General features: G+C 38.0%; 1 protein-coding gene across 1 annotated transcript; it reads right to left on the minus strand.

Moving 5' to 3' along the window:
- Positions 1 to 21,952: 21,952 nt before the first annotated feature.
- Positions 21,953 to 118,881, minus strand: LOC148758916 (peroxiredoxin-4-like). The gene is made up of 6 exons (XM_088796352.1): positions 118,831 to 118,881; positions 94,597 to 94,724; positions 82,443 to 82,556; positions 81,661 to 81,847; positions 70,690 to 70,829; positions 21,953 to 22,869 (listed from the first exon to the last, which is right to left on the minus strand). Exons 1-6 carry the CDS (start codon positions 118,879 to 118,881, stop codon positions 22,020 to 22,022), a joined length of 1,470 nt encoding a protein of 489 aa, XP_088652478.1. The 3' UTR covers positions 21,953 to 22,019.
- Between the last annotated feature and the right edge of the window lie 25,298 nt (positions 118,882 to 144,179).

The following is a 144,179-nucleotide window of genomic DNA, read 5'->3' on the forward strand; positions in this document are numbered from 1 at the left end:
TTACTTGCTACTATAGATAGTTAGAAATTGCCTTCCATTTCCTAAATGACCTCCAAAGCCTGAAGGACAGAAGAAGGCCATGATTTTCATTATTTTATCTCTTCTTTCCTTGCCAGACCAAATTGTCATCATTTAAAATTATGCCAAAGAATCACCTCCTCAATTAAGTCTAATCATACTGGCTTTCCTTGTCTCCCTTCTGTGCTTTCTTTTCCTCTCTTGCCCCTTCGTTCTTCCCTTCAACTCTCCCACTGTAATTTTGTATAAACCTCATCTCCCACATATGACCTCAGGATTCTCCTAGTCTAAACAATGAAAGTGAGAGGATCTGGACCAGTAGCAGAGTATTCAGTGAGGCACTTGTTGTCAGACTCTGCCATGGTTATGATTCCTTTTCCAACTTCTATTCTATCCAGTTAACTTACAGACTTTTCTGCATAGTGTAGAGGGGAAGCCATGCTGTTTGGAGAGAGACTCTGTGGGCTCAATTTCTGGCTCTGCCAGCTTAGTGTCATGACCTTAAACAAGTTACTTCATTTCTGTGATCAATTAGTGTTATGGTCAATGCAAGGTCAACTAGTTTTATGACCTTAAACAAATCACTTTATCTGCAATATTTTCTGTTTCTTTATCTACTTAAAAGGCTAAAAGCTCAGGGTCTCCAGTTGATTTGTGCCCATAATTCATTTTTAACAATTGATTTATCATTAGAAGATAATTTTTGTTTTAATTTCAATATCCATACATTAAACAGTTAGGTGATTATTCAATATTTTTGGTGCTGACCAGTAGACCAGTGTCTTGAAAGCACATTATTTCTTTCTGTATTTATTTTAATTTTTTAAAAATTAATTTTACTATGATAAGAATACTTAACATGAGATCTATTCTCAACAAAAATTTAAGTGTAAAATACAGTAATGTAATCAATAAGCACAATATTGTCCAGCAAATCTCCACAACTCAATCATCTTGCATAACTAAAACTTCATACGCACTGAATAGCAACTCCCGCTTTCCCCTGCCCCCACCATTTTACTCTCTTCCTCTATGTGTTTAAGTATTTTATATGCATTACATAAGTGGTATCATGGAGTATTTGTCCTTCTGTGACTAGCTTATTTCATTTATTGTAATGTCCTCAAGCTGTATCCATGCAGTCACATGTGGCAGGATTTCTTTTTTTTAAATCCTGAATAATATTCCATTTTATGTATATAACATATTTTCTTTATCCATTCATGCATTGATGAAAATGTAGGTTATTTCTACATATAAACTATTGTGAATACTACTGTAATGAACTTGGGAGTGCAGATACCTCTTTGAGATTCTGATTTCTATTACTTTGGATAGATAACCAGAAGTGGGTTTTCTGGACCATATGATAATTCTATTTTTAATTTACTGAGAAACCTCCATCCTCTTTCTGTAAAGGCTGTATCATTTTACATTGCCACTGACAATGTACAAGTGTTCCAATTTCTCCACATCCTGTCCTTTTTTTCCCTCTTGAGAGAGAAACTAGAAGGTTTGTTGTTGTTGTTTCACCCACTCACTTTGTGCTGGGCTGGGTGTGAAGTGGGGCTGTAGTGTATTTGATTCGAGTGTGTCAGTGCCATCAACACTCCAAGAAGGCAGGAAGGAAGCCAGTGCCTCAAGCAGTCTCCAGAGAAGTCAGAATGTCGGGCATATGGTCTGGTCCTTTCATTTGCAGGGAGAAGCTGTGATCTGACTGTTTCCTCCTGATTGCCTGGCATTTGCAATGGGTAGTGCTTATGCTGAGATGTTTGTTGTCTCCAATATTCCTACCAGTTTTGAGGTGGCTAGTTTTATACTCACTGGAATACGGGAGCCTCCTCAGCTAGTTTCTAGATTTCTAACAAAGCAAATTTTTCTGTGCATTGTTGAATCGTTGTATCCTTGAGGGGAAGGGGAATCCAGGGCTTCTTATTCGGCCATTCTGCTGACATCTTATAGCTCCTTTCTTATTTATTTTGATTATGCAAATTCTAGAGCAGATATGTGAGTGGTAATTCCGGAAAAACACTTGGGTAAAATATTTCGATCCTTTGACTATCTCATAATTTCTTTCTATGGTATGCCCACAGAAATGAAAGATTAGCTGTATACAGAGTTCTTGACCAGAAACTGTGTTCTTTAAACCCTCTACATTAATACTCAATTTAATTCTAACGTTTAGTGTTAGCGAGGAGGAATGGCAGCCAACCAGAGTTTTGTTCTTTCTCTCTTTTTTTTCCTAAGTAAATTATTTTGTTAACTTTTCTTTTGAAGGTGTATAGGAATCAGTTTTTATTGATTTAATTTAAAAACTGTAGTAGGAACTATTTAGCCTTGTCTGAAACATGGTAAATACTCTCAATTTGGGATCATAATTTTGCTTAAATCAGAAATGTTTTCTATATTTCTCTGCTGATTGTTTCTTCTCTGTTGACTCTGTTCACTATTATTGGAAGCTCTGTTATATGGATTGTGTCCCTTGAATATGTTTTATCTTTTCTAATAGAATTTCATTTCCAAATTTTTGCTCCCTGCATAAACTCTTGTGATTCTGGCTATTCAAGGCATCCATCTCAATTGTTTTGTCTGCCGTATCTCTTTGAAAATTCTGATTAGTTATTCTTTATCTCGTTGATCTTCTCTTGTTCAGAATCAATATTCTCTTGAAACTTGTTTAAAATAAAATTTTTAGTTTTTATTTAGAGTAATAAATTTATTTTTGAAAGAGTAAACCCAGCATATCCTCAGAATACTGGTGAGTTTTCACTATTGAGCTGAAGAAAAGCTTTCAAACGCTCCGTATCATTTGACTCTGTTCGTTCCTTTCTAGATAATCAAGAAACTATACTATCCTGAATGCTGGCTTATTTACATATTTAAGTTGGACCTAGGGTATGGGTCTTGATCACATTTTTACAGAAAGGCATGCAATATCAATCCTTGTTTAGGAGCAAATGCATTTCAAAAACAAAACCCAAAACAAAGCTTACTTGTTTATAAATCAGTGTTAGAGTCATGGAGTAGCTGGATCTTCCTTTGATATCTTTAGCTCTGTAGGACTGTTGATCACACATATAAAGCGGGTTTCTCCGAACCATGCATACTCCCCTTTTTAAAGTATGGAATTCGACCCCAGAAGCAAATTTTAAAGTTTCTTCTACAATGCTGGTGAGGTATCAGTGTCAATGTCCCCAAAGAGAGAGAAACTGAAGGTTCCTAAGAAAAAGTCCGCTTTCCCTTTCAGACCATTTTTACACTCAGCCTGTCTTTTGCAGTTGGAGACTAGTTGAAGAGCCATGCTGTCTGCCAGGACTTAGCCCTCCTTTCTTCCCAACTGCATTGGTCACTTCCAGAAGTGCTTGCTTTTTCTTTTCCCTTCTCCCCCAGCTCTGCCTGAAAGTGTTGTCTTATTGATTCTCAGGTTGACAGATATTCTAGTATGTGTATAGTTATCCTTCATTGTATTATACTCTTGTAATATATTTGTTCTTTATGTTTTGTTGGTTATTTCAATAATGATTAATGTGGGTGGAGGAGGGCTATGGAAATCACCTGTCCCTCACTGCTCCTTGCCAAGAATCCCTAACCCATGCCCCATGGATAAGCACTGGTTGCATCAGGGCTGTGAAGATCCTAGAAGAGAACTGTGACAGAGATGATATATCTTGTGACGTATATTTAGGTAAAGTGCAACCCTGTGTCAGACAATTCTACTCTGCTATTCCATTGTGATCATGTGTCTCAGCATAACTAGTGCGTCTCAAATCAATCTCAATCCCAATCAAACACCCAGGTATTTTGTTCCCAGCCAATAATCTGGAGATTCATTACCTGTTTTCTGCTTTTTGTGTTTTTGCTGAATTGTTTTGATAAGTAGCCCTTGTAACTTTGTGGCCCATAGTGTTTTAATATCTGAGGATATGGATAAGGTTGAAAGATTTATTTACAAGCTGAAAAAGCAGAGCCTGACAAATTTGAAGAATACAAAGTAGATGCTGGGCTTCTGTCTCTTTTCAGCTTCTGTGCAAGGGGACCATGCTTCCTGTGAGTTGGAAAGAGAATACAGAAAGACAAAAGCAAGCCTCCCTCCCTTCCCCGGTGCGGATCCACAGTGAGGAGCTGAGTCCCTGTGAGAGGATTTATTAGGACTAGCAGGACAGTGGAACGTTTCAGGAATTCTCTGGAGGGGAATCTCTAGACAAATCACTGAAGAGACTGTAGACAAAGCCAGAGCAGAGACAGCCGATATCAGGGCCTGGGGTTTGTCAAGGAAGGAATTATTCACCACAACCCAACCCACTTAAGTAAACTTGGCAGGCTCATCCACACCCGCACTTTTATTAGTATGTGGGAAGATTCCATAGTCATTGATGTTCTGTCAAGTCATCCCTAAGTTCCTACTATATTAACCAGAAAATCACCGCTGGGGCATTCTCTCACTAAGCTCAGACTCCAGGTTGATTTTGGACTGGCTACTCCCGCTTTTAACTTCAGCACTTCTCAGCACAACCCTGTGTGTCTGCCTTCTGGGGTTGCTTATCTGAGTCCTGAGTGTTGCTCCCTTATCATGTGCATCCTATCTGCACCCAACCATGCAGGTAAGAGGCTGAGGCCCAGATGATAGATGGTGAAGGGAGTGTAGAACTCTAGTTAAAGTGGTACCCGTGCAATCTAGTCTAGAGAAGTAAGGAGGGCAGGCAATAATGCCATGCAGTGGCATAGGTATTTAGACTTTTCTGGGGAACCTGAAAAATTAGCGTTGCCCAAATCCAACAGAGCCTGATTAAACCAAAATCTCTGTTCTGAGAATTAATTTTTAATGCTCCTTAAGGTGATTCTAAATTGCAACCAAACATCAGGACCGTGATCTATGGGTGACAGTGTAGGCCAAGATCAATTTCACACTAAGGGAGAGGACAAAGGATTTTATGGAAAGATATTTCCAAAATTGGAATTAAGATAGAACGATTGAATGATGCAAAGGTTTATGTTAGGGCTGTGTATGGGTGTGACTCAAGTGGGGGGTGGTAACTCAATTTAACCTTTCTTTCTCATTGACTTTGCCGACAATGCCAGACAAATGTCCCGAGGGCACATTAAGGCAGGGTCTCACTAGAGAAGGCCCTCCATTAAGGTGCCCTTGGGATGTGGTTGTCTTCCCAGGCTCGCTCAGGTAAGTAACTTGGATCTCAAATGGATGACAGTTGGAAGTGAGTGGGTGGCTGAGTCATTTGAGATTAGTTAAGAATTCACCAAGTGAGCATAGTGGGCAGATGGTGAAATAGTGGTCTAAGTGAAGGCCATGATATCAAAAGAGGAGAGAAGCTTAAACAGCTTTTACCAAACTCCAAGAATTACATTTATCTGTCTGCATGCTCTGGCCCCCAAAAAACAAAACAAAAACATGCACGATCAGGAGTTTGCAGTAAAGAAAGGGATTAGTTTATTGGAGGCGGCCAATCCAGAGATAGGCAAGCTCCTGCTCTGAAAGATCTGACTTGCTGATGGAGTGTAGGTTACAAATTATATAGGACAAAATCACAAGACACCATGGGGTTTTGTTAGGAGCTGACTGGTCAGGGGTGAGACCAGGGTAATAAATCATTTCTTCAGGTCTTGAGGACAATTCAAAGGTCAGCTCTGGCATCCAGAACCAATTTCAAGGGGAGGTATCCAAGGGGGTAGTCCTGCTTTAGGAATCAAGAGCTGAAAGATGACTTAAGATGTTATCTTTACCCTGGCGGGGGCTTAAACCTTGTGACCATTAGTCAGAACCAGGCTATGATCTTCTACTGCCTCGGGGCCAACAATCATCAAGGTGAGACACTGAGGTCAGGTAACGTAGTGTGCTGAGAGAGAGAAGGAAAACAAATGACTGAAAACTACGGTTTAAATCAAATTGGAATCATGAGGACCCTCCATTTCACTGCTGATGATAAGAATAAATGTTGCAAAATGCAGAACAGAATGAAATCCTAATGTCTTGACCACCAGGATCTAATTTCCTTTTAATTTGGGATAAGAGCTTTCTGAGGAATCCCAACTCCCCTTCCAAATAACTCAGACCAGAGCTCCACATCCGTCCAGTTCTTGTCCAGAATGGCTCATGTTTGGGAATTCTCTGGGGATTCAGATGTGTACCTTTAAGGCTGTTGAGGAGAGAGGATCAGGGCTCCAGCCCCCCACAGAGACCCTGTAGTGCCAAGTTCTGTGAGTCCTGTGGGCACTGCTGGCTCACTTTCCTTCTCTTCCCACCTTGCCTCTCCGCAAACCCTGCTGACTGCCCACAGGCTCTGACTCTTGAGCTTACTTTGCTCACATTCCATGGCTCTCGCTGTGGTGATATGGTATTGGCCCTGTTTCCCTCTGCATTTAAATTCCTTCTTCTGCCCTGTTCCCCACCAGACCTGAGCCTGCTCTTATCTTTCACTTTTCCTATTTCTGTGTTGACAGCTGGTAGGGACATGATCTGTCACCTCACCCTACCTCCACCCCCAGTGTGGGATTAGTGCCAAGAGAAGTCATCCAGATGGATGGGAAAACTCACAAGGCATTGAACACTGATACCAGCACACCACCAATTCCTGAATTACTGTGTATTGAGGATTCCACATGCAATAAATTATCTCACATACTGAGGCTCCTGGCTGGTGTTTTCCACTCCTAGAGCATGTCATATTCTTTGGCCTCCGAAGCAACCTGTACCTTCCTACAGAGCTGATTCACTCTACTAAATGCAAGAAAGGAGAGAAGAGTGATATCAAAGCTATTTTTATAGATAAGTAAAACAAGCAGCCATCCTGTAGACTCATTTGAAGATAAAATGGAAGGCAGCATGGTTAAAATACCTCCCCATATTCCTACTTTGCCAATAAGATATTACTTCCTTTGGCTCATCATGACTTTGGGATCTCTAAGTGTCCCTATTAGAACACACAGGCACTGTGGAGGGAGATACCTTAAGCTATTATTGGTCAAGAATGCTGCCATGAGCAGGGAAAAGCTGAAATCCAGACACTGAGAGAAGAGAAATTAAGACAGATGCTGGGCATCCCACCAGAACTGCAGAGACACACTGAGCACTGGTATGGGGGATGCCATAGGCAACATCCAGATTTTCCAGAACACCCCTCCCCGCCCCACATATACCTTTCTCTTCTCTGCCACCTGCTCACATTTTAGACAAGCAATTTGTATTCTGCATCATTCCCTCCCACACGAAACTTATTTATAGTTGGCAGATAAATATCTGCATGAGTATTCCTAGGCTTGAGATTAGTAAGCATGACGTCCATTTATATTGTCATCCCCTGGAAGCGAACTGTGGTAGTTAAGTGAACAATCACATTCAAAGCAGTCAGGTATATGCCTACTGTTTGAAGCCCCAACTTCTTAACTGGACATTCCGCCCCTGTATTGAGTTGAACAGTGCTTCCACAGAACTCAAGTCCACCCAGAACCTGAGAATGTGAACTTATTTGGAAATAGGGTCTTTGCAGATGTAATCAAGTTGAGTTCATAGTGAATTAGGGGTAGGCCCTAAATCCAGTATGACCTGGTATCTTTATAAGAAAAAATTTGAATATAGAGACACAGGCACACAGAGGGAAGAATGCCACGTGAAGATGGAGACAGAGATTGGCATTATGCTGCCACAAGCCAAGGAAGGTCAAAAATTGTTGGCAACCATCAGAAGATAAGAAAAGGCAAGGAAACAATACTTCCCTACAGCCTTCAGAGGAGGATGGTCCTGCCTACACGCTGATTTCACACTTCTAGCTCACATAACTGTGAGAGAATAAATATCTGTTGATTTAAGCTACCCAATTTAATAGACAATTAGTTACAGAAGTCCCAGGAAACTAGTACAGGCTTTTTGTAATCTGACCTCCTCTGCAACTTCTCCTGGCACTAGCTCTCAACATTGCTCTCGTTCCTTCTCTCTGCAACTCTTCTTCCCTTCACTGTGGACTCCTTATACTGCTGGCTGGAGCCCTATTAGTAGTTTCCCTAGGTGAGCCTCCCCTTCTTAGGGTAACTGTAAAGTGGCATGGGCCAGTCCTCTACCCCACCCTATGCTACAAGCCTTCAGGTTCTATAGAACACTTTCCAAGGAGATGTCTAGACATCATGTCAATCAGAATCATGCTGATATTAAAGGAAAAGGGGCAATTTGCCATCCCTCCCTTCCTCATTCAGGTGACATACATGCATATTTGCAGGAGAAAAATGCCTTAACCCCCAACTTTGAGGCCACCTACAAATTGGTAAAGGGAGAGATTCTTGACATAGGGTGACATGAGAACTTTCCCTGCCACTCCTATATCATGCTACCTATGGGCATTTTTAACATTACCTGTGGTACCTGTTGAAACCTGTCATCCTTAACAAATGGGCAGCAACCCCAAAGAAATAGCAGAACCTTTTGTTACAACCATAGCATTGAAGTTGGGTGAGCTTACGTATGATGGATATCTAATAAAATTAAATTCTTTGATTTTTCAAAAGTATTAGGCTTGCAAGTGGAGAAGAGGGTAAAGGCCAACGTTCAGACAGGGGGTTTTGCTCAATGCAGTATTCTTGGGCTAATGTGAATTGTGAGGCTGTCTCCAATTCCCATGAAATTTACTCCTTATACCGCTTGGATTTAAGAATTATAGCAGCTGATTTGATTTTGAAGTTTACAGTTCAGTCAAAACTACACTCAACGAAGATTTAGAATCACTCTTGTCCATCAAAGGGCATTTACAAAGAGATACCAACACCAGCAATTCCTAGCACTAGGTTAATTTTTCAGGTTTTCTCAATATTTTTATACATTAGGATATATCTCTGAAAATGACAGAATCAGAGACAGACTATAGAGGTTAGTCAAGTTATTATACTTCCTTCTCAAATTGATGCCCTGACCCACAACAAGGGACACGCAGAATTCCCTGCAGAGGATAGAAATGGAGGCAGCGAGGTGGTCTTCTTGAGTTCTCCTCTAAAACTTACCATAAATTGAACATCTATAACCCATCAAAGGACTCTCTGCTCATCACACAGAACAACTAAGAGGCTCATAGGAGGACTACTCGAAGATGGGCAAACCGGGGGAGCAGGGGAAGAGGGAAGGGAGAGGTGTGGAGACGCGGCCAGCATCCATGGCTGGGGAGACTCGGGGGCCCCTGGACCCAGGACAGAGATCACAGAGCCAGGAGGTGGGCTCTTTCTGTGCGTCCCACAGCTGATTTCTCCTGAGGAGAGAGCAGCTTATCCCGTGTTTGAGGCAGTAACCTCCTCTGAGACCTCCAGCTGGGCTCTAGGTCAAACAAAAAGCAAAAGCCATACCTGGGCCCCTTCCCCCGCTCTCCCACAGCAGTCCTACCCCTGCCCTTCCAGAGCCTCAAGCTGGTCCCTGAACTGAAGAGTATGTCAGATGACAGAGGAGCTGTAGAGCTGAGGACCTGGAAAAAGCCGCTTTGCAACTGTGACCTAGGGAAGAGGCTGGGAAGAGTATGACACTGCTGGGCTGGGAGACGGCAGACACCTCCCTTCCCAGCCCCCACCTTTTCTGGGCTGCTGCTGTGACAGGACAATTACAGCTGCAGAGAAACACACAGGGATTAAGAGCAAGGGGCAGAGGCAGCTCTGGGCTTTCAGCAGCTCAGAAATCTCGAGCCCTCCACACCCCCCCACAGAGAAAGTGCCCTAAGACTTAGCAGACCTGTGCACAGGGAAGAAGCCCACGTCCCAGTGGCTGGCTGTGGCGCTCTCAGCACGCGTATGTGCAGGCCAGAGCAGAAACTGCACTGACTTTGTAGAAACTACCAACCACACCTCATAGCCCCACGCATCTAGACCTGCAGTGCCAGGGTCACTCTGGGTGCCAGATGGCCAGATCTGCCTCTACAAGACGTAGAGGACTCTTTGTACAACAGAGGACAACCTGGAGATTGTTTGGGGGCTTAAGGCAAGAGTGGTGCTGCCTCTTTTTTTTTTTTTGTATTACTATCATTTTTAGCATATATATATATATATGCTAAAAATGATAGTAATACATATATATATATATGTATATATAAAATCCCCTTTCTCCTTTTCTTTTTTCTCTTTCCTGCCATACTAATCCTCTCTCTTTCCATTTTTCTGTATTAACTTTTTTTTGTCTGTGTGTGTGTGTGTGTGTGTGTGTGCGTGTGTGTGTGTATTTTTGATAGTTTTGCCTGTGTTGAGTGTGGGTTATTGGTTGTTTTTACATGTGAGAGCATTTGTTTTTGTTGTTGTTGTTGTGTTTGTTGATTTGTTTTGTTCTGAAATTGACCTACACCAGAGCTCTACAACACACCCAAAGACCAACTGCAGACCAAACCAGAGTATTACCGGGTTTGACCAACAAGTGACACACCAGGAGGGAATTCTCTACAGGCACAAGAGCACATAGGGGTCAAGCCTCATCTGGGCGGTCAAGCCTCATGCAGCAGCTCATCCACTGTGTGCATAGCCAATTCTCACAACTAGACAGTCTGCGAGTCAATCCCACCTACTGACAAGCCAAAAGCAATTGAAGCTCGACTTTCACAGGAGAACACACACAACACAAGGGTCACCTTTGGAGCATGTGCACAGGACAACATGGACATGGTGCAAGTCAAATATAAAGGACACACACTATGCAAGACCACCCAGCAAAGACTGTGAACCCTAGGGGAATCTAACGAATACATTGAAGCAAACAGAGAGTCAGCCAGAATGGGGAAACAAAGAAACATGTCCCAAATAAAAGAACAGAAGAAACCTCCAGAATTGGAACCAAATGAAATACAGGTAACCAACCTATCAGAGACAGAGTTCAGAACACTGATGATAAGAATGTTTAATGAGCTTAGTGATGACATAAGGAAGGATAGAGAAATCATAAAGAACAACCAGTTAAAACTGAAGAATACAATAACTGAAATAAAGAACACACTTGAAGGAATTACCAGCAGGTTAAATGAGGCAGAGGATCAAATCAGAGATTTAGAAGACAAGTTAGCAGATATCACCCAAGAGGAACAAAAAGAAAAAAGAATGAATAACATGAAAATGGTGTAAGAGACCTCTGGGATAACATCAAGAGCAACAACATGTGCATCAGAGGCATACCAGAAGGTGAAAAGAGGGAGCAAGGGATTGAGATATTTGAAGTAATAATGACTGAAAACTTCCCTAACCTGGTGAGGAAACCAACATACAAGCCAGGGAGTGCAGAGAGTTCCAACCAAGATGAACCCAAACAGGCCCACACCAAGGCACATTATAGTTAAAATGGCAAAGGTTAAAGACATAGAGAGAATCCTAAAAGCAACAAGAGAAAAGACAATGGGTTACATACAAGGGAACTCCTAGAAGACTATCAAATAACTTTTCTACAGAAAATTTGCGGGCCAGAAGGGAGTGGCAGGAGGCATTCAAGTGAGGAAAAACAAAGGCCTACAACCAAGATTGCTTTACCCAGCAAGGCTATCATTTAAAATTGAAGGAGAGATAAAGAGCTTCCCACAAAAGAATGAGCTAAAGAAATTAATTACCACCAAGCCAGCAATGCAGGAAATGTTAAAAGGGCTTCTGTATACAGAGGAAAGATGAAACAACCTAACTAATGAAGACCAGAAATACAAATAACAAAATGGCAATAACTATGTACTACCAATAATCACTTTAAATGTAAACAGATTAAATACTCCAATCAAAAGACATAGGGTGGCTGATTGGAGAAGAAAGGAAGACCCATGCATATGCTGTATACAAGAGACTCACCTCAGATAAAAGACACACACAGACTGAAAGTGAAGGGTTGGAGTAATATATTTCATGCAAATGGAAATGAGAAAAAAGAAAGCTGGAGTTGCAATACTTATATCTGACAAAATAGACTTTAAGATGAAGAATATGTTTAAAGGCAAAGATGGGCACTACATAATAAAAAAGGTATCGTTCCAACAAGAGGACATAACCCTAGTAAACATCTATGCACCCAACATAGGAGCATCTAAATATATAAAACATATATTGACTGACATAAAGACAGAGACCAACAGTAACACTATCATAGTAGGGGACTTCAACACACCTCTGACAACAAGGGACAGGTCTTCCAGACAGAAAAGCAACATGGAAACAATGGCTTTAAATGACACACTGGACCAGTTGGATTTAATCGATATTTTCAGAGCATTTCACCCCAAAGCTGCAGAATACACGTTCTTCTCAAGCACACGTGGAACATTTTCCAAGATAGACCACATGTTAGGCCACAAAACAAGTCTTGATAAATTTAAGAAAATTTAAATTATACCAATTGTCTTCTCTGACCACAGTGCTATGAAATTAGAAACCAACTACAGGAAAAAAAAAAACTGGAAGACACACCAATTCATGGAGGCTGAATAACTTCTTACTAAATAATGAATGGGTCAACCAAGAGATCAAGGAAGAAATCAAAAGGTATCTCGACACAACGAAAATGAAAACACGATGACCCAAAATCTATGGGATGCTGCGAAAGCAGACCTAAGAGGGAAATTCTTAGCAATGCAGGACTACCTAAAGAGACAAGAAAAATCACTAATCAACACTTTATCTTTACTTGAAGGCATCTGGAAAAAGAACAGCAAAATAAGCCCAAAAGGAGTACAAGGAAGGAGGTAATAAAGATCAGAGTGGAGATAAATGAAATAGAGATCAAAAAAACAATACAAAAGATCGACGTTAGATTCTAATTTTAAAGAAGATAAACGAAATCAACAAACCTTTAGCCAGATTCATCAAAAATAAGCGAGTGAGGACCCAAATTAATAAAATCAGAAATGAAAGAGGAGAAGTGACAAAGACATCACAGAAATACAAAAATTTAAAGAAATTATTATGAGCAACTATATGCCAACAAATTAGACAATCTGGAAGAAATGGACATTTTTCTAGAAGCATACAACCTTCCAAGGCTAACTCAAGAAGAAATGGAAAACCTGAATAGACTGATTACCACCAGGGAAATTGAATCAGTAATCAACAAGATCCCAACAAACAAAAGCCCTGGACCAGATGGCTTTACAGGTGAATTTTACAAAACAGTCTAAAAAGAATTATCACCTATCCTCCTCAAACTATTCAAAAAAATCCAGGAGGGGAGGTTCCCAAACACTTTTATGAGGCCACTATCACCCTGATCCCCAAATCAGACAAAGACATTGCAAAAAAAGAAAACTACAGGCCGATATCCCTAATGAACATAGATGCAAAAATCCTCAACAAAAGATTAGCAAACAGAATTCAGCAATACATTAAAAAGATCATACACCATGATCAAGTGGGATTCATTTCTGGTATCCATGGTGGTTCAACATCTGCAAATAAGTTAATGTGATACATCACATTAACGAAATGAAAAATAAAAATCATATGATATCAACAGATGCAGAAAAAGCATTTGACAAAATCCAGCAGCCTTTTATGCTACAAACTCTTAAGAAAGTGGGAATAGAGGGACCATATCTCCACATAACAAAGACCATATATGATAAAACCACAGCTAACATCATACTTAATGGGAAAAGCTAAAACTATTCCCCTTAAGATCAGGAACAAGGCAAGGTTGCCCACTTTCTCCACTTCTATTCAACATATAGTTCTGGAAGTTCTAGCCACAGCAATCTGACAAGGAAAATAAATAAAAGGCATCCAAATCGGTAAGGAGGAAGTAAAATTGTCATTATATGCAGATGATATGATACTATATAGAGAGAGCCCTAAAGACTCCACCAAGAAACTATTACAGCTGATAGATGAATTTAGTAAAGTAGCAGGATACAAAATTAATATTCAGAAATCAGCTGCATTTGTATATACCAATAATAAAATATCAGAAGGAGAAATTAAGAATACAGTCCCATTTACAATTGCTTCATAGACTACAAAATACCTGGGAATAAATTTAACCAAGAAGTAAAAGATCTGTACTCAAAAAATTACAAGACACTGAAGAGAGAAATTAAAGATACAAATGGATGGAAACACATACCATGCTTATGGATTGGAAGAATTAATATCCTTAAAATGTCCATACTGCCTAAGGCAATATACAGATTCAATACAATTCCTATGAAACTACCAAGGACATTTTTCACAGAAATAGTACATACAATCCTAAAATTTATATGGAACCATAAAAAAACCCCGGATAGCCTTGGCAATCTTGAGAAATAAGAACAATTGGTGGCAAAATGATACCTGACATCAAATTATACTACAAGGCTACAGTAATCAAAACAGCATTCATGGTACTGGCATAAAAAACAGACACATAGATCAATGGAAAAGAATAGAGAGCCCAGAAATAAATCCATGCCTATATGGTCATTTAATCTACGATAATGGAAGCAAGAATTTATGGTGGAGTTGAAACTGTCTATTCAATAAATCGTGCCAGGAAACCCGGAAGAGACATGCAAAAAAATGAAGCTGGACCACCTCCTTACATCATATACAAGAATAAATTTAAAATGAATTAAAGACTTAAATTGAAGATCTGAAACCATAAAATTCCTAGAAGAAAATATAGAAAGAAAGTTTACAGACATTACCGGAGTAAGATTTTTTACTGATATATACCCTCAGGCAAAGGAAGAGAAAAAATAAACATGTGGGATTATATTAGACCAAAAAGTTTCTTTTCACAACAAAGGAAACCATCAATAAAACAAAAGGGATCCTACGGAATAGGAGAAGATATTTGCCAATGATATATCTGATAGGGAATTAATATCCAAAATTTATAAAAAACTCACTCAATTCCAAAAATACAAAGAATCCAATTGAAAAATAGGCAGAGCACATGAAGAGACATTTTTCTAAAGAGGACATACAGATGGCAAAGACATATGAAGAAATGCTCAACTTCACTAATCATTAGAGAAATGCAAATAAAAACCACCATGAGATACCACCTCACCCCAGTCAAAATGGCTATCATCAATAAATCAACAAACAACAAGTGCTGGTGAGGATGTGGATAAAAGGGAACCCTTGTGCACTGTTGGTAGGATTGCAGATTGGTGCAGCCACTATGGAAACCAGTTTGGAGGTATCTCAAAAATCTGAAAATGGAACTACCTTATGATCCAGCAATCCCACTCCTAGGTATCTATCCGGAGAAATCCAAAACTCTAATTCAAAAAAATGTATGCACTCCTATGTTTATTGCAGCACTATACACAATAGCCAAGACATGGAAACAACAGAAATGCCCATCGGTAGATGACTGGATTAAGAAACTGATACATTTACACAGTGGAGTATTACGATGCCATAAGGAAGAATGAAATCTTACCATTTGCAACAATATGGACAGACCTAGAGAACATTATGTTAAGTGAAATAAGTCAGACAGAGAAACACAAATACCATATGATCTCACTTATATGTGGAATCTAAAGAAAAGAATAAATGAATATACTAATCAGAAACAATCTCAGAGACATAGAGTGAAAACTAAGGGTTGCTAGATGGGAGGGGGGGTGGGGATAAAGGGGAAAGTGAGGGGATTAGAAAGCACAGTCAGTAACCACAAGATTGCCAAGGGGATACAAAAGTCAATTTGGGGAATGTAATCAATAATGTTGTAAAGATTTTGTTGGGTATCTGCGGACAGTTGTCTCATTAGGGAGACCACCTCAGGGATGATGTAGATGACTGATCACTGCACTGTACACCTGAAGCTGAACAAAAATGAATGTCAACTAAAATTGTATATATATATATATATATATATATATATATATATATATATTTATATATATTTATATATTTATATATATATTTATATTTATATCTATATCTATATCTATATATCCACAAGAAGCAGAGTACAGCATTAGGAATAGAGAGAGAGTGGAAATGTAATTAATAGCTGTGTGCCATGTCAGAGGGGTAGTGGATGGGGTGAGGGGGGTTGTCACTGTGTGAGTTATATAAATGATGAATAATGATGAATATCTATTATATTGTTTTGTGCACCTGAAACTAATAAAAAGAAAGAAAAAAAGAAAGAAAGAATTCCCTGCAGAGTGATGCAGCACAGGTATTGTCCATTTTATAGTGAAGAAAACCAGGATCCAAAAAGACAAAGTTTGAAATCACACAGTCAGCATATTTCAGAGGCGTAGTCCTGGTCACCTGAACCCAATTCTTTCCCTTTGGTGGATCAACTCCCCTTCCATGATAAGTGCAGTGTCCAGGCAGGATGACAAGCCCAATCCTATGGCTCAAGAAAAATAAGTGCTACAAAGATTCCTGGAATTTCCCTCTGTGACCTTTCCTAAATTATAAATGGGAAAACAAATGTAGAATAGAATCTAAGTTTGCTTGAAAAGTGGCTTCTGGATGTTTCTCATCTTCTTTGTACTTAAACGCTGCCAATTTCTACAAACTGACGTAGTATAATACACCCAAGTAGTCTTTTATGACCTCCTCACATGTTTAGAATTTGTGATTAATTTTTTAAATTTTCTTCAAATCTCCTCTTTTTGTTTCCAGATATCTGGTACATTATTTTTTGCTTGTTTGTTTAATGTGATAGTCTGCATTCATCAATATGATGTCCCCTTAGCACTTTGCTTGTTCTTCCCTTTTCCTATCACACATCTTCCTTGTTATTTGTTCAATGTCAAAGCAGACATTGCTAGATTTTGTAGTCAATAAAGCAGCATCATGCTCAGTACATGCTCAGTAAACGATGAACTAAAGAGTGAATTTAAAGAGATGAACTAAAGAGTGAATGAGAGAATGAATAAATGCTGATGTAGTCAAGTTCCTGTGCCCTCAAAAACCCAACAGCTTTATTCTATTTCTTTGTCACAAATATCTACCGTTAGTCATAACTGACTAAACCCTCGTTGACTCCTAAACAAAGCCAGACACTCAGCTCCCTTGCACATATCACTAAATATACAGAGGGTGCCAAAAAAAAAAAAAAAAAAAAATGTGTACACACATTTTAAGAAAGGAAAAAACTGTATTAAAATTGTAATGCAATGAATGACGCTAGCATTCATTTGATTAACACCATCTTTTGAGCGAATGTCATACTACACATGGCTACTGTAATTCAATTGAATTTCGAAAAGTAATACATAGATAACATCTCTTAAAATGTGTACCTTTTTTTTTGGCACCCCCAGTATAAGGTGATCAAAGGGTAGCAGAAAGAGAGACATCCCTCCTAAACATGCTGCCTGTTGAGGACACTACACTGAGTGCCTACAGGAAACCCAAGAGGCAACGCGATCAACTGTGTAAGTGTGTGATGAGAGAAACACAAGGTGCATTGGGAGAACCTAGGGGGCACCCTGGTATTCAGAGGAAGGTGCCTACCTGGGTGACATGATGCCGCTGTAACTAATGACCTTCTCATGACCTAGCCAGAGAACAGGCTGGGCCACGTAGTTCCACTGATATCATTTCACTATGTACTGGGGACATTGTATTCAGTAAACTTTTCCTAATTGATTTTGCCTGGGAGATTGTCTATCATGTATTGTAAGGTACTCAGAGAAGGAGCTTAGTTGTCATATTATTAGTGTATAGGGCCCATCTCAGCAGCACACACAAATTCTGAAATGCTACGTGAAGCAGGCAATGAGAACAATGACACTCTTAGTCTCACTGGATTCTTAGGATCTCTGTAGGTGGAGTTTTTATCTTTGCTTTCCAGCAACCTGAATTTGAATGATTATTCCAAGAGAGTTTAAACCAGTTTGAAAAGGTAATCCCATAGCCTATAAGATCTAAGCTTCAGGAAGCATTGGGGAAAATCATCCTTGATTTTTTTCCATTGATACACCCATTCCTATTTCTCATAGTTCAGTGCCCAGCTTTTTTGATGTAATCTCTCTCCTAAGTGTCTACACCTCAGGGAGGGTTTAGGAGGTTTTGAATTTATCTCTTACCTTAATCTTCCAATAAAAACGAGAGTTTCCTTTATGTTTCAGAAGCTAGCTTTGAAAATCAGCTTCAGAAAGCCAGGATTTCGGACTTATTGAAGGGTGGTGGATTTATGTAGCTCCATTTTACTGGCGGTGCCAGTCCATGCTGAGCCTGGACCTGTTTCTTTAGCTCTAGGCATCTGGATCTCAGATTGCATTTTCATTTTCAGCAATGTTAAGTATGGATTCTCTTTGTATTGCCTCCTGACATGCTCTAAAGTGGGCAGAAAGGGTGACTTCTGGATACCAACTGTTCAAGAGATTCGTCCCTGGAAAGTGACTGGTGTAAAAAATAGTATAAACGGAACCACTTCAAAATGGAGGCAGAGTTGCCTTGCACATTTTACTCCTCAAAGCTCTGGAAATTTAACACTGGGCAAAACAAACTTTGGACCAAAAGCAGCATTATATTCCAAACAACTGTTTGCAAAGCTAACAGGAAAGCAGGTATTCTGACTACAGGACTGAAAATTAAAGACATTCTTTAGAATTAGCATGACTATGTTAGTTTATCTGTATCTATGGAAATCCCTGCCTCCACTTAACACCCATAGACATTCCTTTCTTCTATTCATGTAATTCCCCTTCCTTTTCTCATAAATACCCCTTATCTTCAACACCTAATCAGAACAATATTTGGGTTTCTGCCTAAATATCAGTGCTTTCCGAATAGCTATGCTCTTGGATCTCAAGTAAATGCTAGTTGATTCTCACTTTGGCCTTTTATTTTTAGGTTAACACTGGCATATGTGGGGTGTGTGTGTGTGTGTGTGTGTGTGTGTATGCTTTGGACCCATGACCTTCAGGGCCTTCCTGGAATACCTATGTCTCCCGGAGGTAAAGAAAATGCGGAGTTGCCTTGGGAAACTTGTTCAAAGGTAAAAGGCGAAAGACAGCAGCTGCTGCTCCCTTTGGTTGACCTGGTATAATACAACCTTGCTTTTCTTTTCTTTTTTTTTGCTTTTCAATTTTGTTGTCTTGATCCAGTTTTGGGGCACTGGCAGGAGGCTGGTCAGTTCCCCTTTGTGAGCAGCTGATTAAGTCCACACCCAAACCACTTTCCTTACCAGGTTCTCACACTCCAGGGTCTCTATACCCCTAATGCCTAATTCCTTTGGGGCCAGGTACCTGACAACTAGAGACAGACCCTACCCCTGGGTCAAAGAAATTATTCAAATTAGTCCACAGAGAACCAGAAACCTACCTAACTCTACCCCCACACCACGTGTTATACATGAACTGCACCTTAATATAATATTACAGCTTGCTGCTACCCTATCCCTGGAGTGCAACTCCCTCCGTGGTGCTGCCTGGCAGCCTTCTCCTGTGCATAGCTGTATGTAACAAAAAGTCCTGTACGTAACATAGTTGTATGTAACAACAAGTGTCATTATGTTGTGCCCCACCATTGAAAGAATCTTTAAATCTTATAAAACAACAGGATACTAGTTTAGATATGCTCACTGTCAGGAATTGAAACCTGGAATCACCGGTTTAAAAAATAAGGAAATCTGTCTCACTTAATATGAAATCCAAAATGATGTCAGCTTTAGGTATACAATGAGCTAGGCATGGGCTCCTCTTCTTTGTGGTTCCAAAGGCTCTTCCCTTTTAGTTTTTTCAATTAGTAAGGTATAATTGACATGTAACATTATATTACTTTCAGGGGTACAACATAATGAGTTAATTAATCCGTATTTGTATATTTTGTGAAATGATCACCACAATCTGTCTAGTTAACATCTGTCACAATAGTTACAAAGTTTTTGTTCTTGTGTTGAGAACTTTTAAGATTTACTCTGTTAGCAACTTATACATCACGTGCAATACAGTATTGTTAACTATGCTGTAGATTATATCCCCATGATTTATTTATTCTGTAACTGGAACTTTGTAATTTTTGCCCTCCTTCTCCCATTTTGTCTACCCCCACCCCTGTTTCTGGCAACCACCTATCTCTTCTCTGTAACTATGAATTTTTTTTTGATTCCACATGTAAGTGAGGTTATGTTTTTTGTCTTGCTCTCTCTGACTTATTTTACTTAGCATAATGCCCTTCATGTCCATCCATGTCATTATAAATGTAAGATTTTTCTTCTTTTAATTTCTGAATAATATTTCATCATATATATGTATGTATATATATATGTATATATATGTATGTATATATATATATGTATATATATCATCTTCTTTATGCCTTTGTCCATTGATAAGCACTTAGGTTGCTTCCATATCTTGGCTATTGTTGCAATGAATATGGGAGTGCAGATACCTTTCCATATTAATGTTTTGTTTTCTTTGGTTAAATACACAGAAGTGGAATTGTTGAATCATATGGCAGTTGTATTTTTAATTTGTTGAGGAACCTCCATTCTGTTTTCCACAGTGGCTGCATCAATTTACAATCCCACCAACAGTGCATGAGTGTTCCCTTTTGTTCACATCCTAACAAACACTTGTTATCTCTTATTTTCCTGACGATAGCCATTCTAACAAGTATGTCTATTCTTATGCCAGTAACATAGTGTTTTGATTAGGATAGATGTCCAGCTTTGCTTTTTGCCCTCCAGACTGCTTTGGCTGTTTGGGACTTCTGTGGCACCATACAAATTTTAAGATTGTTTTTTCTACTTCTGTAAAATGTGTCATTGGAATTTTGACAGTGATTGCCTTGAGTCTATAGATGACTTTGGATAGTATGGTCACATCAGATAAAATAGACTTTAAGCCGAAATTGTAACAAGGGACAAGGAAAAAACATTTGATGAAATACAACATCCTTTCATGATTAAAAACCTCAACAAATTGGGTATGGAAGGAACATACCGCAACATAATAAAGACCACATAAGACAAACCCATAGCTAACATTATACTCAATGGCAAGAACTTTCTTTTAAGATCAGGAATAAGACATATTCTTGCCCACTCTCTCCACTCGTATTCAGCATAGTACTGGAAGTCCTAATACAATTAAACAAGACAATGAAATAAAAGGCATCCAAATAGGAAAAGAAGAAATAAAATTACTGTTATTTGCAAGTGATATGATTTTATAGACAGAAAATCCCAAATATTCAACCAAAAAACTGCTGGAACTAATCAAATTCAATAAAGCTGCAAGTTATAAAATCAATACACAGAAATCAGTTGTATTTCTCACTTTCCCCCATGGGAGAAATCATGGCCCAGATCTCTGTTGATCCTAAACTGTGTCACCTTGGGAGACAGCTGATGTGGGTAAAGTTAAGTCATTCCTTTTACTCTCACTATTGTGCCCAAACTTGTAATTTTGCTCCAGTGCTGTGTTGGATCGTTTCCTCTGGAAACCCAGACTATCACAAAGGCTGTGTTTTCTGTGGGTGATTGTCTAAAACATTGTTTCCAGGGGTTCTCTGACCATGACTGAGAGGGATTGGAGCCAGTTCCCAGGCCACTGCATGTTCTACAGCAAGGACTGAGTTCTGTCTGCCTATTACTCAATGCAGGGGTAGGCAAGACTCCTCTGGGGTCCTTTGGCAGGTTGTGCTGGATCCCAGAGTTACTACAAAGGCACTTTTATCTGTGGATAGATGCCAAATTATTGTTGCTAAAAGGGAGGACAAGAAAGAGGGCCATCTTATTCTGTCATATGCTGTTGTCACACCTCCTCATCAATTGTCTTAAACAATAGCTCTTGGATTCTGTTGAGATGGCTTACTCATCTTGTTAAAAAATCCTTTGGCCGCAATCTTAGTGTTCTTTTCCGATCACACTTTCTCTTTATAATATGGATGGATACGTTGAGAATTTTCCAAGCCTCTAAGTTCTGCTTTCTTTTGGATTGACTTTTCCATTTTTAAGTCATTTTCCTCCTCTTGTATTTTACTATAAGCAGTCAGGAGAAGCCAAGCCACACCTACAACTTTTTTTCTTCTTTTTTTTTTTTTAGTAGTAAACGGTGTACTTTATTGAGGATGTTCAAGCATCATAACCTCAAGTAGTTTTCAGTTCAGTTTATGAAATACTTCAGTTTTCCAGCTGGATCTGGGATTATTGTTTCACTACCAGGTTTCCAGCCAGCAGGGCAGACTTCTCCATGTTTGTCGGTATACTGGAATGCTTGAACCAAACGAAGGGTCTCATCCACTGATCTACCCACAGGAAGGTCATTCAGAGTAATCTGTCTCAGGATTCCTTTGTCATCGATAATGAAGAGACCTCTAAGAGTGTGGCCTGAGTCCTCTAGATCCACGCCATAGTCCTTTGAGATTTGATGGGTCAGATCTGAAAGAAGTGGAATCCTTATTGATCCGAGACCTCCTTGTCTTCGAGGAGTATTAATCCAGGCCAAACGGGTAAAGTGTGAATCAACGGGGCACGCTACCACTTCAGTGTTTATGGATCTGAATTCTTCAATTCTGTCACCAAAGGCGATACTTTCAGTAGGACACAGAAAAGTGAAATCAAGTGGGTAAAAGAAAAACACCAGGTATTTCCCACGATAATCAGTTAACTTCAGCTCCTTAAATTCTCCATTTATCACAGCTGTTCCTTCCCAATAAGGTGCTGGCTTGGAAATCTTAGCTTTGCTGAGGTGCAGGGAGTGGTCGGATACTGAAACTCGGGATGCCTCTCCCGGGTACACTTGTGTCCCCCCCCCCCCCCCCCCCCCCCCCCCCCCCGCGTAGAAGTGACACTCCTCTTCACGGGTTCGCGGCCTCTCCTCTGCCTCCCAGCCCCGCAGTGCCCCAGCCGACAGCAGGAACAGCAGCAGCGGCAGCAGCGGCAGCCTTCGGCTCCAGCCGGGGACTGGAGTCCTCGCGGGACACAAGTCCCTTGGCGCGCCCGCACGCGTGCGACTTCTCCCACCGCCAGGCCAACAACATGTTGTTTAAAAATAACTTCAGCTAAATGTCCAATGCATGGTCTATGAGTTTTACTTTCCAGAAAACACAATGCAGTCAAGTCCTTTGTAACAACACTTTATAACAACAATGGGCTTTTCTCTACTGTCCAATAATACATTCTCATTTCCATATGAGACCTCATTCAGAATGGCCTTTACCATCCATGTTTCCATCCACATTCTGTTTAGGATTACTTAGGTATTCTCTAAGAACACTGAGGCTTTCCCTACAGCTCTCCTGTTTTCTTTCTGGGCCCTTACCAAAAATCACCCTGAACAGTCTTTTCACAGCAATTGAGGCTTTTTCTAGCATCCATCTCAAGACTCTTCCAGCCTCCATACATTACCCAGTTTCAAAGCTGCTTCCATATTTTCAAGTTTTGGTTACAGTAGCACTTTCATTTCCCATTGCCAATTTCTCTCTTCAGGAGATGAGGAAAAACTTTGAGAACATCCCAACTCCGTTTGCCCAGGAGACTTCCTCCAATATCAGATAGAATTGTATTATATGTTTAATACTAAACCAGTCACTGAAGGGGGGACCACCATTAGATTAGATCAAACAGGATTCAGAATAGACACAGTCTCCCTTGAAAATCATGGAAACATGGAAAAGGCTACATGCTTGAAAGAAACACATATTATAGATCTGTTTTGTTTTAAGAATGGAAGTGGAAATAGACATTGGGTAGAGAACCATCAGTGTTTGCTGCTCCTAAGTGTGTATCTTTATTTACCTTCATCCTCTAAACTCATTTTTACACTTATCAGCTTTTCAACCTTATGTAATTTCCATAGATATTTAAACTTGAATTTCCTCATCTATGGTGTAATTTTAGAAAAAAACTCCATGCAAATTCCTCATCCTTAACATACAGGACAAAACACAAATGACTGATGGTTGATATTTCCTTGATCTTTAGACAAAGTCTTTTTTTGTTTTGTTTTGTTTTTTTCCCCCCTAAATGAGTAACTGACTTTAGAATGCAAATGATTCTGAGAAGTGGAGTAACTTACTATCCCACTGCGGGTGGCTAATGGGATGCTCTCCTGTGGTCAGGATTGGCAAGAGGAGGGGGAAATAAGGAACAGCTTAATCATATTGAGGATCTAAAATGTGGGGCAGGGGCACAACTAAATCCTGTCTATCCTCTATAATACTTCACTTTTTCCTAGATGGTAAAACATCCCAAAGTTTGTGAAGAAAGACTTTAAGGTAAAAAGAGGGTATTAGATGGGTAATAACCTGTGGGAACTTGGAAGCTTCTCTCCCAAAGCGTAAAAGTAATGACTTACTAGTGAAAGACAACTATAGGCCAATAGGTAGGTACAGATTGGTGAGATAGAAAGAGCACTTGACCAGGAAACAGAAACCAAGTTCAAGTCCATCTTCACCATTTCCTCTCAACTTCACCTCAAGTAAATTCTGAACCTATTTTAACTCCTTGTATTGCCATTTGCCAAATGACAGTAAATGTGTCTGTCCTCCTGATCTTTCAATGGAACTATAAGAACTGCATAAAAAGAAAAGTGTTTTGAAAAGCATTGTTCTTCCCTGATGCAGACAAGAATAATGCCTTACCTCTGTAAAGATATCCTAAGTCCCCACACCTACCTTTTCTCTTTACTAGTCAGATCGACCAGCAAATTTAACAACTGAAAAAATATACCTGAACTGAGGGTGTTTTGTAAACACTAGAGTTTTGGAAAGCTGACAGTGCATACTCCAGGCCATTCTCCCTTGAGTAATTGAAGTGAGAGGATGTTCAGGAAAAATTCCTGCTAAATAATCCCTTTCCTAATAACAGATACATACAAATATGTAAAGATGGAGCACCGTCTCGAAGATAAAACGGTAATACAAAGCCAGTTCAGGGCCTCAGTGAAATAACGGCAAGACAGTGGAAGTAACATGGCAGCAACCCACAGTTAATCAACACTTAAAAGACCATTCATTTAGTGCTTGGAAATTTTTCAAGCAGAGTCTCCCAGGCCCTTGTTCATGACGATTATCTTTATCTCTTTGAAGACATCTCCTTTAGGAGAGTAGTCTCAGGCTCAGAGATCATTTTCAGATCACTCCTGCCTCTAAAACAGTTTTATTGCAGTCTTGAATTATTAATTTTCCCTAATTAGTTTCTGTGATCACATTTGCCCTTTCATCTCCAATGATGCTTTCACTGTAATTTTTATAAATGAAAATACTAAAGACGCAGACTTCAAATGCTCAGTTGTGGCACAGTTGGGGATAACAACACATCTGTCGGGATGGAATCTATGTCTGCCAGAGCCCGGTGGCCAGTCAGAGTCTACAGCTGAAATCCAGTATTGTCTGTGTGGCTACTTGTCTGAGGTCGTGTATATATATGTACATGTTCGTGTGTGTACACGTGTGCGTGTGTCCGCAGAATGGTGGGAAGAAATAGATGAGGTTTACTCCAAAGACCTGAATTTTGTCTCTGCTGACTATCTCACAAGGATACCCAGAGGCAATCACTGTTCTTTCCTGGCCTTAGGCTTTTTATCTGTAATGCTAAGACCATAAACCAGCTCTTCTTATTTCATAGTCTGTTCATAAGAATTAGTGAAATAATGGATCCTTAGGAAGTAGAGGCGTTAACCTGCCCATGACTCATCAGACAGTCAGCAAACAGAAACTCCAGTCAACTCTCAGAGACTAGCTTATGTCCTTCCTGTTTCATGAAACATTTCTAGCCTTCGTTAGCAAACACATTTCTATCTTATCTCAACTCCTACAGCACCAATAATTCCTTAGTCCTCAGGCCTGAATTACTCTCATACTCATTTCTGTATGAGTCCTGTCTCAGTGGAGGAACTCTGAGATTCTTGCAATTGGGGCCAGTGCCTTACATGAGACATGGTAGACTAATTAAGAACAGTGGTTTTAAAGTCAAGAAACTTTTTAGTTTTCCCTTGAATATTGCTTGACTTCTTTGAACGTCAGCATTTCTTCTGAAAGATGGGATATTAATATTCACGTCAAACTCAAAAGTTTTGTGTGATTATTAAATAAGACAAAACATCTAAAGGCTTCAGCATGATTTCTGACAATAAGTACTGAGCAAAGATTCTTGTGATTACTTAATAACAGTAACCCAAATGCTATGGTATTATCTACAGCTATGATCTTGAGATATCGTAAGAGCCTACCGATTTTTGGAATCAGTGAAAAAAAGGTAGATTTAAATTCAACAGAGAGTCAGTCTTTGGTGTGTTTTCACAGAATTTTGACTTTTTAACTATTTTAACTTGCCTAGACCTTTGATACTTCAGGCTTTTATTTTTCCCAGAGAACAAATTGGATATTTTGACGGTGAGCACCTCCATGAAATTCTCATTTTTTAAAGGATGGTGCTCTCTTTATCTGAAAGAGGCAAACACAAGCCTCCTTTGCTGTACTAGATTCTGATAAGCATTCATAGCTCCTCTCTGCAAAGCCTGTGACCATCACACATGTGGCTTGGTCTACAGTAGGTCTTGCCAGTGGTTCCCAGTATCTGCAAGGCTGCCTCCTATTGAGTGCCAGAGTTCAGTGGAGCCAAAGAATCAGAGTCTGATTTTCTGTCTGCTAGGTACTGATTCCCCTCAATTCTGGGGTTTACATAATGGCAAACAAATTTTTTATTGCAACGTCATCTAATACCAGCAAGAAACTATACTCAGCCTTGTGCCTAGGACTTGGTTAGCGGTGCATTAAACTTCAAGTCTCCACATATGCCCTCCCAGGGTCCAGAGATCATTTGGTACATAGGATGGGTTACACGGAAAGGTAACGCATATCCCCGTGGGAACCCATTTGTTTTAAGTCCTTCAGTTTTGGAAACTGCCCTTTTTGGCAAGATACAGGTAAAACAATTTGAAACCTAAAGGAGTGTGCTTGGGGAAGTCTGTTGTGTCTTCTCCAATGACTCCTGAGAGGGGCAGGGGAAAGTGTTCATTTTCCCTGTACAGGGCTTGGTGGAAGCTGCCTGTTCCCTGTGTTGCCATCTCTCGATGGTGGCTCTCAGTTCCTGAGGCTGGCTTGTTTGCACCATACTAGGCAACTTTGTCTTTCCTCATGTCCTGAAGATACCACTCACAATAATGTTTACGTGATAAGTATTTACTGAGAAAAAAGAGGATATTGGGAAGTAATGCCAGCCAATGCAGGGAAGAAAACCTCATCAAGATCAATGTCAAACAACACAATTTCTTGAACTTCCCTGACAAATGGAATTCCCGTCAGCTGAGGCCCTTCATGGTCTGTTAGCCTACCCACGTGGGGGGACTTCCCTTCTTCTCCTTCACCTTATACCTCACTGCTTCTTGCTTATTCCAGGATTCCATTCTCATGTGTCTCATGGGCTACAATGAACAGCTCTCAAATTCATGTTATAATTACAGGCAGAGCATTTTCAGTAGTCTGGTATTCCACTCTTCCCAGAAATTCCTGGGAAAAATATGGAGGATGGTGTTATGTTTATTACCTGAAGGAAGATATCAAAAGCTTTGAATCATGAAAAATAATTCTCATTTGTTTGTGGTTTATCTCACTACCACAGTAATTAGAGGCAGCTTCAGTCACTTTATTTTTAAATAAGATACATTGTTTATAGTAAATCAGAGGAGAAGTCACTGTGGATAAAGATAAGCAGATAAAATTTAAAAGGATAAAAATGTGACATTAACCTGAGTCCTATGTCCTTCAGAATGAGAATGAAAAGAGAAGTGATGTGACAATATGGCAAAGTTCTACAATTCCTTTCTAGCTTCTTTGCAATCAGATGTGGCCTTAGGCTTGAGTTGTGGCAAATGGAATGTATGCCTAATGCACATTATGTACACTATTCTTAGGTGTATATTGGTGTTCTTTCCCATTCTGCCAGCTGAATAAGTAGAATGCTAAAGGCCTGAAGGAGACAGAGCGACAGGTGGAAAGAGCCTGGATCTCTGAAGGACTGCATGGAATAGAACCCCCCTTGCCAATGCACAATGGACTACGAATAATATCCATATTAATTCCTCTTGATAAACAGGCGAAATGAGTACTATGCTGCTTAAACTCTACATCTGTACTTTTACTTGTTTTTTCTCTCTACTTGCAGAAGTACCTCTGTCTCTGCTAAGTTTCCTTATTTTCGGCATTGGCCTCAGAAATCACCTTCCCCAGAAAAATTTTTTCTAATGTCTAAGTGGCTGTTAACGCTATTCTACATTAGCTCAGTTTACTTTAGGATTGTTCTCATATTGTATCAGCTGTAATTGTTAGTGACCCTTGCTATATCAAGCTTGAATTCCAGATGTTGGGGCCAGTATCTTCTTCATTCCTTCAGATGGATATAAAGAGGTAGTAGAGTTCTTTGACCAGGGACTGGCAGACTTGTTCTGTAAAAGGCCAGATGGTAAATATTTTAGGCTTTGCAGGCCATACAGTTGTTATCACAACTACTCCACTCTGTTGTTACAGTTAGGAAAGCAGCTATAGACAACAAAATGAGTGAGCATGGCTTTGTTCCAATAAATTTGTATTTACAAAAACAGGCAGCACCTCATATTTGGCCTTCAGAGTGCAATTCAATGAACCCTATTCTTGAGGATTCTTTAGGCCTTTATATTTTCCTATAGGGTGCATATCTTCAAGTCACTAGTGAATACCTTAATGGCCATACTAATGAAACATGCATCTCTTTATATCAGTGAGCAGAGACCAGTGTCTAGAGATAAATAGAATCAATGCTCCTTAATTCAAATTGAACCAGAACCTGGTAAACTTTGGAAAAAGTGGGGGCAATAGCCACCCTAGACTAAGAAAAAGTCAATTCACATTCAAGATGAACCCTTTAAAAGTCTTTCTTCTTTCTTTCCTCACCTGAAGTTCTATTGTTTCCACTTATTGACTTAATTACTTTTAAATGATAGATACAGGAATAAAAATGATGAAAAAAATAATTAAACCATTACTTCTAAGTCCAATATCTGGATATTACAATACATATGTATGTGTTGTATATGCATTGTATAAGTATGTATGTGTGTGTGTATCATTTTATACATACATTTTTAAATCAAATGGATCAGACTACATATATTTGGTAGATTTGTTTTTTACAAGAATATATCATAGAAATTATCTCGTGTCACCAATATGGAAAAATAGCTTCAACCTAGTATTTATCTTTTATTTGTCTGGGCATAATAGGTGTTCAATAAATATTTTTGAATGACTAAAGAATGTTTTATTATAACATCCTTTATAATGCTGCAACACTTTCCATTCATTATGTGGATGTTCAATAAGAAATTAAATTTATTTTGATTATTTATCACAATGTGTTTTATTCATTTTGATACCTATTATATTAATACATTAAGATAAAATAATAGAAAATCTTAATATATATAGCAAATTTTAAGGCTTTTTATAAATTTCGCTAAATCTCAGGAGGGCTAGAATTTGAATCAATGCAAAACAAATTATCAACCTGCCAAACAAACTTACAAAATCCAAGATACTCAAAGTTTTATAACCTTTGAGTGAGAAGAAAGTAGAATTTGTGCGTGAGAGAAATTAAGCCATTTCCTCAGGATTTGGTAGAAAACTATAATGGAAGAGGCTCACTGTGCAGCCAAATTAATTGAGTTCATCACACCTTTATTGTGTTACTAGTTTGGAAGGCTTTCGGTTTGACTTTGCCTGTGAGTTCTAATATTGTTGGATAAAGAGAGTCCATGCAAAAAGTCAAATAACCCAATTCAATCCGTGAGGCCTGTATTACCATGGAACCAAAACCGATAAAGATATCACAAGAAAATAAGACTACAGACAAATATATGAATATAGATGTAAAATCCTCAACAAAATACCAGCAAACTGAGTCCAGCAGCATATAAAAAAATTATACACCATGATCAAATGGGATTTATCCCAGGAATGAAAGATTGGTTCAACCTGTGAAAACCACTTAATGTAATGTACCATATCAAAAAATAAAGGACAATAACCACTTCGATATTTTTAGAAAAAACATTTGATAAACCCGACACCCTTTCATGATAAAAACATTCAACAAAGTAGGAACAGAAGAGACTTCCTCAACTTGATAAAGGATATCTATGATAACCCCACATTTAACATAATGCTTAAGAATCAAAGACTGGGTGTTTTCCCGCTAAGATCAGAAGCAGGGCATGGGTGCCTGCTCTTGCTACTTCTACTCAACATTGTCTTTGAAGTTCTAGCCAGAATAATAAGGGGGGAAAGAAAACCAAAGGCATCCAGATTTGAAAAAGGAAGTTAAATTATCTCTACTTGCAGATGACATTTTCTTGTGTACTGAATATTCTAAGAAATGCACAAGAAAATTATTAACCCTAATAAACAAATTCAGTGATATAAGATCAACATACAAACATCAGTTATATTTCTATATACCAACATGAATAATCTAAAACTCAATTCCACTTACAATAGCTAGTATCAAAAACTATAAAATGTTTAGGAACTAACTGAACAAAAGAAGTACAAAACTTGTACTATGAAAACTACAAAACATTGTTGAAAGAAATTAAGAAAGATGTAAATAAATTGAAAGGTAGCCTGTGTTTATGGATTGGAAGGCCAAATATTGTAAGGATGGTAACTACTTAAACTGATTTACAGATTTCACATAATCCCAGTTTTAGTAGAAATGACAAGCAGATCCTAAAATTCATATGGAAATGAAAGGATATCAGAATAGCTAAAACAGTCTTAAAAGTGAGAAAAGCTAGAGGATTCCACCGTTCTAGTCTCAAAATTTCCTACAAAGGCTATGTGATATTGATGTAAGAATAGACATATAGATAATTAGAAAAGAAGTAGAACCCAGATATAAACCATTATATTTATGGTCAATATATTTTTGTCAAGGGTACCAAGGCAATTCAATGGGAGAAAAATTGTTTTTTCAACAAATGGCACTGAAACACTGGAAATCCACATAAAAAGGAACAGATTTGGACCCCTTCCTTACACCAAACAAAATTAACTCAAAATGGATTATAGACTTAAATGCAAAAGCTAAAATTAAAAATCTCTTGTGAGAAAACTTGGGAGTAAATCTTTGTGAGTTTGAGTTTGGCAAAACTTACTTAGATATAACATCAAAAGCACATACGACAAAAGAACACAGATAAATTGGACTTCATCAAAATTAAAATATTTTGCATCTGAAAGAATATCAAGAAATTAAAAAGATAGGCTATAACCAAAAAGACAAAAAAATAACATCTACTGGTGAAGATGTGGAGAAATTAGAATTCTTGTTAATTGCTGGTGAAAATGTAAAATGGTTAAGCAACTTTGGAGAACAGTTTGGCAATTCTTCCAAAAGTTAAATGTGGAATGACCATATGACCCAGTAATTCCACCTGTAGGTATATATCCAAGAGAAATGAAAACATATGTGCATAAAAGAAATTGTACACAAATATTCATAGCAGCACTATTCATAACAGCCCCAAACTGGAAAGAAACTAAATATCCATCAAATGATAAATAAACAAAATATAGTACATTCATATAATTAAATAGTATCAGGCCATAAAAATGAATGAATGATACAGACTATAACATGGATGAATCTTAAGATCATTATGTTAAGTGAAAGAAAGGAATCATAAAAGACCATATACTGTAGGATTTCATTTATATAAAATGTCCAAAACAGAAAAATGCCAGGTGACACAAATTAGACTAAGGACCGCTTGTGGCTGGTTAAGAAGAAATAGGGAATGACTGATAATGGGTACAAAATTCCATTTTGAAGTAATGAAAATGTTCTAATATTGATAGTGGTAATGATTGCATAACTCTGTGCCTATACTAAAACCATTGAATTATAGACTTTAAATTGATAAACTGTACTCATATGGTGTGTTAAATTCTATCTCAATGAAGTTATTAAACTTTTTTACAATGTCAAATGTCCAGAAATAAAAGGGAGATTATGAGAATAATAGGCCAATTTACCTTATGAAAATTAGAATCACCACTGAAGTTCAGAAGAGAAATAGAGGGAGAGGAAGATAGAGAGCAAGAGGGAGCGAGACCACTGGAAGGAGAGGGTGTACTTCTCATTCAGAACAGTTACTTAATGAAGTGATTCATCCTATTTGTTTTGCTGATTATGGAGTTCATAATTAGGCTCAAGAACAGTCCTTAGTTCTTCTCCATTTTCCAGAATGTGCCTTTGAGATTAATGTGACCTTTGTATATTCGAGAACTAATGCAAGAACAGGGCTTTGTCCATGAACAGTGACTTCATGTTGCATCAACTAGTGTTCATGTGTTTGGGTGCTAGCAAGTGATGGATGTGTCTGGGGGATACATAGGAGACCTTTCCTCAAAGAAAGAACTTGTATCCCATTTGCAGGATGTCATATGGTCATCCCCCAGTAAAGCAACGTGCAAGATAAATTGATCACACTTAGTCAAAATGGGCCCCTCGGAAAAATTCTTATCTTTGGAATGAATGTTAAAGTTGTAGAATAGAAGATATAGACCAAAACAGGATTTTGGTCCATGCTCTTGAGAGGAAGCTCCGTTAAAATTATCATTGACCTGGAGCCATTGGCTGGGGTCTCACTTTTCTGAGCCTTGTTACTACTGAATCTTTGATATGAATATTCATTGCACCACATCCTCCATCCTAGAGAATTCCTTTAGTTGCCATTCAGAATTGTGCACAATCAGGCCCATGCATGTTCTGTCTGAGAGGTTGTTTACAATAGCCTCATGATACCACTGACCTGAAACATCTCTGGGTCAAACACAATAACAACTTCTATGCCAACAGCACTGTTTGTGTGGTGAAAGTTCCTGGGTATCATTTCTATGAGATATCTTCTACTTCTGTAGCTTCCACAAGAGTCCTGGTTCTCACCTCTGCAGAATTGCTGCCATAGTGAAGAAAGTGAGAAGGCTGAGACTCTTCATGTCTGAAAGATTGGTGCTTAAGTTTTAGGGACATCTGATAATAATGAGAGTGAGACATGAGTGGCAGGGTCTAGGACGGATTTGAAGCAGAATGAAAGACCTTAGAACAGGGAGAATGATAGCTGTACTTCCAAATGGCTAACAGGACAAAATGATGTCTCATTCCTCAGCAGAGTTCACTTAAGAACTCCTGGTTGTCATCCACAATCAGGATCTATTGATTATCATCTGAGAGAGACATTGGACAAGTGCCACAAATGGGTCTCATATCGGGTCTTTCTGATCTCCAAGTGGTCGTGTGAGGAGAGTTCCTCCCCAGCATTTCTCCAGTTTCTCTTTATGCTCTCTCTCTCCTTTTGCCAAGCAATATCTGTATTGCCTGACTCAGTGATCAACCCATGCTAGGCCTTAGAAGACAGGACTCGCAGCAATACTGTCCATTTTCCTTTTGACCTATGAGGACAGGCCTGTATGTCCCTGTCAGATTCCCTTGGCCTTACTCTCTGCTTTCTTCGGCCAAGTTCTTGTTACCATGTTGGCTAATGCGGTGTTGACATAAGAAACGTCCAGACCTCTAGAGAATTTGTATAAGAGTTTATTTGAGCCAAACTGATGATATATGTCGGGGAGCAGTATCTCAAATGCTCCAGAGAATAAGTTTTGCAGTTTCTTTTATGCATATGAAATTAAAGAGGGAAGGTAAGGAAGGTTACATGGAAGTAGGAGGAAGCAACTTGAGGACTGGATTACAAGATGGGTAACAAGATAATGTGCTCTCTTGAGGGTGCTTATGGCTTATTTCCAAGGTGTGTTAGCCTAGATTCACAGAAACAATGGACAGGGCTTATTTAAGGCAAAGATAAACCTCTGACTAAAGAATTTATATGCCTGGGGCATGACTACCCACCATGACTTGCCCGGTTAAGAATTTATGATCGGATCACCCTGAGAAGTTGCTTTACATAGATCCTCTTTTTTCTTTCATAGTAGCCTTGTGTGGCAGTAAGTTATAAGTTAGTGAGGAGACTTTGTTAAGAGTATAAGCTTTGGAGTCAGACTGCCCAATTTTGAGTTCCAGCTCTGCTATTTCATAGCTAAGGGTCTTACTAGCTAAATTAGTTTGCCTCTTGGCAGCTAATTTCCACAATTATCTTAAAAGGATGATAGCTGCAGCCACCTTACAGGATTATTATGAAGATCCAGTTAAATAATAAGTGTAAAGTGGTTAACATACATAGTTTTTGCCACACAATAAATAATATTTAATCTTAACCATTGTGGATGAAAATGGGACTGTGTTGTAAATCTGACCAAAAGTAACCTCACAGGGTAATCTAATTATAAATTCCTGACTGGGCAGGTCATGATGGGTAGTCACACCTCAGGTCTACTAATATGTTTATCTTTGCCTTAAGCACGCCCAGTTCATTGTTTCTGTGCATCCAGCTTAACACACCTTTGAAAAGCCAGAGTAATCCTCTTTTTTAAGACCCCTCTGAGGCATAACCACCCTCAATGGAGCACATCATCCTGTTAACTCTCCTGTACCTTGCTTTCTCCCACCTTCATGTAATCTTTACATTCTCTTTTTAATTCCAAATGTATAAAAAAAAAACTGACAAACTCATTCTTCAGAGCATTTGAACTCTCGTTTGCCGGTATGTTATCAATCAGTTTTGCTCAAATAAACTCATAAAAATTCTTTACAGGTTTGGATGTTCTTACACTGACGCTATTAATGTTATATGTCTGTTAGCAAATGCTCTATATCCCATACATACATCATGCATGAATGATAGTATATGACTAGATTGATGTTTTTAGAGAAAGCTCTGAAATCACAGACTGGAGGGGGAGCAGTCTTTTAAAGTATTACACCAATCTGTCAGTTCATAAGCAATTACACATACCTATGCAGCTTGTCCAATTTCAACCCCAACTACATAATGTAGGAAGAAGGTGAGAGCATAAAGTGTTGTTTCTGTTAAGAGCTTAAGGATGACTTATAGAAAATTAATTTAAGTCACTGAAGTGATTTTTCCTCTAGACTTCAGCATTTTGTTGGTTTGGTTCCTTGAGAGGTAAAAAAGTGCTAATGCTGTTAGCTAATTAATTGCCCTGTGCACAAGCACTAATTACAAAGAGATAAGGTTGAATACTAGCTGCACATGGGGTGTTAAGCAGCTAGCTAGGTTTTGAAAAGATGAAAAAAAAAAAAAATAAAGAACGAATTTCTTGGAAAGGTAAGGATAAAGGAATGAGAGTAATTGGGTTTAAGCTAGGAAAATCCATCAGGATAAAACATACCCTGTTTTTTTTGTGTGTGTGTTTTTTTCCCCCACTTTTTTGATGAAAGTGCAGCATGATTTATGCATCTCATCTTTGCAGGGATGTTACAATTGTGACGAACATCCAGCCAAATACTCTTCAATGTGAGTGAAGGTCAAGAGTGAGATTGAAGCTGGGTGTGGAACATCTATTTTGCCAGAAGCTTTTTCTATATTCTTTGGACTTTAGCCATCACCCTGGACTGATCTTCAAATACGGAACTTTCAAAGTGGTTAAGAAATAATTTCCTCGTGTTAATTTAACTGTTGTTTGACTTTTAATTTAAACACAGTCTAACTCCTAATAGGTACCTAGAGTAATTTCTGATGCCTGAAACCTTGTTGAATGAATGAGATTAATCAAGTATGACTATCTCAATCTATACCTGAGCCACTGTTGGGGAAATCAGAGCACATATTCTATGAAAGGTCAGAAGGTCAATTTCACATAAGAATAAAAGGCTACACAATTGCAAAAAGGAATCGACTGTGTGATATCATTTAAAAATTCTCCAGAAGGGTGGCTGGCCAAGCATATATTTCTACTACTATCTTTTTCTGTAGACTGAAGCTTTACATTTTGATTAAAACTTTATGTCTGGTGAAAATAACATTGTCCTTGGGAGCTAATGCATAAATATACAGAGGGTACCAAAAACATGTATACACATTTTAAGAAAGGAAAAAACAACACTGTATTAAAATTGTAATACTCAATATATACTGATAACAAAAGATGAATATGAGTCATGTGTATACATTTTTTTGGCACCCCCAGTATTTCAGGTATAAATACTTCCATAGGAAAACATTTCCCAGATTCATTCCACATGGCATAGAACTGGAGAGTACTTCTGCAATAGAAGACAACAGATAGACCAAGTTTTCTGGAGGAAGGATGGTGCAATGTCTACACTTGGAGTTCAGGTAGCAGACTTGAGGTGAATACTGAGTGGGGGTTTGTAGCAGCTGTAGGACAGCATGGGGACACTGAGATCTTGAAGGTGGGAGAAGAGGGATTGACTTTGCATTGGAAATTAGGAAAGGGAGGAGGCTGCTGACTTCTTAATTACTTAATTACTGGGATAGACTCTGTCTTTAGGGGACGACAAGTCTGCATCTTGTGTCACTATTTCACCTTCTCACGACTAGTGAGAGGTGATTATAGAACATCAGCACCAAACAAGTCCTTAGAAATCATCTAAACTAGTGACCTGATTTTACAGCCACAGTTAAGTAACTTGGACTAAATCATACTTAACTAACTGGTGACTATAGGCCCTGCTGCAGTGTTTTGTGTTTTTTGTTCCCTCCCAGTTAATACACATATCTAAGTTATAACTCCTTTCCTGCTTTATTACCTAAAACCCACTGGTATGAAAACTGAGAATTTCCAAGATGAGGTACAAGTTGGCCAAAGCCATATATATATATGTATATTTCCTATAGAAAACTCAAGGGAATCAATAAGCTAATAGATATGTTAGATAAAAGACTATTAGATAAAAGACCAACATGTACACATCGATAATTATTTTTATACTGGCATTTTACTGATTAGAAAGTGTAATTGAGAAAAAAAGATAGCATGCACAACAAAAATGTAGAGCATGTTGGAATCAACCGATAAAAATGTACAAAATCAGGGATAAAATTTTAAAATGTAATTAAAGGACATAAAAACAGCTGAAATAGTGGAGAGATACGCCAGATCTGTCTCAAGAAATGATGATTTAATATTGTAAATAGGTCTATTTCCCCTAAACTAGCCCCCAAATATAATGCAGCTTCTGTTGAAATCTGGGGGGGGGGGGGGGGAAGTGAAATTAGATAATCTGGTGATAAAATATATGTAAATTTTTGGGGTAGATACCCAGGAGAAGGACTGCTTGGTCATATGGCAATTCTATTCTTAATTTTTTGAGGAACCTCCACACTGCCTTCCATAGCAGCTGCATCAATCTGCATTCCCACCAACAGTATATGAGGGTTCCTTTTTCTTCACTGCCTCTCTTAAAATCTGAAAACATTTATCTATAAAGATATATGTGCTCTGATGTTCATTGCAGCTTTATTTACAGTGCCAAGACATGGAAATAACCAAATTGTCCTTTGATAGATGATTAGATAAAGAAGATGTAGTATATATACACAATGGAATACTACTCTGCCATAAGAAAAGATGAAATAGTGCCATTTGTGACAACATGGATGGATTTTGAGATTATTATGCTAAGCGAAACAAGTCAGGCAGAAAGTCTAGAACCATATGATTTCACTAATGTGTGGTATATAAAACTGAAAACAACAAAGGAACAAGACAAACAAATAAAGAAAACAAAAACTCATAGACACAGATAATAGTTTAGTGGTTACCAGAGGATTAGGGGGGAGGAGGGTGGCAGATAAAGGCACACAGAATCAAATATATGGTGATGGAAAGAGAACTGACTCTGGGTGGTTGAACACACAATGTGATATATAGATGATGTATTACAGAATTATACACCTAAAACTTATGTAACTTTACTAACCATTGTCACCTCAATAAACTTTAATTAAAAAAAAATGCACATGGAAAAAGTAATGATTGCAGAAGTAAGAAAATTTCTCAAAAAGAATCAACACCACGATATACTACAACATATTACAAAGCCAAAGAAATTAAAACAGTATAGAAATGGGTCAGAGAAAGACAAACAGACCAAGAGAAGAGTCTGGAAAGTCCAGAAATATATCCATGTGTAAGGAACTCCCTGTTTGATAATGGAGACAACATGAAGCAGTAGAAAGGGATTTGTTTGATAAAGGGTGTCCAAAAATGTGTTTATAACATGAAGAAAAGTAAAAATGAATTATACTCCAAAGAGTTAATAAAAATAATTTCCAGATAGATTAAAAATGAAAATAACAAAGGTAAAACTAGAAAACCATTTGAAGAAAATATAGATGAGAAAGGAAAAAGTTTAATAAGACACTAAAAGCAAAAACCATAAAAGAAAACGTTTTATGGATTTGAATATGTCAAAATTAGGTTGCAGACAGTTTTATTGTGAGAGAATAAATGTTCACTCATATAACTAATAAAGTATCAATATTAATTAATACATATAACTAATAAAGCATTACTATATAGAATATCTACAAATCCTATATATTAAAAAAGAAAAAAAGAAAGTAATCTCAATAGAAAACAGCATAAATAGGCAATCCACAAAAGGTAAAACCAGAAATTGCTAATGTGCATGTAAAGAGATGCCTAATCACATTAGTTATCAGATAAATGCAAATTAAAACAATAATGATATGCCACCTTACACCCATCTGGATGGCAAAAATTAAAGTCAGATAAAATCATGTTCTGCTGAGGATGTGAAAACAGGAACTGTAAACTAGTGCAGTTATTCTGAAGTAATTTGACAGCATTTAATAAAATTAAATATGTACATATCTAATACTGGATATGAAATCTAGATAATTTCTCACATAGATACACAGAAATATGAATGCATGGCAAAAATACTTATCACAGGATTGCTTAAATAGCTAAAAATTTGAAACAGCCTACGTGACCAACAAAAACATGTTTCTGGGAAATATAAAGTGTATGTAAACTAAAAGAAATGTGCTAGGTTTCTATCTAGCTATAGATTGGTCTATATAGATAGGTGGATAGATAGATATCAACATGGATAGATCTCAGAAAAACTGTGTTGAAACTTTAGAAGTGTAATTAATTGTACAGAGCAATACCAATACCGTAAATTAATTACTTAAGTGTGGGTATCTATGGGGAAAAGATTGAGGAAACAAAAGAGAAGGAAGAATAAAACAGAGAAAGGAGAATATGCACAGATGAATTAATATAGAATTACAAAAACTGTGGATTAGGGTCAGTGCCACATCAGTGCATCTGAATTTATCTACATACACACATGTGTAGATATATTTTTGAGTCACATAAGAATGTGTTTATTTTTTCAATGAAATACACTTCAGTTTTTATTTTAAACTTCACATTTTCTTCCCTTAATCCTTCTGACAAGTAACCTGAAGTGCATTGTTTTGCACTTGTCCACGTGGCGGCTCCCCGGTTACCAGTGCGCCCCACTCTTACAGATTTGATACAAAACTCTGTTACACTAAAATTTTTTCCTTGAATGCATGGTTTGTCATATTCAAAATATGTTGGACTTCTCTGCAAAACTTGAAACCTCACTGAGAGTTTTACTCCACAGTTCATTCATACAGATATCACACAAGACCCGTTGGCATTCAACAAGACCCCTCACTCAGTCAGCAACTCATTCCTGAGTGCCTCACTGGCCAGACCATTTATGAGCTCAGGTGCCACCTTAAAGAGTCTGCATCTGTCTTATTTGTATATCTTCTCTGTGGCCTTAGCTATGACAGCTTCTGACTCTGGATAATTCAAAGTTTGTTCCCAATTTGGTTTTGCTCAATCTTTGATTTTTATAACCACAACAGATATTTATTACTTTCTTAAAACAGATTCCTTTTTTGAGTTCTTACCATAGTAAGCCATTCAGAGGGAAGACCTTCTGCTTTTCTCTATAGGATGTGCTTAATCCTTTGGTTTATTAGTGCATGATTAAGACATATTCAGCCACCTGGAATAGCCTATTTGTATTACAGATTACTTTCTCTGGGAGGCGATAGCCTGGTTTACCTAGGCAAGCCTTGGAAATTTAACCCCTTAAAGTAGGTGAAAACATCACAGTGATAATTGCATTGAAATTCACTCTCTTTTTACGTGATTCAACCAAAATTAGAGGATCCAGCTAGTGTTCTGGGATGGCTGTCCCCATTTCCTCATTCCTTCTTTAGACTAACATCTACTATGAATAAGTGAAGTGGCCTGGGGATGGGGTTAAACTGGAGAGATTGTCCTAGGGTATCCGTGTAACACTATGTGGTGATGTCCTACCCTGTATCTCGTCCACAAAGTCCCATACCATCAAGACACAATCCCGGATCAGGGCCTCTATTCTTTTACATGATTATGTGGGTTGAAGAGCTGGAGTTGAGGAGGAGACAAAGCTGATTTTCCAAGCTGGCTTTCCCCCTATTTTCAAACTGTGTTCTTGGCTATAAAATGGAAATAACAATAGTAATAAATTTGTATGTTACGTGGTCAAAAAAACTATAGTATAGTATCTATGAGTTTGGGCACAGATTTGTTTGGTCCTGGAGTCATTTCTCAAAACTGCTTTACTAAATATCATTTCCTGGACAAGTTGATTAACTTCTCTTTATATTTTATTCTTGTCTGTAAAGCAAGAATAATTTAAAAGTGCCTATATTATGTGTGGTTGTGAGGCTAAAATTACATAGCTTAAGTAAGCCTATAAACACAGGGCCTGACACATAAGTAGAACTCTATAAATGTTGGTAAAATTATTATAATCGTTGTTGTTAAACTTGAAATAATAGCTATGTATGCAAATCACTGAGCATTATACTGGTACCAAATGGACACTCAATTAATATTAGTCCCCTTCTTTTCTCAGCAACCAGAAAACGTGGATATAATTTGCACAGGACTTGAAAGAGTGTTTTCTCACAAAAACAAACAAACATAAAAACAAATACAAAGAAACAGTCCTGTTCTAAGGAATTATGTCATCTCACATTTGCTATAGGGTTTTCTAGATATCCCTGTCATCAAGATACTTCAATCTTCACTGAGAAGACAGCTAATATTTCCGAACGAGAGAAAAATGCCCTACACTCTCCCAAGTTAAAACTAAAGAAATGAGAGAAACTTATCAGAACTGTCCTTTGCCTCTCACACATTCCTTGTAGCTACTCTTCAATCAAGTGACAGAGGGAAAAGAAGAGTCTCATATTCTGTTTCATGAGTGAACAGAGCCAGTCGGGTTTGACCTTAAACACCGAAAAGAGTAAACAGCCTTTCCCAGAGAAAGAGGAGATGCTTCTTCCCAGGATTGGCCATGAGAAAATGAATAGGAGGAATCTGAGCCAGAGATGAAGAGCAGAGAGGAATGGGAAATATGAGAGGAAGGTATTGTCATAATAAATCTCTCAGATGTGGGTTAGAGTTTGATCTCACTCAGTCTTTTCAAATAAATTCCCTCTTTAACGCAAAGCTTCTTATTTAATGAGAAAATGCAGACCTCACTCCTCTGACACTCAAAGGCGCAAATTGAGTGATGACTCAAGCTGTTTCCTTTTGGGACAGCATCATAGACATTATGTTCTGACTGTACTCAGGGGGAACTTGGGAGATGAGAAATGAATAGTGGGAAAATGTTGTCTATTGCAAGCTAAGAGCAGAGAGAAAAATGATCTCTAGATGTTGCAATGAGTTCAAAGACATTAGCAGAGAAAATAAAAACGCATAGCATTCAATGTTTATCAGGATTCCTGCAGGTCATTCCAGATCCTCCTGCCCAGGACTGTGGCTTGGGCCAACTAAGTATAATAATATTCTGAGATTCTGTACTTACTGAGAGAGGCAGGGGCTTCGAACACAAGGGCTCTACTCAGTGACCAATCAGGAGTCAACTTGGCCTTGACTATGTCCTGTTTCATTCATTTAAATAGCATCTACAAACTATTATTTGTCAGTCTCTAGTCCAGGGGTGGTAAGTTTAATGGGGCGAATGAGTCTCTGCCCTCATGAATCTTACTGTCTAGTGTAGAAGGCAATATGGAAATTGATAATCCTATAAGCCACAATAAGGCAGGTACAAAACTAGAGATATGCACAAAGTTCATTGTGATCCAAATGGGGGACTCAACAGAGTAGAGGTAGAAGAGGAAGGAGGAAAAGTAATTTCAGGGAAGGCATCTATAACATGTAATATTTCAGCTAAGACTGAAGTCACATGAAGTCAACTGGGGGCCATAGAGTGACATTTAGAAAAAAAGGAGATAAGAAGTATGTTGAAGAAAAAGGACTACTGTGTATGTGAAACTTTATTTTACATAAACTTAATGGTAACCATTAAAAAAAAAATCCAGAACTGAGATACATAATATACAAAAAGAAGAAACAGATGGAAAAGTCATAGAATACCACCACATTAAAATAACAGATAGCAACAAAAGGCAAAGAAACAATGGAGACACCAAGATATCAGAAAACAAAAGACAAAATGGCTACAGGAAATTCTCATATATCAATAATCACCCTAAGTATAAATGGACTGAACACACCAATAAAAGGAACAAAGTAGCAGATTGGATCAAAAAACAAAACCCAACCATATGCTGCCTCCAAGATACTCACCTCAGCTACAAGGACAAATATAGACTCAAAGTGAAAGGATAGAAATTGATACTCCAAACAAATGATACCCAGAGAAAAGCGGGTGTAGCCATAATTATATCAGATAAAAGAGACTTCAGGATAAAAATGGTAACAAGAGACAAAGATGGACATTTCATGATGATAAAGGGGATAATACAACAAGAAGACATAACACTTTTCCAATCAGGGAGCACCAAAATATACAAAGCAACTACTAACAGAACTAAAGGGAGAAATTAACCCAAATGCAATTATAGTAGGGGATCTAAATACATTATTGACAGCTATGGATACATCATCCAATAGAAAGTAAGTAAACCAGTATCACCCCTAACTGACACATTAGACCAAATGGGCATAACTGACATTTATAGAGCACTTCATCCTATTACGCCAGACTATACATTCTTTTCTAGTGTAATGAAGCATTCTCAAGGAGAGACCATATGCTGAGACATAAAACAAGCCTCAGCAAATTTAAGAAGATTGAAATCATAACAAGCATATTCTCTGGTCACAAAGCTTTGAAACTGGATATCAACTGCAAAAAGAAAGCAGGAAAAACCACAAATATGTGGAGATTAAACAACATGTTTTTAAAAAATGACTGGATCAAAGAAGAAATAAGAGGAGAAATCAAAAGATACATAGAAACAAATGAGAATAAAAATACATCCTATCAAAATTACTGGATGCAGCAAAAGCAGTAATAAGAGGGAAATTTATATCATTACAGGCCTATCTCAAGAAAGAAGAAAATTCCCAGATAAATAATCTAACATTACACTTTAAAGAACTATAAAAAGAAGACTAAATGAAATCCAAAGTCAGCAGAAGGAAGAAAATAATAAATATCAGAGAGGAATTAAATGAAATAGAGAATAAAAAGACAATAGAAAAAAATTAATGCAACAAAGAGCTGGTTCTTTGAAAAGTTCGATAAAATTGACAAACCTGTGGCTAGACACACTAAGATAAAAAGAGAAAATACATAAATAAACAAAATTAGAAATGAAAGAGGAGAAGTTACCACAGGTACCACAGAAATACAAAAGATCCTCCAAGAATACTATGAAGGACTATATGCCTCCAAATTCAATAAGCTAGAAGAAATGTACAACTTCTTAGAAACATATAGCCTTCCTAGTCTGAATCACAAAGAAATGGAAAATCTAAATAGACTGATCAACAGTAAGGAAATGGAATCAATCATCCAACACCTTTGCAAAAGCAAAAGCCGAGGACAGATGGCTTCACTAGTGAATTCTACCAAACATTCAAAGAGGATCTAACACCTGTCCTCCTTAAACTCTTCCAAAAATTTGAAGAAAGGCAATGTTTCCTAATTCATTTTATGAGGCAAACATTACCCTGATACCAAAACCTGGTAAAGATAACACACAAAAAAGAAAATTACAGATCAATATCTCTGATGAATACAGATGCAAAAATCCTAAACAAAATTCTAGCAAATTGAATGCAACAATGCATTAAAAAGATTATACATCATGATCAAATGGGGTTCAACCCAGGGGCACAAAGATGGTTTAACATATGCAAATCGATCAATGTGATACACCACATAAACAAAATAAAAGATAAAAATCATACAATTATATCAATAGATGCAGAAAAAGCACTTGACAAGACACAACATCTATTTATGATTAAAACACTTTATAAAATGGGTATAGAAGGAAAATACCTTAACATAATACAGGCCATATATGATAAACCCTCAGATAATATCATAATGAATGGTGAAAAACTGAAGCCTTTCGCTCTACTTTCAGGAACAAGACAGGGTTGTCCCTTATTACCACTGTTATTCAACATAGTGTTGGAAGTCCTTGCCAGAGCAACCAGGCAAGAGGAAGAAATAAAAGGCATCCAAATTGGGAATGAAGAAGTTAAACTGTCACTTTTTGCAGATGACATGATTATACAGAAAACCCTAAAGACTTCACCAAAAAGCTACTAGAAACAATAATGAATACAGTAAAGTTTCCAGCTATAAAATCAATGTACAAAAATCCATTGCATTCCTATAAACTAAAAATGAAAATTCAGAAAAATAAATTTTAAAAACTTAATTTTCCAATTTCAACAAAAAGAATTAAATACCTAGGAGTAAGGTTAATAAATGATGTGAAGGACTTATACACTGAAAACTATAAGACATTTTAAAAAGAAATTGAAGAAGACACAAAGAAATGGAAAGACATTCATGTTCTTGGATTGGAAGAATGAACATAGTCAAAATAGCCATATTACCCAAAACAATATACTTAATGCAATTTCCTTCAAAATCCCAGTGGCATTTTTTTGTTTGTTTACAGAAATAGAACAACAAAAAAATAATCAGATTTGTATGGAATCTCGAAAGACCCTGAATAGCCAAAGCAATCCTAAGAAAATAGAATAATATGGGAGATATCACACTCCCTGACTTTAGCTTGTATTATAGGGCAACAATAATCAAAACAGCATGGTATTGGCAGGAAAACAGACACACAGACCAATGGAATAAAATTGAAAACTGAGAAACAAATCCACATAAATATGTACAGATAATGTTCAAAAAAGGAGCCAAAAATATACAATGGAGAAAAGACAGCCTCTTCAATAAATGGTCCTGAGAAATTGGAAATCCACATGCAAAAGAATGAAATCAGACTGCTGTCACCATATACCATATCAACTCAAAATGGATCAAAGACCTAAATATAACAATAAACTGCATAGAAGAAAGCGTAGGTACTAAACTGATGGACCTTGGGTTCAAAGAGGATTTAATGAATTTGACCTCAAAGGCAAGGAAAGTAAAAGGTAAAATAAATGAATGGGACTATATCATACTAAAAAGTTTCTACACACCAAAAGAAACCACCAAAAAAAAAAAAAAAAAAACACAAAGAGACAACCAACTAAGTGGGAGAAGGTATTTGCAAACAACACCTCCGATAGGGGCTAATATCCAAAATATATAAGGAACTCATACAACTCAACAACAAAAAGACAAACAGTCCAATTAAAAAATGGGCAGAGGACACGAACAGAAACTTCTCCCAAGAAGACATACAAATGGCCAACAGATGTATGAAAAAATGTTCAACTTCTCTAGCTATTAGGGAAATGCAAATCAAAACCACAATGAGGTATCACCTCACACCTGTTAGAAGGGCTATTATCAACAAGACAAATAATAACAAGTGTTGGAGAGGCTGTGGAGAAAAAGGAACCCTCATACACTGTTGGTGGGAATGCAGAGTGGTGCAGTCGCTATGGAAAACAGTATGGTGATCCCTCAAAAAATTAAGACTAGAATTACCACGTGGCTCAGTAATCCCTCTCCTGGGTATCTGCCCAAAAAAATCTGAAAACATTTTTCCATAAAGATATATGTACTCCAGTGTTCATTGCAGCATTATTTACAGTGGCCAAGACATGGAAACAAAAGTGTCCTTCCATAGATGACAGGATAAAGAAAATGTGGTATATATATACAATGGAATACTACTCTGCCATAAGAAAAGACGAAATACTGCCATTTGTGACAACATGGATGGATCTTGAGATTATCATGCTAAGCAATATATTAATAAGTCAGATAGGAAAAGTCAAGAACCATGTGACTTCACTCATGTGTGGGATATAAAACTGAAAGCAACAAAGGAACAAGACAAACAAATAAAGAATCAAAAACTCACAGAGACAGACAAGTTTAGTGGTTAACAGGAGGTTAGGGGTGGGGTAGGAAGAGGGTGAAGGAGGTCAAATATATGGTGATGGAAGGAGAACTGAGTCTGGATGGTGAGCACACAATGTTATATGTAGATGACATATTGCAGAATTATACACTTGCAACCTACGTGATTTTACTAACTTTGCCACCCCGATAAATTTAATTATAAAGAAAAAAAAAGGAAAAGTAAAGCAGTCACGGAGTAAGTAAACCTGTCACAAGAAGTGGTGCTGTCAAAGGGCAATGTGTGAGGCAGGAGAAGATAAAGAAGATTCTGGAGAGGTAGGAAGAGCCAGAAGGTGAAGAACCTAGACTTTACAGAAAGACAGTGAGGCATCATCAAATGATTTCAGCAGAAATCAGAGTGACATAAGATTTCTGTATCAGAAAAATATCTTAAAATAATGGAGGAGGGCATGGTTGAAAGCAGAGAGACTACATAGAGACTATTACAACAGTTTATGGAGAAGTGATGAGGGCCTGAACTAGTATATAGGAGAATTTAATTCAAAAGAAGGTGTGGATCTAATAAAATTTTAGAAATGTAGGAGGTAAAATCTTCAGGTTTGGGGTTACTGGTTGGAAGGAGTTTATGATGGCACATCAGCTGAGGTAGAGAGTACAGAAAGAATTGTCCCATCATATCCTGATATGACTGACATACACAAACCAGGCTTCCAGCAGTGAATCAATTCTACATGGTCCTTCCTCATCGGGGAAAGAAGAAAGAGAGACAACTCCCTCAATGGAGTTCCTTAGCTCCTGGAGGATTCTACGGTTTACTGTTGAAAATACATATTTCTACATCCATGCAATGGAATATTATTTGGCAATGAAAGAAAAGTCCTATCAAACCATAAAAATTCTTGGAGAAAACTTAAGTGAAAGAAGCCAATCTACAAAGATTGCATACTGTATGATACCAAATCTATGACATACTGGAAAAGGCAAAACTAGGAACACAATGAAAAGATCAGTGGTTGCCAGGGGCTGGGGGGCGGGAGGAAGCGGTGAATAGGTGGGACACAGGGGAATTCTAGGACAGTGACACTATTCTGTGTGATACTCTAATGGTGGGTACATGCTGTTATGCATTTGTCAAAACCCTTAGAATGTGCAACACTGGGTGAACCCTAATATAAACGATGGGCTTTAGTTAATAATAACATATCAATGTTGGCTCATCAATTGTAACAAATGTACCAAAAGTTTTAAGAATAGTGGAAACTATGCATGCCTTTGCACATAGGTGTGTGTGTGCCTGCGTGCATGTGTGCATGTGTGTGTGTAGTGGAGGGGAGTAAGGAGGTATATAGTAACTCCAAACTTTCTGCTCAATTTTTCTGTAAGCTTCAACTTTCTCTAAAAACAAAAATCTATTAATTAAAAAAATAAATATTTTCCCCCACATCTGCTTCCTAATTTATGTAAGATTGTTTGTGAAAAAAGCCAACCCGTGTGACTTAGTTTTCTAGGGCTGCCCTGAAATGTACTCATTGGGGATGTGGAAAGCACAGATCATCTGGAATATTGTTTCAGTTCTGGAAATCTTCAAGCTTTAGAGCCAATAAATCCTCCATTTGTTTATTTATTATTAGGACAGAAGTTTACCTTGTATTGCGATTGATATGTCCATATAACCCTAGAATTCAGTTATATTTTTTTCTCCTACTCATCTTCTATTTGTTGCTTTGTGCAACAATCCCCAAGATGAAAAACAGGGACAATTTATTTAGTTTGGGTTTTCTAATTTCTCCCATCGCTGGTTTGGCAGGGGTTCTGAAACAGAACCTCTTATAGTCCAGAAAGGAGAATTAATCTATAAAATTTTAATTAACCTGTACAATGCTCATTGAGTCCTCATAGAACTTAATCAGAGTTTTCTTAAGTTATTAGATGCTTTGCCTATTTTGCATCTTGTCACCTGTGATGATGGCACTAAACAATCAGAATAATGCTGACAGCTAAACAACCTAATTGGGTACATCCAGGGGTTGGATCCTTCCATCATGTGCTAAAGACATCCAAATAAATCTCACCTATGAGTTCCAGAAGCAAGGCTCTCAGTGCTGGCTGGCTGTGAAGACAAGCCATCACACCCTGTTTGACACAGGGATCCACAAAGCCGTGGTGTTGCCTGCTGCACTCCTGACTTCCTGTATTCACTTGGGGACACCCTTCACACTCTTGGGCTCCAATCTAGGGACCCCATATAATAAAGTCTACCTCAGAGGCAGTAGTCACAACAAAACTATTGAGGAAGCTGTTAAAGAAGGGAAATGAATGAGTATGAGTTATTCCAAGCTCTTTAAATGAAGATCTCTGTTGAGAGATCTATATGGAATCAGGAGGTATTACATTGGATAAATTACTCAGTGATTCCAAGTTCAATGTCATCTCTACCCATTCAAAATGCATTTAACCTTCAACGATGCATCAAACACAAATTTGTGGGGAGCTTGTTTGAAGGAAAAGAAGATGGATTTAGTTTTGGATGTTTGGAGCTTGGGATGCCTATAGAATATTTCAGTGGAGCTGCCCAACAAGCAGATGGGAATGCAGCTCTGGAGAGAGTTTTGACTTGGATAAGACTTGGCAACATCAGCATCTAAAGGAAAGTTTGACCTTTGGACATTGAAACAAAATATATGTATATAGATACAAGAGAAGTGGACTGATGAGAGAACTTGGGGAACATTTATGTTGGGAAGATAATCAAAGGAAGAGCAGGAAGGATCTTCCTGAGGAAAAGTTGAAATGGAGCAGTCAAAGTTGAGTGACGTCAAATGGGTCAGAGTTTTGGGGGAGTGAAGTGTTTGAATATTGTAGCGGTAACAAGAATAATGATGGCAGATTGGTTTTGAAATAAATGGGTCATGAGTGACCTTTGGAGAAGCAGTTGCATGAAGTGATAGTAGCTGAAAATAAATTGTAGAGATTTGGAGATCAAATGGAAGATAGATGAGTAACTATTTTCAATTACTAATTTGTTTCTGGTAAATGTGGACAGTCTGTCTCAAAATTTGATTTTAAGGAAAAAGAAAGAAGAAATCAGAGAAAGGGATTAGTGTAAATCAATGTGTAGATAAAAGACAGATAGATAGATAGATAGATAGATAGATAGATAGATAGATAGATAGATAGATAGACAGACAAATTTTAGAAGAGGATGAATTTGTAGTGTCTCTACTTTGCATGACTGTATGATTTTCCTCAGCAGTCTGGGAATACATATAGAGAAACTAAGTGACTGTATTAAGCAAGTCTTGGTTACAGGATCGGTGACAAAGAGCTTTAAGGCCAAAGGACAGAAATAGTGAAATGAACCAGGAGGTTTAGCTGAGCATAGGAGAAAATAAAGCCAGCTGAGGAACTGAAGTAATTTGGAGACTGAAGGTCTTAACAGGGTCACAGAACTGGTCTTTCAGGAATTTCCTTCAGAATTCTTGTTCAAACACAAAGTAATGGGAAAAAAGGGGCAGGAGTTGTTGTTTAGAAGGTGAGATACTGAGCTGAGATTTCAGAAGTGGAATGTTTCTAGGTGATGCCCAGATCCCAAATATTAGTGAATGTGAGCGGCAACAGTAGACAGGTGACAGAGATTCCTGAAAGCGTTTTTAAGCTGGAGTTGAGGACAAATTGTTGTTAACACAGTGAAAGTCTGGAAGACAACGCAGGGCTAAGAGTAAAGGACATTTCCATGCACTAGATGCCCGGATTCTCAGTGAGGGTGGAGGGGGTGCGGACAGAGACCAACATCAGTGAGGAAGGGGGAAGAAAAGGAAATGGCTGAATGGTATGCGTCAAAGGAGATGTTCTAAGGGTGATTTAAAAAAAAAAAAAGTGTGAAAACAGCAAAGTAGAGTGAGAAGACTATAAAGGCCCTACCCAGGATTGTGGGAGGAGGAAGAGTGAGCAGACACCAAATAAGAAGGCAAAACAAAAGGCAGAGTCATGGGTGCTAGAAAAACATTATCAGTGCCAGTTTAGGACTTAAGGGGTTAATGCCCTTGCAAGTTCCCAGAAGTACAGAGCTGTTTGGTCCTGGGCTTTTGAAAAGATCCTCTGAGTAAAATGCTGCAAAGGGAGCATTACTTTCTTTGGCGGGGAGTGGATGGTGAAGAGGAAGATTGTTTTTACTATATATGTGCTTCCAATTTATTGTTCAACTTTCAGATGAAGTGAGCTCCATGAACATAGGGTCCTGGCCTGTCTAACTTACTGTAGAATCCTTAGCACCCAGCACAGTGCCTGGCACACACTGGGTGCTGAGGTGCACAGCAAGCGCATCAAATACTTGCATGAACAAATGAAAATAAGTAGGCATGCTTAATAAGCCAAAGTCAGAGCTTACATTCAGTGTCTACCATCCCAGCAGAAAAGTTCATTCATGACTTGTAAAGTCTTTCATTCTTTCCTGACCCATAATGCATGTTGGTGGAAATGCTTTGGAAGTTTAGAAAGGTGAAAATGCCACATGAAAACGATGGGAGGACAGAGCATTGTGATTCAGGAAGGCGGGTAATTCATCATTCTTCATTCTATAATCGTATATAGACAATATGATCAATTACTAGTCTGTGCTATGGGGAATGTTCTTTAAAGTTCTGTATGTTTATATCTTGAAAACACTGTTAGATTTTATGTAGTCTGAGGATAGAATTTAGGTCAATGCCTTCCTCTTTACCTCCCCTACTATTCCAAGCAATCCATTAATAACCCTGTACAGAAGTTCTATTTACTATTTTTAAGTAAAGTATGAGGCAAAGCAGAAAAAAGAGAAGGTAAAATTCCTGCCTTTGGAAACTTACAGTTTTGTTGGGGGAAACAAGATTCACATCCTGGAAACATTTGGCAGAGTGTATAATTAAATACTCTATCCAGGTGGTACTTTAGGAATCCAGTGGAGGAGGAGAGAGATCCTTGAGAGGCCATCATAACAAATTGGTAGAATTTGGATCTGCAGAGAGGTGGGGATGGATGGGAGTTTCCCCTTAATGTTATCAAAGTCCACAGTTTGTAGTTTTATTCCATTCCTCAGCTATTAACCAGCTACACGCATCAGCATTTGCCAGTTAAAGAGCTTTTTAAGAAATTGTTTTATGCAACATATGTGCAGGAGTAAAAAAAAAAAAATAGACACAGTTAGAGAGAAAAGGTGTGTGTGTGTGTGTGTGTGTGTGTGTGTGTGTGTGTGTGTGTGTGTGTGTGTAGACTGGAACCAAAAAACAAGAAAATCAGCCAAGTGGAGAAAATCACCTTTTGCATTGATGTGAAGGAAGACTTGGCACTGTTTCTTACGTCCCTGGCCTTTCACTTTTGGCCTAGACCTGGCATTTAATTTGAATTTTATTAACACATGAAATCTAATGCAGCAACTTGATTCTCCGAATTCAGGGTGTTTAATTAAAGGAAAAGCTTGCAAGTTGAATAAATGGCTTTGCAGAATATAACAAGGCTTCTTCTCGGCAAGGTAAGTGTCAAGGTAACCTGCAGAAATAAAAGCTGGGGAAGAGAACAAATGTGGGCTTTGCCTGGAGAAAGGAGCAATGGTCCCTGATAGAATAATTGAATACCAAAGAACGTGAAACAAAATTCATTGAGAACGGTAAAAATAGAGAGCACAATGAGGTCTTTGGATGGCGTTTTGGTGACTTGCATCAAACCTGAAGATGATTATGAACAAAGATACATAGACAAGTGCAAAGACGCATGTATGAGGATGTTCATTGTGCCATTGTATATAACAGCCGGTAGGCAACATGTCCTGGAAGAGAAGAGTTAAATAAAGGATATTCACAAAATAGAGTTAAAATAATATGCATCAACTAAAGTTATCTAGTGCTACCTTTAATGAAATAGAAATTTTTTCATGATGTGTTGTTAAGTAAAACAGGTTGTAAAGCAACATATAAAGATTAAGTGAAATTCTATGCAAAATTCAAATACATTACTAAGTTAAATCCTTCCAATGATCCCTAAAATAAGTGTTGTTAGTTATCTTTTTAATCTAAAGTCTCCACTTAATATCCTGTTCCTGCTTTAGAAAAAAAGGGCCAGAGCAGGAAGTTGATGATTTGGGGAAAAGAGAACTAGCTTTGAATAGCTCTGCTAGTGGTTGCTGTAGACTGAATTTTGTCTCCCTCTAAGTTCATATGTTGAAGTTCTAACTCCCAATGTGACTGTATTTAGAGATAGGGCCTACAAAGAGATAATAAAGGTTAAATGAGATTATAAGGGTAGGCCCTTGACAATAGTATTAGTATCCTTATAAGAGATACCAGAGAGTTTGCAGTGTTCTCTCTCTCTCTCTCTCTCTCTCTCTCTCTCTCTCTCTCTCTCTCTCTCTCTCTCTCTCCCTCTCTTCCTGTCTCCCTCTCTACCTCTCCTTCTCTTCCTCCCTCTCTCCTTCCTTACTCCTCGCATCTTTCCACCATGTGAAGTTACAGTGAGAAGACTCCAGGACAAGAGCCAACATCTTGGTCTTGGACTTCTGAGCCTCCAAAACTGTGAGAAATACATTTCTGTTGTTTAAGCCACCCAATCTACGGTATTTTGTTACGGCAGCAGGTTGCTCTCTTGCATGTGGATGGGTCTCATTGAATCAGTTGAAGGCCTGAAAAGCACAAAAATACTGACGCTCCTGGGACTAAGAGGGAGTTGTCCTTTCTCACTGCCTTGAGCTGGGACATTGGCTTTTCCTGCATCTCATGTCTACTAGCATTTGGACTGGATTGGTTCTCCTGGATCTCAGGCCTTAAGACCAGGACTGGAACTACACCAGCAACTGTCCTGGGTCTCTAACTTTCCAAGTGCAGATCTTGGGACTAGTTGGTCTCCATAATTGAGTGAAGTAAGCAAATCCTATCTTGGCTCTATGGTTCTGTTTCTCTAGAGACTTTTCTCCCTTTTAATCACGTTTAGAAAGTGTTCTTAAAACAGTCTAGTATATCTTTCTGTGAATTATTTACGTATTTTCTCAGGCAGGGGGATTTGGTTTTCATACCTATCTCTTTCTGGTATATAAGCTATCAGTAAGCCATTGGGGAGATGCTTTCTCATTATTTCTTTGCCTCGTGAAATCAGATGTGTACTTCTTTCTGATCAGACTGCTTCTTTAAGAAAGTTTTGATTACCCTGCTAAACATGAGACTCCTCGGGTCCCTAAGATGCAGACAGGGCAGCAACCTTGAGAAGGCAATTTCCCCCACAGACCAATCCAGTGGTTCGAAAGCAGCTTGTATACAAGCCAGATAGTTCCCTTTTCATGTCTTTAGGGCAAACATTCCCAGTTCCTTTAATAGTTCCACCACATCATTTGTGATACTCTAGTCACCCTCATGACATTGTCAAGATTGTCAATGTTCCTCTTAAATTCAGTACCAGAACTAAGTTGATTCTCACATGCTGCCGGCCCCACTCAGTGAAGTGATGACGTCTTCATGTGGATGATTTTGCTCTTGAGCTCGGTTCCCCCAGATCATAGTTGTACAAAGCACTGTTCACCCTTTGAATACTCTTTGCTTTTGTTTGGAATCTGCTGGCTTTATTATTTATTTTTCTGTCTTCTCTTTCTTATTCGTATTGAAACTAAGAATGAAGTAGGAAACGTAGCTATCTGCATTGCATAGTGCATTATCATCACTGATTCTAGCAAAGTCTTCCTCTTATTTTGTTTTCTATTTACCTCTCATCCCCACTCCCTTTTCTCCCTACATGAAGGCATCTACTGTAAAGTGTGTGTTGTGAGTGATTAAACTCAGGTATCCTTGAAAATATGTTATTTTTTACGTTTGTTTTTCATTTACGGAAATGGTCTTATGTTAATGCTCTTTTAATATACCTACAGTTGAATTTCCTTTACAATGTCTTTTCCAACTTTTCCATTCTCTGTGCCTTTGAGCTCCTGTATAGAATCCTTATGGTCTATAATTGATTGTCTCATCAGATTCATAATATATTGGCCAGATATTGCTTTCTCTTCTAACTGGAGTATAAGCTCCTAGAGGAGAGGGACTGTAGTATTATTTGCTCAGCACCAAAATTGTTTTTCATTTGTATTAAACAAACAAACAAACAAACAAATAAAGGAAAATATCTACAGAAACTAAGTGGTCCATTTACTTTCCCCAATTTTCTCATCTGCATCATTTCTCCTCCTGAATCGGAAATTGGCCCCATGAAAACATTTATATTCTCCGCATCTACTAGGTAAACCCCCAAATGTGGCTCAATGCTGCAAAACCATTGATGTCATCAGTGGCCTCATGCATGCAAATACACGTTTCAAAAAGGAGGTCAGCTCTGAGAGCTCTCAAGAAGGGCCCACCAGGTTTTGATGAGGGAGGGAGATGTTGCCAAATAGTCTAGGAGAAAGCTTTGGGGAATAAATCAAAGAAAAGTTGAAGTGCAGAGGAAAGGAAAGGCGACAAAGAGCTCAGGCAGGTAAGTGGCATTTGGGTTGTTGCAGAGAGCAGGCAATGTTGTGGACCTTAATATTGCACCACCTTTGTGAGAGAACACAAAGGTTATTGTACTAGAGAATTCCAATGAGAAGCCAGTGTGATACTGACCAAACCCAGGTCATTGTCCCCACTCAGAAACGCTCCCGCAGAACAAAGGCAAGGATTATGAGAACCAATGTTTTTGTTAAATGCTTGCACTGAAGCCAGAGTTGCTCAGGGGATAAAAGCTCAGTTTGTTAACTCTGAGCCTCAATTCATCCAAAATTCAGGACATTGTTTTTGCTTTTCATTTCTATCACTCATTTGCTGTGTAATTCTGAAAACATCTTTTTGCATCTGGGTCTCAGTGACCTACCCTGGGAAATGGGGTACTCGTACTTACCACACCCCTGCTTCTAAAAACACACTGGGAAAATTAATTGGGAAATTTAAAAGAAAGCTTCATTTTTCAGTCTGCTAGAGACAATCTGGCATTACAATTGATCACCTAGGTGATGATTCATGCCATTCAATCCTTGCTGTTGTTCATGCACTTTTCTTCCAGCTTGCCTTTGAAAGAAAACCAGCCAGTTAAAGCATGGGCTGGAACTCTCTCAGCTCTCAATGACTGCAGAAAGAAATATAGCTCTCAGCATAGAAAATGTCCTTCCAGTGTTCCAATAAATAGCATTCGGTTTTCAGCCCCAGGGAATTCAGTGTAACTTTAGTAACCTCTCACTGCCGTCATCACCACTGCTTCCTTTGGGCAGCAGAAATGATTTATGGAAGGGAACAGCCATTCAAAACTTTAATTAAGCACGTAAAGAACCATCACTTTTTTAAAAGGGCACCAACCAAGAAAGATGACAGCTGAACTCCTATAGAACACTAAATACCTTTCCAACATTTTATCTCATCTCCTTGTTTTTCTTCAAGATGAGCTGAGAGACTGAGCTAATTAACCACCCCCACATGTGAGCTCTACCCACCCAAAACTCTGGTTATCTGAAATATTGCTCCAGAGACCTGTGACTGCCTTCTAATCATATCTCATCCTCTCCTCTCCCCTCCTCTCTTTTCTCCTCCCCTCCCCTCCCCTCCCCTCCCCTCCCTCCCTCTCTCTCTCTTTCTCTCTCTCTCTTTCTTGTCTTTACAATATAAGATCTTGGCTGCCATAGCAATAGGACGATGACAATGCACATACACAGGTAAACAGTTTTCTCTTTGAGTAAATATATAAGGAAATAAAACTAAATACAGATGAAACCAGAGGCCAAACGAGTCCAGGGCTCATGCTGCCTGCACCGCTCAGCCAATAGACCGACACAATGGAGTTGGGCCATAGAATACATGTTTATTATCAAGTATGATATCGTTAGACCACTTGCCAAATTTGTAGGTCCTTACGTGTATTCACTTCCTTGGGAGAAAGGTTGGACTTAAGGGCTAAAGAGGGGTCTGATAGTCACATATCTGAATAAGTGGGAGTTTATAGGCACAAGTTGTTCAGATTCTGTAATGAAAAATATTTTCCTAAACTTATGGTTCCAGGGAAGAAATAAAAGAAAGGGAGAATAAGAGAAGGTGGAGGCTTGGCAATTTGGGAGCCCAAATACCAAATAAGTAATGCAGTATCAGTTATACCTCAGCATGATACACCCCGGTACGAGGCACAAGGTAAGAAAGTGCTTTATAAGTAAGAAGATGGAGGGTATCTTGCACATATCAAGTCTACATTTTTTATTTCTGGAGAGCTCTTTGAGACCAACATATACCTGACAACCTCCGGGGACAATCACATTTATTATTACTATGCCTGTAATTTATTAAAAATACTTTGGCATATATAGTGTAACAAAACGCATATGGTAATTAGTATAAAGGTTGACTCTCTGACCAGTTGTTGCTCAAATCAAGAATCCACAGCCCGAATGTGGTTGGCTGACATGATGTCAAAAAGGACCACAGTCCAAGGGCAATTGTTCTAGTGCTTTTGTTCTCTCTACATGATCAGTAACTAGTGCTCTGCTAATCAACAGACCAAAATCAGGGACTTTAATAGTGGAAAATGGTAGCTGTTAACCAGTCTGATAAATGGTAAAAATGGCCCTCTTTGGTTTGATTTTTAAATGCCTCCACGTCCAGCCCAAGGCCTAAATCAGAGGGAGGTAAGTCAGGAACCTAGAGTGCAAAAATTGAGGAGATGCTCACTTTTAGGGTCATGTAAGTACAGGGCAGGCTTCTGAGAGTGAGTGGCAACCTAAACATGCCTTGCTTACCTTGCTCTACTCCCCACCGGAGTCAGCCGTTTGTTAAGGAGTCTTTCTGATTATTCGATGCTGACTGTAAGGTACCAAATCCTGTCTGTCTCTGGAAAGTTGCTGTGTCTGCCACAAGTGGACCTTTGTAGTAACGTGTGGTGAAAGCATTTGAAAAGATGGGATTGGAACCTCATCAAGCTTAGGGAACAGTTTGTATGAACCGATTTGTGCTTACCTGCATGCATTTCTGTATGCTGGCAGGCTTCGGTCTGAGGCATCCTTTTTTCATAACCCGATAGTAAGGTTGTAAAGCTTGCTAGTACAAGCGGGCAGAACATGGGGGTAGCTGTCCTTCACCGACCTCAAACTCTTCTGTTATCTACTGTTGTTTACCAAAAGGAACCTAAAAGTTGTGCTTGATTAAAAGCTTCAGCTTTCTCCAACAACATGTGCTGCCATTCTTTGGGCAGACAGTAAACAAATCAAAATCACTCTAGCTCATTGGCTACGGGGTTCACTTCATCTTCATCACACCCCTGACCTGGAATTAAAAGTGAAGGGCTTAACTGATGAAATGTGCTATTCATATCGACATTCCTTGACAAAAGAAAAATCAGGGGAAAATTAAAACCAAACGAAAGTGGCTGGGATCATTAACTCTTGGAGATTCTAAATCTGTGATAGACATTAGACGCTCTCTGGTCCCAAAATCAATTCCACTTAGTGGAGAACAGAATTTTTGATAGATTCTGTTGTATTGGTGGCTACAGAGAGTTGGGTCTCCTAAAGCCAAACCAATAACTAAGCAGGGCTCAGAGGTTATCTTCACTTTCTTTTCAGTCTTAGGAAGATTCCACTGAGCTGTACTTCCTACATGAAAATGAACTCTCTGCTCCATCCTTATGCTCTTACCTAGTTTCCCTGTGACTAAAATGCTGTCTCTCAGCGGTGGTCAACACCCCATAAGAGATGAGCTTCTTGTCAGTCAGGGTTCAGCTTCTAATAGAAGTTAGTCATCAGTTTATGGAAGGAGTTAGGGGAAGCATAAAGCCATAGACAGGATAATCGTGACTTGAATACCTGCTACCGTTGATTGAGTGCCTCAGAGGGCACTGCACTTCTCTGAGCATTTTACATGTATTATCTTATTTAATCCTTATAACCCTCTGACATACGTACTGTATACCCCCACTTCACAGAAGAAGAAATAGAGGCAGAGAGGCTGAATAACTCACTGAAAGTTGCACAGCTAGTCAGCAATGCAATCAGAATTTAGGCAGTCTGGCTCCAGAGCCCTCACTCCTAACTGAAGCATTATACTCAACGCTATAGTACTTCCTCGGCAAAGGGAACACTAAGGAGTTGAACAGATAACACTGGGTGCAGTAGTGCTGAATTCTAACCAGCCCGCCTAATTAGCCCACCATTTGTCACATTTATATGTAGGAAACCAGAGAGAGGATATAATTTTCATTCTTATTAGCAAACACCCACACCTTTTGTCATCGTCATCATTAAATCTACATTTACCTTATGGAAATTATGCTAGCTGCTCATGGAAACAAAATGAAACAACTCCCAAGGAAGAACAGGACAGAAAATAACATCCTTGCTTTTCCTGGCTCTGTTGGAAATCATCCTCTCCAGCTCCACTCTGTGAGACTGAGGAGGTGGAATCTGTCGTCCACCCTCTTGAATTACACAGACAGTAATGACAAAACACTGAGAAGCAGAGTCTCAATTTGGAACAAAATAGATTTCCTCAAATTTTCAAATGTTAGACGCCATCCTAGGAAAATGTGGTTTGGCCCATGTTTCTGACACCAAAGACAGGCCTCATTCTATCAGGCTAAGTGATTTAAAATTAATGAATTATTTTCTCTTTTTCTATTTGAATTTTGAGAAATTTATCAATTCATGCTTAGTCTTTTCATATTCTTGGGAAAGTGCTGACTGATTTTAAATGTCAGTGATGGAGTTTAAGATGATGTTGCTGATTAAAGAAAACCACGAAGTATTCGACACTCCTCCCATTGAAAGTTGGGACCTATGGCTTCACTTTTTGAACCTGGGCAGACTCTGACTGTTTTGACAAACAGGATACAATAGAAGTATCAGTGAGCCAACACCCAGGCTCAGGTCTAACAGAACAGAAGCTTCTGCTTCCTCTTCCTTGGAATATTAGCTCTTGGAGCCGTTCATAGACTGAATGTTTGTGTCTTCCCAAAATTCCTATGTTGAAGCCCTAATTCCCAATGTGATGCTATTTATTGGCTGGACATTTTAGAGTCTGGATTAATCAGGGACACCAATTAGGTTAATTAGATCAAGGGTGGGGTCCTCATGATGGCATCAGTGATCTTATAAGAAGAGAAAGAGGGTGCTCTCTCTCTCCATATGTACACACCAAGGAAAGGTCATGGGAGCACAGAGCCAGAAGGCGGCCATTTACAAAACCAGGAAGAGTACCCTCACCAAGACCCAAATCTCCTGGTACCTTGATCTCGGATGTCTCAGTCTCCAGAACTGTAAGAAATAAATGTCAGTTCCTTAAATTATCCAGTCTATGGTATTTGTTATATAGCAGGCTGAGCTGACTAAGACAGAGCCCTAAGACAGAGACTAAGACAGGTTCTACCATCTGACTGCAACCACAGAAAAAAACGCTAAGTGAGGAATACCATATGGGTCCAGTGAAACCACAGAACCATGAAAGATGCTGATATATTTTATGCACTAAGTTTTAGGATTGTTTATTATGCAGAAATAGCTAACTCAAACAGATGGTAAATTAAGAAAGAACTGAAAAGATAAAAACACAGTGTCACATAATAATTATAGAGCATTTACAAATGACTTAAGATTTCTGAACTTAATTTTTCTCATCTGAGAAGCTCTAATTTTCTTATTTCAACTGAAGCTAATCTCACAAAGGTGTCTTGAAAATCAATCTAAAAATTAGACAATAATCTAAACAGCACCTACTCATATAAGAGACAAAAATTATTATTCATATTTTTATTGACCAATGCCTACTATAAATTATAATTGTTTGCAAACAATTGGGCTGGATTATTGGAAATATTAATAGAAACATTTAGAAACTAATTGTGATTTCCTGAATATATAGCTACAGAATTATATCAGTTATCTCCGCTTTAATAATCAACGTGCTCCTGGGAACTATGTCATAAAATGATAAATTCACAAATATAAAGCCCAGATAGCTGAACTCAGATTATTTTGTTAGTAGAAGATGCTAATGTTAACGTCAATAAATAAAAATGCTAACCGTGTATATGCCATTGTCTTTGGTAGTTTCAGAAAGTTCTGTTGTCGACTACTGATACTGTGACATGCACAAGTATGACCAGGTTCTGAAGGCTTTTCTCCATTGTATGTTTTTGGCTCCTTTGTCAAAAATTATCTGTCCATATTTATGTGGGTTTATTTCTGGGTTTTCAATTCTATTTCATTGGTCTGTGTGTCTGTTTTTCTCCCAATACACTGAAACATGGGATATAAAACTAAAAGCAACAAAGGAACAAGACAAATAAACAAAGAAACAAAAATTCATAGACAAAGACAATAGTTTAGTGGTTACCAGAGGGTAAGGAGGGAAGGGGATGGTAGATGAGGGTAAAAAGGATCAAATATATGGTGATGAAAAGAGAACTGACTCTGGATGGTGAACACACAATGTGATACATAGATGTTGTATTACAGAATTGTACACCTGAAACCTATATAATTTTACCGATCATTGTCACCCCAATAAACTTCAATTAAAAAGAAAAACAAAACACAGGGAGAAGTCAAATACAGATGTTTTAGGTAATGCCAAATAAGCAATACAGAGAAGAGAAAACTGGCAGTACGTGGAATTGCTTCTGCAAATGTAATAGACGACTTCAAAAGACTACTCACAGTTGACAAAGCAGTTCTTTGTTACTTTATTTAATTTCTGTATCACTTAGGGTTATCTGACCACAAGCAACACTCAATAATGCAATACAAAAAAATAATTTTTTCCAAATACATAGGCCAGCTCACAGAAGTGAAAGAAGTTGGGAAAATGGAGCCTGGAAAGGAAAGGAATTAGCATTGTCTGGGGATCTGGAAGTAGGAATGAGTGCCTAGTGCCTTTAGATCACCACTGTGGAAACCAGCATTTTGTCCTGAGTCCACTGATCGAATTGCAAATTCCCAAGTGAGAGAGCCTGGTTGGTGCTTTGGGTCGGTCACTAGCTGCTCTTGGCCTATGAGGACCTGGCACCTGACTGACAGTTCCATCAAGACTTCTTGCAATCATAGAGGGTTGGTTTTTCTCTTAGTTTAAATTCCCCAGAAGCACAATTTGGGATGAGGATGTGTGTGCAAATGATACTTTAAGTGTTCCTGGGAGAAATGTGTAAGGATGTGGGGAGGGAGGACAGCAAGGTAGAGGAAGTCAACCAGGAACATTATGTACAGGGAGGCCTCAGCCTGATCCTGCAGGGGAGTTCCAGGGGACAGGTGGAATCTCAGAGTGATCCCAACAGGCTTCCGTAGTGTTTTCCCCACTGCCGTTGGTTACAAGCTATTTCTGGATAGGGGGAATGTAAATCCTCAGGCACGTTCCTCTCTTTGGGCATGCAAGGCAGAGTGTGTTAGGAGACCAAGGAGGTCAAAGGCAGTCCTCCAGAAAGAGCTGCATAAGCAGGCATGTGACAGAGCACAAAAGAGAGTAAATAAAATAGGATCTGAGGAACTCTGGGAGCTACACTTCCTCAAAGGAAAATTGAAGCACATGAAATGGATGGATGCTGGGCAAATAAAAAATAATACAAGGTCCATTAGAATATTCAAATCATTTTATTACCCCAGGTTTTAAGCCCAGGGAGGTTCAGTATCATCACTAAACTAGTGGAGGGCTCAGGACCAGTAATTTTTTTCATCATGTCCTAAACAACTGGCTTGGCTGTATTGTGCATTTAATTCTTTGTTTTTGTTTGCAGAAATATCCGGTTGCTTCGGTAGACGGCAGTCAAGGCTGTCCTGTGGTATAGACACTGTTGGCGTCTTACACACAGTCCAATTAACAGATTCTCCTAAAGAGCTTCTCAGTCTCCCACCTACCACACAGGCTTTTGGGTTCCCACACTGCAAGGAGGAAAATAGAGTCCCACGTAGGATTTAAGAAGCTGTTTTTTATTGTGAGGCATAGAGTTTACCAGGAGAGGCACATAATTATGGACTTTTGAGAAGAAAAAAATGAATCATTCTTTCACCCTTCTTGAAACAAGTAGTAGCAAATTCTTTGCCATTTAAAAAAAAATTAGATGTAACTGACATACAACATTATATTAGTTTGAGGTGTACAACATAATGATTTGATGTAAGTAGATATTGCAAAATGATCACCATCCTGTCTAGTTAACACCCATTGCCACACATAGTTACAAACTTTCTCTCTTGTGATGAAAACTTTTAAGATTTACTCTCAGCAACTTTAAAATAATGCATACAGTATGATTAACTATAGTCACCTTACATCTTACAAAAATAATAAAATTATTTATTACATTACATCCCTTTGACTTATTTTATAAGTAGACGTTTGTACCTTTTGGCCACCATTTTCTAAGGGAAATATTTTATTCCTTAGCAAATTGATGGCAGGCAGGAAGAAAAGTTTTAGAACAGATGACCGCAATTTCCAATGGTTGTTTCAGGGTGGAAAACAAATACATGCAAATGAGCATGCAAAATTATAACACCACATTCTTAGCAAGGTTAACTACATTTTAGGGATGGAAAAGAGCAAAAGGGAAGAATTAATCTTGAGAGGTCCATGTCCTAAAAAGAGGAGCCTTAACACTTCACTGTCATTCAAGAAAACGTTCTGGGAAAATAGGCTCACAGGAGAGTGCTTAGTGAATGAAAGAAAACAGAACTTCCCAAACAAAAGGAAGGGTCACATTTTATTCTTCCCCATGAATCCCACACATTAGCAGGCAGAACTGGCTACATAATTTGCTGGGCCCAGTGCAAAATGAAAATGTGGGCTGCATTGAAAATGTGGGCTGCAAAAAAGCAGGAAAGAAGTACTCTTAAAGGCACTAAATTATAACCTTTTTCCTTTCTTCCGAGGACTCTGTGTCAACCAGTCAGGTTGTTTTTATTTACTACTTAAGGTGGCGCTTCCTCAGGAATGGGAGTCCTGGCTAGATGAGTGCAGACCTTCACAGGCACCAATGGCTTCCCCCCCATAACTCAGCAGTTTCCCCTTCTGCCAACCAGTTACCAGAACAATGAAAGGGGCTCCCGCTAGGGTTTGGTAAGTCAATGACCCCTTTCCAACACACAATAGAAGGGCAACCCTCAAGGGATTGCACTCTAGGCCCCTGGAAGTGCTGATATGCAGATCAGGAGTGGATGAAACGCTCCCTTCTGCCTAGTCTTCTGCCTACATACCAGATACCACAGAACTGCCAGCCCAGGGGTGACTGTCATCGCCCCACTTAGAGATGCCACTCAGCAGCATGCTCAATCCTGATCCTCTGTATCTGTACCTGAACCATTCCTTGTAGGGACAGAGGTCAGTCATGGATGCTGCGTGGGGTAAGAAGAGGGAGGCTGAGCAGGGCACCAGGAGTAGAGGAGTAGGCAACGGAGACTCTCTGCTGGGAAGGTGGGAAGGTGGCTAGAAGAGAGACTGCATGTGAGCTGCAGCTCCGAGCTCCCAGGACATTCTCCATCATCCCATTGGATTTATTTACAAACTTCAAATTTTAAAATAAAGTGATCAAGAATTTCAAAATACTGACTGCAGAGCAGTAATGCCCGGGTGTGGGACCCTTCTGAGGGTGGAGATCAGTGGGACTGCACTGGTTGAAGCCCTGAAAACACGAAGAAGAGAGAATCATGACTCAGCCTCTGTGGGCCACTGAGAAAGCCCCTCTGTTACCTGTGGAAGAATAGGACTGAAGTTACAGGTCAGACAAGGATAGAATTGTTCCACATGATAGAAAAATCTAAACTGTAAGGGATAGGAAATAAAATCTTCCTCTACTTAGTTGCTGCAATTGCATGACTGGAATTTGTCCTCCGTCGATTGCCCTATAGGTCATCCTTTTCTCTGCCCTGGGGGCTCCAAGCCAGGGTTTATAGAGGGGATCCTTGGGGGTCCCTGACCATTACTCTCCAAGTGGTCTCTTCCAAGGTTGGACAGTTCTCTTAGTCTTGTTTCTCCTCCTCTTTTATATTATAAAAATCTCTCATGAAGTTTCTTGCATGTGCATAACACTGTTTCATGATTTTCCCCTATTTTCAATATTTATTTTGTTATTTCAGTGAGAATTACATAAAGTTCATTGCCAAATATGACTTTTCTAATTGGAAGTTTATGGTTTCTTTTTTTTTTTCATTTCCAGTTGAGCCCTCACAAACAGCCAAAAGGACCAGGTCTCTGTCCACTTGTACCTGATTAGCTCTTGTCCCTGATTAGTTCAACTTTTGTTAATGAAAACCTCCTTTTAAAAAATCTGGAGAGACAGAGAGGAAAAAGTGGTAGACAAAAGTGACAACTGAATTGAAAGCTCTCAGTTTCATTCTGATTCTATGCGTAATCCCTTTCCATGACTAGCTGGGCTAGACCTCATATAAACCAGTTAGATTCCTTTTGTGCTTTTTGCAGTGCTGGCCTAACAGTTATGATAAATTCGTGTTGCGTGCCCTTCTAGATTAGTGCCGATAGCCATTTCCCTCTATAATCATCCTTTTTGATGATTTTAAAGGAAATTTAGAGAAGACATTAGCGCATTCTTCTGGAAGTCCAGTCAAGACATTTAACCATCCATCCTTTTATTTGTGTATTCAATAATTAATTTACTTAAACAAATATTTATTAGGGACTTTTATGGGCTGTATTGTGCACTCCCCAAAAATGCATATGTTAAAGTCCTAACCTCTAGTATCTGAGAATGTGACTGCATTTGGAGATAAGCTATACAAAGAGGCAATCAAGTTAAAATGAGATTGTTGGAGTGGATCCTAATACAATGTGACTGATGGCCCTGTAAGAAGAGAAAATTTGGAGACATATGTGTGGAAGGAAGACCGTATAATGACAGACAGAGAAAGCCACCATCAACAAGTCAAGGAGAAAGGCCTTAGAAGAAACCAACCTTGATGACAACTTGTTCTTGGACTTTCCAACATTCAGAACTATGAGAAAATAAATTTCTGTTGTTTAAGTCACCAGTCTGTGGGACGTTTCCATAGCAGTCCTAGAAAATTCATACAGAGACCTACTGTGTAACAGAATGTTTGATGTGCTGGAGTTCAAGACAGAGCCCTATTTTTGGTGTTTACATTCTATCGAGAAGAGAATTGAACAAGTTCATTTTTAGAGAATAATAACTACAATAAATAAAATAACAGGAGTTAAAGTGATGGGTGTGAAGAGGGGGATGAGTAGCTAGTTAATCCTGGCGGGTCCTGGAAAGTTGTTCTGAAGAGGAAACCTTGAGAACCTAGCACAGCCAACTTTCGCAGATGCTCAGTGTAAGTCCTTTAAATGAGTAATCATCAGCTTCATTGTCTTCAGAGTTGTAGTAAAGACCATTGAGAATATCAGAGAATCAAATGACTGGAATAGCCCTAAAGCAGACATTTTGCTTAGATGGACTCAATGCATTCTGTCTACATTTTTCTTTCATTTCATTATTATTATTATCATTAGTTGCAGATGTACAAAACAATGGTATAGTTAGACAATATTTATACCCTTCACAAAGTGATAACTCCCCTCCCCCAATCTACTACCCCTCTGACATTGTATATAGCTATTACAGTTCCACTGACTCTACTCCCTATGCTGTATTCCACTTCCTGTGATCACACACACACACACACACACACACACATGAAACTATAGGTGACATTTATTATTATTCAGCTCCAGCTTCCGGTATACACTGCAGGGGTCAGGCCCCTACACTGTCCATGAAATGGTCTCCCTAGTAAGACAAGTGTCCATCAAATACCCTACAAAATCTTTACAACATTATTGATTATATTCCCCAAACTGTTTCATATCCCCAAGGCAATTTTGTGGTTACTGATTGTGCTTTCTAATCCCCTCCCCTTCTCCCTTCATTGCCTTCATTTTTCTTTAAGTTCTTTTTGTGTATATATGATTACCACAGTCAAGACCTTTTCTTTTTCTTTTTTAAGACCTTTTCTTAATGTTAACTCCCAAAACTCTGTACTGCAAACCTATTCCCTTTCATATTGTGCTCAGGGAGGTAGCAGCTCACATATGTCACATTCTGTCCCTTTTTCAGTAATAATCAACTGGTAGTTGGAAGTATGTACCACAACTACCTGGGGAGATTTTTCAGACACACCTATGTAAGTCCCATCTGATTTACTGGGGACAAGGAACATGTGAACATTAAGAATTATCCTTAGATATTTCAGATGGATTTTCTTCTCTCACCCACCTCTAATCTCATTGGGGGAAAAACTTGTTATGACTTCCACATCTGCCTTCTAAGCTCTGCTTTATTTGTACTGGAGCAGACAACCCCAGTTGCTTAGGTCTGTTCTCAGAAGGTTGCATAATGAATATTTGAAGTGGATCTCATGGACACATAGAAAGGGGACAGGGCTTTTAAAGAACTTTGGTAAAAAACACAAAGGCTAAGAGTAAGGAATTCAAAATTGTATTATTCAAAATGATAATGCTAAACATATTGAGGTTAAGGGCCCACAACAATGCTTGTGGATTCTTGTTCTAGACATATCCCTATATCATCTCTCAACACTTAGCCATCTTCAGGTGTCCCCCATAATCACACGACCCCCATATTGTCTAGCCTTTTCCAATGAAAGTCTGATCAGCTAACTTTGTCTGCAAATGTCCCTGCGGAAAAACCCCTGTCCAATCTTTTAGGTGCCTGGGTTTCTCTGTTCTCTCCTCCTGGGAACATTTTCTACCCCATCCTAGGTGGTCCATCCTCTACTGCAGCCACAACAGAAGACCTGGCCTTGTTCTCACTCTTCTCTGATATATTTTCTGATGGTTTCAGCTTGGACAATCCAGGCAGTCCCTGACAGTCTTCGCACAGGATGGGGAAATATAAGTTCAATACAAATGTTTAACCTGAAGGTAGAGGGAGTCCTCTTACTAGAAGGAGCTGGGGCTCTTTCTTTGTATTTATTTCCTATCCAAGCAGAAAATTATGATTTCACAGTGCCACCAAACAAGTATAACCAGGATTTATGCTTTTCAATGTACGTAGCTAATGAAATACACTTTCAAAAATTCTGACAATTACCCCCTCCCCGCTTTTTTTTCCATTTTGAGCTTAGGGACATTATTCTTGGATTGTGAGGCACACATGTGCCCTCTCACTATTAGCCTGAAAAGAAGCTTTTGTCGCCCACTCTTTTCTTCTAAAACAGTGCCCCTGCCCATTGCTTCTACCCTAATCTCTCCCTATTAATACATACAAGAACTAAGCTGGATGTTATATTTCCCAGTTTAGAATTAATTGGTAATTGCCAGTACTGTCCCTGGGGCTGCTGCTCAGGACCAATTTTCATCCTTTATTCTTGCCAGTTCGTATAAACTTTCATTTGTCTCGTTTCCTCATCCATGTCAGCTGCATTGTAGCCAGGGTTGGGAAGTGGCGTAAGACTCAGAGCTGGTGTTGTCTTGGTTCTACAACAGCCTGAATGCCCAGGATTCCACTTCTAGAGTTCCTCGCCCACCCATCCACCCTCATCTTCTATATTGTAGAAGGGAAACCTGCATTTTCAAATAAGATCTCGTGTACAGAGGTTCTAACAAATCAAAGAGCAACAATAGTCCAAGGCAGGACATCTCAGCTGTTCCTTACCCACATATCCAACCTCTAGAAGGTAACAGAGCAGAATTTGAAAATCACCGGTTGGGCTAAACTTCACATTTCACAAGCAAAGAAAATGGTAGTGTTGGTAACTTACTCAAAATCAAAGCTTACAAGTCATAGAAGTTAGGTCTTCCAATTGCAAATCCAGGGGACTTATTTACTCAAGAGCAGGTGAAGAACAGTGGTGGGATAAATAAAGTAAATTGAATTCATGAAAGCTCAACAATGGAATGTCCAATGTTACTTAATGATGAGGGTCTCAATCCACTGTTTTTCCCCCCTGTTCTTAAAAGCATCATTAGGAAAGATTGCAGGCATAGGTTTGAATCATTAGTCTGCCTCTAATTGAACTGGGCATATTTGAGACTTAGTTTGCATATGTGTAAGATGGGGATGATAGTATTTATGTCATAGGGCTTTGGTGAAGATTAAATAGCAGAAGTAGGCACAGATTCCCAAGGAACCTAGGAACCTCCTGTGTTCTTGAGGATACAGCTAGGGAGAGGGTCCCTAGGCATGCAGACACCTCAGGCTGCATTGCTGTCCTATCCCCAGGCCATGTCCTCACCTCCAGACAAGATTACCAACCAGGACCCTGCCCTCTGGTGCAAGGGTCACCATGACTGGTACTGGTGGTGGGCTTTTAATAAGCAAACACAATGAGGCAGAGATCTAATCCACTGTCTGGATTCAAAGAGGCAAGCCAGAACAGCACACATACTTAATACGATAAGAATGATAAATAGCTTTTAATAAAAAATAGAGGAATATTTCACTGTGTACAATTGTTTAAAACTGCTTAATATCTCTCTGGGCTGCTGAGTTGCAACTGGGTTACAAGCAGAGGTGGGAAGAATGAATTTAGTTTAAAACGTCATCCAAAGAACTAAGGATTTAGGAGAACAAAAATACTTCTACTCTATGTCTTTTGAGCAGACCGCTCCTCTATGATTATCCGGTCAGAGATCCAAAGACCCGTTCTCACCAAAGCAAAGAACTAAGTAGATGGATGTGACTCCAGATGTGTAAAATAGCAAACACTATGTGTGTGCGCTCACACATGAGCCTGTGTGTGAATGTGCAGGTTCAGATGGTAAATATATGAATGTAGCTTATGATGACCACAGTGAAAAATGTAAAAAGCAGTAAAAAATTTTGATCCTACATAGATGGTATTTCCTTCTTTAGATAGGGAAATACAGGTGGGCCATGAAATTGAATTTTTTTTTAATTAAGGTAATCATTAGCACAAGAGGAAAAGATGCATAGCTTCCAAACACTAAGGGAAAATAGAAGAAAGAAAACTTCAAAAACCAAAAGATGAGAAGAGAAAAAATATTAGCAACAGTTATCAATACACAGTAATACACTAAACAAGTAAAATAAACAAACAAAAGATAAAAAATGAGTGTAGATATTCAGGTAAATCAGATGCAAAAAAAAAAAAAAGAAAAAAGAAAAAGAAAACCAAAACAAACAAACAAAAACAAAAAGAAAAACAAAAGTGGCAATATCAATATTTCACAAAATAGAATTCAGGTAAAAAAAATATTACATTGGACAGAAGAATTTACCTTTTATTAGTGAAGGGTATAATTTAAATAAATGTATAATATTCACTTTACTTTTACGTGCCCAATACAATGGTATTAAATACATATTAAGCAAAAACTGTTTGAAAAACAAGAAAATTTCAACAAAACTATGACATCAGGAGGATATTTTAGGACAACTATTTCAACCTTGGATAGCTCAAGTAGACTAAAATGATGAAATGAACCTACAAACCGGTAAGTACATATCAAGGATGCAGAAGACTTAACTCATTTTCATATCAGCAAATTAACACATTCTGTTGACTCTTCTGAGAACACTCTTCCTAGATATTTGGATAACTCATTCACTCACCTCCTTTAGATCGTTATGCTGACAAGTCTCCTGCTTTACCTGTTAAACTGTGACCTACCTCCCACTCTGGCACTCCCTATCCCAATTCTCTGCTTCTTTCTTCCTTAGCATTGTTCACCATCTAACATACAATGTGTTTTCTTTATTATCTTTTTTGTTGTCTGCCCCACCCTCTAAATAAAAATTCTCTGTAGGCAGGGATTTTTATCTGATGTGCTCACTGCTAGACCCCCTAAAACAATGCCTGACACATAGCATGAGCTCAATAAATATTTGTTAAGTAAATAAAATTTGACTTTTATATGCCCCCAGATTGATCGATGAGCAATGTTAGGCAACATATAACACCTCGATGTAGTCTAAATATTATAAAGTATATAGCTGTCTTTTAAAATATAACATAATAACATTTGTATAATAATATCAGACAAAATATAACTTGAAGATAATTTTCCCAAAGTTCAGAAAGTGTTGAGATCCAAGATGGCAGAGTAGATAAACACTGTTCCTGTGTCCTTCCATGAACATATTGAAATTACAACTAAATTATAAAACAATCACCCAGGAGAACCATCTGAAATCTAGTGAAACAGAAGTCCTATAACTAAAAATATAAAGAAGAAGCCACGTGGAGACTAGTAGGAGGGGCTGAGACATGGAATGGGCCCCAAACCTCCCTGTGGTAGTTGAGAACCAGGAGAGATATTTCAGCCACGGAGGTTCCCCCGAGAGGAGCAGAGACCCCAGTTCCACACCAACCTCCTCAGCCCAGAGTACTGATGCTAGAAAGAGGAGCCCTCATATCATCTGGCCATGAAAAACAGTGGGGATTCTGTCCATTTGAGTGGGACAGAAGGCTGCGGGAAACCCAGACTTCTTAAACAGCCCGTACAGACTTGCTCACAGGAACTCACCTTGGGCTCCAGCGAAGGGTCGGTGACATGGGCAGCTTCAGAGACAGACAGGAGGCAGACTGAAGGGTGTGGCTACAGGAGGAAGACAGGATAACAGTCACCATGTTCCCAGAGAGTCCAGCAGGCAGGCGCCATCTTTCCTATGTTAAGCCCACCTCCACAGGCCGTATCTGAATCTGATTGGCCAGGTGATCTCTGCTGCTCTGCTCTGCTGATTAGCTGGGAACCTGCCGCATCTAAGTCAAAAACCCTGGGAGGTACTTTCTCCAAGAGCAGCCAGCCCCGTATGCATTGCACTGTTTCTTGGAAAACTATCAGGATCTATTGGCTCCAGGTGGGTGGCGACTGACCTCTGTGTGCTCTGAGACTTTTGCTGAGTCACTCCAGGTTCAGCACTGATACCAAACCAGAGTCTACATTAACCTGATGACCACAATTCTTCCCACTCTACCGTGTTTCCCCGAAAATAAGACCAGGTCTTATATTAAGTTTTGCTCCAAAAGATACATTACAGCTTATGTTCAGAGGATGTCATCCTGAAAAATCATGTTAGGGCTTATTTTCTGGTTAGGTCTTATTTTTGGGGAAACAAGGTAGTGACTTCCTGAGATCCTGCCTCAACCAACTCACATACTGCATAAGTCTTTATCAGTGGGTGAACCTTAAGAGAGCTGGCAGGTGGCAGTAGGCCTCTGGGTATCTTGGCTTTTTGTGGAGTTACCCCAAGCGTAGTACTGGTGGCAGTGTGGCAGCCATGCTTGGTTCACAGCATGGCCTCTCTCACGCACCTCCAGGTTTAGCACAGGCAGCAAGCAACCTCGGATCACTTTGTAGCTCCTACAAGGTAGTCCCCAATCAGTAACAGGTACTGTTGAATAACTATGATGTACACCTGAAACTAATATTGCCTGCTAGCTATAGTTTAATAAAAATCTCAAAAAAAAAAAAAAAAAAAAAAAAAAAGGCACAGTAGGGAGTGGAGAAGAGTAGGAAAGCTTTGGAGCCTTGAAATGTGAGAGAAGAAAGCTGAAGTATCAATAAAGTGTCTAAAGAGGACACCAGGACTACAGAAGACAGAACTCACAATTTTGCTGAGGATAGGTGCTCTTTATCTGGATATGGATGGAGAAGTAATTGCCATGAAAAGTATGTTGGTTCTAGGACCTTTGGGAGGGGCTCTGGTGCAAAATTAACAAACTAAAGGGAAAAAAAAACACCTCATAGATCCAGAGAACAGTTTGATAGTTGCCAAATGGGAGGTAGGTTGGGGGTGTGGGTGAAAAAAAGGGAAGGGATTAAGTACAAATTGGTTGTTACAAAGTAGTTATGGGGATGCAGGGTATAGCATAAGGAATATAGTCAGTAATATTGTAATAACTATGTATAGTGTCAGATGGGTGCTAGGTTTGTTGGGGTGATAGATGGGAGGGTATTGAGGGGCAGGGTGAAAACGGTGAAGAGATTAAAAAGTACAAATTGGTAGTTAAAAAATAGTCATGCGGATGTAAAGTAAAGCATAGGGAATATAGCCAATGATATGGTAATAACAATGTATAGTGCCAAGTGGGTACTAAACTAGTCAGGACGATCACATCTTAAATTATATAAACGTCTAACCACTATGTTGTACACTGAAATTAATATAAAATATGTATCACATATCAACTGTAATTGATAAATTTAAAAAGAAGGGAAAGAGGAAGGAGAATAAGAGGTCCAAATTTCCAGGTATAAAACAAATAAGTCATGGGGATCTAATGTACAGTATAGGGAATATAGTCAATAATATTGTGATAGCATCATACAGTGTCGGATGGTTCCTGGACTTATCGTGGTGATAACTTCTTCAGGTATATAAATGTTGAATAACTATGGAGTACCCCTGAAACTAATATAAAAGTGTATATTAGCTATATTTTTAATAAAAATCTTTTTAAAAAAAGAAAAGCAGGAAAAAAGATATTTTTCCCTAAAAGAGACTTCCCCCCACCCCTCAAATTATTATGGAACATACACTTTTGAGTGTCCCCAGAAACAGACCCTATGAAAATAAATTTGTTTAGGTGGTTCAGGAGGCACCAGCAGTGGGGTGGAAATGATACAGGATAGTGGAGGCTGCCAATAGGGGAAAATGGTTAACCTGGCTGAAAGGGTTGATCATGGATGCTGACTTCCACAGGGAAAACTCTAAAACTTTATCACACCCAAGAAGCAAAGAAGCTGGGATACTTATATACCAACTTCCATCAGTCATTGGTAGACAGATGCTCTGAAGAAGATTAATTTGTACTGCACTTCTGGCTTACTTCAGATAGTTCCACAGATGCAGATAGTGGCAATTGAAAGCCTACTAAAATGATAAAGTCTAAGGGAAAATGTTTGGGTCCTGTTAATTTATGTTATAGAATCTGATACCATCCAGTTTTATCCTTCAAAATGGGAATTTCAAAAGCATTCAGAAACTCCACCCTGAATAATTCATAATAAAGAACAGTAGTTTTGAGGCTTCTCCCAGTGACATTGTGGAGTGGAGATCTTAGCATGTGAGAGATGGAGAAAGATCAAGGAAAGCAGGGCAGACACCACAATGCTACATGGAGATTGGTTCACATATGAGACACCTACTTGGGTCTCCTGGAAATATTGGAAGAAACTTGGAGGAGACTCTGAAAACCAGTTATTATAGGAAGTGTCTGTTAAGCCAGAAGACTTCATTGAGTGACATTAAAAAAAAAAAAAAAAAAAAAAAGATGAAGTAAATAGAGAACTTTAACTGCAATAGTCGTTCAGAAATAGACAGATGGTTCAATGAAAGAGAATAGAGTTCAGAAACAGAGTCAAATCTTGTAATGACTTTTTAAAATTAACATATGTAAAGTGAGCACGGGGTGCCAGATGGTGAGCCCATGGTTCAATAAAGGACCATAAAAGAAACTGAAATAGAGTTTATCACTCATAGGTCCCGGAGCAAGTACATGGCATGCCTTGAGGGGCCAAATGGGGATGTCAAGGCAGGGTGAAGGCAGAGAGAGGGAGATAGGACCTGGGGCAGATGACTTTATTAGGGTTTGTGGGTAGAGTGCTTTAGGAGTCCTTGGCTAAGGCCAGGTTGGTTAACTCAACCCCAAAAGAGTGAGCTTTTGGTAAGGTACATGGAAATCTTATCCAAGAGATATAAGGGGAAGACCTTGGGAGTCAGGGAGAATGTTGATTAAAATGGCTATTGGGGAAATCATATCAGTAACTTATATTTGTTTGTGACTCTGAAGGCTGTTAGGTAGGGCATGTGCTTGCATGCGGGGAGGAGGGGAGTGTCAGTTTAAGGTTCATGTAGACCACATGGCCCCACAAAATGGAAGTTGAGGCAGCAAAACCATAGAGTAATTTAGATAAGCTCTCAACAAGTCTGCATGAAAATTTTGTGACATTTCTAATCAGTATTTAAACAAAGAATTGCTCAACAGATTATGTTTTCATCACAACTTCATTTTAAAAATGCCTAAATTATAATCATATCAAGATAAATGAAACACATGTAAGGACATTAAAATGTGAGACATTTAATACAGACAAAAAAAAATTGTATATCTTTAGCTATAGAAAGAAGGAGTTTCTATTTAGAAAGTATTAAAGATAGAATTGAAAGATTTGACCAAATACAAAAATTTTCATGTGACCAAAAGTCAACAATCAGATATTAAAAGATGATTAAAAATTTAATTATGAAAAAGATTGCAGTATACGTGACAGACTAATGTCAATGTCCTTAATATAAAAAAAGCTATTACAAAGAATTAAGAATAAATGGGAAGTGGGCAAAAATTAGGCAATTCGAATGAGAAACTTTATAGGTAATAAACTTATTAAGTCTTAATAATAACTAGACCTATTGGAACTAAAACAAATACTCTATGCTATTAAAGGTACAAAAATAGAAACTTAAAAAAAATAGCAACGTGGTAAGCATACTGATTAAAAGGTACATTCCCATACATTTCTGGTGGAAATAAAAATTGGCATTTCATAGTTTAAAGATAATTTGGCAATACTTATTAACATTTTTCATTTACTATAACCTTTGACCCAGAAAGTATACTTGAAGGAATCCACCTTAAGAAACATATTTTGGATATACACAAAGGTTTCCACAAAGGATTCTTTTTCTTTTTTACAGGGAAGACACTATGTAGCTAATACACTTAATTTGCATGATTCATCACATAGAGCCAGAAAGTACCTCAATCTTTGTCTCTCCCCTCATTTTAAAAATGTGTCTGTTTCATTTCTTGCCTTGAATAAAACATTGGAAAGAGCCGTGAGACTGGGTCATGCTGACAATAAAAAGTTCTGTGTTCACTTTAAGTCACAATAAAATTTCAATATAACAATGAGAATATGTTGTCCTATGTTATAATCCAAACTTTAATTTGTTCTTCAGTACCTTCATGAGCACTTAGAGGCCACCAGGGAGAAAATGTATCCAACAGACGACTGGCAACTGCCTCAGCCTGGGGGAGTGGCAAGGCTCATAATACCAGCATGGGCCAGGGAGTTGTGTCCTACACAACTAGACTGAGAAACAATGGCTTGAACGGGGGTGGGGGGGGGGAGACAAAGAGGGAAAAAAGAAAATTTATCCATATGTTTTATGATGTATCAATATATTTTTGTGTGTGTCTAGTCATTCCCATGTTAGCTCACACAAGCTAGAGTCTTTTTTCTGGAGTCTTAATGCTCCTTCAGTTGGTCTTCTTGGACAAGATATAAACTCTAGCCAGTTCTCTTGGGCATAGCCTTATATACTATAATTCTTTGTCTTGACACAGCCCGAGAATACTACCCTTGAAATACAGCCATCTCTCCTGTGCTTGTGACTTTGGTGAACTGAACTCTGAATTTTAGAGTTTGTAGGTAGGTGTCATCCCTAGTATACTCTGTCCTCCCTGCTTTAGGAAAACAACTTAGACTTCCAGTTTGTATCAATGGAGCCCTTCTCTCTTTACATGAAGTGAAGGGTGAGGCACTCCCATATCTCTCCTTTGGAGTAGGTGCTCAGAGCATAGCTGTCTCCAGGAAAAAAGCCTAATTCTACATGTAAGGAGTTTGGAAGTCACACACCATACCAACAATAAGTAAAAAGCTGAACAGACTGAAAATTCAACTTTTCTTGGATCCATAAAAGAAGTGAGGACACTGGGCAAAATGCTGTCCCTAAGATTGGAGAGACATTCAGGTGATACAAGACGTCACAGCTAACCAGAGCAGAGACTTACACGTGAAAACCACTGCAAGAACAAGTACCTGAGTCGGAAAATTTGAACTTTAATTGATGCATTGCTCAGTGAGAAAGGCTCAATGTGGACAGGTCTGAGTGTTAAAAACTCTAGCGGGACACAGTCATACAGGGCTTCTGTGTTACCTATAGAAGCTCTAATCATAGGAGAATGTTTCTACTGCCCCCACACCTTACCACCACATTACTAAAGGGTTGTTTATAGCAGTTTCTTTTAGTGGGTCCATCATGTGGGGCTATCAAGACAAATTACAAGGCATACTAAAAGACAAATAACACAATTTGAAGAGAGAGCAAACATTAGAACCAGACGTGGTGGGGATGTTGTAATTATCAGTCAGGAAATTTTAAACAACTCATTTATATGTTAAGGGCTGTAATATATAAAGCTGACAGCATGCAGGAACAGATGGGCAATGTAAGTAGAGAGATAGAAATCCTGCAAAAGACCCAGAAAGAAATGCTAAAGAGCAAAAAACACTATGACAGAATGAAGGATGACATTAATGGTCTTAATAGACTGCACAGAGCTGAGTAAAGAATCACTGAGCTTAAGGATTTATCGGTAGAAACCTCCAAAACTAAAAAAAGTAAAAAAAATAAAAAGAAAGAAAGAAAAAAAAGACTAAAAGCAAAACAAAACTAATAAACAAAAGCAAAAACAGAATATCCAAAGACTGTGGGGTAAATACAAAAGGTGTAACATATATTATACTCAATGATAATACCAGAAGGAGAAGAAAAAGAAACAGAAGAAATATTTGAAACAATAATGATGGTGAATTTTCCCAAATTAACTTCAGACACTAAACCACAAATCCAGAAAGCTCAGAGAAAACCAATCAGGATAAATGCCAAAAAATACTATATCTAGGAATATCATTTCAAACTATAGAAAATCAAATATAAATAAAATACCTAGAAATAAATTCCATTTTTCCCTGAAAATAAGACCTAGCCACACCATCAGCTCAAATGTGTCTTTTGGAGCAAAAATGAATGTAAGACCCAGTCTTACATTATATAAGATCCAGTCTTATACAATATTAAAATACAAGACCCGGTCTTATATTATATTAAAATAAGACCGGGTCTTATATTAAGTTTTGCTCCAAAAGATGCATTAGAGCTGATGGTCTGGCTAGGTCTTATTTTCGGGGAAACATGGTTTAACCAAGGAGATGAAAGGTCTGTACACTGAACACTATAGCATTGATCAAAGAAGTTGAAGACACAAATAAATGGAAAGATACTCTGTGGTCATTGATTGGAAGAATAAAAATTGGTAAAATGCCCATACTACCCAAAGCAATCTGCAGATTCAATTAAATCCCTATCAAAATTCCAATGACATTTTTCACTGAAATGGAACAAACAATTCTAATATTTGTATGGAACCATGAAAGATCCTAAATACCCAAAGAAATTTTGAGAAAGAGGATCAAAGCTGGACTCCCTGCCTTTAAACCATATTACCAAGCTATAGTAATCAAAACAGTACGGTACTTTAATAAAAACAGACACATAGATCAATAGAACAAAACTGAGAGTCTGGGTTCAATTTTGGGTTCAAACCCAAACTTAGATGATCAATTAATTCACAACAAAGGAGCCAAAAATACTCAATGAGGGAAAGGACAGTCTTTTCAATAAATGATACTGGGAAAACTGAATAGCCACATACAGAAGAATAAAACTAGATGCATATCTTACGCCATACACAAAATTAACACAAAATGATTAAAGACTTAAATTTAAGATCTAAAACCTAAAACATCTAGAAGAAAACATAGGGGTAAGCTCTTTGACATTGATCTTGGCATGTTTTTGTTATTGGACTCCAAAAGCAAAGGTAGTAAAAAAAAACAAAAATAAACAAGTGAGACTACATCAAACTAAAAACTTTTACACAGTAAAGAAAACCATGAACAAAATGAAAAGGCAACCTTGGAATGGGAGAAAATATGTACAAGTTATATATCTGATAAAGGATTAATATATACAGAACTTATAAAAATAGAGAAAAAAAAAAACTCTAAGAAATCTGTTTAAAAAAATGGGCAGAAGAACTGAACAGACATTTTTCAAAAGAAGACAAATGGTCAACAGGTACATTAAAAGGCGCTCAAAATCGCTAATCATCATAGGAATGCAAATCAAAACCATAATAAGATATCACCTCACACCAGGTGGAATAGCTCTTGCCAAAATGACAAGAGATAACATTGGTGAAGATGAAGAGAAAATGCTCTAAAAAAATTAAAATCCTTTATTTCAAGAAATGTAAGAAAGAAACCATCTTTTATAAGTCTTTTCTAGTTCCTCTCTCTCAGCTCTACTTATCCTTCATGTGAATGAGGAGTTCAAGAATATTTAAATACTTTTGACTCTCTGCTTTGAAACTCTTAAAAGATGGTCTATTGCACAATCCACTTTGGTACCTGAGACTTTTTATGATGGTTCAGACAAAATTGCCATTTTGATATTCTTGTACACGACAGACAAAAATGCACTGGTGAAAAATTTATTAAATCCATACATTAGAAAATTATGGAGTCATTAAATGTGGTGTTTTAAAAAGATCCATATAATGGTATGGAGACTCCTCATAACATATTGTTAAATGTTTTTATAAGTCAGTTTAAAATGCAATGTATTCGTTGATTCAAATTTTGTGTAAAATAATTATGAATATCAATGGTATATATTAAAATGTTACAGAAGATATCTCTGAGTGTTAAGATTACAGGTTATTTATTTTGTTATTTTGCCAATCAATAATCTATGCAATTTTTAGAATAGAGGTTTCCTATGGAATAAATAAGTTAAAGATGTTTTAGCTAAACAAAAAGAATTGTTCTATTTTGTATCAGAATTTAATTTTTGGAGACAAAATGTGATATCTCAAGTAGAGACTCAGACCAGAAGTCTTCATTTGCATCTATTAATAATTCAGTGAGTGACCATCACAATTCAGCCAGTGGTTCACTTGGTGATGTTAATTGAGCTAACCACTTAAGAGAGTCTCTCTCAGCCTACTTCCTCATATTTAAACTAGCAGGGCTGAGTTCTTTCAAAAACGCTGTTTGAGAAAATAAATCATCCCTCTCACTCATCCACATTTCATGAAATATCAGAAAAAAACACAGGCTCAAATTAAAGAAATCCATAGCGGCACTTGTAAACAAGCTTATCAGTACTTTGGAAATGTTAACAATGTCCAGAAAAAGAAAAGAAGATGAAAACATTTATGCAGAGAAATAAAACCAAAGAAAAGTGGAACCCAAAACACAGTGAGAATAAAATATCAAGGGTGGATTGCTTGTGAACTATTAAAATATCAGACTGAAAAGAGTAGAATCCAGTGCCTGGGGCAGGGCATGTGTGTGTAAAACTACTTTCAGGAATTCAGAATGGTCAACCCTTTCTTCCTTAATTATAATATCTTAGTGAGCTGTTCTCTATGGTTCAGTCTTCACTTGTAAGCTAGAGATGATAATAATACCTATCTCAAAGATTATCATGAGTCAATATCTGTAAAGTTTCTGGAACATTCCTAATATAAAATAATAAGTACTATGTCAGTATTAGTTGTTAGTACTAGCTGGGTTTAGATGTGGTTGTGTGATACTGATACTTAATGCTGAGCTGCTAACATGTAACTATAAGAGGATAGACAAGTAAATTGCAGAGAGGAAAAGCTCGTACCTTGATATCATTGTGCTGCTAAACCAACCCTGGAACCACCTACCTTCATACTTTTGGGTAAGTTAATAGCTGCCATCCTGATCCAAGAAAATATTTGTTCAAGTGTCTGCTCCTTGCAGAGCAAATGTATCTTAATCGTAAACAAATAGAATGCCTGAAATACATTTATAGGAATCAGTGCAAATATCAATAATCTCAATAAATGTAAAAGGGTTAAATTTATTAAAAATTTGGTAAAAACAATTCAACTATCTGATGATAGAAAAGACAGACAAAACAAAGTTACACTGAAGTGATGAAAACAAATGGATGTAAAAAGAACATAAACATTTGCTGTTTAATCTATGTTGTTTAATAAACGAAGAGGGCAAAAACACAACTTAAATGCAACTATTTAAATACAACTACATAAAGTAGTAAGGGACAGTATCAAGTGATCCTCAAGGCTCTTTTTTCTAAATTGTAAGTTTCTTGAGGGCAGAGACTGTGTCTGTCTTAGTCACCCATTGTCTACCTCAGCCCCAATACTGTGTCTGACACAATGACAATAGATATTATTGGTGGTATATTTCTTCTTGTTCTGAAAACAAAAAAACAACAACAACAAAAAAAAACACCACAAAAACATCTTTGGATGAAAGGGGCAAACCTGAGCTAAGGACATTGCATTACATACTATGCAGAAATGATTTTGAATTATCAATTGTTTTTCTGCTCTGGTGTGTGTTTTTGTTTTTTGTTATGTTTTGTTTGTTGATTCATCAAAGTTTTCAATAGGAAGCTAATATAAAGGGGTTTCTTTATTCCACTCTTTTTATATCTGAGTGGGTGCATAAACAGGACACCTTCAGGAAGTTTCAGGGAGAGAGCTGAGATATTGAAGAAAGCCAGGCGGGCATTTTTACAGAATTATCATCATATTTCCCTGTTAGTTGTCCAATGAGCCCTATCCTTAGCAGTAAAGGTGTCTTCATTAATAAGCAAGTGATAGCCAATCCTGCAATAGGGTTATTGTGAGGATCCAAGAAGGTAATAGAGGCAAAGTGTTTAAACTAGGATGGAGTGCATGACTGCCCTCAACAGTGTTAGTTGTTATTATCATAAGCTATTGGCGCCCTATATGAATTCATTTAACACCATGGCCCTGACAGAATAGGTTCAGGTCAGTTTTGATGGATGAGGAGGAAATCTATGTCATAGCATATGATATGGGTTGATGAGGGCTCTGTGGAGGAGCCTTTTGTAATTAGAAGGAGGAAAAAATATATACGTATACACCTGTTATTTGCCTGGGATGGAGATGGAGCCAAGGAGTGATGGAGAGACATTGAAATGCAGCCTGAATGACTTCGCAAATTTGCCCATGGTCATATCTGTTCACCTCCTGAGACTAAGGAAACTTCAAGGCCTGCCCGACCTGCCCTTGGGACATGGCCTCCTTCTTCACTGTCTCTTAGCAGGAAAGGTGGAGAGGGCAGCACTTCAAAGCATCAGGCTCTGTGCCCAGAGCTAGAGATCAGAGTGCTGCCTCCACCCACTGTTCCAATTCTGTAGTCAGGCTGCTGGAGATCAAAAGCCCTTGCCAGCTGCTCACCTCTCCACATACACATACCAAAAAGCTAATCATGTTAGCCACTTCATAAGAAATAAATTATTTCCTCTCCACTTTGATTTCCTTCTCTTCTCTCCCTATGCTATGGCCAGGAATCTGCTCTCTCTTTATCAGTCTCTCCAGGAATTCCCTGTTTTCCTTACCTGTTATGTCACAAAAGCTCTGTTACTGGGGTTTGGAACCCTCGTGTGCAGAGAAGGAGTAAGCCACCTCCTGAGAACAGTGACTTCCAGACGTAGATATTCTCCTATAACTCATATACAGATCACCCCTCTCTTTGCTCTGTTGTCATGATGTTGTAATTTAAAAAAAATAAGTCTAATAGCCAAAGTAAAAGCAGGAACAATTTATTCCTTACCAGACCAGCCAAAAGAAGAATGTATCTATGAGTCACAGATGCTGAGCGTCTTGATCTCAAAAGTACAGAGTCCAAGGCGACACCTTCAGAAATTCTGATTCTGTAGGTTTGTAGAGGGGGCCTGAGGGCATTTTGCATTACCCCAGATGACATGCTGCAGGTGGTCTGAGGACCATCCACGGAAAACCTTTTGATAGAGAGCAAAGCACAAATGAACAAAACACAAGAGGATAAAAAGGTAGAACATTGGTAGGAAATGACACACAGTAAAATGTTGCCAGCAGGTAAAGATCCTGAAGTCCTCTGGGAAATGTCCTTTCTTGCCTGGTCACTAGGAGCATTGGTGAGCATTAAGGCTGAGGTCTGTAGCTGGTGAACGTGGTGTTGCTTCCTTCAGTTTGGTTAGGCTTAGCAGTCCTTGCTTGCCAGCGTGGACCCACTTCTGCCTGGTACCGCAAATGCCACCTCTCAGCTATAATCTCCATTTAGCTACTGGTTTGAGGCAGTCAGTGTGATATAGCGTTTGCTGTGGGATGACTGCATACTTCTCAGGTGCCTAGGTGCCAAATGTATCCAGGAAGCTACAGATCCCTTTATGCCACATTAGAGCGGAAGGAGCCTCAGGAGCACTGTCTTTTTGTCAGAGCGGTCCAGCAGGCATTTCTAACATACTGCATGGGCAAACTAGAGTCAGATGTGGTCTCTGAAGTGGCTTGAAATGTTCTCTTTCTTCACACAAGAAAGCGAGGAACAAGTCTCCACATAATGGGGTTGAAACATACCTGGTTATGTCAGACACCCATTTCTGACATGGGTAACTGTATTCCATCTGCCTGGCAAAAATCACTGGTCCAAGTAGTTGACCAATTAGGGCCTTGGAATTTTTAGCTGTATATCTATTGGGATATCAGTAATAATTAGTTCAAGTTCCATCTATCTCTCTATCTCTCTATCTCTCTATCTCTCTATCTCTCTATCTCTCTATCTCTCTATCTCTCTATCTATCTATCTATCTATCATCTATCTATCATCTATCTATCTATCTATCTATCTATCTATCTATCTATCTATCTATCTATCTATCTATCTATCTATCATCTATCCTCTCTCTCTCTCTCTCTCTCTCTCTCTCTCTCTCTCTCTCTCTCCCCCCCATCTGTCTCTCTCTCCCTCCTGCGAGGTTGCTAACTTGAAACCTATTTCTATAATGTGATAAGTCTCTTTCCAAGACGAAAAAAATGAGGTGAACATGCCAATTTGAGCCAAGTTTAGGGATAAACAAAGATGGTAGAGTGAAGAGATTGCTAGGAATATTGAGGCATAAACTTCTTGCATTGTTCATTTGTACTTCACACAATAACCCTACTGTGTCTTGTTCCTGAGTGTTCATGGTAGTTTCTGCTGTATATACATACACACACACACACACACACACACACACACACACACACACACACATATATTATCTCTCTCTCTCCATGTATATATACATATATATACATGGAGAGAGAGAGAGAGACAGAGAGAGAGAATTAATAGGTAACTTAAATTCTTGCTGCTGCTCTTGTAGTTGGTCCCAAGGTCATAATTGACATTTATCATATTCCTTTTCTACAACTCATTCTAGAATTCCCTACCTCCCTTATTCTCAGCCAATATTTCAACTAGTTTTGATTGCTTGTCCAGGATATCCCAGACCTTCATCCTTGAGAACTCTGAGGTTCTTTTAGGCTGTGATTATTTCAATTTGCCCTTTACACTTATCAGTTAACAAGAAAACACCAAGAGTTGTCCCAATAAATTTCAGATATTCCAGACATGCTCCTCCCTGCCTCATTATTGTCTCATTTCAATTCACCTTCACCTCAGTGGATGGTGGAGGACATAATGACACTTTGGGTCACCTGGTATCAATGCAGTTATATGCCATTGACCTACTAAAGACTGCCTTTTAATTGGATTCTGTTTATTATCTTTTCTTATATACATTCCTTGAAATAAATGTCAGTTTAGATCATATATCCAACAGCCCTTGAAACTGCTGAGTGTTATGGTGTCCCTTTGGGAAAGTACTGGAAAGATAACTATCACATTATTTCTGTGCCATTAGGGGGTTATTCCTCAAGGAGACCCTTTCAACTGATAGGCTCTGAGTCTGAAAACTGTCAGATATCTGGAAAATAGGTGAGGAATTGTGACTTTCCCAGTAAGGCAGCCAACATTAACCAACCTTCTACTCACCAGCTATTGACCATGTTTTGGTTAAATAGGTCAACCAATATCTTGCTGACTACCTGTCTCATTGCTAAGAACAACAAGGCCTATTTGCCAGTAATACAGGTCCCTGTGGATTAAAGACTTTTGTCATTCTGAACTTGCTTCCTGTTATGACAATTATGTCCCCTTTGCCTCTGATCTTTAATAGTAGCCACCTGGTCTATTCTAGTCTGGAATCCTTATCATATACATTGAAATTAGGTAGACCAGTTAGTTCATAGCAGAATGTCCTATGTGGGCTTACAGGGAACAGCCACCACTGAAATTCTTAATATTGCTGGCACCCCTCTCACTAATACATTGCTTGGTGCTTCTAAAAAGGGTATCTTCTCTGAGAAGGGAAGCTTTCTTAGCAATTCAGTCAGTTGGTTCTCTGGTCTTACATAATAAATGCATTCTAGCTTTCTTATCTCTTTGAGATTTGACCCCTTCCTCTATACTCTGTAAAGAAGTTCTGGCATCTCCGTCTCATGTACTGTAGGCCATCTTGTTTTCCCCCAAGCTCCAAGGAGCCATTCCATAAAAATGAGTAAGGGGTATCTCCTGGGGCTTTCCAGGACATTAAAATATGAGTCACAGGAGTCTGCCCCCCATATCAACAAACTCTCTTTTAGTCAGCTAGATATCAGACCCCCACTACCACTCTAGCATCCTCAAGATTCATCCCCAGGTATTTTCTCTAGGTTCAGCTGCAGCTCTTTGGTAAGTGATAGAGTATTTTCCAGGCAGGCCAAGCTAAAAGTTGACTCTAGTTATTGATCTATAAATGAGAACGTCTATCTGTAGTAGGGAAACCATTATGTTTTAAATCATCTAATTTAATGAGGTATATTCCTGGTCTCCAGGCAAGGAAAGTTGTGATGCTCTATCAAGAAGGAATGGAACACTTCTGCTGCAGAAGAGTTTGGGGGTTTAAGGTTCTAAAGCACGTCTATTCTGATATCATCATCCCAGATCTCAGGTTTTCCCCTTTTCCATCAGGGTCTTGAAATTAGCATAGGAGACCTGCCTGGACTATGAATTTGCCTTCTTGTAACCTAACTACTCTCAGAATCAGATATTAGGCTCAGCTATCGGGGTTGCTTTTCATTGCAGTCTTTCCTTGGTTTACAGGAGATCAGGATCTCTTTAAACTGTGTCACGAAGCCCTGTTTCTTTCATGCAATGCCCTGAGTTGTCCAATCTGAGCCTGTGTTTCCTTCCTCTGGGGAATTAATGACACTTAACCTCAGTCAAAACGTTTGTTTTCATATCCCTCAAATGATGAAGATATTAGGTAAATCAATGCATCCCCATTACCAAATTCATCACAGGTAATTTTGATGTGACAGCATGCTAATGATTATTAGTATCTTCTCTTACCACTGTAAACAGTATCATTGCTGCCAGTTGTCCTGAAAGTGATCCATTTTTGAGATTCTATCCTAAGAGTCTTTTTCTGGAACCACATTTAGTACCAATTTCCTTAGTTTGGACACGCCCAGAAGTGATTTCTCAGAGAAATAGGTAGTAGTTGAGTCGGATATTTTATTTTAATTATGATCTCAGGAAACATGAGTTGAAGAATGAGGAAGTGAAAGAAGGACTATAAGAAAATCAAGAAGTATTTGTTATCAAACACATTACCACTGTAGGTAATTAAAGCTTGAACCCAACAGGACCAATGTAGAAATGCATCTCAGAGTTATTTCCACCGAGGAAGAAGTTTGAGTATTTGTTCCCCAAATCCAGAAAGTCATTGCTTGAGGGGTATTCCTAATAGGTGTTAATTTCCCAACACATAGCTCTGCTATGAACATGGCCAAAGCAGGCACTAAGAACCAGAGAAACAAATCAATGGAGGTACTTGCAGTTGGAAGTCAGGCTGACATGCATTGAAGTGGTAAGGGTGAGATTAGGTACGAAAAGTACCATAGATGTAGTCTGTAACTTTTATGTGCTTATTCAATTTGTTGATTAAAGGCTCTTTATTCATGACCAGCCTAAGTTACAAAGAAAATCTATGCCACACCACTCTAGGTCTCTAAACTCCCAAGCTACTAAACAATATTCTTTGGCTATGGTTGCTTATATAAGAATTGCTCCCACGTACTGAACCTCCACCCATTCTACTTTGTTCTCATTCATGCAAGGGTCTCCTAGAGACTGTTCAAGTCCAGACTGACTATCTTAAATATTTCCCTGATTTACAATTCTAGTAATCATACAAAACCCAAACATTGAATTCATCATGACTTCTAAAATAATGTTTCCTCATTACTTCTATGTGGTCATACTTCATTTGAACATATCAAGTTCTATAATCATACATGTTCAGCCAAACCCTCAGCTTTGGAAAAAAATCTGTCTGCTTCAAGGCTTTTTGACTTTTGTGTTCATGCCATTCGTCTCCAAATGGGTAGCAGTTTTCAGAAGATAGAAATGAGTTTCCTGGGATTTAGACTTGTCTTAACTTCAGCAAGGCATTCATTACAGTGTCCTCATTTTCAAGATGAATCTAAGGTCCTTTTCAGGTGTGACATTCTCTGAATCAGGGATTTCTGGACAGTACGAGGCAGAGAATTTCCATCCCTCCAACAGTCCTGGCAGGCTGTCTTGGCACCATATGGAACTTCTTTCTGGTCCCCTCCTTGAGTATGTCATTCCAGCTCAGCTCTAGGGTGAAAATATATCATGATGCACTAATCACTGGAGCTGACTCAGATTTGTGAAATATTCTGGCTTTCCTCCATATGGTGTGTCTTATTTGTTGCTAATATTTACGGTGACGTGAATTTGTGTCAAACTGGCAATTTGGAGCAGAGAAGATTTAAGTAGTTCCAAGTAAAAATGGGATTCTGGTGTTTCCTTAGAACAATTTCCCAAAGTTCAATAATGTTATGCTTGAAGCATTGTAATATGGATGGGAGGCCAAGTCTTCCTTATCCTATTATTATAGATCCTTTAAAAAGCTAATGAAAAATGCAGTGTGAGGGTTGTATAGTAGCAGAGCAGATGGGCCAGGGGACCAGGGTCAGAAGTGCTGCATTGTACACAAAACAGGATCGTTCACAGGCTGAGGCAGTATCTTATGTGAAGCTCTTAGGAATTTCATTTCTCTCCATAGCTTAACAGCATGAAACCTGAGTTTATAGAACAACTTCGAGCAAATTCCTGATAACTCTCTTCTCTTTGCCACCGTTACTATGCAAATAATCATAGAATACAACGTACTGATAATTGCAAGACAAAAACAGATTGCAATAGAATAAGAACTATGAGACCCAGGGTTCCTTAGGTCCTAATAGCTTCTGAAAAAAGTCACCATTCTGATCCCTAAAGAGATTATAAGGGTAGATTTTTGTTGTACAGCTTCAAAGAACTGAGTGGTGAATAATGGATGAATTCCATTCACTCTAGAGATTTCACCTCAATTTTAACAATTAAACTTCAGGTTTGTTTGTTTTTTAAATGCATCACTTTCATACCTGATATCTCTTATATTCAAGAGGAGATATAGGATATAATATTATTTGCTCAGTAATTTTTCAAATTAAGTTTTTTTTTTTTCATTTAGCCTTATTGTAAACAATCCTATCCGTAAAATCGTAGGCTTTCTGAGCTAATTTCAATTCCCATTAAAGTGAATGCATATTAAAAAATACTTTACATGTACTATTTAAATAATCATCTGTATCACCAGTAGTATAAAAGACACAGAGTGTTTCGTTTTTCTTATTCTGCCTTTAGCCCTTTAGACACAACTGGTCCTCGTCCTGTCACATCACACCCCATAAGTCCTTAAAGCCAGTTCTGTAGAATGCCGCCTGTCCCAAGGGTACCTATGCGCCTCTCCCCAATTGCAGATATATTATTTTTGTTCTGAGTTATGTTTTTTCTAAAATAAATATTGTTTCATCCACATATTTTTTTGCATTTGCCTGGAAAGTCTTCCCAGTTTTAGGTGTACCTTTTTTAAGTGGTAAATGCTGAGTCTTGTTTTTAACCCAATCTGAGAATCTTAGTGTTCCAGTTTTAAAAAGTATAGATTCCTTCTATGTAACAATTTATTTATATGCTATCATTTTCATGTATTGTCTTTTCGTATGTCCCTGCTCTTTTATTGTTTAAAATTTCCCATGTAGCTTATAGACTGTTCTGTGACTGAGGTGTGTGTTATTGCATTCCCAGCTCCTAATACATTGGCGTGGACATGAGTGTTAACTCATAAACACTGGTTGAATGAATAAAGAGAGTAATGAAAACATTTGTGCTATGGCCTATGTTTCTTTAGACTGAATTTACCGGCTGATTTGGATGGGGTTTTATGTTCCACCAAAACAGTGGTTCTCAAATCTTGGGTTGTATCAGAGTCACCTGGAGGGACTGTTCAAACAGAGTGCCAGGCCCCACTCCTAGAGTGTTTGATTCCGCAGGTCTACAGTAGAACCTGAGGGTTTGCACGGATCCGAGGTGAGGCTGAAGCTGATGGGCTGGAGCCCACACTTTGGAAATCACGGAATTAAAGGTGGTCTCTAAGGTCCATAAAACTCCCAAGTATAGATTTTTAAAAATATTTTTCAGCTTCTAGAATAACATAATAACTTTTGATTCCTGCTTGTTTGAAGGGAAGACTTTCGTAGAATTTAAAGCTTTTTCATCCTTCTTCTTTTCTATTTCGGGGGTTGTAGATTTACATTGTGATGTTATTTAATTTAAAACCAAATTTTCAGCCGGTTGTTTATTGATCTCATCTTTCATATTCTAGTCCATGCTTTCCAGAATTGCACTGAGAAAACAAAACAGTTGTTCTCAAAAAGATTTTGCATGGTTATGTGTTTCCCCTGCATGTTTAGATCATTCTTCCATATAGAAAGATCTTTTCACAGGCCCCATGTTAGCTTTACTCTGATTTTTTACCTTCAAACAAGGATGTTTTCCTCTGTTCAGGACTAATGAAGCCAAAAGGGAGTGTGTTTTCTCTTTGAGCACCTGAGTGATTTTTAAATCCGTTTGGCTAATCCTAGAGTGACAATCATTTATATCTGGTCCTAACCATGTTCCTGAGTCTGGAAAGCATTATCCAAAGTTAGGAACAGTTTACTCCAGTGGCCTCCTCCTCTTTTATTGTAAGGCGGTTCATATGTAACTGGCTAATTTGAAACTTTTTCTTTTTTTTTTTTTTTTTGCCAGAGGTAATACATGAAAAATCAGCTGAGCAATTTCAGAGCTTCTCCTGTCTCTTCCACTTTTAGCTAACTGCTATGGACTGAATTGTGTGCCCCCTTTGATCCCCCTGGAAAAAAAATAAATTCATAGATTGAAGCCCAGACCCCCAGTGTGACTGTATATGGAGATAGGGCCTTTTAGGGGGTAATTAACATAAAATGAGGCCATAAGGTGGAGCCCAAGTCCAATAGAAGTGACGTTCTTACTAGAAGAGGAAGAGACACCAGAGCTCTCTCTCACCTGTGCACACACAGAGAAAGGGCCATGCGAGGACACACAAGAAGGCACCATCTGCAAGCCAAAGAGAGAGGCCTCACCAGGAACCAACCTTGCTGGCACCGTGATCTTAGAATTGCAGCCTCCAGAACTGAGAAAATGAATGGCTATAGTTTAACCCACCCGGACTATCATTTCTTCTTATAACAGCCCGAGCAGATTAATGTAGACTGTGGTACTATAAAGTGGGATACTTTTGTACCAAATCCCTAAAAATGTGGGAGTGGCTTTGGAGCTGGGTGATAGGTAAAGGCTAAAAGAGTTTTGATGTGCGTGCTAAAAAAGCTTAGATTGCCTTGAAGGGACTGTTGGTAGAATTATAGATGTTCTTTCAAGAAAAGAGTGACCCAGAAGGTAACTAAGAGATCTTCAGGACTGCTACTTCCACCACAGGCCCAGGGAGCAAGGCCAGTCACTCCTTGGTTTCAGAAGGTGTGGCCACCTCCATGATTTGCTCTCAGCTGGCCAGGATGCTGCTGACCAGTGTCCTAGGGACAAGGCTTTCCTGCACAGCCTTGGGGGCAGGGCCTGTGCACATTGTCTAGGAGACTGGGCTTCCAGCTAGGGCCATGGGGATGATGCTGCCATCTCAGTGAGCCAGAAGCATCAAGCCAAAGAGGACTATTCTCAATGCTTAAGAGCTAATGGAATGTGTCTTGCTAGGTTTTAGACTTGCTTGGGACCCATCATCTCTTTCTTCTTTCAGAGTTCTCTCTTTTGAATTGGGAATGTCTGTCCTATGACTATTTACCTTTGTATTTTGGAAGCACAGAACTTGTTTGGCTTCCCAGCTGGAAAGGAGTTTTGCCTCAGGATGAATCACACCTCTAGTTTCACCAATATGTGATTTAGATGAGTCTTTGGACTTGGAATTGATGCTGGAATGAGTTAAGATTTTTGGAGCTATTAGGAAGGAGTGAATGTCCTTTGCATGGGAGAAGGACAGGAATTTTGTAGGGACATGGGGCAGAATATTATGAACTGAGTTGTTCCCCCCACCCCCAATTTATAAATCGAAGCTTTAATCCCTAATGTTTAATCCATATTTGGAGACTGAGCCCTTAATGAGGTAATTAAAGTTAAATGAAGTCAAAATGGTTGGGCCTTAATCCTATAGTAATGGTGTCCTTATAAGAAAAGAAAGAGACACCAGACTTTCTTTCTTTCCAAGTATGTGCACAGAGAAAAGGGCATGTGAAGACACAATGAGAAAGCATCATCTGTAGCCTCAACAGAAGCCTCTGCTAGCACCATGACCTTGGACTTCCTGAATCCAGAATTATGGGAAAACAAATGTCTGTTGTTTAGGTCATCCAGTCTGTGGTACACTGTTATGGCAGCTAAAGAGACTAATACACTATCTTTACATCTTATTATGTGATCCATGCTCCATGGTTACCACTCTAGCTAGTACTGAACTTGCCTCCTAATGAGTGATGCATGTCCCAGGGTCTCCACTTTACCTATTGGTAACCACATTTCTTATTGTGTCATGCATGTCATCCTGTTCCTTTCTCCCCATTGTTGTGTTTCTGAGAGTGTGTTCCCCAGGTGGATGAAAAATTCAAAGCGTTGATGGGGTTAGGAGTATAGATGAGGAGTAGACAGCCCTGAACGCCCTGAAGTGCAACTTCTATACAGTGGTGGTAGGTGGCAGAGAATTTCCTGATTGGTACAACCTCCTGAGTCTCTGATGTCAATATATAGATTAGATTGAATTAAGATTATTTTCTGGGGGCCGACCCGGTGGCTCAGGCGGTTAGAGCTCCATGCTCCTAACTCCGAAGGCTGCCGGTTCAATTCCCACATGGGCCAGTGGGCTCTCAACAACAAGGTTGCCAGTTCGATTCCTTGAGTCCTGCAAGGGATGGTGGGCTCCACCCCCTGCAACTAAGATTGAACACGGCACCTTGAGCTGAGCTGCCACTGAGCTCCTGGATGGGCTGTGCCCCCTGCAACGGCAACTGGACCTGGAGCTGAGCTGTGCCCTCCACAACTAAGACTGAAAGGACAACAACTTGAAGCTGAACGGCACCCTCCACAACTAAGATTGAAAGGACAACAACATGACTTGGAAAAAAAAAGTCCTGGAAGTACACACTGTTCTCCAATAAAGTCCTGTTCCCTTTCCCCAATAAAATTTTTGGAAAAAAAAATTATTTTCTGCCTCTTTCCTATCTACATTGGCAAGTCTAGATATTTAACTGACTGGTCGCTTTTCTCAATTCTACTGTCAACATGCACTTACGGTGAATTTTTCCCACAAATCAGCATAATCAGTGCTATCACTACTCCTTTACCATATTTTCATAGACATTACAGAGAAATGTAGGGGAGAATAAATTAGTCATGTGTAAAGAAACCACCATCATAATTTGAATGTCCCTTCTCTCTCTGGGACTTGGCTTAAGGTTCAATCTTGAGTAGGTGTAAAGGCTCAGTTGTGACCATGGTAGGCACGTTGGGGTCACAGTTTAACCTGTGATTGGGTTTAGAATCAGTTTCTGGCTAGTGTTTCTTATCAGTATGAACCACGATGGAACCAAACTCATCATCTTTGACTGTAACCACTCAAGACATCAGACATTTTTTTTCCAATTATACTTGGGAGTGTAAGACCCTGAAGATGAACTTTCTGGGCTTCTATAGAGGCAACCAATGCAATATTTAGTGGGAAAATAATTGCAATATTCCTTTATAATATTTTGAGTCTGGCATCATGTTAGATAACCTTTTTTTAAATCTCTTAATTCTATCCCTTATTTCTATTTAGCAACTTTTCTCAGCTCAATAGGCCCAAATGACTAAGAAAAAACACAAAGTAACCAAGGCAGAGAGAAAACCCACATTTTCTCAGATACTTTTGAGGTAATTTTAGTCTGATATCCAGCAGAGACAGAATAATTCGTTTTACTTGAAGACAGCGCCCTCTCTTTTTATGAATGTCTCATGTGTTGTGGCCCTGCCCAGACAACTGACTGATTTTGCTTCATGTTGTAAAGGCAGGAAGCAAGGAGGGACCTCTGAATGGGAAGGAGACCATGGGAAAATATTTCCTTGAGCTGAGAGGAATGAGAAAAGGTGAATAATGATTTTCTTGGCTGTCAGATTCAGCAACATGTGCACTCAGAAAACTTTCTATGCAAAATTCATGGTCAACAAACCAACTTCAAGGGAAAAGGAGGCTGTGGTGAATGGCTTAACTTGTTTTCTGGTTTATTCTGGGGAACTTTAAAATAGTAAGGATAAATGACTAAGTGGGAAAATCCACAAGGAACACTGGAAAATGGAGACAATTCCCAGGTGTCTTCTCCGCCTAACTTTACTTTCTTATTTTGCAAAGTAGATCTCATCCTAATCTGACTTCTTTTTTGCCTCAAAACTGATCAAATAAAGATTATGGCATATTTTAAAAAAATAGAACAGAAAATCATCAGATTTGTTTGGAACCACAAAAGACCCCGAATAGCCAAAGCAATCTTAAGAAAAAAGAACAATAATGGAGGTATCACACTTCCTGTCTTTGGCTTGTACTACAGGGCTACAATAATCAAAACAGCATGGTATTGGCAGAAAAACAGACACATAGACCAATGGAATAGAATTAAGAACCCAGAAATAAAACCACATAAATATGGACAGATAATTTTTGACAAAGAAGCTAAAAACATACAATGGAGCAAAGACAGCCTCTTCAATAAATGGTGCTGGGAGAATTGGATAGCCACGTGCAAAAGAATGAAACTGTACTGCTATCTGTCACCATGTACCAAAGTTAATTCAAAATGGATCAAAGACTTAAGCATAAGACCTGACACAATAAACTGCATAGAAGAAAACATAGGTACTAAACTTATGGACCTTGGGTTCAAAGAGCATTTTATGAACTTGACTCCAAAGGCAATGGAAGTAAAAGCTAAAATAAACGAATGGGACTATATGAAACTTAAAAGCTTCTGCACAGCAAAAGAAACCATCGACAAAATAAAGAGGCCACCAACTGAATGGAGAAGATTTTTGAAAACAGTGCCTCTGATAAGAGGCTAGTATCCAGAATATACAAGGAACTCATGCATCTCAACAACAAAAAAACAAACAACCCAATTGAAAAATGGGCAGAGGACTTGAAGAGACATTTCTCCAAAGAGGACATACAAATGGCAAATAGACATATGAAAAAATGCTCAGCATCATCAGAGAAATTCAAATCAAAACCACAATGAGATATCACCTCACCCCAGTCAGAATGGCTATCATCAACAAGACAAATAGTAACAAGTGTTGGAGAGGCTGTGGAGAAAAAGGAACCCTCATACACTGTTGGTGGGAATGCAGACTGGTGCAGCCGTTATGGAAGGCAGTGTGGAGGTTCCTCAAAAAATTACGAATAGAATTGCCATATGACCCAGCAATCCCTCTCCTGGGTATCTACCTAAAAAATCTGAAAACATGTATACATAAAGACACGTGTGCTCCAATGTTCATTGCAGCTTTGTTTACAGTGGCCAAGACATGGAAACAACCAAAATGTCCTTTGATAGATGAATGGATAAAGAAGTTGTGGTATACATACACAATGGAATACTATTCGGCAGTAAGAAAAGATGATATAGGAACATTTGTCACAACATGGATGGATCTTGAGAGAGTAACGCTGAGCGAAATAAGTCAGAGAGAAAAAGCAGGGAACCATGTGATTTCACTGATATGTGGTATATAAACCAAAAACAACAAAAGAACAAGACAGACAAATGAGAAACAGAAACTCATAGACACAGACAATAGTTTAGTGGTTGCCATAGGGTAAGGGGGGCGGGGGGTGGGGGGTGGGAGATGAGGGTAAGGGGGATCGAATATATGGTGATGGAAGGAGAACTGATTCTGGGTGATGAACACACAATGGGATTTATAGATGATGTAATACAGAATTGTACACCTGAAATCTATGTAATTTTACTAACAATTGTCACCCCAATAAATTTAATAAAATAAAATAAAAAATAAAAAAAAGATTTTGAAGCATAGCTCTATCTCTTACCTACCTGCAGAGGCTGTATAAACATCTCTTGTGGAAAGTGCCCAGTCTGTTCCCAGAGTATTTTGGTGCTTTTATTCATTCTCCATGTTCCTTCCCAGTTCCTCACCATAGCCCTGCAGCGGTCCTTACTATGTTACCCTGACAATCCACCCCTGACAATCAGTGGGGGTGGAAGATGCTGCAGGTAGACAACCTGCAGGTAGACAGCCTCCTCATAGCCTGATCCCGACTCATTCTTGTACCAGATCCCATCTCCTTCAGGCTCCTACGCATTCAGGCAAAACAAACAAACAAACAAACAAACAAAAACAACCAAAAAAACAAAACAAAACAAAAAGAAAACATTTCCAGCTGTGTGTGCCTTGGAAGTTGCTGGCTGGTGGGATTTTTGCTTCTTCAAGGTAAACGTGATCCAACCTCACCAGAGCTGACCCACCTCAGGCTCCATTTCACATCACCTCAGAACTTATTCTTTCTATTGATTTGTTCTTGAGGTGGGATCTGTCCCTCATTGTCTTGAGTACTGCAATCTTGAGCTTTCCTTCTGTAGCTCAGCTCAGTCTTTACTATTTGGAAGTTGAAGTGCTACGTGTGTGTTGGGATGAGTTAGGGAAGTAAAACAAGCTAATAGTCTCCCTGCTTCTCCACAAGAATCTAAAATTATAGAAAACAAGCACAAAAACATGGCCAATGAGGATCAATGCATCAATTTTGTTTATTGGCCCAGTAAGTACCAATAACAAACAAAATACAGGGCTCCTTTGTATAGTTGACTTTCTGAAAGTAGAGATTTCATCATTTTTCCCCATCTCTCAAGCTTAAGATGTATCTATTTAGATAGCCGAGTTGTCGGGGAAATCCTGAGTTTCCCACCAAGCTGTTAGGGTCACAGGCTTGCTGTTTTATACCTCTAACTGGAAGGATGGAGGAACAAAAGATTAAAATATATGTCCAAGTTATCTTGTCACTGCCTAGGAAAACTGAAACTCACTGACCATCCAAAATTCTAACCAACCACATTAATTAGTCTTTTTGTGTAGAGGAGATGAGCTTGGCTTAAAGGGAGCTTTCTGGGACTTCCCTGTTGTGGGCAGAGATGTACATAAAAGACCCTCCTCTATGGAAACTGAAAGATGGAGAAGAAATACTGGCCTTTTCTCAACAGTACTGTGCTTAGTCCTTTTTTTTTTTTTTTTTAACTTCTTGTACTGCCAATGCTTGACAGCCTCCATTAAGCAATCTATTTTCTTTCTCTGGGACAGCATTTTTATATTTTATCACGGATGTTCTAAAGTCAAAGCTTTCACATATAGAAAATGGCCCCAGCCATTGGTATTTCCAGTCGTGTCGGTACAGGACCAGTGAATGACATAGAGATATGATCAATAACAACAGTACTTTACAGAGTTCAGGTCCAGTGCTCTGAGATTTCCAAAGTGCTTTCACACCATTACTTTATTTCACACACCAAGAACTCTGTCACTTGTATAAAACAGGTAGTTCTGTTTCATACCTTCAAAAACTTGTGGGGAATTGCCCAAGATCACATGGGCAAGAAATGAACAAACCAAGAGTAGAACCCAAATATTCCAACTGCTTCAAGAAACCAGATCTATAATATACTCGCTTCCTCTTGAAAAGATTTCTGCTTTGGCATCGTTATGGGTTGAATTATTTTTCCCTGCCACCCCACACACACACAAAAAGGTATACTGACGCTCTAACCCCAGTACCTTAGAATGTGATTTTATTTGGAAATACAGTTGTTGCAGATGTAATTAGTTAATTTATGATGAGGTTATACTGGAGTAGAGTTGAACTCCTAAACCAGCATGACTGGTATCTTTATAGCGACACAGTTATGTGAAGAAAGGGACGATTGGAGAAAGTCTTGTGATGAAGGCGGAGGTTGGAGACACGCAGCTGCAATCCAAGGAATACCAGAATGCTAGCAACCACCAGAAGCTAGGCAAAGGCAAAGAAAGATCCCACTATGGGTTTTGGAGGGAGCATGGCTCTGTTGACACCTTGATTTTGGACTTGTAGCCACTAGACCTGTGAGAAAATAAATTTCTTTTGTTTTAAGTCAACCAGGTTATAATACATTGTTACAGGAGTGCTAGGAAGTGGATACAGGCATTGTACAAGATTCTTCCTATGATAGTTCAGAATAATTTGAATCACCTCATAATTCATCTTTTCTCAGTCACTTGTCTTTTCACTATTCTTAAATCTCTTTTTAACTTTTAGTAAAGGCTCTTTTTGATGCCTTCTTGGAGTATTGTGGTTTTTCCTTCCTTCCACCTCTCCCATGCTTTCTTTTGAAATGTTGCATATTTTTCAAAACCCTATTTAAATTTCACCTTCCCCAGAAAGGTTTCTCTGACCACTTCTGCCCTGCTCTGCCATTGCATGTTCTTTGTACTACTATCAAGGTACTTATGACAATCGTGATGGGAATTGTATTCAAACACGATTTGTGGGCCCTTGCTCTCTCAAAACAAACCAAGAAGTGAACAAACAAACTGTCCTTGAAGCATTTTTTGTTGGACTTCTTTATCTGTTGGTGTTACATAGAGTGCCTGGTGTGGAACAGGCAGAACAAAGGAAAGTCTAGTCGAATAGGAGTGATTAGAAACCAAAAACTTCAGCATGTTATTTTTGCTTTCATATTTGTGTGTCACACTGATTATTTTAAAACTTTAATTATGGAAGTTTTCAAGCATATACACAAGTAAAGAGAATAACAAAATGAATACCCACGTACAAGTTGCTGAAACAATCAACCTATCCTTAATTGATGGCCAGTCTTGTGTCACCTTTGGCCCTTCTCCCCACTAGCCCAGGTTATTTTGAAGCAGATACCAATTATTCCATCAAGAAATATGTCAGTTTGTACCTCTAGTAAATAAGCGCTTTTCCATAAAGATGTAAATACAGTATTATTACCATACCTAAAAAAAAAGAACAATAATTCTTTATTTCATCAACTATGATGAAATGTCCCAAATTTGTAAGTGCTTCTTTTTAATTTTTTTTATAGTTTGTGTGCTTTTCATAGGAATGATACATTAAAAATAATAGTAATAGTTATAAAAAGTAATAATACATCAATTAATATTTTCTAGGATACCATATAGCAGTGTCAGCTCAGCTACTTTTCAAGGGGAACTTTGACTGAGATATTTTCTTGAACAAATATTGGATGGGATCCATAACAACTTATTTTAATATTACTTTCAGATCAAATGTGTCATAAACTATACATCAAAATATAGCACTTGTAGGCAATTAAATAATGATTTGTTATTTTTCTTCTCTGATTCTAGTATAATAATCTGGTTTAATCATAGTTTCATTGTATATTCATTCATTTATTCATTCAATTTCATAGTCCTTAACGACTGTTTGCTGTGAGTCAGCCACTGGGGATTGAAACATAAATAGCCCTTGACTTGGAGGAGGGGCTGAATAATACATTTACTTAAAAACTTGTCAATGGCTTGAGATTGAGGACACAGAAATGTCCATAGCTGTTTGTTATGGTGGGAGGTGAAATGGTTGGAAAGAGCTTCATGTAATTGATGACGTGCAACTTTCCTCCCCCATTACCCTGGGACTACTAGACATACAGTGTCACAGCCCCTCACCTCCAATACTTGCCTCATTTGTCTCTCCTTCACAACACCAACTAATACTGTGAAGTGCTGTGTGGCAGTTCCTCACTGAGGCACTTGCCATGTATTTGCTTACTTCATCTCCTAAAATGACTGTATTATTTGCATTTTACAATTTATGGTACTCAGGTAGAGAAAGCTTAAGAAAACAGAATTTGGGGATCAGCAGTTTTTCTCCAGAGCCTTCTTTCTCAGCTGATAGAATAAGCTGGTCTGAAAAATTAATTTGCTCTTGATTTGGAGAAGTTTTAGGTCCCAAACTTCTAGTACAGCATGGAATGAAGCTAAGTAACAATCCTCATTTAATTATATGGATATTATCAACTGACAAATCCCATTATATGTATGTATGTCTGATTTTCAGCTACAGAGGAGAATTTAAATAAATTAATGTATAATAAGTTGCAACAGTTAGGCTACTTTATAGATTCCAGATTATGTTAAACTGTCTCAAATTCTTCCTGGAACTTCTCTCTTTGAGGATTAGAATTCCTACCTCTCTTTTTATGCTATACTTCTGCTCTTTCAATATCTAGTTTTCTTGGTTTTTCCCTGACCACCATCTTGGTTGTGATCCCACTGATCTTTGGGCCATGGTGTAGTATACACATTCCTCAATTATAACTCTGGCATGCTGTATTTTCCTTATCTGTTTCACTTTTGTTTACTATTTGAGAGACAAAGCAAGAGCCAATGCCTTATTTTAATCACTCCAGGTATACAAATGATGTCTATAATTCTCCTTCTACTTAGTTAATTTAGAGTTAGGAACTGAGTTGGGATCTAAATTTCACTCAGTTCTGAAATATGACGAGAGGGAAGAACACGGACTGCTATGGCTCCGCTTATGGCCCACAGGGCTGAGGGGGCAGCATATAACACGGCTGAACCCAACGCTCACGGCAGAGACCTCAGAGAAAAAAACTGAGGGAAGATAAGCCCTCACTGCCGAGTAGAGAACGGAAGCCTTAGGCACTCAGACTAGCCGTCCCCTCCCTACCCTCCCAGAGCTCGCCCCGCCCCCACCTGCCCGGTGCTAGAAGTGGAACAGTAGCAGTGTCAGATCAAAAGAACAGAATATTTGCTGTTCTGAGAACTGTGGACCGCAGACACAGATTCACAGCCCAACTAGTTCCAGCAAAGGGGAAGGAGCTGTGGAAGCAGGACCAGCTGTGGTGGTGGTCGCCACCATTGCTCTGGGCCACCTCTCACAACTCACTCCGCCCCTGACCCCACCTATCTGGGCGGATCCCTGCAGGAGTAAACAGAACTGCTGAAACACACGGCTCTGAATCTGGGGCTGGAAGAGCTTTGGAATATCAAAAGCTCTCCGCATACCCACCGGGACACTGTGCCCTGTAACCCAGGTGAACTATTAACAGAGGAGAAGCCCATCTCTCAGGGAATCCCCCCATTGTGTGAGAAGCTGCAATAGTGCAGAGAAAACATAGCACTACCGTGTGAGAGAGAAAAAAAGGGCTGCAGTTGGAGAGACAATAAAACATTCTACCAACAAGTACTGGAAAACCAAAGAAAGACCTCTTCCTATCAACCTGTTGCAGAAGCCACTCCTGTTGATGTCCAGGAAGAGAAATAATAAATCAGTAATTGCCATGAATAACCAAGACAACAAGACAGCTCAGAAAGAAAGTGAAAAGTCCCCAGAAAGGGAACTTAAGATATGGAAATATGCGACTTAAATGACAGAGAATTCAAGATTGTAGTTCTGAAAAAACTCAATGAGATGTAAGAAAACACAGAAAGGCAGTTTAATGAACTGAGAAACACAATCAAAGAACAGCATGAGCATTTTACGAAAGAGATTGAAATTTTAAAAAAGAACCAAATAGAATTTCTGGAGATTAAGAACTCAATAGAAGAAATTAAGAATGAAATAACCATCTTAGGTAGTAGAGTTGACCAGATGGAGGAAAGAATCAGTGACATCGAAGATAGAAACCTGGAAATTACACAGACGGAAGAAGAAAGAGACTTGAGACTTAAAAGAAATGAAAGAACTCTACAAGAACTTTCTGACTCTATCAGAAAGAGCAATATAAGAATAATGAGCATACCAGAAGGAGAAGAAAGAGAGAAGGGAACAGAGAATATATTCAAACAAATTGTCGATGAGAACTTCACAAACTTGTGGACAGAAATGGATCCTCGAATCTAAGAAGCAAATAGAACTCCTAATTACCTCAATCCCAACAGGACTTCTCCAAGGCACATTGTATTGAAGCTGTCTAAAATCAACCACAAAGAAAGAATCCTCAAGGCAGCCAGGGAAAAGAAGATGGTAACCTACAAAGGAAAGCCCATTAGATTATCATCAGATTTTTCAGCAGAAACTCTACAAGCCAGAAGAGAGTGGAACCAAATATTTAAACTATTTGAAGAGAGAAATTATGAGCCAAGTATAATATATCCAGCAAAGATATCCTTTAGATATGAAGGAGGAATGAAGACCTTTCCAGACATACAGAAGCTGAGGGAATTTTCTAATACACGACCTGCACTACAAGAAATACTAAAGGAGGCTATTCGACCACCATCAACAGGGACAATTTGTGGCAACCAAAACATAAAAAGGGGGAGAGTAAAGCCCTGAACCGGAATATGGGAATGGAGAAAGTAAGCATGCTGAAAAAAATGGAATACTCTAAATATCAAACTTTCTTTTACATAAACTTAAGGGTAACCACTCAAAATAAATCCAGAATTGAAATATATACTGAAATAAAAGAAGAAACAGAGGGAAACATCATAGAATACCACCACACAGAAATAATAGACAACAACAAAAAGGCAAAGAAACAATGGAGACACAGCCTTACCAGAAAACTAAAGATAGAATGATAGGAAATCCTCACATATCAATAATCACCCTAAATGTAAATGGACTGAACTCACCAATAAAAAGGCACAGAGTAGCAGATTGGATCAAAAAACTAAACCCAACCATATGCTGTCTCCAAGAGACACATCTCAGCTACAAGGACAAGCATAGACTCAAAGTGAAAGGGTGGAAATTGACACTCCAAGCAAATGGTACCCAGAGAAAATCAGGTGTAGCCATAATGATATCAGATGAAACAGACTTCAGGGTGAAAAAGATAACAAGAGACAAAGATGGACATTTCATAACGGTAAAGGGGACTATACAACAAGAAGACATAACAGTCATCAATATTTATGCCCCAATCAGGGAGCACCAAAATATACCAAACAACTACTAACAGAGCTAAAGGGAGAAATTGACCAAAACACAATTATACTAGGGGACTTAAATACATCATTGACAGCTATGGATAGATCATCCAAACAGAAAATAAATAACAAAATAGCAGCCCTAAATGACACATTAGATGAAATGGACATAATTGACATAAATAGAGCACTTCATCCTGAAACATCAGACTATATATTCTTTTCTAGTTTACATGGAACATTCTCAATGATAGACCATATATTGGGAAATAAAATCAGCCTCAGCAAATTTAAGAAGATTGAGATCATATCAAGCATATTCTCTGATCACAAGGCTTTGAAATTGGATATCAACTGCAAAAAGAAAGCAGGAAAAACACAAACACATGGATATTAAACAACATACTTTTAAAGAACAACTGGGTCAAAGAAGAAATTAGAAGAGAGATCAAAAGATACATAGAAACAAATGGCAATGAAAATACATCCTACCAAAATTTTTGGGATGCAGCAAAAGCAGTTTTAAGAGGGAAATTTATATCATTACAGGCCTATCTCAAGAAACAAGAAACATCCCAAATAAATAACCTATGTTACACCTTAAAGAACTAGAAAAAGAAGAACAAGTGAAACCCAAGGTCAGCAGAAGAAAGGAAATAACAAAAATCAGAGCAGAACTAAATGAAATAGAGAACAAAACGACAATAGAAAAAATTAATGTGACAAAGAGCTGGTTCTTGGAAAAGATTAACAAAATTGACAAACCCTTGGATAGACTCACAAAGATAAAAAGAGAGAAGACACTAATTAACAAAATCAGAAACGGAAAAGGGGAAGTTATTACGGACACCACAGAAATACAAAGGATCATCCAAGAATACTATGAAGGACTATATGCCACCAAATTCAATAACCTAGAAGAAATGGACAAGTTCTTAGAAACATATAGCCTTCCAAGGATGAACCATGAAGAACTGGAAAATCGAAACAGACCGATCACCAGTAACAAAATTGAATCAGTCATCCAAAACCTTCCGAAAAGCAAAAGTCTGGGACCGGATGGCTTCACTAGTGAATTCTACCAAACCTTCAAAGAGGATCTAATACCAATCCTGCTCAAACTCTTCCAAAAAATTGAAGAAGAGACAGTACTCCCTAACTCATTTTATGAGGCCAACATTATCCTGATACAAAAACCTGGTAAGGACAACACACACACACAAAAATACAGACCAATATCTCTGATGAATACAGATGCAAAAATCCTAAACAAAATTATAGCGAATCGAATACAACAATGCATTAAAAAGATTATGCATCACGACCAAGTGGGGTTCATCCCTGGGGCACAAGGATGGTTCAACATCCACAAATCCATCAACGTGATACATCACATAAACAAAATAAAGGACAAAAATCATATGATTATATCAATTGATGCAGAAAAAGCATTTGACAAGATACAACATCCATTTATGATTAAAACACTGAATAAAATATGTACAGAAGGAAAATACCTTAACATAATAAAGGCCATATGTGACAAGCCCTCAGCTAATCTCATAATTAATGCTGAAAAACTGAAGCCCTTTGCTGTACGTTCAGGAACACCACAGGGCTGTCCCCTATCACCTCTGCTTTTCAACATAGTGTTGGTAGTCCTTGCCAGAGCAATCAGGCAAGAGAAAGAAATAAAAGGCATCCAAATTGGGAATGAAGACGTTAAATTATCACTCTTTGCAGATGACATGATGCTATATATAGAAAACCCTGAAGACTCCACCAAAAAGCTATTAGAAACAATCAACGAATACAGTAAAGTTGCTGGCTACAAATCAACATACAAAAGTCCATTGCATTCCTATATACTAACAATGAAATCTCAGAAAAAGAAATACAAAAAACAATTCCTTTTGCAATTGCAGCAAAAAGAATAAAATACCTAGGAATAAACTTAACCAAAGATGTGAAGGACATATATGCTGAAAACTATAAGACATTTTTGAAAGAAATTGAAGGAGATACAAAGAAATGGAAAGACATTCCGTGCTCATGGATTGGAAGAATCAACATAGTTAAAATGGCCATACTACCCAAAGCAATATACAGATTTAATGCAATCCCCATCAAAATCCCAATGGCATTATTTAAAGAAATATAACAAAATATCATCAGATTTGTTTGGATCCACAAAAAACCCCGAATAGCCAAAGCAATCTTAAGAGAAAAGAACAATTCTGGAGGTATCACACTCCCTGACTTTAGCTTGTACTACAGGGCTACAATAATCAAAACAGCATGTTATTGGCAGAAAAACAGACACATAGACCAATGGAATAGAATTGAGAACCCAGAAATAAAACCACATAAATATGGACAGATAATTTTTGACAAAGAAGCTAAAAACATACAATGGAAGAAAGACAGCCTCTTCAATAAATGGTGCTGGGAGAATTGGATAGGCACGTGCAAAAGAGTGAAACTGGACTGCTATCTGTCACCATATACCAAAGTTAATTCAAAATGGATCAAAGACTTAAGCATAAGACCTGACACAATAAACTGCATAGAAGAAAACATAGGTACTGAACTTATGGACCTCGGGTTCAAAGAGCATTTTATGAATTTGACTCCAAAGGCAATGGAAGTAAAAGCTAAAATAAACGAATGGGACTCTATGAAACTTAAAAGCTTCTGCACAGCAAAAGAAACCATCGACAAAATAAAGAGGCAACCAACTGAATGGAGAAGATTTTTGCAAACAGTGCCTCCGATAAGGGGCTAGTATCCAGAATATACAAGGAACTAATGAAACTCAACAACAAAAAAACAAACAACCCAATTGAAAAATGGGCAGATGACTTGAAGTGACATTTCTCCAAAGAGGACATTCAAATGGCAAATAGACATATGAAAAAATGCTCAACATCACTAATCATCAGAGAAATGCAAATAAAAACCACAATGAGATATCACCTCACCCCAGTCAGAATGGCTATCATCAACAAGACAAATAGTAACAAATGTTGGAGAGGCTGTGGAGAAAAAGGAACCCTCATACACTGTTGGTGGGAATGCAGACTGGTGCAGTGGTTATGGAAGGCAGTGTGGAGGTTCCTCAAAAAATTACGAATAGAATTGCCATATGACCCAGCAATCCCTCTCCTGGGTATCTACCCAAAAAATCTGAAAACATTTAGAGATAAAGACACGTGTGCTCCAATGTTCATTCCAGCTTTGTTTACGGTGGGCAACACATGGAAACAACCAAAATGTCCTTCGATAGATGAATGGAGAAATAAGTTGTGGTATATAAACACAATGGTATACTATTTGGCAGTAAGAAAATATGATATAGGAACATTTGTGACAACATGGATGGATCTTGAGAGTATGATGTTAAGCGAAATAAGTCAGACAGAAAAAGCAGAGAACCATATGATTTCACGGATATGTGGTATATAAATCAGAAACAACAAAAGAACAAGACAAACAAATGAGAAACAAAAACTGAAAAACACAGACAATAGTTTAGTGGTTACCAGAGGGTAAGGGGCGTGGGGGTGGGAGATGAGGGTAAGACGGATCAAATATATGGTGATGGAAGGAGAACTGACTCTGGGTGGTGAACACACAATGGGATTTATAGATGATGTAATACAGAATTGTACACCTGAAATCTATGTAATTTTACTAACAATTGTCACCCCAATAAATTAAAAAAAAAATTATATGGAAAATAATAGACTCAGAATAGCCATGGCAATCTTAAGAAAGAACAAAGTTGGAGGTATCATGCTACCTGATATCAAACTATAGTCCAAGGCTGTAGTCATTTAAACAGCGTGGTATTGGCATAAAAACAGACACATGAACCAATGGAAAAGAATAGAGAGCTCAGATAAAAATTCATGCCGATATGGTAATTTAATCTATGACAAAGAAAGCAAAAAAATTATCCTGGGATAAAGACACCTATTAAATAAACAGAGCTGGGAAAACTGGGCAGATACATGCAAAAGAAAGAAACTGGACTGCCTTCTTACTCATATATATGAATAAACTCAAAGTAAACTAAAGACTTAAATGTAAATCAGAAACCCTAAAACTCCTAGAAGAAAACATAGGCAGTAAACTCTCAGACATTACCTTTAGTAATATTTTTACTGATGTACCTCCTTGGGCTAGGGAAACAAAATAAAAAATAAAAAAGTGGTACAAAATCAAAGTAAAAACTTTTGCATGGCAAAGGTTATCACCAACAAAATGGAAAGACAACCTACTTAATAGAAGGTATTCACCAATGATATATCTGATAAAGGATTAATATCCAAAATTTATTAAAAAAACTCACACTACTCAACACCAAAACAAACAAAGAATCCTATTAAAAAATGGGTGGTCTGAATAGATATTTCTTCAAAGAGTACATACAGATGGACAATAGACTGAAAACACGCTCAACATCATTAATCATCAGAGAAATACAAATAACAACCACAATGTTATATCACCTCACACCTGCCAGAATGGCAATCATCAATAAATCAACGAACAATAAGTCTTGGCGAGGACATAGAGAAAAGGGAACCCTGGTGCACTGTTGGTAGAATTGCAAATTGGTGCAGCCACTATGAAAAACAGTATGGAGTTTCCACAAAAAATTAAAAATGGCACTTCTTTATGACCCAGCCATTCCATTTCTGGGTATTTATCAGAAGAAATCCAAAACACTAATTCAAAAAGTTATGTTCACTGCAGCACTATTTACGATAGCCAAGATATGGAAACAAGAAAAATGCCCATCAATAGACAATTGGATACAAAAAAATTGTGGTACATATATACAATGGAATATTAGTGAGCCATAAAAAATCTAAAATCCTACCCTTTGTGAAAACATGTATGGATCTAGAAGGTATTAGGCTAAGTGAAATAAGTCAAATTGGGAAACACAAATACCACGTGATCTCCCTTATATGTGGAATCTAAAAAACAAAATAAACAAAACAGAAATAGACTCATAGATACAGGGAACAAACTGATGGTTGCTAGATGGGATGGGCTTTGGGGAGCTGGGTGAGAAAAGAGAAGGGATAAAGAAGTACAAATTGGTAGTTACAAAAGAGTTATGGGGATGTAAAGTACAATATGGGGAATATAATTAATAATATTGTAAAAACTATGTATGGTGTCAGATGGTCAGCAGACTTATGGGGGATAGTCATTTCATAAATTATATAATGTTTAACCACTATGCTGTACACTTGAAACTAATACAAAATAATATTGAATGTCAACTATAATTGAAAAAAAAATAGTTACAGGGCTATATAGTACAGCATAGGGAACATAGCCAATGATATAACCATGTACGGTATCAGATGGGTAATAGACTTTTTGGGGTTATTATTTTGTGAAGTATATAAATGTCTAATCACTATGTTGTTTTGTACACCTGAAACTAAGAAAGGAAGAAAGAGAAAACAGTGTTCCCTGCTGTCCCTCTGGTCCCTTCAATCAGAATGAGCCCCCAGAGTAACAAATGTCCACCATCAGGTCTGAAATTACTAGATATTGGTGAGCTGATTTGGGGTTCCTGGCAGCCTACCAATACAGTAATACAAGTCAGGCCGTTTGAAAGCTCACCAAATTACAATATTAACCTTGGAAGATAGATACAGGCCGATTTGCAAATCTTATTTTGATCATTAACACTCACCAGTGAGAGAAAACAAATATCAGCCTTTCCCTGGGCATCTATTTCTTGTTTGCAAACGCTAATTAGTAGAATTTGCATAAATACATAAAAATCCTGTGTGTTCCTTAATGTATTCAGAGCTCATTTCTCATTAACTTCAGTAAATATTCCCATACTGCATACAATCTACTCCCCACCTTTGACCAGGCCAAACCCAGGAGCACATCATCTCTTTGCTTTTTATTTCTAAATGTGTTGACTTAGAGAATACATCAGACACATGAGGAACCTTATAAATCATCTGACCAAACACCTTAGTTTACAGATTAAGAAATTGAAACAGATAAGTTAAGTAAATTGTCCCAATTCACAGTCATTGAATCAGTGTCTCTAGAAGAATGAAATAAGAATGTTCTCCTATGACAATGGCACTAAGGAAAGGCATTATACTATGTATTATCCTAAAGTTGACATGCTCCACCTGCCTTACTTTCTCTTGGTTAAATGCTGAGAGACAGAGAGAGAAAAGTGGGAGTTACTGATATTATGTAGTTATTAAAAACTTGGGTTTATATACCACATATCAGTGAAAAAGAACAAAAGAACAAGACAAACAAATGAGAAACAGAAACTCATAGACACAGACAATAGTTTAGTGGTTACCAGAGGGTAAGGGGGATGGGGGGTGGGGGGGTGGGAGATGAGGGTAAGGGGGATCAAATATATGGTGATGGAAGGAGAACTGACTCTGGGTGGTGAACACACAATGGGATTTATAGATGATGTAATACAGAATTGTACACCTGAAATCTGTGTAATTTTACTAACAATTGTCACCATATTAAAACAAACAAACAAACAAACAAACAAACAAACAAAACTCGGGGTTTTCAGTCAGACAGGCCTGGATTTCAAAGCCAGCTCTTAAAAAAATAAATAAAAATCCAATAAAAAACAAGAAAAAACTTCAAAAATGGAAGCATGGGACGGGGGTCAGGGAGGGGGACAGGACCGGAACATATCTTATAAAAATTATTACAAATTTATCATAACACTGCAATAACAGAAATAGAATGGAGTTGGTTTAGGAATATATAGCCAGTGTCCATCCATGCAACAGAAGAAAAAGTGTGCAATAAAACTCAGAAGAATCTAGAACTGTAAAACTTGATGTATGACATTAGGTCGGTACAAAAGTAACTGGGGCTTTTGGTGCTTCGTTTTGGAGGCAACTTCCACTCTGCTTATGGAGTAGCTCTTTATTCAATAAACCACTTTCACTTTGGTATCTGAAAAAAAAGTAATTGCGGTTTTTACAAATTATTTTTAACCTTTTAAACTGCAATTACTTTTCCACCAATCTAATAACAAAACAAACAAACAAAAATTCCAGACCAGTGAAAAAACTTGGATTACTCAGGAAACAATGCTGGAAAATTATCCAAGTAGGACTAATGAATCAAGTTATATCCTTATTTTACACTGGACATTTTTAAAAATTCTAGTTATATCACTGGTTTCAATATAAAAACTGATGCCATATAGACAACTGTAAAAACTATAGGTGAATACTTAACCAATTTCTAAATGGGGAAAATATTCCAATCATGAAATTATTAGACAAATTAACAAATTAGAGATTTTATTTCAGAGAAACTATAATTATTATAAGAAAAAAATCTGTTCCATCAGTCTGTCTCAAGTCAGAGGGCAATATCAAACTTGATGAAGGGTGAAGCAGTCCATTTCTCCCCATCTTTATCCTTCAAGATGTTCATTTCTCTAGCTCTATGTTCTGGAACTGTTGATGAGTTGAATATGCTCCAGGTATAAAGATAAGACTTGAAGAGCCAACCTAGGCAAAGAGAAATGAAGAGATCTGCTCTCCATTTGTGTGAAGCCCCTTTGTGTTGAATTTGATCTGTATAGAATTCCTGACATCTCTTCTCTGGCCTCAGACACCTGAACAATTAAGAAGTGAGACTGCGCATTATTTCTGCACTTGTCCACTTCCATTATATATTCCATACTTCTGATGCGTGCCCACGCCTTGCAACAACCAATGGCTGATTTAGTATTGTTAAAATGATTCAAGAAGACAATTTAGGTGATACAAACTTTAGCACTTCATGAAGCAGGCAGTCTCCACTCTCAAGAATTACAACTACAAAGTGGGGTGGAGGGCAGGAAGCTGTCGTAGGATAAGTAATAGAGGATAAGGAAGAGAATGAATAAAAATATCTGATTGGCTGGGGTGATGATCACCCTATAGGAATGTGATGATCACCCATGTTACTTGGCGATCACAGACTGCTAACCAAGATAGTCTGATGTACGGGCAGATGCAGCATTTAAAAGAACGTTAAATTAAAGTTAGGTTTTGTTTTGCTAACACGATTTTTTAGGATCAGTCGTGCTCAGCCTACGAAAGAAAGGTTAATGTGAGACCAATTTGACCGTGTGTACTGCTTCATAACAAATTATCCCCAAACTTAGATTAAAACAACAAAAATGTATTATATCATAGTCTCTGTGAGTCAGAAAGCAGGCCATAGCTTAGATGGTTCCACTGGCTCAGGACCTCTCAGTGGCTATAATCCACTGAGGTGTCAGCCAGGGCTGCATTCATCTCAAGGCCCAAGCAGGAGGAGATCAACTTCCAAACAGACTCACGTGGCCGTTGGCGCGACTGCTGCAGGCCTTAGGTCTTCATCAGTTCTTTGCCACTTGGGCTTCTGCAGAAGGTTGATCACAGTATGACAACTGGTTTCCCTCAGAGCAAGGTATTTAAGAGGGAGGAGGAGATGAGAGAGAGAGAGAGAGAGAGAGAGAGAGAGAGAGAGAGAGAGAGAGAGAGAGAGAAACAAGTTTTTTTTGTTGTTGTTGTTCTGTTTTTAATAACCTAATCTCCAAAGTGAAATTCCATCATTTCTGCTGGATACTATTTATTAGAAGTGAGTTCCTAAATCCAGCCCATATTTAAAGGGAGGAGATCATTTGTAAGAGTCAATATCATGATGTGTGGATTATGCTTGGGCTTCAGTACCAGGAGGTGAGGATCTGTGGAACCATCTTAGAGGCTACCTACCATGATAGCACCTCCGCACCATGCAAGCTCCCTACCACCTGCTCCCAGGAGGTAGGGAGGCCCTGTATCAGAAATTGCAGGCTTTTGAATCATAGATCAGTAATTGAGCATAAAGTAGAACTGGCTGTAGCTTGCCGCAGAGCTGCAGGTACAGTACAATTATGTAAAATTGCAACGCTTCTCTTGCTCACTACATCCCAGGGGCCTTTGCTGAGTTGTTGGTTTGTTGTAATAAAAGAGATGGCAGTGAACAGAGGCTGTAGGAATTGTCTAATTTTAACTATTGCTACATAGACATAGTACTTTGATCCCAGAGTAAATATTTTTCCCCCTAATAAACATGTTTTCATTTGGATACTGAGTGTGGGGTGCTTGTTTTCATTTCCATAAGCCCTGAGGGACAATGTCTACACAGGTTGGACCCAAAGCTAAGAATTCAAATGCCCCCAGGGCCAACTGTGTGTAAACTGGGCCTTATGCAAGAAGAAAGTGGGATAGGGATTGTGGGGAGGCAGAGAGGCAGGCTCCGCTGAGTCATTCCGTGATATTGTGAATTATAAGAAGATATGTAGTCATGTGCTACATAATGATGTCTCAGTCAACAATACACTGCATATTCCATGGGGTCCTGTAATATTATAATGAGCTGAAAAATTAATCACCAAGTGATGTTGTAGACATCATACAATTGTAGCACAATGCATTACTCAACGTATTTGTGGTGACACGGGTATAATCAAGCATGCTGTGCTACCAGTCCTATAAAAGTATAGCACATCCAATTATGTAGAGTACATAATACTTGATAATGATAACGAATGACTATGTTACTTATTTATGTATTTATTATACTATACTTTTTATCATGATTTTAGTGTACTCTTTCCACTAATAAAAAAAAAAAAGTTTTCTGTAAAAACAGCACGTAGTATTATCCTGGCAGTAGCTTCATACATCTGGTATTTACTGCATCTCTTGATTGCATCATTTCTCTTGTGCTTAATCTCATGGCCCCTAAGCATACAAAATCCACAGCTAATGTTGCCAGTAAGAGGCCGCACATCAAGTGATTGACCTGGAAACAAAATTAAAAGTGATTAAGGACTATGAAGGTAGAAAATCAGTGATGGTTAGTGCTCATCAGTCAGGCATCTCCCATTCCACTATAGCTATGATCTTGAAGAATAAGAGCAAAGTGGCAGAAGCTGTTAAAGAATCAGCTTCATTGAAGGCCACAGACTAACAAAAAGTTTAGAAGGGCGTATATCAGACATGGAGAAAATTTTAATGACCCGGATTGAAGACCAGCCACAGGAGTGTATTCCTCTAAGCACGATGATGATCATAGCCAAAGTAAAAAGTTTGTTTGCAATGTTGAAATAAAAGGCTGGAACTAACTATGATGTTGAATTTACTGCTAGGTCTGGATGGTTTATTCATTATTCATTACATAATGTGAAAGTCAGTGGTGAGTCTGTGAGTGCTGATGTGAAGGCAGCTGAAGAATTTTTGGAAACTAGATAATGTGATTGAGGAAGAACATTACTTGCCAGAACAAATATTCAATATGGATAAAACCTCCCTATTCTGTAAACAGATGCCTGAAAGGACTTCCATCCATAAGGAGGCCAAGGAAATGCCAGGTATCAAGGCTTTTAAGAACAGAATAACAGTCTTTCTTTGGGACCATGTTGCAGGCAACAAATTGACATCCTTTCTGACTTGGCACAGTGAGAGCCCCAGGGCCTTCAGGCATATCAGTAAGCACACACGGCCATGTACCAAGGGAGCAATAAGAAGTCATGGACGACCCAGCTCCTCTTCCAAGATGCCCTCCTGAATTACGGTGCCAGCAAAATGGAGTGCTATTTGGAGAATCATATATATTTCAAGATTTTGCTTATCGTTGATAATGCTCCTAAACATGCTTTTTAATTGGTGATCTTCATCCCAGTATCAAAGTGCTATTTATCCCTTCAAATAACACCTCTTTGATCCAACCAATGCATTCCGGAGTTATAACAGCTTTTGTGGCTTACTCCCTGAGAAGGACTTTTGCCCAGGCTGTTGCTGCAACTGAGAAAGACACTGAGAAGACACTGATGCAATTCTGGAAGGATTAAACCATCTATGATGGAATAAAGAACTTTGCTTGGACTTGGGATGATGTGACCAAGAGTGAATTAATGAAATCTGGAAGAAGACATTGAGGAGTTCAAAAGTTTTGCCAAGGATGAGAAGGTAGCAAAAATCAACAAGGCTGTGTTTGAGATGGCAAACAACTTTAACCTGGATATAGATGAGGATGACGTGGAGGAACTCCTAGAGGTGATGCCTGTGGAACTGACTAACAAAGAGTTTTTGGAACTAGAACAGGAATGTATAGCTGAAGAAAAGGCAAAAGAAGAGAAAACTGCAGAAAAACAAAACAAAACAAAACAAGAAAAACAACCCCCCAAGAAAATTCCCAGTCAGGGGTTTAGTAGAAGCTTTTGTAGAGCTAAACAAGCTCCTTAAAAAGTTTGAAAACATGGACCCCCAATGAATAAAAGGTTTTCATTAATAGAGAGCAATATTGGTAGTACATTACTTGCTTACAAGCAAATGTATGATAAGAAAACAAAAAAAACAAGCAGACCACCATGGAAATATTTTTGAAAAGAGTGACACCTCCTCAAGAAAAGCCTCAGGCAGGTCCTTCAGGAGCTATTCAGAAGCCATTGTTGTCATAGGAAATGACAGCTCCACATGTGTTATTGCCCCTGAAGACCTTCCAGTGGGACAAGATATGGGGGTAGCAGCCAGTGCTAATGATGAATCTGACCCTGTGTAGGCCTAGGCTAACGCATGTGTTTGTGTCTTAGTTTTTAACAAAAAAGTTAAAATAAAAAAGAATTAAAAATAGAAACAAGCTTATAGAATAAGGATAAAAAGCGGTAAAAGAATTGTGTACAGGTGTACAATGCATTTGTTTTAAGTTGTTATTACAAAAGAGTCAAAAGTTAAAGAAATAAAAAGTTTATAAAGTAAAAATGTTAGCGTAAGCTAAGGTTAAATTCTTATTAAAGAAAGAAAAATGTTTTGTAGAAGTTTAGGGTAGCCTAAGTGTACAGTGTGTATACAACCTACAGCCATGTACAGTAATGTCCGAGGCCTTCACAGTCACTCACTCACTCACTCACTCGCCCAGAGCAACTTCTAGTCCGGCAAGCTCCATGCTTGGTAAGTACCCTATACAGGTGGACCCCTTTTTATCTTTTATACCATATCTTTATCGTGCCTTTCCTATATTATATGTGCTTAAGCACAAAAATATTTACCATTTTGTTACAACTGCCACACTATTCAGTACAGTAACATGCTGTATAGGCTTATAGCCTAGGAGCAATAGGCTCTACCATAGAGCCTCCGTGTATAGTAGGTTCCATCATCTAGGTTGGTGTCAGTGGACTGTATGATGCTCACAAAAGGACATTGCCTAATGAAGCATTTCTCAAATGTATCGCCATTAAGTAACCCATGATGGTATCTGGCACAGACACTCATTTCTGGCACAGAGTTCATAAAACCCTTGGGTTTTCCTAAGTGATAAGAGCAATAAAGGTGAAAAGAGAGTCTTTTGTTATTAATAACAAGCCCCTTTCAACTACACCTTAGTTTATGTTAATGAGGTGACTTTTGGAAAGACCTTAAGGATGGGGGTTGATTCCCAGGGAAACCATCCTTGTGATTCGAAGGTTGGAACTTTCAGCTCCATGCCTTCATCCCTCATCTCCAGGAGAGGAGAGGTGCTGAAGAGTGAGTTCAATCATCAATGACAAATGATTTAATCAACAATGACCATATAATAAAGCCTCCATAAAAATCCAAAAGGACAAAATTTAGAGAGCTTCTGAGTTGATGAATATGTGAAGATGCTGAGAGAGTGATGCACTCAGAGGGCATGGAAGCTCCATGCCCCTTCCTACATAACTGCCCTATGCATCTCTTCTATATGGTTGTTCCTGAGTTATGTCCTTTTATGATCAATCAAAAATCTAGTGAGTAAATATTTTCCTGAGTTCTGTGAGCCACTCTAGTAAATTAGTCTAGCCTGAAGAGGGAGTCCTGAGAAACTCTGATTTATACGATTTATAGTTGTTCAATCAGAAGCACAGGTAACTACCTGGACTTGTGGGTGGCACCTGAAGGGAGAGGAGGAAGTCTTGTAGGACTGAACTCTGAACTTGTGGAATCTGAAGCTATCTCTGGGTAGACAGTGTCAGAATGGAGTTATATTATGGGATATCCAGCTAATATAACAGAGTTGCTTGGTGGTATTGAAACACACACATAAGACATTTGAATTCAATTCAAAACAAAACACTTTATATGCCAGATAAAACATAACTTTGAAGTAAATTCTGTCAAAGGTTGTCAAAATGTGAACCTGTAGGTCTGGAGAAAGTAGAACTTATAAACCAGATATCAAATAGTTATCCTGGTGGCCTCTCAACAGGGTTCTCTGATAGGGCCAACACAGGTCCAGAAAAGATGCATGACTTGCTTAAAAGTACAGGGACCTGTGGCTGGGACTCATACCTCCTAACTCTGAGTCCAAGTCTCTTTGCATAAATGAAGCTTAAATTATCCATATTATTCCTGATCTGGGCAACCTCTAATAATAAAAGCCCCTGCGGGTAAATTCCAATAATAATAATAGGCCAATGGCGGGATGTTTGTGAATCTACAGGGGACCAGGTGTTTTCCCAGGTATGTGCAGGGATATCAGGGTATCAGGGACCCAGGCCCATAGGCAGTCTAGGTCTTCATGATGGAGAATGTGCTAGATCCCAATATAGAAACAGATCCTAGGAAGATGCTTGCTTTTTCAGGGTTTCCTTATATCCCTTAAAGACTGCCTGAAAAATAGGAGAGCCTAAATAGGCTATAAACAGTACCTCATTTACTACTAAAGTGACTTAGATGGGCTCAGAGCTCAGACACACTTTATCTTCATCACAGAGTGCTGACATAGAGGGCAAAAGAGACAATGATGGGCAGTTTGTGGCAGGACTAGGCAGCTTTTCTACAAGGGTTGATACCACTGCTGTCAGTGGGATGTAGCCTGCTCAGCAGGAATGTAATCATTAGTCTGGTAAAGTGGAGCTTACCAATAGCTGATATGAAATACCCAGGCATCAGGCAGCTGCAATTCCTAGTGATATTTACCTACATTTGGCTTTCTAGCCAAAAGACAAGGGATAGGAACTCAGTACCCAATCTGAAAGAAAAGGGATGGGGAAAGTTAGTGGGGCATCAGGGAAGCAGACCGATAGGCAGAAGGTGAAGTTGAGCTCCTAGTGCTAGAGAGAGGGACGAAAGATCTACATGGAAAAGGAGACAGAACTAAGACAGAGGAAAAGCTAATGCTCTATATGGTGTAAAAGAAAGAGAATAAAGTCCTGTGCAACCAGACAACATAGACTCTGTAAGTTCAAGGTCTTCTACAAGGTAAAGCTCCAACTCACTGCCTCAGTGAGGTTTTAGCTAGTTGCTGGTGCAAGGTCAGCACATCAGAGTAATGGTCTGGGAAAGGGGATATGGGTTGGAGAAAGCTGAAGGTGAAGCTAAGAAAGAAGCTCAGTCAGGGGTTCCCGTTCCATTTTGGAAGCTCAAAGGAATGCCCAGGGAAAGCCATAATCTTTCTGAAGATGTGAGTTACAATATTGTGTCATGAAAATAGATAATTTGATTAATGTCCAGGTGATATGATCCACTGTGAGGTCAGATGAGAACTTCACTGGGTCCAATGAGAATTTACTCCAAATTTAAAGCCCAAGAACTAAGACAAGTCCCAGGGACAAAAATTCCAAACACTGTTGGATATTTAGTTTGTTGGAGAAATGGTAGAGGTAGTAAATGGGATCAAATATATGGTGATGGAAGGAGAACTGATTCTGGGTGGTGAGCACACAATGTAATATGTACTACAGAATTGTACACTTGAAACGCATGTAACTTTACTAACCATTATCACCCCAATAAACATTAATAAAAAAAAAGAAAATTAAATACTAGACTCAAAAATACAGAAATCGAAAGTCAGACTTGTTGATTAAAAAAATTAACTTACAATGATAGCTAACATTTATTAAGCATAAACTGATTGTGTGGCAGGTACTTTGCATTCATTATTTCTATTTAGTCACCACAAGTATATTACTATTGCCATCTTATAGACACAGAAACTGAATCTTGGATAGATTAGGTAACTTTTCCAGTGACTCATAGTTAGTAGACGAGATGAGACATCAAATTGAATCTGTCTGACTCCAAAGTCTGAAATTAACAGGCCCACGTTGGAGCAGGGGGCCAACTGTGTTGTCTACAGAAGATCCAGACATGGGCATGTCAAAGGTGAATCTCTGTTGGAGAACTGATTTGGAAGCTGTAGAAAGAAAGCAAGGTGCTGAAACCACTAGAAAAATATTAAGAGGGGGAGAAAAGAAAAAGCCTTGAGGTTAAGTGTCTACTTTTTCATATGAACACATTCTTGTCATATTCCTACAAAGCAGTCATTGAAATCCAGCTTCTTGAAACAATCCATCATTATCTATAACTGCCAGGGCTCATGAAGGATAAAAAGAAGCCTAGGACTGATTCACACCTGGAATTAGATAAGACTGCAATGGTACAGGCTAGTGAAGTCTGGAAGTTAGAGACTGGGAAGACAAGCTAGGAGATGTGCATGATATGGGAAATGTCCAGTAGTAACCTTTTGTTAATTTTTATGAAATTTATTGGGGTGACATTGGTTAGTAAAATTATATAGGTTTAAAATGTACAGTTCTATAATAAATCATCTATATATTTCACTGTGTGTTCACTACCCAGAGTCTGTTCTTCCGTTACTATATATTTGACCCCTTTAGCCTCTTCAACCACCCTTTACCCTCTGGTAACCGCTAAACTGTAGTCTGTGTCTATGAGTTTTTGTTTGTCACTTTCAGTTTTATATCCCACATATTAGTGAAATCACATAGTTCTCGACTTTTTCTGTCTGATTTATTTCAGTTAGCATAATAATCTCAAGATCCATCCATGTTGTTGCAAATGGCAGTATTTCATCGTTTTTTTATGGCAGAGTAGTATTCCATTGTGTATATATACCACATCTTCTTTATCCAATCTTCTATCGAAGGACACTTTGGTTGTTTCCATGTCTTGGCCACTGTGAACAATGTTGCAGTAAACATAGGGGTACCTATATCTTTATGGATAAGTGTTTTCAGATTTTTTGAGTAAATACCCAGAAGAGGGATTGCTAGGTTGTATGGTAATTCTATTCTTAATTTTTTGAAGAACCTTTGTACTGTTTTCCATAATGGCTGTACCAACTTACATTCCCACCAGCAATGTCCAGTAATTAATGAGAAAGGATGAAATCATTGCTGGAAACAAGCATTGGGTTTCAGTTCTGACAACAGCAAGGTGGGATTAGAGTTTTGAGCTCTCTATGTTTCAGACACTGAAGTAGGAATTCACACTTTCTATAATGATAATAACTACTGTTTACTGAGCACTCACTAGGAGTAATTTTGCCAAGTTCTTTCCATGCATTCTCATTTAGTGCTCACAATATGGCTGTGAAGTCAGTGGAGTCATCCCAAGTTTGCTGATAATTGTCAGTATTTACTTATTAAATACTGACCATGAGTCAAAATCACTACCTAGCACCTTCCAGACCTAGCCATATGGTAATACCTAGACTTTAGTAATGTGAAAGGTGTTTGGTCTAAATTAAAATGTGCTGTAAGTGTAAAAGATGCTAGGTGAGAAAAAGAATATCAAATGCCTTATTGGTAATCTTTATATTAATTACTTGTTAATATTTTTGGTAATACCATTCAAAATTGTATTTTGAATATACAGTTGACCTTTGAACAATGCAGGGGTTGGGGCACTGACCTCCCCATACATTAAAAAATGCATGTATAACTTTTCACTCCCCTAAAACTTAACTACTAATAGGCTACTGTTCTGCAGAAACCTTACCAATAACAGAAATGGTTAATAAACACATATTTTGTATGTGTACTATATGTATTATATACTGTAGTCTTACAATAAAGTAAGCTAGAGAAAATAAAATGTTATTAAGGGAATCGTAAGGAGGAGAAAATACATTTATAGTACTATAATGTATTTATCAATACCATAAGTTTATGTAGTCTCTTTATAAGATGAATTGTCTGTCAGAACCTATAGCAATATTGTCTTATATGATACAAAACACTGAAGATGTTATATACATTACTAACACTAGACATCAAAAATGAAAAGATAATGTGAAAAATAAATTCATATTTATTTACAATATAATGATTTACGCATTGATAATGAAGAAGCTGCAATATCATTACTTTATAGTAGCCTAGTGTAATCAATATAATTGCTTTATGGTAGCCGAGTCTATATACTAATAAATGAATCATTATAAAAAAATTATGGCATACAGTATTACAGTCATTTTCATAATATAGTATTGAAAACATTACATTTTTTTATAAAAACACCTGTGATGATAGGCTGACATGCAGTTTCTCCAATTACAAGAGGGAAGCATACTGTACAGTAATATAATTCTTGAAATAAAAGTTATAAAACAGTGAGAAAACAAACGCATTACTAGTTTTTATGAAATATCACTCACCTTACGCCTACGTAAGGACAGGCTGTCCACTCCGATACAAATCTTGAACATGATGATCTATGTGACAAATACTTAGGCAGTGATGACGATGTCACAAAAACATCTCATACAGTTCTATGTACAGTTAGATTTTCACATGAACACACACACACACACACACACACACAACAGATAAGTTTATTAACTGTACGGCCTGACGCTTACTTACTACTCATTAAGTGGAAGTGGATCATCATAAAGGTCTCCATCCTCCTCGTCTTCCCGTTGGGTCGGCTGAGGAAGAAGAGGGGTTGGTCTTGCTGTCTCAGGGGGGGCAGAGGTGGAGAAGGTGGAAGGGGAGGCAGGAGAGGCGGGCACGCTCAGTGTAACTTCATGCAAACATATTGTCATTTCTGTCTGACATTTTTGCTTTTTCATTTCTCTAAAAATGTTTCTTATGTGGTACCAATCCCTCTTCCACCATTTGCTCTGGTTTCAGTGCCCGTATCATAGAAGGCCCCATGTCATAAAAGAAGTCAAAGGCAGTCTTGAATAATCAGAACTCTTCTGCCAGGTTGTCTAGTGCCAGCTTTGTTTCCCGGCACTGCTTCTTCTATGTCTTCTTCCTTGTCATCTGGCATGGGTTCAGAGGCACTGATCTCTACCAAATCATCTTCTGTTAATTCCTCTGGTGTGGCGTCTATTCACTCTTGAATTCCTCCAAGATCTGTGTCTTGAAACTTTCACCTCCCCCACCTTTTTAAACATATCCACAATCTCTTTTATGATTTCCTTGATTGGCTCTTTTGCGAATCCTGTGAAGTCATGAACAACATCTAGGCAGAGTTTTCTCCAGCAGGACTTTAGTGTTTTTGGTGTGATGGCTTTCACGTTTTTTTCTATAACAACAATGGCATCTTCAATGGTGTAATCCTTCTAGATTTTCATGATGTTCTTTCTATAGCATTAATAATCCTTTCCATAGAGAGTACTGTGTGTAATGAGACTTATGGGTCCTTATGACCCTACTGATCTAGAAACTGAATTAGAGATGTATTTGGGGGCCAGTAGACCACTTTTATGCCTTCAATGATGAACTGATGGGGTTCTGGTTGGCCAAGGCAATGCCCCTAATCAGAGAACTTTAAAAAGCAGCCCCTCACAGGCAAGGTACTTCCTGACTTCAGGGATAAAGCATGGATAGAACCAGTCCAGATAAAGGGTTCTCATTGTCCAGGCCTTCTTGTTGTACAAGCAGAGGACTGGCAGCTGGTGTTTATCTTTTCCTTTCAAGGCTCAGGGTGTAACAGCTTTATAGATAAAGGCAGTCCTGATCCTAAACCCCACTGCATTTGCACAAAACAGTGGAGTTAGCCTAGCCCTCCCTGCCTTAAATCCTGGTGCTTGCTTCTCTTCCTTATTGATTAATGTCCTTTGTGATATTTTTTTTTTTTTCCAGAATAGGACAATTTTTAAATTTTATTACTACTCATTTATTAAGTCACCAAGTTACAGATACCACCAGGCCACATAGTATAAAACAATGACAGGTAAGTGGAACATTGGTGAAGTACAAAATCAAAGTTTGATTGATAAGTCAATAGCTGCTTTCAATCCAACTCTTTCACAACTCTCTACCAGTGACCACCCCATCTGCTCCCTTCCCCTGAAAGAATAGGTACATACTAATGGACGGACGACAAAGTAGGAAGATGGTGGCAAGACTAAAAGAAAAGTAAGGGAATAAAAAGAAAAACGCACAGTTATTGTCACCTTTCAGGCTTTATCTCAAGCACTGTACTTTTCAACGGGCCAAGGTCCTCAGTGAATTCTGAATTCTTTCTTCTTTGCACTTAGTAGTTCATGCTCCGTCTCATGCATGAGGGTCCCTGCTGATCCCATTTGTGTTGGCTGAAAATTAAGGGTTCACAGAACGACACTTTTGTCTGAATTTTATACCTGCTTAGGAAGATATCCTTTCTCCTCAATGATTTTCTTAACGGCATGTGGGAACTCCTCTGCTGCCTCTTGGTTGGTAGAAGCTGATTCACCTGTTATCTTGACATTTTTAAAGCCAAACTTCTTTCTAAAATTATCAAACCATCCTTTGTTGGCATTAAATTATCCAGCTTTATATCCTTCACCTTCTTTTTGCTTTAAGTTGTCATATGATGACTTTGCTTTTTTCTCAAATCATTTAAAGAGTCTATAGGTTTCCCTTTCTTATAGCAATCCTGCACCCAAATAAAAACTGCATTTTCAATACAAGATAAAAAGGAATTTTGCAAGAAGTGCACGGTTTTGGGACCTGCTCACATAGCTGCAGTGATGCTTCACAAATTTCCTTTTCTTTTTTAAAAATTGTCCTGACACTGCATTCATTTCTCTTGAAATGGTGAGCAACCACAGCTGCAGACCTCAATTGACAATATATATCAAGCAATTAAACTTTTTCTTGTAATGTCATGACTTTTCTCTGCTTCTTGGGAGTAATTTCAGCATCACTAGTGGCACTTCATATGGGTCCATGGTGTTATTTAAAATGTATGGTATTTCACTAAACATGATGAAAAATACATGAGAAACACAAGAGATTATTTTTTACTGTGATATGCAATGTACTGAAGAGACGAACTGCTCATGAAAAGATGATTCTCATCATATGGCATTTTAAGTAGATACATGCAATACTTGCGCTCACTGCAATAGCAATGGGGGTGGCTACATAATTATTACTGTAGTATAGTATGCACTACAGTTACTTTATGCAGTTGTGATTTGATACTGCATCTTTATGTTTGTTTACATTTCTCTGGACTGTAGATGGTGGCATGTAAGGTCTGTAAGTATTGTGTGCAAAAATTTGATAGATTTTAACTTTTTATAGTAGATTTGTATATATTTTATGTTGGTAAATGACAAAACAGATTTGTATCTACATATATTCTATGCATTCACTTTTTCTTAATTTTTTTTTCATATATCTGGGCTATGCAGTTTATCTGAAAGTTTTTCTAATTGTTTCAAATCTCCAAGAGGTTTTCCAAGATATTTATTGAAAAAAATCCACATATATGTGGTGTTCAATGGTCAACTGTATTAGGTTATATAAAATATATTATCAGTAATTATTTCACCTGTTTCTTTTGACTGTTTTTAATGTAGCTACTAGAAAATTTTAAATTACACATGTGGGTCGCATAGTGGCTTGCAATATATTACTAAATGGACAGCACTGGACAAGATATTTTACAATGTCTTAAAAACCCTATGAGTAAATTTTTAATTAGAAGTTACAAATGAGGAAAGCAAGGCTGAGAGAGATTAAGTAATATTCCAAGATCACACAAGTTAATAATAAATACTACGTTTCTGACCCACACTTGTAAGTTGCCCTGTATTAGTTTTCTATTGCTGCTATAACAAATTACCACACATTTAGTGGCTTTAAACAATACAAACATATTTCCTTATAGTTCTGGATGTCAGAAGTTCAAAATCACTTCCACTGGGTTAACAGTCAAAGTGCCAATAGGGCCAAGCTCTTCTAGGGAGTGTAGAGGAAAATTTGTTTCCTTGCCTTTTCTAGTTTCTAGAGCTGCATTCCTTATTTCATGACCTCTTCTTTTGTTATCAAAGCCTGTTCCTTAACATCTTCAAATTCTCTCTGCTTCTTTTATACAGAAGGTGCCAAAAAAATGTATACACATCTATGAAAGGAAAAAAACTATTAAAATTGTGATATTCAATATATACCAATAAACAAAAAATGAATACAAGTCACATTTGACGTCTGCAATTACAAGAGGTGCCACAAGAGGTGACCAAAGAGTCCACTTGTATACATCTTTTTGGCACCCCCAGTATTGTTTTCTTCTGTTTTCAAGTCTCCTTCTGCCTTCTTCTTATAACAGCACTGGGATTACATTTTGGGCCCACTTGGACAATCCGGGGCAATCTGTCCATCTCAAGAGCCTTAATTTAATCACATCTGCAATGTCCCTTTACCACAAAGATAACATTCAACGCTGCTATTGATAGTAGCCAATATTATTGGACTTGGGATGTATTTCTAGGGCACCACCTTGAGTCATGCAATAAACTTACCCTCCAGTTAATATTTTTCAAGATCAAGGTATTAGAAGGTATTGGACATAAATTAATAAATCAGATACAGTCTTGACTTTCTAGTAAGGGAGACAATATAAAAATAAATAATTACAATACTCCAAAATAAGTACCTTGATGAAGATATGCCAAACTCATGGTTGGACAAAAGTCAACTCAACAGTAACTTCAATATGACACTTTCTAAACTCTTGAAAACATTTTCTCATACTTAGCTTATTTGATACTTGCAAATTCCTGTGAGGCTAGCAACTTTTCTAAAATTATGTCAAAGCTTAAAGTTAAAACATGAGAAAAATAATTCTGTAAGACTGGTCAATAGGCTGAGGGAGAAACCAGGAGTCTAAAGTGAGTTGTGTGAAATTTCAGTTTAAGAAAGTGGGTGATCATACTGGGTTTTTATGCCTTCTGGTCTGCAAATCTTTCCAGTTTGCCAAGTGCTTCCTGAAAGATTTCTGGGATCAGTACAAGGCACTGAGTGTTATTAGAAAATGGAGCAGTCCCACCATCAGTAGCACCATAATCTTGTTAGAAAATACAGTTGTGCTACACCTATGTTATACCTGACATGTATTTCTGCAGAAGGATCCAGGAATAACTGGTCCGCAGGATGCTGTACTTCCAAACCCTCAACCATAGAATCTTCCCTCTCTTTTTTCAGACATCTAAGTATTGTGCATCCTCTGCTTCTGCCTCAGCTGGAGCTGGAGTAATTAGAAATTAGAAAGTGTGGTGTCAAAGTAATCATAAACACTTCCTTCTTCCTCAGCTTTTGAGGTCAATTATGATTTCTTCCCTCTTTACTGAAATAAAAGAATCATTACATTGGAATCACACTTAGTAAGGCTCTTTAACTTTATGGAATTAAACCAACAAAGTGTTGATATATAAACCTTCTTGTAACACCATTACCATCTGAAACCATGACTTTGATGTTTACTGTATTTTCCCCCTTCTTCAGCCCCTTTGCTGGTTTTCACCCCAATCCTTGAGCAAAAAAGGCCTCTAGGTCTTATCGCTAGTACTAAAAATGTGAATAGAGTTAAGGAAGGCCCTGACAGCTAATTCTTGAGGGTTTGTATGACATTTGGCAGGTGATGGGAAAAAATATATATAGTAATGCTTGGCATAAAGACTCAGTTGTAAATTGTAGAAAATGAAAGAGACTCGGGAAAGAAGGGACATTACAAAATACCATTGGGATAAAAGAGCCTTTTTTTTAGCAATTGAAAATGGAGCAGTATATCCTGGTCTAGGTCTTCCCCAGGTCCAGGATAGAACCACAGGATGTAAGGGTTGGGAGAAACTTTAGAGACCATCTTCTCCATATCCTCCAGCAACTAGGTAAAATGAGGCCCAGGGATGGCAAAATACTTATCCAACAAGTAGAAACTCTAGGATTGGGACCTTAGATTCATACTTCCCAGTATTGGGCTTTTCCCACAATATCAGAATGCTCTTTTTTAGAGAAATCAACATTTGGAGAAAATCATATTAGCTTCATAAGCAAGAATTAAAATGTTCAGCATAATGATGGCTGCTGTCTGGATTAGGGACTATGCCCCCGGTGTTAAGAAACAGGCTTGGGTTGGTTGCCTCCCTAAGCTGAGAAATACTTTGAAGTTTCTCATGACTGAGTCCCTGAGTTCTGGGATGAGATCCTTGCCACTCTTAACTGCAGAGAGAAGAGACAAAGCATCAAAACCAGGGTTCACACCTGGAGAAGCCCAGCACCTCAGGAAACACATAAGGGGCTGAGACCAAGCAACTCAAAAGTGTTTATCCCATACCAAAAAGTCACTTAAGCAGTTCAGTCCAATCACTGGTCATTTTTACAATGTAAGCCAAAGGAACTGAAAGGATAAGTCAGCAAATATTTTATTTCCAGTGATGAAAAGAGTTTGAATCTGATACCAAAGCACTACCACAAAGCTAAGTCTGGTCCTAAAACAATCTCCACAGAAGACCTTCCTGGGAGGGTTTTACCTTGGAAGGTGCAGAGCTCACAGACTCATTGCAAATAGAAAATAATATATGCTCATATCTAATATATCTCCTTAGAGAAAGAAGCCTTACATGCCTTGTCCCCTAATTTTTTTTTGTTTGTTTTTACAGATTGTTGTTTTTAAATTGTATTATTGATAATTATTTATCCATTTATTCAACAAATATTTATTAAACTACTAAAAAATGATGGATACTGCTTTATTTGCAAGCGATAACAGTGAACAAAATCAATGAAATCCCTGCTACCATGGAGCTTATATTTTAAAGGTCTCCAGTCTGTTGTTAGAACTGACAGATTCTTCCATTTTGCATGAGCCCTGTGAATGCACATGATTGTCTTTCCACGTATTTGCTATTCTAGGACTTCTTCCTTTGCTCTCTAGAGCCTATCTGGGTAGTTGTACAAAATCCTCAAAACAAATTTATACAAACAGGCTAGTTAGTATCTGAGCCAAAGGAGCCAAAGGAAACAAGAGCTCCCAAAATATAGTAAAAACAAAAACAAAATAAAAGCCAAGTTAATTATTTGCATGTGTTTATATATGATTAGCATCCAAGGGAGGAGCTCACAGTGTTGCATCCAAATGCTGCACCAAAAATTGTTTATGGTATGCCCATAATGAAACTTCCCCCTACACTGTAGAAATGACACTGATAAAGCCCAAGAGAAATGGTGTTAAATTGAAGAAGGGATTATGGATGGAAGTTCTCAGGAAGAGATTGAATGGAAAAGCATATAACTTGCATTGAAACAATCCACCCACAGACAATATGAAAATAAAACCATTTCAAAAATCTACAGGGATGATGAGGCTCAGAGCCAATGACTAATTATCTAAAGTGAGGAAGAGCAAGGACAGAGCAGCGGAATTAAGAGTGTGCAAGGTCTGCAATTAAGGTATTCCCAAGGGATGCTAGGGTACACCTAATCATTTCCTTATACTACCAGGCCCTGCCATCTGATTTCATCCACTGCCTAAGAACTCAGAAACAAGGAAGAGTTAATTTGGAAGGAAAAAAAATAAAAATAAAAAAAAATGAAGATAATAAGAAGCAGCAAATTGGCAAATGGGAAATAGAAACTTAAAGTGAGAAGGACAAATTTATTATTCCGAAACTTTGCCCCCTTCCACATATGGAAAGGTTCTTCCCTCATAGGCTGTTCCCTCTTCCCTTTTCCTGTTCCTTGCCTGTACTTTCTTCCCCAGGTTAATCTTAATTTGGGGTTTTCAGCTTAAAGGTTGTTTCCTTGGGAAGACTTTCCCTGATTCTGATTAAGATCCTAGTTAGAAGCACTTATAGTACTCTGTACTTCTCTTTCAAACAACTAATTACGTTTATAATTACCTATTCAGTGTTTTTTTTCTTGCTTGAATATGATTTTCACGATGAATTTTATTTATGTTTTTACCACCATGACCCCAATACCTGGCCCATGAAAGGGGCTCAATAAACTTTGTTGCTTCAAATGGGTAATGATGAGCATGAGTTTGAGAAAAGATGGTGTCAATATAGGAAATGTCCAAACATGTGAATAACTTTTATAAGATTTTACTTGAGCCAAACTGATGACATTGCTGGGAAGTAAGATCCCAAAAGTTTCTGAGAAATGACAGTGATTGCAGTTTCTTTTATGCATTTGAAATTAAGGAGGGTACAGAAGGAAGACTACATGAAGGTGGGAGAAAGCAAAGCAGGGCTTGGATTACAGGATAGTCAACAAGATTATGTATGTGCTCTCTTGAGGGTGGTTACAGTTATTTCAAAGGTGTGTTAACCTAGATGCATAAAAACAACGGACAGGGCATACTTAAGGCAAAGATAAACATTTTTACTAAAAATGTTATATGCCTGGAACATGACTACGCACCATGACCTGCCCAGTTAGGAATTGATGATCAGATCATCCTGTGAGGTTACTTTCAGTAGAACCTTTTTTTCCTCCACAATAAGTGAAGGAGAGAAACATATCTTGCAATTCCTCTCTTTAGAAAATGCTAGTATCTTTCTGTAATGTTAGGACAACAAATCCACAATTTTCCTTTGACTTTCACTATCTCACATTATTCCCTCTACACTAAAACATGCTATTTAGAAAGAAAGAAATATTTTCTTACAACTTGAGACACTTATTTGAAAGCTTAAATCATGATTCAATGGTTTCTCTTAATTGCAATTTCCTCTGCTGTAATGAGCAGCTAATGCTCTTTCATTCACAACCCACATATGGTCAACTTCTCTGACTGGATTTGGCCTTAAAATGTCTTCCTCTTCATAACTATGCTCCAAACTGATAATTTTTGATCTCTGTCCTCCACATATCTCTTCTCTGAGAATTTTCTCTTCAACTAAGTTAGAGAATAAAAAACAAGGTATAATTATTTCTTAGTATCAGTTTTATCATGACTACTAAATCTTGAAAACCAATTAGCATAGTTCTGTGGACAAAATAGCGCTCTGTAATAAATCTGACTAAAAGTCATATATTTAGTCTGGCCCTAGAGCCTATAAAAATGTTTATCTTTGCCTTAAGCAAGCCCTGTTTGTTGTTCTTGGGCATCTAGGTTAACACACCTCCAAAATGCCAAAGTAATCCTCCTTTCTAGACCCCTCAAAGGCATAATGACCCTCAAGAGAGCACATAATCTTGTTAACAATCCTGTAACCTTTTACCATTTAATCTTTCTTATGTTTTTTTCCTTTATTCCAAGTGTATAAAAAAACTGCAAAACTATCATTCTCTGGAGCATTTGAGATCTTGCTTCCTGACATGTCATCAGTTTGACTCAAATAAAGTTTTATAAAATTTATCTACAGGTCTAGACATTTCTTAAGTCTACAGGTCTAAACTAGCTTTGTGGCACAATTGGAGAAATTTAGATATGGATTATATACTAGGTAACTTTATTTTCTTATTGTGGTTATGGAGGAGAACTTCTTGTTTACAAGAGATGAGTCCTAAAGTATTGAGAGAAGTGCCAGAATATTGACAATTTATTTTCACATAGTACCCAGAGTTATACAAACTGCAAAGTCAGAAGTATTAGTTCCCACAAGACTGCCATCACTTTAGAAACCAACTGAAAGTTAGAAGGTTTCCTAAAATTACTTTCAAGTTTAATAATTCACTATAATGCTTCACAGAACTCAGGAAAACCCTGTACTTATGGTTAGCATTTTATTATTGAACAGGGATACAAATTAGAACCAGCCAAAGGAAGAGACACATAGGGCATGGGCAGGGAGGGTTTCAAAAGTGGAGCTTCCATCATCCTAAAGATACACTACCCTCCTAGCATTAATATATGACAATATGTACAGAGCATTGCCAACCAGGGAATCTCATCCAAGCTTTAGTGTCAAGAGTTTTTATTGAGACTTCATTGCATAGACAAGACTAAATTATTGCCCGTTGGGGTTGAACTCCATCTTTAGCACCTCCCGCCCTGGATGTAGGTCTGATATTATAAGATCTAAAGCTCCAATCCTCTAATCACATGGCTGGTCTTTCAGTTGTGGCCAGCTTCCAATACTGAATCAACTCCTTCGCATAAGCTATCGGGTGTGATCCCAGGAGCCCACCATGAATAATAATGATATTGGGTCCCTCAAGAAATTTTAAAGGTTTAAAGTTACCTGCTAAGGAGCTAAGGATCAGGATAAAGGCCAGACCTATCTTTATGTTAGGTCAAATACATTACTAGACAGGGAGATAAAGGAAATGTAGCAAAGGGTCAATCATTGGTAGATTTAGGTTACAGAATTTGAGTATTCTTTGTGTTAGTCTTAACAATATTTTTCTGTAGGATTGAAATTTTTCAACATAAAAATATGTGGGAAAACGATTTTTGAATGATGACTCTGGTCCCATTTAGAGTGTAATTTACTATTAATCAACTTGGGAAGGGAACTAAAAGATCATTTGCTCAATTATCCATATATCACTTCACAATTTTTACATTTACGAATGTGTGCACTATTATTTACTTCTTAATTTTCTTTACATATAACCACACTTTTACTTACATAGTTTACTTTAAAAACGATATCTCTAATTCTATTATTATTGAAAAATGCCAACACACCCCTACCTCATGACATATACAAAAATTAACTCTAAATGAGTTATAGACCTAAATTCAGGAGAAAAGTCTATACAGCTCTTAGAGGAAAACATGGGGGTAAATCTTCATGCTCTTGCATTTGGCAGTGACTTCATACATGTGAAAACAAAAGCATAAGCAACAAAAGAAAAAATAGACAAATTGGACTTATCAGAATTATAAACTTTTGTGCATCAAAGAACATTATCAAGAAAGATAAAAGATAATACCACCAATAGAATGGTAGAAAATATTGTAAATCCTATATGTAGAATACATAAAAACACATACAACTCAATAACAAAAAGGTAAATTGCCCAATTGAAAATAGACAAGAACTTGAATAAACATTTCTCCAAAGGAAACATGCAAATCACCAATAAGCACATAAAAAGATGCTGAATATTATTAAAAATCAAGTAAATACAAAAAAAATTTACAATCAGTACTATTTCATACCCACTAGGATGGCTATTATCAAGACAGATAATAACAAGTGTTGTCAAGGATGTGGAGAAATTAGAACTCTCATACATTACCGATAAAAACTTAAAATAGTGCAGCCACTTTAAAACATTGTGGCAGTTCCTCAAATGGTTAAACATAGAATTACATTGGACATGACAATTGTACTCCTATGCATATACCCAAGAGAAGTGAAAACGTATGACTACACAAAAGATTGTACATGAATGTTCACAGCGACATTATTCATAGTAGCCAAAAGGTAGAACCAAACCCAATGTCAATCAATTGATGAATAAATAAACAAAATGTGGTATATTCATATATTAGAATATGATTTAACTAAATAAAAAGTAAAGTATTGACATGTTACAACATGGGTTAACCTTGAAAACCTTATGCTAAGTGAAAGAAGCCAGTCACACACACATACACACACACACACAAAACAAAACAAAACACAGTACTCACATATAACTCTATTTACGTGAAATGCACAGAATAGGTTAAGTTTATAGAGTCAGAAAGTAGCTTTGTGGCTGCTTAAAGTTTAGGGTGGGGAGTAGGGAAGGAAAGGGAAGTGACAGCTATTGTGTACTGGGTTTCTTTTCTGAGTGATAAAAATGTTCTAAAATTGATTGTGTTTGTATTTTCACAACTCCATGAATATACCAAGAATCTTTGAACTCTATATTTTAAATGGACAAATTGTATAGCATGAAAATTATATTTCAATAAAGCTGTTAGGAAAAAACAAAACAAAAACAAAACCTAACACATTGCACAAAAGATAATGTAAAAATAAACAAAAAATGAAAGTAAAGTTATTAAATGTTAGCCAGATATTATTCCATGCCAAAGTGCATGATCCTAAGTTGCACTCTACTAAAAAACAACAACAAAAATGGAGATGTAGTGAGAGATAGAGATATATTAATGAAATACCTGTAAATGCCTCCCTTCCTCCCATTAAAAACATTGGAATGCTGGGTAAAGAATAATTTAAAAAATGTATTACAGGCCAACTCAAGAAAAGTAAATTTCCATGTACAAGAATTAAGAGAAAAATCAAAGCCAGAGATGTAAGAGAAACTGACATTGGGGGTTTGCAAGATATAACACATAGGAACTTGCCTGGCATCTGAGGAAAATGGAAACCTAGAAATCAATCACCAGCTTAAAGTTTGGAATTTCAAATCATTTTCTAGTCTCACAGACTAGAAAAACTCCAACATTTCACATGGTCCAGTGGCAAGGAAACTTGATTTCACATGAGGAAAAGATGATACCAACAAGAATCAAAATCCTAGCCCTTCACCATCCCATCTGTATGTGGAGTCTGAATTTACATTAGTGCGTGGCGCATAAAAAATATGTTAATAAGTTTACCAAAAACAAAAACAAACAAAGAAATAACAACACATAAAAATCCTAAACCAGAGAAATCCATAGCTAACCTAGCAGAAGAGTTTTTCAAAGCATTCTTGTAGAGACATGATTACATTTCAGGGAGACCATATCTGCCTAAATATGACCATATATATATATATATATATATATATATATATATATATATATATGTATGTATATATATATATATATATATACACATATATTATATATACATATTACAGTAGGAAATATTACACGAGGAAATAAGCTTCATGATGAAGAGTTAGTAGATGCAACAAACAGAAAAAAATATATGTTGAAAAATAAAAAAATAATGGAATGAGCTGGAATAAATATAAGATATGCATATTTGCGATATACTAGTAACAGTCAGAAGCTTTTCGTCTTGACAGGAATAAAAAGAGACTGGAAGAAAATGAAAAAGGAAATCTCAGGAAGTGATTCAAAGCTATATTTGGTGGGTATCACTGGGCCCTAATCCATTACTTTGTGAGTCACTGAACTAATTAAATTTGCCACCCTATGCAAGAATTTGCTCTACACATTCCAGATAAGTGTTCATTTAGCCACTTCTTGAATACCTGTGGGGACAGAGAACGTGAATTGATGAAGCAGAATGTTTCATCTTCAGACAATTTAATTGATTAGAACTTTTTTTTACTATATTAGATTGAAATCTACCTCCCTATAATATCCATTTCTTGCTCCACATTCTAGAATAATTGAATAAATGGAATCCTTCCCTCTCCATATGATAACCTTCAATTATTTGAAAACAGACACCTATTTTCTCCCAAATCTTCCAAGTCAGTTATTCTCAGTTCCTTCCTTTTTCCTCATATAACTTGATTTTCAGATTCTTTTACCAACTTAATTTATCCTCTCTAGAACTCATTCCAATCTGACAGCCTTCAGCCTAGGTAAGGTTAGCTGTTGTAATTTTTTTTTTTTGATCTTCACTCTGTTATCAAGCTTAATGACAGTCCCCTTTTCATGACATCATTCTCACATTTCCTCTAATCTCATCATCTCCGCTTTGAACAGTTAACATATGGGACTACTATCATTTACCTCAGGGCTATTGTGAGAAATAAATGCAATATTTTTGTGAAAATTTGAGCCTACTGCCTGTGATTTGGTAAGTGTTCAGTAATGGTAACTTATTAAAACTGATACAAACTACTGATCAATCTGAGTTTACCATGAGATTAGTTCACAGTGTGTAGAAACTCTGAAATCCTACTGAAAGTGAGGAATAGGTCTACTACTAAGTTGCCCATCTGCAAAAATGTCTTATCAAAAGGAAATAAACAGGCTGAAGCCCAGAAAATTAAAGAACAGGAAAGTTGGCAGAGCAACAAGATAGAGGATCAGAGCAGAAAGAGGTAGGTAGCAGAGCCAGGGTTCCTAAAACAGATGAAAGGGAGAGAAATAAAATATGGGAGATCCCTAAAATTTTGGCATCTACTGTGTCAACTTCATGTATGGTTAAGTACAGTCTGGGCCATTTGAGCTTCCTCAGACTCAGGACTGTTTTGAACAGATCTCTGTGGCACGCCACCAGAAACCTCATCACCCGTGGACCACAGTTCATTAATGGTAGTCTTTGGGTGTCATCCTTTAGCCAATTATCAAGCCAACCAATCTACTTATTGTCTATACCTTATGTCTCCATCTTGATCACAAGGATAAATTAAAAGGTATTTATCATGTCTATAGAAATACAATTCCTCTGATAATCAACAAATTGACAGTAGACTAAAAAACAACAAACAAATGAATACAAAAAAAATCCAGAAAATTGGGTTAGCCCGATATGATGTAAGCTATACTTCATGAACATGGTTGGTCTTATAATACTTTCTTGCCTTTCTCATCCTTTCTATTCGGTATTCTGTTTCAGAATGAATTATTTCACTGGCCATGGGTCATAAAGTCTTTTAGAGAATCTAGGTTCTCCTTTCTACTCTCTTCACTGACCCTGTCTATCAACTGTGACACCTTCCTTAGTTCAACATAACTCCCCAGTGTGGGGCTCAGGGCACAGTGAGTTAGAGGATTTCACTTTCTAACTGTATTGTATCAGCACTACTCCAGGAGTCCCAGTGAAGAAACATTTTTTTTTTTTTCCTTTTGCTCCAAATGTTAAAAAGTACTATTTTTTTCTTGTATTTTCCTGTAAGTTTCAGCATCTTGACATTGCCCATTCTATTCTGCCAGCACTGGGGTAGAGAGAAAAGAAAGATACTGCATAGGATGGCTCACATGTGTTGATTTTGACAGCTTCATCTGTAAAATGAGAATAGAAGTACCTGCCCTGCCTAAATTATATTGTTTTTATAAAGACCAAATAGCACAATGGTTGTGATAGAACAACATAATCGTAAAACACTAAACTAATGGTAAACCAAATTATTACTTCATAGACATTCTTTTTTGTGCTTACCTATTTCAATCCTTCAAAAGGCATTTTCTCCCCAAGGTTCTACATTAGCAATAATTACAAAAGCAATAACATTGTGAACTATATCTGATGCTTTTTGTGTTTAGAGGACTTTCACGCGTATTACCCCATGTAATTCCCACTAATATCCTCAGTAATAGAACAGAAATGCATTTCCGTATTGTATAGGTAAGGACTCACATGTTTTAAGAATTTGAAGGCTGACCAAGTCTGCATACACATCAAATTATAGAATAAATTTATATCTATGTCCTTTACCTTTCAATTCTGCCCCAGCCCCTCGCACACATTGTACCGTGATGCTTACTTGCTATGCCCAAATTAAAACTTGGAGAAGTTTCCCTTCAACCTCCATTAGAAGCTTGTACTTAACGTGAGTGGGAAGTCCATCTGATTAAGAAGTTTACTCCAAGGTCTAAAGAGCTCAAGAGACCAGAGAATATGTAAATCTATATTTTCATTTCAACAGAGAGTTCCTGAACGATTTCAGGCAGTGTGCCAGCCAAGTGGTAGAGGTTTCATATATTTTAATAAAGAGTTTCTCCCAAAGTCCCTCAGGTCACTTCCTCCTAGCAGCTGGCTGGTTTTACAACTAATAAAACAAAGGCCACGGCAGCACCTTGGGAAACACATCCATGAGCCTGTACGTAGAAGGCAAGTTACCTGTATCTCAAAAAAATTCCGGTGAGCGCTGCCACCATAATCATATGATCCTATAATCCTGTCATCCACTATTTCACAGTCAGTGTTCTTTTCAGGCATGCATTTTGATTATATTTCATCCTTATAACAAGGCAGATTACATTTGTTCATTTACTTCGTATTAAAGGATTCCAAATTATGAAGGGACTATTGTTTTAAAGCAGGGAAATCAGGAGAAACATAAATTAATTAAGCCACTTTGAAAAGTAAACTAAAATAAATTATCAGCAAGTTCAGGCATCTGAATATAATGCCTGTTATGCTCACTATATATGCTTTCATATTTAATACTCATGATCTAGGAACAATAGAGTAAGTGATCAGGTGAAATAAGCAAACATAATCCAAGAAAGTAATAAAAATAACTGATGTTTATTGAGCACTTCTTATGAGCCAGGGTCTGTGCTAAGCACTTAACATGCATTATCTGGTATAATCCTCTCAACAACTCCATAAGGTGGGTTCTATTATTATCCCAATTTCATAGATGAGAAAACCAAGATTTAGGGAGTCTAATCAATTGCTCAAGAGCCAGACCATGATCTCAAGTATATCTGACTGACTGCAAAGTTTATTTTCTCATGTATTACATCAAATATGCTTCTGAGAAAAACATAGCAGGAACCCTGATGGAGAAAAATCTCAGACCCATTTTATTACATTATTTTATTTTTAATTTTATTAAATTTATTGGGGTGACATTTGGTTAATAAAATTATATAGGTTTTAAGTGTACAATTCTATAATATATCATCTGTCTATTGCATTGTGTGTTCACTACCCAAAGTCAAATCTCTTTCCATCACCATATAGTTGACTCCCTTTACCCTTTTCTACCCCCCACACCCTTTTCTCTCTCATAACTATCATACTATTGTCTGTGTGTATGAGTTTTTATTTGTTTGTCATGTTTGTTGCTTTCGATTTCACTCAGACGGTTCTTGACTTTTTCCATCTGACTTATTTCACTTAGCATGATATTCTCAAGATCCATGTTGTCACAAATGGCAGTATGCCATCTTTTCTTATGGCTGAGTAGAAGTCCTCTGTGTATATGTACCACACCTTCCTTATCCAATCATCTATCGGACACTTTGTTTCCATGTCTTGGCCACCTTGAATAATGCTGCAATCAATATAGAAGTACATATATCTTTATGAATAAACGTTTTCAAAATTTTGCGGTAGATACTCAAAAGAGGAATTGCTGGGTCATATGGTAATTCTATTCTTAATTTTTTGAGGAAACTTCATACTGTTTTCAATAGTAGCTGTACCAATTTACATTCCCACCAGCAGTATTTGAGGGTTCCTTTTTCTCCACAACCTCTCCCACACTTATTATTTGTCTTGTTGATAATGGGCATTATAACAGGTATGAGGTATTATTTCATTGTGGTTTTGATTTGAATTTCCCTAATAGCTAGTGAAGTTGAGCATCTTTTCATGTCTGTTGGCCATTTGTCTTCTTGGGAGAAGTGTCTGTTCAGGTCCTTTGCCCATTTCTTAACTGGACTGTTGTTTTATTATTATTATTATTATTGTTGTTGTTGTTTTGTTTTTGTTGTTGAATTGTATGAGTTCTTATATATTTTGGATATTAGCTCCTTATGGGATATGTTGTTGGCAAATATTTTCTCCCATTTCATTAGTTGCCTGTTTGTTTTGTTGATGGTTTCTTTTGATGTGCAGAAGCCTTTTAGTTTGACACAGTCCCATTCATTTGTTTTTGCTTTAACTTCCGTTGCTTTTGAGGTCAAATTCATAAAATCCTCTGGCCATGGTCCATAATTTTAATACCTGTTTTCTTCTATGTATTTTATTGTTTCAGGTCTTATATTTAGGCTTTTGATCCATTTTGAGTTAATTTTGGCATATGGTAACATGTAGCAATCTAGTTTCATACTTGTACACGTGGCTTTCCAATTTTCCCAATGCCATTTACTGAAGAGGCTTTCGTTTATTAATTGTATGTTTTTGGCTCCTTTGTCAAAAGTTATTTGATGGCCCCGTTTAAAAAACAATAAAGGTGAAATTGCACTCTTCTCAGAACGTTGCCTCCATATGTATAGACAGCTATCCATGGTGATTCCAAGTTCAAAATAATAGAAAACATATGTAACACTTTAATGTTCATTTGATTTCTCATGTAAGGTAAGTTCTCTATATCTCACTAGTACACTGAGGTATTGGTTTGAATTTTATGGTGTAAAATTTAACATGAGAAATAATTTAATTCTAAAGAGGTAGCAAGAGATTGTGGCATCCTGGCATGGGATCTAATGATATTGTCATATTTGTGAAAGCTTTATTGAATGCTGCAAAAGTCAGCATACAGATTTACAGGGGCATTTCCATCTCTTTTTCATACTCCTTGATTGTTCTGACCTTAGAGCCTCATTTTGACTATTTCCCCAGTGGAATGCCAACCTCAGTTCTCGCTTTATTCTATAACGCAAATAGCACTCATTTTTTAATCCCTAGCTTAAAGACCTTCCAGGCAGTTGACTCTTGCGTTAATCATCTTTATTCAAATCTTGTAAATCTGACCTTGAGTCAGATTTAGTCACACAGGCCTTATAATTTATTGTTTCATGTTGTATTTCTTAAGAGTTGTAAGCTTTTAAAGGAGGGGGCCATTTTTCTCTTTCACCTTTCACACATTTCCTAGTAACTCTACACATAAGAGTAGATACTCAAGCACACTTTTTTTTTTCTTTCTTTTTTTGGGTACCAATTTACTTTATTTGAAGAATCAAGCACACTTTTAAAAGTTATTTATAAAAAAGATTTGAATATAAAAACAAGTCACAGTTTATTTTAAAAAGAGCTGACACCCAGATAATTTAAAATCCTAGATACTGCTACATACATATCAAAATGGATGAAATTAAAAAGACTGACAATGCTAAATGTTGCTGAGGATATGGAGCAACTGAAACTCTCGTATATTGTTGGTCATAGTACAAAATGGTAAAAATACCACAACTATTTTATAAAAACCTCTGGTATTTTTAAAGTTATACCTAAACATCTACCTAATTTGTGAACTAGCAAATCTACTAGGTACTTATGCAAGATAAATAAAAATATATTTCCACAAAGAGACTTGTACCTGAATGTTCATAGCAGTTTTATTCATAATAGCCCCAAGCTGGAAACAGCTCAGATACCCATCAAATATAATGGATAAACAAACCATAACATATTTTTAGATTGTAATATTACCTACCAAAGAAAAAGAAAAAAAGAACTATTAACATACACAACATGGATGGATCTTAAAAACATCCTAGTAAGAGAAGACTTACACACACAAAAATGCTTAATATATCATTTGATTTATATGAAATCTTAGAACAGACAAACATAATTTATGGTGGAAAAATAATGAGAACAATGGTTGCCCCTGGGAGATGGAGGTGAGAATGGGAAAGCATATGAGGGAACTTCCTAGGATGATGGAACATTCTAGATCTTGACAAAGAATTGGGTTGCACAGTTGAAAGTGGTTGTCTGAACCCAAAAAAATGACTGTATTTCATTGTATATAAATTTTACCTTAAAAATCATAAACAAATCTTGAACTCTCTAGTTAAAAGATGCACACTGAAGTATTCGTAATGATGTCTTCAACTTATTATACATTGAAATAAGATGTATCAAAAATAAGATGCATGGATAGACAACGGAGGGATGCATAGATGTATAAATAAGCGATGAAACAAAGACATTAAAATGTTAATTATAAAGTCTAGATGGTAGCTATTTGGGTGTTCATGGGAAATTATTTCAGTTTTCAATGTGATCAAAAATGCTCATAATTAAATAGAAACAAAGTCAATAAACATACATACAAAAAAAATCTCAGCCACTCATTGGTTTGGTGAGATTAGCAGATTCATTTTGATCCTACTCATGAATGGGAAAGGCATCATTACAAGGATTGAGACTGTCTGACATGAATAGACACACACACACACATATGTATATATAGCAACATACATATATATGAGAAATTGATAGAAGTACAATATTATTGAACACTTTGGCAAACCTCTGAGATCAGAAAGCTGTGTCTAAAGGAAAATTTTATTTCACTGTATTTTTTAGTTCAAAGCCCTGTCATCTCATGCATTTACTTCAGAAAATGTGATTCATGACCATCTGAATTGGAAATCATTTGAAACACTAATTAAACTTGCAGATTCTAAGACGTACCCTACTAGTCTCTCAAGGGTTGGGTTCAGAAATCTGTTCCCCTGGCATTTGTCATATTTTTAAAGCTTAGATCACCTCTTGTGGTAAACAAAGAGATAACATTTCTTATGATTATGCATTAGGAATTTTGGTTGAGAAGCAGTGCCACCAACTGTCAGTTTAACTCATTTACCAGTCAACAACATTGGATTCATGTATCTGGGTATGGGGAAATGCGATACGGGAATAGAAAGGAGAGAAACAATCGGTGTGTATAGGGTCAGTTAGCAGAAAGAGTTCTATTCTTGGAGTACTTTCTGACCAGTGGGTGTACTGATAGTGCATGACTATGGGAAGTAGGTAGACCCATGAGAGAGGTGAAATTCCCACACTTAGTGCCGACCTCATGTAATTGGGAAGACATAGTATCTACTCTGCTAAGTCTCCAATCTGAGAAGGGACATTTATTTCATAATGTACTTTGAGAAAGTTCACAAACTGATGAAGGAAAAAGGAGAGAGAGAGGAAGGGAGAGAAGGAGAGAGAGAGAAGGAAGGAATGAAGGAAGGAAGAGAAGGTAGGAAGGAAAGAAGAAAGGAAAGGTGGAAGGGACTTCTGAAACTGATATGAATGATCCAAAGCTACACTGAACATGTATTGTTCTATCTAGAACCTTCCTGGTTAATTTTTTTCTCCTTGTTGAATTTATTCTATGCTTCTTAGCCTCTGGAGACAAAAACATCAGGTTAGAAGTAGAATGGTACATTAGAAAGAGCATATACATTGGAGTCTGATTGCATCAAATGTTATGTCAACTTTAACAAGTTAATGAATCTGCCATTATCTTGCTCTTTTGATTTGCAAATGGAAATGATAGCAATATATATATGATAGCATTTTTACGGTTAAATAAGGTAATGCATCTTATAGCTACTGAAATCCAGTAAGCACATATGAAATGTTAGCTTTATGATTTATACTATTAGCACGTGTGTCACATGACACATCGTGAATATCACAGTTATTGAGAGAGCATGGAAAAGCTGGCGCGCAGTGGGCCCTCCGCACTCTGCACAGCCTTTCCATTACAAATACTGCCCCACTTCAGATGAGACGATACAAGAGAATCCCTAGTACAATGCTCAGGAGAATGTTAAATAGCAGGGAAAACACTCTGACAAAATCTGTTTTAATGAGACATCCCACTAGCTCTGGCTACTCCCGAGTCGAGCTGCCTATGTTGGAGCAAGAAAGCTGACTGACTAGGTGGTCATGTCTTTCCACCTGACGGGGCTTTGGGTTTTTAACGAAGCAATCATCCCGCATGCCCTGGCAGTTTCGGGGTGTGTATGTGTGTGTGTGTGTGTGTGTGTGTGTGTGTGCATGCACACATGCACGCATCTGTGTCTCCAATGACGAATGATTTTCAACCTAAAAAGAGAGTGGAGAAAAACAACAGGGGGACATGAAGGTTCAAATGTCCTCTGATTTGGATGAGTCAGAGAAACGCTGACCAAGACCTTCCCACACATGCAGATGACCTCACATAGGGCAGAGAGGAATAACAACACGCTGCTTTTCCAGGGGGCCATGATACTCCAAAGAAATTTAGCAAACGCTAGGGGCAGCTGCTTGACTTCTTCATGATGAATAATTCACATGTCAAAGTGGCCCTCACAAAGTATTTTTTCCTGCAGTCTCAAAGACAATGAAAAAACAGCAAAAAGGCCAGAAGAGGAAAGTTTTATTTTTTTTTTCAAATCATATCATCTCTATTATCTCTCCTTCCTACTCTATAATGTTCATGTTCTAGACTTCATTAAAATCAACTGCAATATTATTTTATAAAAATATTATTAAACTCTTTGAATTGTTTTAATCCCACATAATAGCAAACTCTATTCAGCCTTCAAAGCCCAGCTCAGAAGTCACCACTTTTTGAAGTCAACTCTGCCACTCACCTTTCCAACAGAGTCAGCCTAACCTTTCCCCTTATATTAAACACACTCCCTTTGTTGCAATTGTTACTAATATTTTATTCTATTAAATCTCTGGCTCACACTTGGAACTTCTTAAGGTTAGACATTTTGTCTTATGTATTTCAATATTGCCAGCACCCAACACAGAGCCTGAGATACAGTAGGCACTCAATAAATGCCCACTGTAATGGAATTGAAATGACTTGATTTCTTGAAATAAAGGATATACTTAAAGCGAAGTACTGGAATGTTAACATGCATTGAATCTATGAAAACCAGAAGTATATGAAAAGAGTATTTCTAGAAACTCAAGAATATCATGAAGTATTACTTTTATTATTTAGTATTTAAGAACCCAAATCAAAGATTTAGAAATGCAAGGAGCTGGGGATCTGTTTGGAGGGCTTACCAGCACTCTATAGGAGGGTAAGCATTTTAAAGAGAAACTTATCAGAACTGAGATAGAATTAAAATGGCATAGTCACAATCTAGGTTATTTTTATAGTATGTGTTAAAACATAAATTCCTTAAACTCCCTTTCTTTTTTATCATGATAAATGAAAATTTACTATAGACATACACATCAAAATGCAGTTTGGATATTTTTCAGCTTTTCTCATTTCACACTTTCCATATTTCTCAAATGGCTCCTGCTTCAACAAAATACCACTTCAGTGCTATGGGAGAACACATTTCTTTTGTGGAGTAAATTCTTGTTATCAAAGGAAAACACACACACACACACAAACATATATATATATTTATATATATATACACACACGTGTATATGTATATATACAGATATATGTATATATATATATATATTTAAGCCAAACCATTCATTGAATATATTATACTGCTTATTATGTGCCAGATATTGTGCTAATAATAAAGGGAACATTTGTATTATAAACCATAGATCTCACATTTACAGACCTCATAGTCTAGTGAAGGAGAGCTACAATGAGATAATTGTTTAAAATATAATTTTTTCCACTTAATTATATGGACAGAGTTATGGTTATACAGAAGTTGTGACCGAGTCTCTGGAAAGTTAGGAACAGTTTCAGAAAGGACATGATTTATATCTAATTCATGAGGGGTGAGTGTCAGGATATGCCCCAGTGCAATAAAGACAGCTGGAGCTCATCAGAAGAAGGTAGCAGTGCTTTCAAAGATCTGGAAGGTATTGATGGAAAGTTCCACATGGCTGGGGTACCTAATTCATAGTTATGGATGAAGCAGATGAGGCCAGAGAAACCAAAAGAAACCTATTGCTAAGATCCTTGAAATACAGGTTAATACGTATGAGTATTTTCATTTTAAGATGATCCTATCAGCCTCTTGGGTGGTAGAATGTGGAGTAAGTGGAATAGGAGTACCTGTTAGTCATTTCTTTGCACTGAATAAAATGATGACAGTTTGAACAAAGACTATGGAATAGGATGAAGAAAGATGGGTCAGACCTACCTTTATTGCATGTTATCAAGGTCTTTCTGAGAATAAGTCAGATAAAAAGATTGGACATAACGATGTGGATGAGGAGTAGAGAATGACTGAACGGGGATTACACAGAGATTTTCATGATATTGGTTGTGATGTAATTTCCAGAAAGCTGGGAACATAGCCCAGTTCATTTAAAATGCATATGTTGAAGCCAAAGCTATCAGGATAAATGCAAATTGAGACATAGTAAGTTTTGGATGAGGAGGGTAGGAGAGGGAAGATAGCCCGGACTGTAACGGCTAAAACCAAAAGTTAGTCTACCTTCGACCATTGTTATGTATACTCATATATCACCCAGTGTTTGCAGGAAAGATGCCATATAGCTTCTTAATCCGGCCTTGAATGATGTGCCAGGTGAAGCTTTGCCTCTTAATAAAACACATAAAAAATCTGCCTTTGGTTAAACCTAATAAATAAAGAAATCTAATTCCTTACCAGGCTCCTACAATTGTTTTGCATTCACTTATGAAATGCAATTTGCTGATTCCTAATTTATTAATTTGTTAACATATATTTTTTGAGCATCAATTATGTACCAGTTACTCTCTGTGACACGAAGGATGCAAGAAAGAGCAAAAATGATCCATATGCATAGGATTTATAGTCTACTGGGAAATGATAGATATTAAGTAATCACAAAACTAAATAATTAATTAAAATTGAGATTAAATCTTGAAAGGGATGAAACAAATTTCTGTGATTGCATATATCCAGCAAACATGACCTAGACTGAGTGATAGGATAAGTCTTCCCCAAGAAAGTAAGACTTGAGCTGTGATCTAAAGGATCAGTGTGGTATATGAGAGTTCCAGACAGAGCTGCCTGTTCAAATGTTTTGTGACCAGAGGTCCTGAAAGATTTTTACTGTTGCTGGGATTATAGAGTAGAAGAATGGAAGGGAAGGCAGGCAGCATTTTGAAAAGTTACTGAAAGTCAATGAAGGGGCCACACAGATGCCTTGCTAAGATTTTGGATTCTTTTCTTTCACTATTAGTCTAAGAGCACTGAGCTTCCATGCACAAATAAATTCTATTTTGTTGCTTAAAAAAATACTGATAGCACATGACTATGGGAAGTAGTTAGAACCACGAGAGAGGTGAAATTCTTACACTTACTAATGACCTCATATAAATGGGAAGACATAGTCTCCATCTGCTAAGTCTCCAGTCTGAGAAGGGACATTTCATAATGTACCCCGAGAAAGTACACAAACTGAAGAAGGAAAAGGGATGGGGGCAGAGGGGAGGGGATGACTGGGAAGGAAGGAAGGAAGGAAGGAAGGAAGGAAGGAAGGAAGGAAGGAAGGAAGGAAGGAAGGAAGGAAGGGAGGGGAAGGGAGGGAAGGAGGGGAAGGAAGGGAGGGAGAGGAAGGGAGGAAAGAAGAAAGGGAGGAAGGAAGGATGGGGGAGGGGGGAAGGAGGGAGGGAAGGGAAGGGAGGGAGGAAGGAAAGAAGGAAGGAAGGAGGGAGGAAGGGAAGGAGGGAGGGAGAGAAGAAGGAACATCTGAAACTTGATACAAATGCTCCAAAATTACACCGTACACACATTGTTCAACTAACAGAAAATCCAGCATCTACTGAAAGTTGGATCAGGTTATGCTGCCAACTGCTCTTCACTGCCACATGGTGTCACTGTAGACACTAGTTCTGCTCCATGCAAAGCAACACTTGAGTGCCCAGCAGAGAATGCCTATCTGGAACAGATTTCTACACAGTCAGCAGTGATTCTTTGAAGGAGGATCAAATTACAACCTCAGTCAGGGGTCACCCATTGGCCAGCTGTAGACCAACTCCCATCCTCAGGAGTGGCATATTTGGCAACACACATTTCATGGCAGACCTCTTGTCTCTGTGTTTTACATCCAGCCTGAAACCAGCCTTTATATTGCCTGTCTGGCGGCATTTGTGCTTGCAGTCCCGATGCTGGCACTAGCTTTAATCAAGAAGTACTGTGCTTTTACTCCCAAATTATGAGTCTCTGAACTTGGCAGGTGAGGTAGACTCAGTTCTCAGAACTCTGTCCTGGAACTGGGCACCGTCTCCTTCTCTTCCCAGAGATGTATGGCAGGGGCTGTGCAGCTTTCCCATTTAATCTCCTGCCACAGAGAAGGCCTGATTAATTCCTTCTTTGAACAATAGGCTATACCTCCTCCACTTCGAAAGAGTTGTTATCCTCAGTGACCACAAATATCCTCAGGGATGTGTGGTAGTGGCAAATGGCCTGCTTGCCTTCAATGACTCAAACCAGAGTGAATTTCCTGACATCTTTCTCACTGGAGAAGATTGTCTCTGGCCAGGCTTCTTACAATCCACATATATACAGACTATTACCTCTACTACCAATTCCTGGAGTGACCTATTAGGAGATCTAATAAAATTGTTCTCAGATTTTTTGTTTCAAAAA

Source organism: Rhinolophus sinicus, chromosome 2 (genome assembly GCF_057876585.1).
Source record: "Rhinolophus sinicus isolate RSI-liver-muscle chromosome 2, RSI-T2T, whole genome shotgun sequence".
NCBI classification, from domain to species: Eukaryota; Metazoa; Chordata; class Mammalia; order Chiroptera; family Rhinolophidae; genus Rhinolophus; species Rhinolophus sinicus.

Excerpts from the sequence above, each read along its gene's own strand:
- LOC148758916 (XM_088796352.1), bottom strand. The coding sequence starts at position 118,881 with ATGTTCAAGATTTGTATCGGAGTGGACAGCCTGTCCTTACGTAGGCGT. Across the intron at positions 70,830-81,660 it reads TTCTTCTTTTGGCTGGTCTG|GAAAGATGGCGCCTGCCTGC; the intron begins GTAAGGAATAAA and ends GGCTTAACATAG. Across the intron at positions 22,870-70,689 it reads ACCCTTCGCTGGAGCCCAAG|TCGCACGCGTGCGGGCGCGC; the intron begins GTGAGTTCCTGT and ends CGGTGGGAGAAG.